The sequence below is a fragment of the Cervus elaphus genome, chromosome 12, assembly GCF_910594005.1.
Source record: "Cervus elaphus chromosome 12, mCerEla1.1, whole genome shotgun sequence".
Taxonomy (NCBI): Eukaryota; Metazoa; Chordata; class Mammalia; order Artiodactyla; family Cervidae; genus Cervus; species Cervus elaphus.
Genome location: NC_057826.1, coordinates 25733981 through 25852571, shown reverse-complemented (window position 1 = coordinate 25852571; position 118591 = coordinate 25733981). Strand labels below are relative to the sequence as shown.

At 40.3% G+C, this 118591-nt stretch overlaps 3 protein-coding genes across 4 annotated transcripts; 2 read left to right on the top strand and 1 right to left on the bottom strand.

The window, feature by feature from the left end:
* Positions 1-648: 648 nt before the first annotated feature.
* LOC122704764 (coiled-coil domain-containing protein 170-like) lies at positions 649-40521 on the bottom strand. The gene is made up of 9 exons (XM_043919736.1): positions 40410-40521; positions 24935-25063; positions 17774-18030; positions 12943-13078; positions 10824-11129; positions 8862-9062; positions 3000-3227; positions 2157-2372; positions 649-840 (listed from the first exon to the last, which is right to left on the bottom strand). Exons 1-9 carry the CDS (start codon positions 40458-40460, stop codon positions 679-681), a joined length of 1686 nt encoding a protein of 561 aa, XP_043775671.1. The 5' UTR covers positions 40461-40521; the 3' UTR covers positions 649-678.
* A 45-nt stretch (positions 40522-40566) lies between these two features.
* On the top strand, positions 40567-100483 carry MTHFD1 (methylenetetrahydrofolate dehydrogenase, cyclohydrolase and formyltetrahydrofolate synthetase 1). 2 transcript variants are annotated; one of them, XM_043919728.1, is made up of 28 exons: positions 40567-40742; positions 55647-55731; positions 63953-64012; positions 64442-64495; positions 65381-65517; positions 65639-65739; positions 67675-67811; positions 68656-68767; positions 73358-73485; positions 73989-74086; positions 74272-74445; positions 75088-75224; positions 77485-77531; positions 78148-78255; positions 78388-78462; positions 81053-81155; positions 83007-83083; positions 83697-83837; positions 85297-85365; positions 85617-85728; positions 85822-85961; positions 88409-88450; positions 91060-91160; positions 92046-92223; positions 94537-94644; positions 95191-95343; positions 98743-98836; positions 100210-100483. In XM_043919728.1, exons 1-27 carry the CDS (start codon positions 40702-40704, stop codon positions 98830-98832), a joined length of 2808 nt encoding a protein of 935 aa, XP_043775663.1. In that variant the 5' UTR covers positions 40567-40701; the 3' UTR covers positions 98833-98836; positions 100210-100483. The 2 variants fall into 2 exon arrangements, with proteins under 2 accessions (XP_043775663.1, XP_043775664.1); XM_043919729.1 differs by lacking the exons at positions 40567-40742; positions 55647-55731; positions 63953-64012; positions 64442-64495; positions 65381-65517 and adding an exon at positions 49267-49270 and having other exon boundaries at positions 65614-65739.
* Positions 100484-105037: 4554 nt separating this feature from the next.
* On the top strand, positions 105038-109467 carry AKAP5 (A-kinase anchoring protein 5). Its single transcript, XM_043919741.1, has 2 exons — positions 105038-105209; positions 107804-109467. The coding sequence occupies exon 2, from the start codon at positions 108067-108069 to the stop codon at positions 109351-109353; it is 1287 nt and encodes a 428-aa protein (XP_043775676.1). The 5' UTR covers positions 105038-105209; positions 107804-108066; the 3' UTR covers positions 109354-109467.
* Positions 109468-118591: the final 9124 nt, after the last annotated feature.

The following is a 118591-nucleotide window of genomic DNA, read 5'->3' as shown; positions in this document are numbered from 1 at the left end:
ACTATAAGGTCCAGTGTAACATCACTTCTTCCACCCTGAAGATCCCTCTAAAACTAAGCCCCACAGGAGATCTTTTCAAATGACAAGAGCAGGCACTGAGTGTCCACAGGCCTGTCCAGATTCTGACCTGTTCTTACAGAGGACATCTTGGATAAATCTAAAACTATCTTGTAAGATGAACAGTTTCCTGTTCTAAGTAAAATTTAGAAATAATATATTTTAAAACATCATTAACTTACAGATCTATCTACAATTAGGAAAACACTGGCAGACAATATTAACTAAGAAAAATAAACTATAGTCTTGCACATTATTAATAATTCTTAATGAGTTTCCTACCTTTCAACATTTCATATCTGATTTTCAAACTCTCAGTTACCCAAATAGATAAAATAGATTCAAAAGCCATTAACGTAGATACGAATATTCCAACTAAGGGCTAGTTCTGCTTAAAATACAGGCAATAAATATAATTAGATACTATACATTATAATAACAATCCAGACTAGACCACAAATAAATGTACAGAACATGATTGCAACAAAGTGAATTGCCAAATATCAAAGGAGAGAACAGATTTACCGGAAAAGTTTCAAATGCATTTTATTCATAATGTAACCATATTCAAGATGCTAGAGGAAATGTCCATATTTGTGAGTTCTTGTTGGCAGAAATTCTTTATTCATTATCCTGTCCAGTCTCACGCTCAGAAGCCATCTTTGATTTGTCAGATGCTTCATATACTTGTATAATAAGCCTTAGGTGATTGATGATTTTCTTGTCTGCTGTTTTCATGTTAAAGCCCAACATCTTCATAATAGTTTCTCGAAAGTCAACAAGCTACAAAGAACCACCCCCCAAAAATCAAGATATGTCATGAGTTGATCACCTTACTATGTACAATGAAATATTAAGAAATTTAGTTTTATTAAACATTTCTTTATGAAGTATAACATATTCTACATTCAGATGTATTTTTAAGCTAAAAAAATCTATTATAAGAAATCTAAACTTACTTTTGTATTTTAAGATTTGTTTTTAGTTTTACAATTTTATAGGATAAACTTAATTTTATTGCTGCTTGTTTTTCATCCATGAGGTAATTATTTTGGGGGATTCTGATTTGCTGTAGGTAATAAGAGTCTCTGAAGTACATCTCTCTCCACCCATTCTCTAAACACTATAGTGATCAACAGGAGTAGATAAAATCATCCATAAATCATGCCTAAAGCACAAGTAGAGACTACCACAGACTTCATTCTGCATATAAGTGGGGAAATAAATATTCTAAACCAGCAAAGGCTAGTTCAGAACCCAAGCTGGAGTATGCAGCTAGATTCCTCCGGTGTCCCAGATTCGGGACAGTTCACAAAGGAGGAAATACTAAGAACAAGTCAGAACTGGTAGATCAGAACACTGGTGTCTGTGGAAGGAAAAGAAAGGTGCATAAAAGTATGTGACAGCAGAAAAGGCAGATCTAGAGGGCAAGGTTTCTGAGGAGGAAGGAAAGGAAGGAAAAGGAAAAAGCAAGCACTGGAAATTAGGGACTTATATAAACAAGAGAGTACTGCAGAAACAGACATCACATAAACCCCACCCCAAAATAAAAGGCTTGACTTCCTAAGTAAACTTTAAGAAGCTGCACTCATCATGTCAACGGAAGAGGGTGGTATTGAGTTAAGAAACCTAGTATGTAAACCCTGCCCTGCCCCCTAGTACTAAAATAGAAATACCTGAAATTGAGAGGGCAAGGCAATTAAAGGGATTTTAAAGTGAATAGTTGGCAAATACGCATTCAAAATTGTGATGAGAAGAAAACAGAAAAGCACAAACATCCGAACTGTTCAGGGCTCATAAGACCCTTTCTTGAGATTCTCTCTCCTGTCACAGAAACTCTAACCCTTTGGCTGTCAGTCAGACAGAAGTTGACTGAGAGATACCAAGAAGAAATGGTGACAAAGGCCTTATATTGAAGATTCCAGGTGCTGACCCATAGCCCAGGTGCATCTCTCTGCCTTCTTGGAGCTCTGGTTGTTTAACTCTGATTCCACAAGGCAATCAATTCTCTTTTGTCTAAGTTAGGGTAGTCTAAATTGAGGTGGGTGTTTATCACTTCAACTTAGAGAATTTTAATATAGTATTAAAAGAAAATAAACCTCTTCTTGTTTTCCCGGTACTTCTTCAAGTGTGCTCTTTGCTGTGCTGAGCTCAGGAGTGGCAGTTTCTAACATTTGATGGACCTTCTTTTTACCCCATCTTGCTTCTTGCTCATCAGAGTCTACTGTAGTGTTCAGGTCTGTTTCCATAGCTGCCTTCCCTTTCATTGCTTCAACTTTTGTTAGAGATTCCCTGAGCTTCTCAATTGTTTTGTCCTGTGAAGGTAGAGGTTGTGGGAAAGGAGAAGACTATGATTAGATTTCTTCTAAGTAACAGACAGGCATGATGCATGATAACTCATGCTTTTATACTTTCTTCCTCTCTCTTTTTCTTTTACGAGCTAGATAATGTAGAAAAAGAAAATCCCACAATTTATGAATTAAGAGGACATTTCTCCACTATGTTCATCAATAACCAATAGTTAATGAGAACTTTTATTAACTAGGCAGTTGGGATTTAAAGAGGTTTAACACATGTTCCATGTTCTCAAGAGTCTTAGTCTGTGGTAATCAAACACAGAAATAGAGAATAACTGGATACAGTAAGATTAAATATTCTTGATAAACTGGCAAAAAAAGTTGATCAATAAGTGTCTTTGGTTTCAGACATAAAATGTACTTTCGAAATACTGCAACTGAAGCTTGATGTAGCGAAGATCCAAAGATACTCTGATTCTTAAGATGAGTGGTGGATTTACAACATCTAACTTTATTATTCTATATGTTTAGCTATATATATTATTTTTATGGGTGTAAAATAATTTTAAACTTCAATAGAAACATATAGCAAAAACAGTAACAGAACAAAAGTGAATTTTTGAAAGTCTCACGTCCTTTACTTACTTTAAGGATATTTACTCTTGTCAGTTGAGTTTTCATATTTTTATTTGACAATTTCAAGTCACTGAGCTGTTTCTGAAGTTTCTGAATTTTCTCCTCTAATCTTTGAGTTGTAACAGTCTGAAAATTCTGCTGAATATTCAGTAATGTTTCTTGCTTGTTGTCTTTCTCTAGCTGCTTGAATGCTTTGCCATGCTTATCCACCTGGGAAATCTTAGATTGAGAGTTTTCCTTTACAGAAATCAACAGTATTGAAATAAAGAAGCTATGCTTTAAGATGGTGTTCCACATTAGCATACCAGATCTACTCTAGACTGATAAATTATAGACTTAATTCTTATATAAATAGGATAGTTTTCACCATAAATACGCATTATAATAATTCAGAAAATAAAATATGACGGTAAAAGTGATGGCTTAATGCTAACAAGGGTACATTTAAGCAGACAATTTATAAACATCACATGATAGCATGTATTAGTTTAACTTTTCTAATAAGGTATGATTAGGAAATAATAAAATATTTAGATAAAGATTCAAGCAGAAAGATATCCTCTACAACATTATTTATAACATGAAGAAATACAAATGTCAAAAAATAATTAAATTACATGTGATTAATAATACATTTCATGTATTAAGAATTAATATATTTCTTTTTGGGGTTTTTTTCCCTTAATATATACATTTTATTGAAATTATAGTTGACTTACAGTATTTCAGGTACACAGTAAGGTGATTCGGTTATACGTATACACATATATTATTTTTCAGATTATTTTCCATTATAGGTTATTATAAGATATTGACTATTGTTTCCTGTGCTATACAGTAAACCTTCATTGCTTGTTACGTATCCTTTTTTTAAAATTATAAATCTAGCATTCCATTCTGATTAATAATTTCTTATAAATCAAGTTTTCGAAAATACTTACTAAGAGAAAATGCTAATGATATAGTTAAATGAAAGAAGCAGGATGAAGAAAAATTATGCTTGTCTCAGTTATGTTAAAATATTCATGCAAAATAGTCATAGTAAAATATACCTATATGTTAACACTGGTTATCTCAAAGTGGTAGAATTACTGGCTATTTTCATTGTATCCTTTCTACTATTTTGTACTTTGTAAAGTTACTACCAGAAAAGAGAGAGAAAGAGAAGAGGTGCAAATTTAATAAAGATACCACATATTTTCATTATACATAAACTAAAAATTAAGTTAAAATTAATAAAATATATTTAAAAGAATCACTAGTTCTTCCAATAAGAAAGCAGATACTCCAGGCGAGACCGGTTGAAGAAGGAAGAGAGGACTGCCCTGGTGGTGCAGTGGTTGAGAATCTGCCTGCCAGTACAGGGTACACAGGTTCGATCCTTGGTCCTGGAATATTTCCACATGCCAGGGAGCAACTAAGCCATGTCCCACAAGTACTAAGCCCACAAGCCGCAACTACTGAGCCAGTGTGCTGAAACTACTGAGCCCACTTGCCACAATTGCTAAAGCCCACTTGCTCTGGAGGCATGATATACAAGAGAAGCCACCTGAACAACAGGCTTGTGCAGCACAACTAGAGAATATCCCCTGCCTGCTGCAACTAGAGAAAGCCTGCACCCAGCAATGAACACCCAGCGCAGCCAAAAATAATAAATAATTAAATACATTTTTTAAATTTTAAAAAAAGGAAGAGAAAATGAAAATACTATTAAGAAAGAGAAACATACAGAACTAATGTACATAAATTAGTTTTATAATGAGAAAAAAGTTACTTAAAATATTATTACAAATGTCTTAATCCATTAAAAAAATAAAACAAGTAACATATTAAGGAATAAGAATGAGAATGGCACCATTTTTCTTAAAAACACACTGGAAATCAGAAGACAATGGAGTAATGCCTTCAAATCTCTGTGTGAAAATAAAGTCTAAACCCAACTATCAACTTATCCTGAAGGTAAACAACAACAAAAAGACCTTGTAAGTTATTCACAGAATTTTTTCCCTCCAAGATACCATTTCTTAGAAATCTATTAGAAGATGTACCCCAACTTCTAAAATAAGAAAGTTAATCAAAAGAAAGGAAGACAAAAGATTCAGGAAACAGTGCAACCTAACCAAGAGACTGGAGAAGAAAAGTCACAGGATTATAGCTGTGCCCAGGCCCACAGAGCAAACAGTCCAGACTGATGCAAGAGAATTAAGGAGTCTGGATGAGAAAGAATGGGAGATTTTTATAGATTATAAGATCATCTGACATAGTACTGGGGAAAAACTAATAAGTGAATGTTGAAAATTATACATATGAAAATACAAGAAAACTATTAACTCTAGGAAAAATAACACACACTACTACAAGAAAGGAAATGTCACAAGAGTATAATACTGGGCATTTTGTAAACATTATTTAGTGTCATAGTGAAGTAAATGCTGATTAGGGGTTTAGCTAAAAATACTGACATAGATATACTGGGACGATAGAAGGTGGAGGGGGAAAGAGATAAGGCTTCATCTATCATATAATAGGAAGTCAACAGATAATGTCTAAAACAAATAACTCAAGACATAGCAATATAAGGGCTTCCCTGGTAACTTAGCTGGTAAGAATCCACCTGCAAGGCAGGAGATCCTGGTTCAATTCCTGGGTTTGGAAGATACCCTGGAGGAGGGCATGACAGCCCACTCCAGTATTCTTGCCTGGAGAATCCTCACGTATTGAGGAACCTGGCAGGCTACAGTCCTTGGAGTTGCAAAGAGTTGGACATGACTGAGCACCGAGTAAGCACAGCACAGCACACAGCAATATAAGCAAATTATTTAAGAAAATGGAGTTTACTACCAGAAAGAATAGCTAAAATGGTTAAAAGTAGTTCCCTCTGGGAAATAGGATAGGTGAAAGTACAGAAATGGGCTGCTGCTTTTCAATAGAAGATATGTGGTATATTTAATTTTTTAAAAATATATGTATGTATAATATATACATATAAGTGTAAAAGATAAAAAAAATTCTCCTAAATAACTGCAGCTCAAAGAAGAAATGAAAATTAATAGAAAAATTATACACATTTATAAAATGCAGTGAAAGAACTTCATATAAAAATATACTGAAAAACTTACAGAGGAATATTTACAGCCTTTGCTGTTTTTATGAATTAAAACAAGGGAAACCTCCCCCCCAAAGAGCATATTCACATAAGGAAAAAGAGAAACAAGGGGTATAGATTTAATAAAGATACCATATATTTTCATTATGTATACATCAAAACTAAACTGGTAAAATGCATGTAAAAAAGAATCATTAGTTCTTTGGAAAGATAAAATAGATGTCCCAGGCAAGTCTGGTTAAGGAGGAAAGAGAGAAAGTGAAAACACACAATATTAGAAAGGAGAAACATACAGAACACACAGATACAGAAAACATGAAAATAATTCTAAACACTACTTTGTAACTCAGTGGCAATAAGTTGAAAACCTAAAAGAAATACATTGTTTCCTATAAAACAATATAATATTCAACTGTATCAAGAAATCCCTAGAACTCTAGTAAATTACTGAACTTAATAAGTAAATTCAGTAAGGTGGTGCATGCATACACGTGCGTGAGCTCAGTTGCACAGTCGTGTCCAACTCTTTGCGACCCATAGACTGTAGCCTGCCAGGCTTCTCAGTCCATGGGATTCTCCAGGCAAGAATACTGGAGTGGGTTGCCATTCCCTTCTCCAGGGGATCTTCCTGACCCAGGGATTGAACCCAGGTCTCCCGCATTGCAGGTGGATTCTTTACATCTGAGTCACCAGGGAAGCCATTAAACTTTTAAATACTGAGGAGACTTCCTGGTGGTCCAGTGGATAGGACTCAGCACTCTCACTGCCAGGGCCCTGGATTTGATTGCTGGTCAGGGAACAAAAATCCTGCAAGCTATGTGGTGCAACCAAAAGAAAAAAAAATACTCATACACTGTATTGAACTCATACACTAACTGAACACATTTAGAACTCAATCTCATAGAGAGAGGGGGCTTCCCAGGTGGCGCTAGCGGTAAAGGATCTGCCTGCCAATGCAGTAGATGCAAAGAGATGACGGTTCAATTCCTGGGTCGAGAAGATCCCCCGGACTAGGAAATGGCAACCCACTCCAGGATTCTTGCTGGAAAACTCCATGGACAGAGGGTCCTGATGGGCTACAGTCCATGGGGTAGCCAAGCAGAACACAACTAAGTGACTGAGCACACACACACACACCCATAGAGGGAGAAAGCACAAGCGTGGAAATACATATGTATGAACATACTTATTTCAGCATTATTTGTAGTGGCATAAAAAGTAGGAGTAAGAGAATGACCATCAATAGTTCTTAATAGGGAACTGGTTAAATAAGTTATATATATAGTATGGAATATTATGCAACTGTAAAGGAATGAGTTAAACCTGTATCTTTGGATCTAAGGAAAGACCATGAAGTACTTACTTATCAAGTAAGATGAGTATTTTGACTAGTACAGTCCCAATTTTGTAAAAATGTCAACATTTACATATATGTATATACTCATATATTTCCATAATCACTGCAATAGTTATAGAAGATACAGATACATTGGTTACTGAGGTGAAATAGGCAGAAAGAGGGTTAGAGAAGATTTTTATTGTTTTCAGCAAATCTTTTAGCATGGTTTCAAGGGTTGTGGAAAGCAGGTGCTGTTTATATATTCTTAAATTTTAACAACATATTTTAAAATTTTTATGTGGAAATGAATCATTGTCAACTACATTTTCAAGAGCAGAGGTAGATGCTGAATTCATCTTTGTGCTCTGGAGTGCATTGCCAATACCACTGTACCAAGCGCTGGAAGTTTTTAAAAACTGAGTGATCAAACTATATGGGGTCAATGAATGAATGAATGAATGGAATGACAAGACTCAGTAGTGAGTGAGTGAGTTTATACTCTGGGGCACAGCAAGTATAGAAATAGTATAGCATGGGTATGGGTATGACAAGCAATTCTGTGAAGAGGTAGTGAAATAGAATCAAAATCTCCTGAAAAACATCCTACCTATTCCCATTCCACTTTTAGGATTGACTTTATAGATGCTGAGTAGCAAAAAATAGAAAAGGAAATGGTCTATAAAGTAATTATTGAGGAATTTCACCAACAGCACCTTCCCAATGCCCACCATATCTGACACGGTAGCTAAAATTCCATCTTTAGAGAGTCATTCCTTTGAATTCATTTCCCTCTAATCTTGTTTTAAAAGTATATTAAGAAGTACATTGTTTATTAATGTATATGGCATCTAGAAAAATAGTACTGATGCACCTATTTACAGAGAAGAAATGGAGAGGCAGATGTGGAGAGTGGACTGGTGGACACAGTGGAGGAAGGAGAGGGTAGGACAAATTGAGAAAGTAGCACTGACATATATACACTACCGTGTGTAAAACAGGTAACTAGCAGGAAGCTGCTGTGTAACACAAGGAGCCCAGCCTGGCGCTCTGTGATGATCTAGAGGGGTGGAATGGGCGGGAGAGAGGCTCAAGAGGAAGGGAATATCTGTATTATTATTACTGATTCGCGCTGATGTATGGCAGAAACCACTACAACATTGTAAAGCAATTATCCTCCAATTTAAAAATACATATATCAACAAATTCCCTTACAATAAACATCAAATGTGTACAGTAGAAAAATGAGAGATATGGAATAAGGAGAGGTTTTTTGATAAAATCAGAAGGTTCAAAATTTGTAGCAAAATTTCCTCCCTTTCCCACTATTAAAAAAGTACAAATAGCATAAATAGCTTTGAACATTAGATGATATAAGATGATCGTTTTCATTGTCAAAAAAATGTCTTATACTTCAGGAAATTCTTACTTTGCTCATGTCCAAATCTAATTTCCCTTGAAAAAGGTCATTAATAGCAATTTTTCCTTCCAGACATTTCAAGGGTCTTTTTTGTCCCATATACTTTTTCTCAGTGTTGGATAGTTCTCTAGCAGTTTCTTCAGAGTGATGAGATTGCTTCTCCAGTCGCTTAGTGAGCATCTGAATTTCCTGCTGGAGGACTTCAGCTCTCTGTAGGGGAAAAAAAAATAGATAAAACATCCCAATGGTCCATGATTTCTATTTTCAAAACTATGTGCAAGTTTTACTTATATCAACATTGTAGTAATGAAATTGAAAGACTCTTACTCCTTGGAAGGAAAGTTATGACCAACCTAGACAGCATATTAAAAAGCAGAGACATTCGTTTGCCAACAAAGGTCCGTCTAGTCAAGGCTATGGTTTTTCCAGTAGTCGTTTATGGATGTTAGAGTTGGACTATAAAGAAAGCTGAGCGCCGAAGAATTGATGCTTTTGAACTGTGGTGTTGGAGAAGACTCTTGAGAGTCCCTTGGACTGCAAGGGGATCCAACCAATCCATCCTAAAGGAAATCAGTCCTGGGTGTTCATTGGAAGGAATGATGTTGAAGCTGAAACTCCAATACTTTGGCCACCTGATGCGAAGAGCTGACTCATTGGAAAAGACCCTAATGCTGGGAAAGATTGAAGGCAGGAGGAGAAAGGGACGACAGAGGATGAGATGGCTGGATGGCATCACCAACTCAATGAACATGAGTTTGAGTAAACTCCAGGAGTTGGTGATGGACAGGGAGGCCTGGCATGCTGCAGTCCATGGTGTCGCAAAGAGTTGGACACGACTGAGTGACTGAACTGAACTGAACACTGTTACTAAATAGATGAATGGGGAAGATGTTTAAGAAGACTCAACATGTATAAGCTGGTTTAAAAAAAAAAGAAACAAAGGTTTGATATACAAAAATAAGACATTTTAGTGAGTACTGAGAAATAAAATAGTATAATGAATTTTTAAAGAGAGAGTGTAAAAAAATTATAACTGTACAATAAGCATACTACCGTGTAGCAGGTTTTACTAACACACTGCTGCTGCTGTTGCTGCTGCTAAGTCGCTTCAGTCGTGTCCGACTCTGTGCGACCCCATAGACGGCAGCCCACCAGGCTCCCCCGTCCCTGGGATTTTCTGGCAAGAACAGTGGAGTGGGTTGCCATTTCCTTCTCCAATGCATGAAAGTGAAGTCACTCAGTCGTGTCTGACTCTTCACGACCCCATGGACCGCAGCCTACCAGGCTCCTCCGTCCATGGGATTTTCCAGGCAAGAGCACTGGAGTAGGGTGCCATTGCCTTCTCCACTAACACACTGAATTTAAGCAATACCTATTTTCATTTGAATGTTAGGATGAACAGTGATGAAATTTTACTACAATAATTTGAACATAACAGGAGATATATCCACTTGAACTTGCTGGATCAATCTTTTGATAGACTTGACCAGTATATTCACACAAATGACTGACTTGATAATTTACTTCACTGCGCTGACTAAACTGACCAGTGTTTGGTCATGACAGAAACATCATCCTCATCACACCACTATTTTTAAACTAACATTCATTGAGCTTACACTGACCTGTACTAAGCATTTATTATGTATTAATCCATTTAATTCTTACAACCATTCTGTGGTACACGAACTATATCCCCCCCAAACCCACTCCCACTCCTGCCAAAATTTACAAAACTAAGGCACAGAGAGCATAAATAACCTGCCCAAGAGCACACATTTGGTAATCACAGAGCTGGAATTCATACCCGGCCTCTCTGCTCTTAAACACACTGTATTACCTCTATTGTGACGGACATCTTCGTCCCTCTTATCACTATAGTAATCAAATCAGAGCCACAGGGTTTACCGAATTAACATCAAAATCCACATCTTAAAACTAATTTGAAAACTCATCTGTTGATACACTTACAGACTTCCAAGATTGCTCATTTGCACCAGTCTCCAGAATGCTCTCTTTCACAGCTTCCTCTATGGCTGGTGTGGGTTCAACACTGTTGCTGGGAAGAGCAGACAGCTGACTGAGGAATTTCTGATAGTTGGATCGCGCTGTTTTAGTTTCCCAGTTGTATGAATGTGTAGGTCTATCTAACTCAGGTATTTGTTTTTCCTTATGGGTCAAATCTTGTTGACACTTATCCCAAATTTTCTGTCCATCTTTTGGTCCTTCAGAGCGAAAAGTGTTGTCTCTCTCAAACAGGATAGCTTCATCCTTATCCTAAATATACGAACACACGTGTTAAACTTCTCATTTGGAATTTAATATCGAGACTATCTATTTCTGTCCTTTTGAAATATAAGTATAGTCAAATACAGAACTTGAGGAGAAAAGGCTCTCTATAGAAACAAAGAGTTACAGAGTTATAAGAGAGAGAAGAACATACTCATAAGAGTAAACTAGAACATCAAGAGGTATTAAAATACCTCTTGGGGGGCATATGGGAAGGGCAAAAAAAGTGATGTTATGGAGAAAGTATTTTGAGAACACAGGAAGTTTAACTTAGAGAAGTGGCTAACCAACTGCTCCAGTTTATGAAGGAACTGTTTACAGAATATTTTGAGGTAATAAATGTAGAAGGAATGATAGAATTTCACAGCTCAGCATTTTGGTTCTCCTAACAAAATAACTGATTCAGGCAAGGATCATCAATGAATGCTAAGACTAAGTGAAAAGTTGGCAGGGAAGTGTATATTTTCATAAAGACTTAACTATGATTATAGAACATCATTTAATAGTAACAGTTTTGATAATGTAAAATCATAAATAAGTCACATTTCTTTCCCCCAACCTTTCCCTTGTAAGCACCCTGCTTTCACTATAAACAGGAAAAAATAAAAGATAATGCAATACTACTCCTTCACCCTACTTCTCCCAGGAAGATTCTGCCTTTATAAATTCTTTTCACCTTCAATTATGAAAACTGAGTAAATAAGTTTACTTTCTGGACTTTTTGTCTTGTGAAACTGGGAGACAGAAGGGGAGCTAGAGTTGTTAAAGTAATGATGGGTTTGTCTCACTAAAAGCCTAGGGGTAAAAAAAGAGGTAGAATAAAAGAGCAGTGGATGAAAAGGTCAGAGCTACACAGACTGGTGTGGGAGAGTTTTTCAGAGATATGACAGAGAAGTGAAAAACATAGAAAGTGTTACTGTGAATTACTTGAAAGAGGTAATTAAAAATTGGAATTACTTTAAACTGAAAGTAGTTGCTGAATTTTTTAAGTGGAACCCCTCATATTAATTGGATCATGATGGACCTTATTTTACATTCAGAATATTATAAACCTGGAGAAGGGCATGGCAACCGACTCCAGTATTCTTGCCTCGAAAATTACACAGACAGAGGAGCCTGGCGGGCTACTGCCCACGGGGTTGCAAAGAGTCAGACATGACTGAAGCAACTAAGCATGCATATAGTAAACAATTAAAGTCTATGATTTCAGAATAAACTTTTACCACTTCCTTGACAGCAATTCATCTCCCATCCTCCTTCAACATTCCTCCATAAAACTTCTATTCATCCTGTGAATTGCTATCTACTAGGGACCAGGCTAACTTCTTCCTTCTAAACCCAACTCATGCATGCATACATCTAGATTTCAGTATCCAGTGTAGATGATCCACCAGTTTAGTTTTGTGACCCTTATTCCTCAGTTTCAATGACTTTCTTCTACACCCCTATTCAATCCTTATACCCAAATCCAAAAACCCAGATTTTGTCAGCAGCAGGAACTACCCCATACCAGAAATTTAAAACTTCAATATTTCACTCTCTAACCACCACCTCCTCCCAGTTCTCTCACAGCTCCATTCTCTCTAACCTCCTCTTTAGTATCACAGAGACCTTCAGATCTGCCTTGCACTTTCTCTCCATACTTCAGAAATGCTTTCAGTTCACCGTGCTGTACGGCTTCCTTATATCCTCCACAAGAAGAGGACCAACAGACCACTCAACATTTGCCAATTATCTCTTGGAATAACATAAAGTAACAAAAATCCTTTTTCTCCAAAAATCAATCAAAATTTGTTCTCACCTTTGTCATGAAACTATCCAAGGAATCTTCTTGTTCTTTCATACTCATATAAGGGGTGAATCTGTTAGCACCTGCTAACTTTTTCTCCAAAAGGTCTGCTTTTTGCTCTGCTCTTTTTCTTTCAATCAGATGTACTCTGTGTAAGATATTGGCAGGTAACAATATCATGAAACTAATTTTTCAAACTTCAAATAATAACAAGAAATATCCCCATGTAAAACAAATTAAATATGTGTATCAAGTAAAAATGTATGCCTTATGAAAAGAGCTGTGCAAGTTCCCAAATTATTTCTAGGAAGAGATGAGAAATGGCAGAGAAATGGAGAGAATGATTCAATGTTAAGTCTGTAGTAGTTCCCCTGGGAGAGGTCAATTTTGAAACCACTCTTTTTCAAGAGGAAATTTGAGTATGAATATGTCTCTGCTACTATGATAATATTGTGATGATCAGGAGGTTCCACATGGGTACAAGTACCATGGGCCTGTATTTGCAAGTTCCACATCCATGGATTCAAGCAGCCATGGATTGAAACTATTCAAAAAATTTTTTTTTCAGAAAGTTCCAAAAAGTGAAACTTAAATTTGTCTTAAACCAGCAACCATTTACATAGGATTAGCTATTACATGTAATCTAGAGCTGATTTAAAGTACACAAGAGATGTGCATAGGTTATATGCAAATACTGTACTATTTTATATAAAGGATTTAGCGTGTGCAGATTTTGGTAGTCTCAGGGGTCCTAGAACCATCCCCTGCAGACACTGAGGCACAAGGGATGAAGGACAACTGTATTCCCATTTTAGTAACACCCTCATGGGCTCTCCAACTGAATCCCTGAATAGAGTTTCAAGAAAGGTGAAGGAATTAGAAATGGTACAATAGAAAACAGCATATGTAAAAATTTGTTTTATTATTAAATACAAACAACTAATTATTTGGTTCTTGTTTTGATTAACAATTGATAGGTTTGATAATATTTTCTACCTTGAAGTTAAATTAAAGTTTCAGTCCACTTTCCATGTTTGTTATATTCTTTTCTATAGAGGATTTCCATCCTACAGAATTAGTGAATATGGGTCAGGTCAAAGAAAATATCTGAATTATCTCAGAGAAAATATAATTCAATAAAATTATATTGGAGACATGTAGGTCACACTCAAAAGGTCATTCCTTGTAATTATAGCCTTAGAATGAGAGTAGACACGGAATGAGATAGAAACAATACTTTAAAAAATACCTCCCAGGAAATTTTGAAACCTGATGAAAAACATCAATTGATAGATTAAGTAAATTCTGCAAATCCAAAGTAGGATAGATACAAAGGCACCACACAAAGACATATCATCATCAAATTTCTACCAATTAAAAGTCAGAGAAAAAGCATATATTACCTTCTAACATATAGCTATAAGACTGAACACTGGCTTTTCAAAGAGAAACTATGTAATTCAGAAGATAACTGAAGAATACTTTAGAGTGCAGAAAGAAAAAATACTGGCAACCTAGAGCTTTATACTCATTAAAAAAAAAAAAAAAAAAAAACCCTTTCAGAAGGAAAAATGGAAAAATTCATCCTTAGAAGAACTGCATTAAATTGCAGAAAAATTACAGGCAATTTTTCAAAATACAGGAAAACCATCCCTGGTGGCTACACAGAACTGTAGAAAGGAATGAAAAGCACCAGGAGTGAGTGTGTGGGTCAATAAAAATTAATACTGAAAATTAATATCTTATGAGATTTATAACATTTGGAAAAGTAAAATGTATCATAACAATAGTACAGGAGCATAAGATGGGTAAAGTAGAGTTACGTTGTTATAAGATTTCTATTTTCAGATAACATAACAGTACTAATCTAGACTTTAATTGTAATCACGAGGTCTAAGGTAAAAAGTTAATGATGATTTAAAAGATATTTAACCTTGCTTACAGTTTCCTTTTGTTGTGCAAAAGCTTTTAAGTTTTATTAGGCCCCATTTGTTTATTTTTGCTTTTATTTCCAATATTCTGGGAGGTGGGTCATAGAGGATCCTGCTGTGATTCATGTCGGAGAGTGTTTTGCCTATGTTCTCCTCTAGGAGTTTTATAGTTTCTGTTCTTACATTTAGATCTTTAATCCATTTTGAGTTTATTTTTGTGTATGGTGTTTGAAAGTGTTCTAGTTTCATTCTTTTACAAGTGGTTGACCAGTTTTCCCAGCACCACTTGTTAAAGAGGTTGTCTTTTTTCCATTGTATATCCTTGCCTCCTTTGTCGAAGATAAGGTGTCCATAGGTTCGTGGATTAATCTCTGGGCTTTCTATTCTGTTCCATTATCTATATTTCTGTCTTTGTGCCAGTACCATACTGTCTTGATGACTGTGGCTTTGTAGTAGAGTCTGAAGTCAGGCAGGTTGATTCCTCCAGTTCCATTCTTCTTTCTCAAGATTACTTTGGCTATTTGAGGTTTTTTGTATTTCCATACAAATTGTGAAATTATTTGTTCTAGTTCTGTGAAAAATACCGTTGGTAGCTTGATAGGGATTGCATTGAATCTATAGATTGCTTTGGGTAGTATAGCCATTTTGACAATATTGATTCTTCAGCAAGGTGAAAAGACAGCCCTCAGATTGGGAGAAAATAATAGCAAATGAAGCAACAGACAAAGGATTAATCTCAAAAATATACAAGCAACTTCTGCAGCTCGATTCCAGAAAAATAAATGACCCAATCAAAAAATGGGCCAAAGAACTAAACAGACATTTCTCCAAAGAAGACATACAGATAGCTAACAAACACATGAAAAGATGCTCAACATCACTCATTATCAGAGAAATGCAAATCAAAACCACAATGAGGCACCATTACAAGCCAGTCAGGATGGCTGCTATCCAAAAGTCTACAAGCAATAAATGCTGGAGAGGGTGTGGAGAAAAGGGAACCCTCTTACACTGTTGGTGGGAATGCAAACTAGTACAGCCACTACGGAGAACAGTGTGGAGATTTCTTAAAAAACTGGAAATAGAACTGCCATATGGCCCAGCAATCCCACTTCTGGGCATACACACTGAGGAAACCAGATCTGAAAGAGACACATGCACCCCAATGTTCATTGCAGCACTGTTTATAATAGCCAGGACATGGAAGCAACCTAGATGCCCATCAGCAGACGAATGGATAAGGAAGCTGTGGTACATATACACCATGGAATATTACTCAGCAATTAAAAAGAATATATTTGAATCAGTTCTAATGAGATGGATGAAACTGGAGCCCATTATACAGAGTGAAGTTAAGCCAGAAAGATAAAGAATATTACAGCATACTAACACATATATATGGAATTTAGAAAGATGGTAATGATAACCCTATATGCAAAACAGAAAAAGAGACACAGATGTACAGAACAGAATTTTGGACTCTGTGGGAGAAGACGAGGGTGGGATGATCTGAGAGAACAGCATTGAAACATGTATATTATTTATAGTGAAACAGATCACCAGCCCAGGTGGGATGCATGAGACAAGTGCTCAGGCCTGGTGCACTGGGAAGACCCAGAGGAATCGGGTGGAGAGGGAGGTGGGAGGGGGGATCGGGATGCAGAATACCTGTAACTCCATGGCTGATTCATGTCAATGTATGACAAAACCCACTATAATATTGTAAAGTAATTAGCCTCCAACTAATAAAAATAAATGGAAAAAAAAAAGAATCCACCTGCCAATTCAGGGGACACAGGTTTGACCTCCGGTCTGAGAAGATTACATTTGCCATGGGGCAGCTAACAATTGAACCCATAAGCCACAACTACTAAAGCCCACACACCTACAACAACAAGAAAAGCCACCACAATGAGAAGCCTACACATCGCAGCTAGAGAGTAGCCTCTTCTCACTGCAACTAGAGTAAGCCTGCACACAGCAATGAAGAACCAGCCAGCCAAAAATAAATGAATAAATAAATTAGTCAAAATGGATCAAAGATAAAATTTTAAGTATTAAAACAGTAACTATTAAAATAAAACATATGTGTAAACCTTTGTGATACTAGATTAGGTTTCTTTGCTATAACACCAAAGACACAAAATGACAAAAGAAAAAAAAGGTAAGCTTCATCAAAAATTTTTAGAAAACAGCCTGGAAGTTGCTCAGTTAAACACAGAGTTACTTTACAACCCAGCAATTCTACTCCTAAGGCATTTAACTAAGAGAAATAAAACTTACAGTCATGTAAGAGTTCACACAACAATGTACATAACAGCTCATTCATAAAGTCCCTTGCAAAGGAAGCAACCCAATGTTCATCAACTGATGAATGGACAAACAAAATGTGGTATAACCTTATAATGGAATATTATTCAGCCATAAAAAAATTAAGTACTGATTCAGGCTAAACATTGATGTATCTTAGAAACACTGTGCTAAATTAAAGAAGTCAGACACAGAGGCCATATATTGTAACATTTCATTCATATGAAATGTCAAGAAAAGGCAAGCCCATAGAGAAAGACAGTAGACTGCTGGTTGTCAGAAACTAGAGAGAGTGGACTGGGGAGTAACTATTAGGAGACATGGTATTTTTAGGGGTTGATGAAAGTGTTCTAGAATTAGAGCGTGGTGATGTTTGTACAACCCTGTGAATATACTAAAAACTACTAAACTGTATGCTGCAAAAGGGTGAATTTTAATGGAATGGAAATTATATCTCAATTAAAAATTTAATTTTGAGTCAGGTATGTTAATTTTGTTAGATTTAAATTCTGTGATCAGTCAGGAGTATGAAGTTCATATAATATTTGTAAGCTTATGAAAAATGAATGACATTTTTGAAAACAAACTAGAAAATTCCCTACCTTAGAAGATTTTCTAGTTCTGTAATTCTTTCAGTTAGATCCCAGTTGCCTCTTTCAAGACTCTGAATACTGGTGTTTTTCAAAGATTTAATTCTGGTTAGAGAAGCAGTAAGTTCCTCTAAGTCCTTGATATCGTCTTTCAGGGACATTATCTGGAATGACTGTTGCACATTATTTTCTTTGTAAGTTTCTAGCTCACTCTTCATCTCTTGCAATGAAGTTTCTTTTATGAAAAGTTTGTTTCGAAGATTTCTTAGCTAATGAGAAAAGACAAGTGTTATTTTAAAGTCATTTATAATTTTGGCTTTAGAAAATCCATGATTTTAAAATCATTATCAGCATTTAAATTATACATTACACAATAAAATGAGGATTTCTGAATCTCCTAACAGTAGATTCCAATATTAAATATGCTTAAAAAATCTTATCAGGGCCTCCCTGGTGGTCCAGTGGTTAAGAATCTGTCTTGCAATGCAGGGGACATGGGTTTGATCCCTGGTCTGAGAAGATCCCCAAAATGCTGTGAGGCAACAAAGCCTGTGAGCCACAACTAGAGAAAGCCTATGTGCAGCAACAAAAGACCCAGTACTGCCAAAAATATATAAATTTTTAAAAAATCATATCAAATTGATACAAAAGATTTGGAATAAGTAATTTTATTCTCATCAGCATTAAACTTATGGCTCCCTAGGGGTAAGGAGGAGAGGGATAAATTGGGAGACTGAATTTTACATATACATACTACTATATATAAAATAGATAATAAGGACCTACTGTATAGCACAGGGACCTCTAATCAATATTCTATAATGACCTATATAGGAAAATAACCTAAAACAGAGTAGATACATATATAACTGATCCACTTTGCTGTACACCTGAAATTAACCCAACATTGTAAATTAACTATAATAAAATTTTTTTCTTTCATCTGTTTAATTTTTTTTTTCATTTATTTTTATTAGTTGGAGGCTAATTACTTTACAATACTGTGGTGCACTGGGAAGACCCAGAGGGATGGGATGGGGAGGGAGGCGGGAGGGGGAATTGGGATGGGGAACACATGTAAATACATGGCTGATTCATGTCAATGTAGGGCAAAAATAATAAAAATTAAAAAAAAAATAGTTTGATACATGTAGTGGAATATTCATGAAAGTCTGAAAAAATTACAGCTTGTATAATGAAAAACTGTGATTGAGAAATATTTTGATTAAAAAGTCATAACTTTATGAACTGCAAAAGAAATCAAAAACACCACTCTTGCATTACAGGCATACCTCAGAGATACTGCAGACCACTGATGCATGAAAATTGTATTAGCAGGCATGAAAACAAATTTAACCTCATTGTACATCTCCATCAGAGCTCTTGGGTGACCAAGAGCAATAATATTTTGAAATGACTTTTTTCTCAACAGTAAAACTCAACAGCAGGTTTAAAATACTCAGTTACCCCATGTTGTAAACAAATGTGCTGTCATCCAGGTTTTGTTATTCAATTTACAGAGCACAAGCAAAGTAGATTTAGAATAATTCTCAAGGGTTCTAAGACTGGGAATGATCATTGGCTTCAAGTGAAAGTCACCAGCTGCATTAGCCTCTAATGAGAGAGTCAGCCTGCCCTTTGAAGCTTTGAAGCCAGGCATCGACTTCTCTCAAACTATGAAAGCCCTAGATGGCGTCTTCTTCCAACAGGAGGCTGTTTTGTCTACATTGAAAATTTGTTGTTTAGTGTGTCCACCTTCATCTTGATCTTAGCCAGATCGTCTGGATCTTATTGCAGCTACTATGTCAGCACTTGCTGCCTCACCTTGTACTTTTATGTAATGGAAAGAGCTTTTTCCTTAAACCTTATAAACCAACCTCTGCTAGCTTTAAACTTTTCTTCTGCAGCTTCCTTACTTCTCTTAGCCTTCCTAGAACTGAAGAGAGTTGGGACCTTGCTCTGGATTAGGCTCTGGCTTAAGGGAATGCTGGGGCTGGTTTGATCTCTCTCCAGATCACAAGGACTTTATCCATATAATCAATAAAGCTGTTTCACTTTCTTATCGTTTGTGTGTTCACCGGAATAGCACTTTTAATTTCTTTCAAGAACTCTTCCTTTGCATTCACAGCTAAGCTGACAGTTTGGGGCAAGAGGCCTAGCTTTCAACCTGTCTCGGGTTTTGACTTGCTTTCCTCACTGAGCTTAATCATTTCCAGCTTTTGATTTAAAGTGAGAGATGTGCAACTCTTCCTACCACTTTAACACTTATATGTCATTGTAAGGTTATAAATTGGCCTAATTTTAAAATTGTTGTATCTCAGGGAATAGGCAGGCTGGAGGAGAGGGAGAGAGAGGGAATGGCAGGTAAATGGAGCAGTCAAAACTCCCAATATTTACCAACTAAGCTCACTATCTTATATGGGTACAGTTCATGGTGCCCCAAAATAATTACAATAGTAACATCAAAAATCACTGATCACAGATCACCACAACAAATATAACAATGAAAAAGTCTGAAATATTGCAAGAGTTATGAATATGTGACACAGAGGCACAGAGTGAGCAGATGCTAGTGGAAAAAGAACGCTGACAGACCTGCTCAATGCAAGGCTGCCACAGACCTTCAATTTATAAAAAACACAGAATTTGTGAGGTGAAATAAAGTGGAACACAATAAAAGAGGTCTGCCTGTTATCATTTATGTTAAAGAATCCAAATTTCTTAATAGCTTGATGCTGGATTTGGACATAATGAAACCTGAAATATATTCAGAACTCAACAAAATTTAGGTACCCCAAACCTCAGATACAGCTTGTTCATAAAAACTGTCAACAAAGGATTTATATAGAATATAAATATATTAGATATTTAGAATAGAATATATTAATATAAAGAACTCTAAATTCTCAGAAAACGATCTGATTAAAAAACTGGGCAAAAGACTTGAACAGAAATTTTACCAGAAAGGATATATGGATGGCAAACAAGCACATAAAAATAGATTTAACATCACCAGTCATTAAGGATATGCAAACTAAAGCCACAGTGGGATAACACTCCCTATGTATTAATATTAAAATATATAAAATACAAAACAGGGACAACACCAGAACCTGGTGAGGATGCAAAGAAACTGGATCACTCATATGTTGCTGGTAGGAAAATAGAACAGTCCAGATACTCTAGAAAATTGTTTGGCAGTTTCTTATAAAACTAAATATGCAAATACCATATGACCCAGCTATTGTATTTTGGAGCACTTATCCCAGAGAAATGAAAAATTATGTTCACACAAAAATCTGTACATGAATGTTCATAGCAACTTTACTTTTGATAGCTAAAAAACTGGAAGTTATCCAGGTATTTGTCAACAAGTGAATGGTTAAACAAACTGTGGCATATACATACCACAATCTCAGCAATAAAAAGGACCAAACTATTGATACAACAGCTTGAATAAATCTCCAGGAAATTATGCCGAGTGAAACAAGCCAATCTAAAAAGGTTGGATATGCGTGATTCTATTTGCAAAACATTTTAAAAAACAGCTTTATTGGGGTATAATTCATAGATTTATCCATCTAAAGCACACAGCTGAATGGTTTTTGGTATATTCATAGAGTTGTGTAGCCATACTGAACTTTTTTTTTTTTTTACTTTTTAAATTGAGATATAACCTACACACTGTAAAATTCACCCTTTATAGTATACCATTCAGTTTTTAGTATATTCACAGTTGTGCAACCATCACTGTGATCTAATTCCAAAACATTTTCATTATCCCTTAAAGAAATCCCATACCCATTAGTAGTTACCTCCAACTCAGCCCCTGGCAACCACTAATCTGTTCTCTGTTTCTATGGATTTGCCTATTCTGGAGATTTTATATAAAGGGAATCACAGAATATGCTGTCTCTTGTGACTGGCTTTTTTTCACTTACCATAGTGTTTTCAAGGTTCATCCATGTAAGCATCAATTAGTACTTCATTCCTTTTCATGGCTAAATAATATTCTACTATGTGGATATACCACATTTTGCACATTTACTCATCAATGGATATTTGTATTATGTCTACTTTTTGGTTTTACAGAAAATGCTATAATGAACATTCATTTACAAGTTTTTATGTGAAAATATTTCTAATTCTCTGTGTTTCTACCTAGGAGTGTGACAGTTGAGTCATATGGTAACTCTATGTTTAGCTTTTTAGCATATAACTTTTTTTTCCCCAGTATATAGTGTTTTTCAAATGACAGCATTTTAGAAATGGTGAAGAGATTAGTGGTTGCCAGGAGTTGGGATGGGAAGGAAGTGGATGTGCATATCAAATGGCAATATGAAGGATCTTTGTGCTGTTAAAACTAATTGTTCAGTATTTTGACTGATTATTTAGAACATAATACACACAAATGAGTACAAGTAAAACTGGGGAAACCTGAATAATACTGGTGGATTGTATTGCATCAATGTCAATATTTAGGCTGTTACATTTACAGTTTTGCAAAATTTGGGAGAAACTGTGCAAAGTTTACAATGAATATCTCTGTATTATTTCTTAAAACTGCAAATGAATCTATAATTATCTCAATAAAAAGTTCAACTAAAATTAACAATAACTGGTTCTCATGATTTTTTTCTTTAGCTGCAAAATTTATGTTGCCTCCATTCACCCCCTCCAGAACTGGTGCATTCACCAGGTTTCTATTATCTGCCTTGTTACTACACTAAGGGAAAAAAAATCTGCAAAAACAGTCATATTGCCCTCATAAACAGAAGTTTCCTTGAAAATCAAATTAAAAATACTGGCAAAACACATTAAATTTATCTTAAATTTAAGACAGTAGGCCTTATTATACATATTGTCAGTAATTTTTTTAAACAAGTTGTTAGCTCGCTTCAATGAGCCTCACGGCTCTTGCGATCTTAGTTCCGAGACCAGGGATCTAACCCAGTCCTCCTGCAGTGGAAGTGCCAAGTCCTAACCACTGGACCACCAGGGAATTCCCTGTTTAACTTTTATGACTACAGCAGCCTTCCTAGCACTATGCAAGAGTTTTAGCTCAATATCATATTGCCTAAATTAGACGATCCAATCACCAACTGAATTCTTTAATATTTATCTCATCTGTATCTGACTTTTCCTAAATATAGTTTTTTGCACCTGTTTCTCCATTATTGGACAGAAACACATGGTAATTATTTTTGTATGTCCCACAAAGAGACAATTATAACAAAAGACTTAAATGTATGCATGAAGAGAAAAATTGTCTCATCAAGACAATTGTGTTACTATAGGATTAAATAATAGGTTTTTGGGAAAGGGAAAGATGACTCAAGCTGAAGGTATTCTATTGTAACTAACAGACTTCTTTAAAATTTGGTTTTTATTTTATTTATTGAAGTTTTGTTTTTTTTTTTTTTTTTCATTTTCTTTTGGCAGCACAGCTTGTAGGATTTTAGTTCCTGACCAGGGACTGAACTCAGACCCTTGGCAGGAGAGTATGGAGTACTAACTACTGGACCACCAGGGAATCGTTTTGTTTTTGTTTTTGTTTTTTTTTAAAAGCTTGGAGTTAAATTGTCACTGATTTTTATTAAATTTAGAAAATAGCACTGTGAGTTGTGAAATACTTTTTCAAGTATATAGCCTCTAAAATCAATTCACAACGAGACCTTGTAGAACCTTTTAGATATCTATTTTGACAAACAAAAAATATGTGTAGGTACCAAATGCTTTGTGTACATGTAAAAAATTGCTTTTAAGAAGTACTTGGAAATTCTATATGAATAGAATTCATTCTATATGAATAGCTTACATATTTTCTTTAAATCTGTTTAAAGGTTTTTTATGAATTAGAGATAGACATAAAACCCTGGACACAGTGACCAAGTGAGGACACAGAAAACAGATGACCATCTACAAGCCCAGGAGAGAGGCCTCAGAAGAAACTAACCATCTCATCATGTAAAAAAAAAAAGTAATTATGTGAGGTGATGGATGTTATTAATCAACCTTATTGTGGTAATCATTTCACAACACATATGTACATCAAATCACCACACTATACATCTTAAATTTACACAATGTTATGTCAGTTATATGGCAATAAAGCTGGGGAACACATTAAAAAGAAGAAGAAACTAGCCCTGTTGACACCTTATATTGGACTTCTCACCTCCAGAATTGTGAAAAAGTAAATTTCGGTTATCTAAGCCAGCCAGTCCATGGCACTTTAGTACAGCAGCCCAAGCAAACCAATATAGAAGCAACAGATAGCTACTTATTCAGAAGGCATTATTCAATGTCCCACAATAAAAGCACTCAGAACATTTTACTTAAAGATAACCATAGAAGCAATACAGACTCGCATCCACATTATGTTACCTTTAACAATGACAATGGCCTTGGGATTCCAATCTTGATTATCAATCTCCTGCAACAAATATTTTAGGGTACTAGAGTTCAGCTAAAAAATTCCTGCAAGTATCCTTTAGTTCATTGCAGGGTATCAAAGGCAAAGTCAGGGCACTTCTTACAAATGTGGTTTCTTTTTCATCTGTTGATACTACTCAGATGTTTCATCAAGTATTTAATAAGATTAGTAGATATTTGCCATTTGGCACTTTACTGAAAGTGAGAACTCATCCTTTCCATCGGAAAAATGCTTAATACATGTAACTATTGTCTTCCCAGGTGGCGCAGTGGTAAAGAATCTGCCTGCCAGTGCAGGAGACATGAGAGACACAGGTTCAATCCCTGGGTTGGGAAGATCCCCTGGAGTAGAAAATGGCACCCCACTCCACTATTCTTGTCTAGAAAATTCCATGGACAGAGAAGCCTAGTGGTCTACAGCCCCTGGGGTCACAAAGAGTCGGACACAAGTGAACATGCACAGGCAGATTATCATTATGTACATTTTGAGAATGGCAGTTCCTATGTCATTCAGTAATCACTCAAAAGCAGCAACATGTACTATCTCCAAAGGGATTTCTCTGGCAAAAGATAGATTTGGATCTACATTAGTGCCCCTCAGTGATAAAAGGGTTCAGTATTGAGGGAAAAAACGCAAAACTGAGTTTAGATAAAACTTGGAGACTTTTATCAGAATGTTTCTCTCCCTACAGAGGATATAATTTCCCGTGGTGTTTTATTTTCAAGTAATCCATATACCTCAGCTAAAAGATTCTTGTTTTTCACCAACAAACCAGCAAGGTCAGGATGGACTGAGTCAGTTGCCCTTTTGGTGCACTTGACTGGGTTCCTGGTGGGAACCACTTCAAGAGGTGGGTTAAGACAAGCCTACAAAAAGAAATTTCAAATTAATTAGCTAAACATGTACCCTATAATAAAAACTGCACTGTTTTAACCCACAAACTCAAATAAGTAACTCTAAAATACAACTTTAAATATTCGTTTTGAAAAAATAAAATAAAATAAAATATTCATTTTGAGGTAGTATCCTAACAAATGAAATAGGTCTCAAAAAGTAGCAAGTAACATGATAACCTAAAAGTCTACTGTACATTTCTCTAAAAATTCTTACCCAGCAATTTATAATACCAGCCATAAGTAAATGCAGCACATCTAATAAATATAATTTCTGAGAGCATAAGAAAGAAAGCACACATAAAATGTCAGAAAATCTTAATTCACACCTAATAAAGCCTTTACAGAAACTTAAACTATTATAAGGTCACTGGCAAAAGATTTACCAGTATTTATTTTATTTTTATTATAAGTAAATTCCTATGCTTATATCTTATACAAACTTATTTTTTAAAAAAATCTGATTTCAGTAAATCAACATCAATTTTGTGTTTCTTTCACACTTTACTGAGAGTAAAACTTAGGGAGATTTATCTGTACTACAATATCTCCTCCTCTTACCAAAAGAGACTATATAATGTTCTAAATTTAATTAGCATAACTGGTTAAGAACAAGGTTTATATTATTCAAATGAAACCAAGAAAAATATATTCATCTAAATCTCTAAAAAGTGTATAAATGTATCACATGGTACTTATTGTATTAAAAAAAATAAAATGCATTTTTCTAAAGTTATCAGCTTTTAAAATTTTATTCTTACCAAGATACTAGGAATGCAGATCTGCAAGAGAATACAAAATGACTATATTTGAATGTTTAAAAAAAATAAAGAGAACTTTTGAAAATATGACTAAGTCACAAGAGACCACAAAGAATTAACATTGGAAAACATTTTGGAAAAACAACTTTTTGAAATAAAAAATATAATAACTTTAATTTGAAACTAAATGAACACATTAAAAAGCAAATTAGACACAGCTGAGGAACAAATGAACTCAAATATGAAGGAAATTTTTGAGCATACAGGAACAAATAAATGGTGAAAGAGAGTTTAAGGCAGAGAGATTAAAATGAAAAGGTCTATCATATGTCTGTTTGGAGGCCAAGAAGGCTATATTCTATAGAATGATGGACGAGACAACATTTGAAGAAATAATGCCTTGATAATTTTACAGAATTGTTGAAAGATACTAATCTAAGTGGTTCAGCAAGTCCCAAGAAAAGTAAATTTAAAAAATTTCTTTACCAACACACTCATAATGAAACTACAGAACATCAAAGAAAGAGATCTAAAAAGCAGATAATAGAAAGGACATAATTACAAAGAAATAGCAATTAGACAGGTGAGCAACTTCTCAATAGTAACAGAAGCTGAGAATCAGCAAAATGACATCTGTAAGGTACTAAGAAAAATATATCATCTTTCACTGAGTGTAAGAGCCACAAATTTTCACATCTCTGCATCTGGGCTGCGTCTTAGAATTGCTGCTAACTCATGTGTGGCTTGGTTAGCCAAAAGCACACTTTCAAATTTCAAAATAGTGGCTAAGACAGGACTACTTGTTCAAATCAAAGATATAAAGTAAGTGCCAACCAGAATTTCTACTTAAATTATGTTCCAAGATTAAGAGTAAAATAAACATATTTTAGACAAACAAAAATTGAATTTACCACCAACAGGCCCTTACTTAAGAGAATTCTAAAGAGAGAAAATGAACTCTCAAAGTCTGAGATACAAGAAAGAAAAATTAATAAAAAATAACAGTAAATATTATGTGAACACAATTACATAAACATTAATTTTAAAATTGTGGCTTATGGAGTTGAAAATAAAGAACAGAACCAGTGCAGGACAAAATAAAAGCATTTGGACTGAGAAGAGAAAAATAGTTTAAAGCATTATAAAATATTCAGATTTCTCAAAAGTAACTGTAAAAATTTCAGTTAACTTTGCTGAGTATATATTTTAAAATAACTAAAATACTATTAAAACAAGTCATACAACATATAACTCCTAAACTTGTAGAAGAAAAAAACAGAACGAGAAAAAAAGAAAGAAATGCAATACAACAAAACAAAAACAATCAGTTTTGGATATGATAGAAGGAGAGAAAAGGAAACAAATATAACGGGACAAATAGATTAAACATACGATAATAGAAACACACCAACATAATCAATAATATCAATAAATGTAAATGGACTAAACTTTCCAGTTAAAAGCAAAGATTAGCTTACTTCTCTTAAAAAAAAAAAAAAGCAAAGATTATCAATGTTACCTGAAAAAGCAAAAACTGAAAACAAACCACATTTCAAGTAAGAGTTTAATGGATAATTTATGGTATATTGGTATACTATATATATATATGGTATACAATAGAGTCATTACTGAATAACTGCACACAGAATGACACAAATCTCATGAAGTGAAAGAAGTAACAGAAAGACAAAAACAGTGTAATTACATTAAACAAACTTTTAAACATAAATTAATATTTATTAGGGATTCTTACATAAGTGCCAGAACTAGGAAGAAAAGCAAGAGAATGATTGATATAAAACTCAAAATACCCACTATTTTTAAGTGTAGGTAGGAATAAAGGGATTCAGTTAGTAAGGGGCAAAGAGGAAGCTTCTAAGGTACTGGAGTGCTTTAAGATATTGGGTGGTGGGTTTATAGATATTTGTTTTATTACCTAACCTGTGCATATACATTTAATAGCTCTTTTCTACATATGACATATTTTTAAAAATTCATTCACAAAACAAAACTACATATTTTTAAAAGATGCATATATATCCAAAGACATACATCAAATATATTAGATGAGACAGAAATGGAGATGGAGAAAAAGTAAAGCGAGAGTAGCCCTGAATAGAAAGATGATATTGCACCACAAACTAAGCATGATTAACTTGACAATGTACCTGAGATATAAAACAAAAGAGCAAACTGATTAAAATGTGCTAAATTCTTATTTAATACATCACAATATCGCTAAGATTTCAAACACCAATAATAAAAAGAAAAAACAGTAACCATTATGTTCAATTAGGCTTTTATTTATAAAAATAAGAAACATTCAACCTGCAATTAATTTTTATAGCCAAGTTCTTTCAAATTCTTTTATTTCATAGTTTAGAAGAAATGAACAAAGAGGCATGCTGTATATGAAGCTGTGTATGAAGCTCACTGAAGCTTGCTTATACAATAAAAAACTAAACTGCATAAAAATTGATATAGTAACATAATTTGTAATGGAATTCTATGCAGGAATTTTCATGTGCAGACTAAATTTATATGAATAAAAAAAACTACTCTCAAAAACATAACCTCTTTTCAGGGCAGGAATAGACACAGACATAGAAAACAGATACATGAACATTGGCAGGGCAGGGATGAATTGAGAGATTGGGATTGACATGTGTGCATAGCCATGTATAAAGTAGATATTAGTGGGAACCTACTGTATAGCAGTGAGCTAAGCTTGGGTGCTCTGTGTGGTGACTTAGATGAATGGGATGGCAGGAGCAGAGGGTACGAGGAAGGTCCAAGAGGGAGTGGATATATGCATACATATAGCTGATTCACTTCACTATACAAAGAAACTAACACAGCATCATAAAGCAGCTATACTCCATTAAAAAAAAAAGTCCATTAAATAAAACAAAAAAAGACCACCAAAAAACAAACAAACAGAAAATACCCACATAAGGCTAAGAGCTGAAGAATTGATGCTTTTGAACTGCGGTGTTGCAGAAGACTCTTGAGAGTCCCTTGGACTGCAAGGAGATCCAACCAGTCAATCCTAAAGGAGATCAGTCCTGGGTGTTCATTGGAAGGACTGATGTAAGCTGAAGCTCCAATACTTCAGTCACCTGATGCAAAGAGCTGACTCACTGGAAAAGACCCTAATGCTGGGAAAGATTGAAGGCAGGAGGACAAAAGGACGACAGACGATGAGATGGTTGGATGGCATCACTGACTCAGTGGACATGAGTTTGAGCAAGCTCTGGGAGATAATGAAGGACAGGGAAGCCTAGCGTGCTACAGTCCATGGGGTTGCAAAGAGTTGGACATGACTGAGCAACTGAACAACAAAAAGACTGAGTGCAAATAGCAAGATAGAAAGTTAGGTTTAGTAGAATATCATTAATGTAATTTTTTAAATGGCCAAAACAATATAAGAAGCGTTCACATATATCTAAACATTTTTCCAGTGGTCATGTATAGATGTGAGAGATGGACTGTGAAGAAAGCTGAGCACCGAAGAATCGATGCTTTTGAGCTGTGGTGTTGGAGAAGACTCTTGAGAGTCCCTTGAACTGCAAGGAGATCCAACCAGTCCATCCTAAAGGAGATCAGTTCTGGGTGTTCACTGGGAGGACTGATGCTGAAACTGAAACTCCAATACTTTGGCCACCTCATGCGAAGAGCTGACTCATTGGAAAAGACCCTGATGCTGGGAGGGATTGGGGGCAGGAGGGGAAGGGGACAACAGAGCATGAGATGGCTGGATGGCATCACCGACTAAATGGACATGAGTTTGGGTAGACTCCAGGAGTTGGTGACTGACAGGGAGGCCTGGCTTGCTGCGATTCATGGCGTCGCAAAAAGTCAGACACGACTGAGTGACTGAATTGAACTGAAACATTAAAAACATGGACACAAAGGCTATATACTTACTTCAGAAATTATCTCTGAAAAGAAAAAAAAAAGGTCCAGGATGGTCCAGCAGTACTTTCACACAGACTTGTAATAGTAGCTACCCTAATGCCCTCATCTCTCACCACCCCAGACCCTGAATCCACTCACTTCCCTTACCAAGATGACTAATGCCAGAGGCCCCAGGACCTGCCCTAGAGCTAAGAGTGGCAAAGATTCTTACTGGCTGATGTCTGATTGTACTGTTAAATTTATTTATATTACCCACCCCAAGAAGGGCTTCCCATGTGGCGCTAGAGTAGAACGCGCTTGCCAATGCACAAGACGTAAGAGATGCAGGTTCGATCCCTGGGTTGGGAAGATCCCTTGGAGAAGGGCATGGCAACCCACTCCAGTATTCTTGCCTGGAGAATCCCATGGACAGAGGAGCCTGGCATGCTACAGTCCATAGGGTGGCAAAGAATTGGACACAACTGAAGTGACTCAGCATGCACGCATGCATGCAACCCAAGACTGGAGAAGAATGAGAGGTTACAAAGTGGTCTTCAATTTTATCAGTGAAGTTTTATTTTCTTAAAAGAACAACTAAAGCAAATTTGGAGGGAAATGTCAAATTTAAGTACGCAATGTAGGTACCTGGTGTATTAGTCTCTATACTTTTCCATAGGGCTTCCCAGGTGGCACTGGTTTCCCACGTAGTTCAGCAGGTAAGGAACCTGCCCGCAATGCGGGAGACCTGGGTTCGATCCCTGGGTTGGGATGATCCCCTGGAGAGGGAAAAGGCTACCCACTCCAGTATTCTGGCCTGGAGAACTCCATGAACTGTATAGTCCCTGGGGTCGCAAACAGTTCGACATTGCTGAGCAACTTTCACTTCACTTCACTCCCAGGTGGCGCTAGTGATAAAGAATCTGTCTCCACCTGTCAATGAAGGAGCTGTAATAGATGGGTTTGATACCTGGGTAGGGAAGAGCCCCTGGAGTAGGAAATGGCATGCTACTCCAGTATCCATGCTGGGAGAATCCCATGGACAGAAGAGCATGGCGGGCTACAGTCCATGGGATCGCAAAGAGTCATACACTACTGAGCAACTAACATACACACAGTCCCAAAGAAAACATACTTTTTTTTTTTAAAACATGCTATTTTTAAACTTGTTACAAACTCAAGCATTTTGTTTTTTATAATTGATTTAAAATAAAGTTCATAGTTCAATGAGGACATGCTAATAAGACAATTTTATTAATATAAACTTCATAATGTACCAATATTTAAATATATATTTTATGGTGTTAAAATTTGTTAAAAATGGTAAAATAAGTTTTTATATTCCTAGAGGGATTTATGAGCATTTATGCACTTGAAAGGAGTTAGAGATTGTAGAACAATGTCCTTCTTCATTGTATCAGTTACTTTTTTCCCCCATCTTCATAGACGTATAGTTGAAAATTAAAACAATGTTTTGATATTTATATACATTGGGAAATAATCTTTACAATCAAGCTAATTAACATATCCATCACCTAATACAGTTATCATTTTTTCTTTTTTTTTGTGATGAGAACATTTAAGATCTAAACTTTTGGCAGTTTCAAGTATACAATTCAGTATTGTTAACTATAGTCACATTGCTGAACATTAGATCTCCAGAACTTATTCATCTTGCATAACTAATGTACCCTTTGACCAACATCTCCTCATTTCCCTCTTCCCACCACCTCAGGAAATCACCATTCCACTCTCTGCTTCTATAAGTTTGTTTTAGATTTTACATATAAGTGAGATCATGTAGTATTAGTCTTTGTTCGGCTTATTTCACTAAGTATAATGTCCTGCAGGTTCATCTATGTTGTTGAAGATGGCAGGATTTCCTTTTTTTTAAAGGCTGAAGAATATTCGTTTTAAAGAATACATATATCACATTTTCTTTATCCATTCATCTGTTGACTTATCTACTTTTAATGTAATACATTTCCTTTCCTAGGGAAGAAACTAGGCTAATTATTCTCATTTAAAGACAATAGCGGATGGAAATAAACCAATCCCCTAAGCCCCCATCCTTACCCCACAGCTCAGACTTCACCTCCTAGGAGTTACAAGCTAAAGAATAGATGGATCTGTCTAATGGTCTTAAAAATATCATCTGACCCAAGAGGGTATTTAATTTCCAGAAACAGTCTCATCAGGGTCCAGCCCTAATAAAACAAGACTGTATATCAAGGGGGTAATATGGGACAACAGAAAGGTAATGAGTCAGACTCCTCAGTTCTGCCCTTAAATCACTGTGGCCTCTTTCCAGTGTTCAGTTTGCTAATCTGCAAAATGATAGGGTTGGATCAAATTAACTCAGAGGCCCTTTATAGTCTATTTTGTATATTGTTTTGGGATTGTGGGTCTTGGTGAAATATCAGAATCACCAAAAAGGCAAAAATAAGGTAAAATTCACTTTGAGGTTCCATTAGATTCAGAAGTTTCACTGCTGCTTGTTCTAGAGTTAAGTCAGGAACTAGAAGTGAGATCTTTGACTCATGTCTTGCATCATGCATTGGAAAGGTGCTCCACAGGCAAGGGGGCAAACAGAACCGAATTTTCCTTTCTGCTAGCTCTTGCTTATGCAAGAGGCTGTTTTACCTCTTCCTCCTGAGGATGGAAAAAATTAAATAAATGCCAGAGTACAACTCACCCCTGAGCTATTTTTCCGAGATGTGTAAGCTGATAAATTTTTTTTTACTTCCAACGGCTTACCCTTGTGGGGCCCTTTGCTTTGGGCAGTAGCCAGCTTCCCTGGATTTGAGTGGCTTAAAAACTGGACAGGGCTTGACATGCTGGAGATAAAAGAAGCATGAACCAGATCTACTAATGGTGAACCAAGGTGCTTCCAAGAAGAGTTTTCATAGAGTGGTCAGGAAAAGATGCTGAGGTCTGGCCAGCGTCCACAACAATGTCTCTGCAAAGGTTCCACGTCAGATCCTTACAGTTTAGCCAGAAAACAGAAGAAGCTGCCCACTGAACCTGTAGCTTGGAGATAAGACATATCTAGTTTCTAACGGCAGTATCAAAACAGTGCTTAAATTATAACTGGTTGAAAATAACCTGCTGATATACACATATGCAGTTATAATATCATATTTAAACACTACTTGAAAATCATATCTTTAGATAACTGACTTGCAAATTTCCTTCATTTTCAATTTCTGAATCTGTAGGAAATATAACTATATCCCTCAAGATTCAGTCAAAAGCTAACATCTAAAATGAGTTAATGTAACATGTGATAGCTCATAGTGCTTTCTCTCCCAGAGGAACATAAAATGTAACCTCACATTATGAATTTTATAAATTCAATTTCCTAAGAACTCAATACTGCCTTAAATCCATTTTCCCTACCCAGTTCAATTCATGTATTATCTTTCTTCTCAATAAGAGAAATAGAAGAAAGACATCTTCCAAATTATTATCCATATATTTTATTAAGCAATAAGATGGAGATTTCTTTTTTAAGATCAGAGAATGAACTCTAGTGGAGGAAATGTAGCATTTAGAAACTGTGCACTGGAAGGGCTGCATGCAAATAGGGTACGAGTTTCCTTTGCTGGTGGTATCGCCCAGAAAATGGAACAGTTCCAGAATGAGAGGAATGTTTATAAGAACAAAAAAAATCAGGAGGGTGTGAGCTGAAGAACATTGAGCTGAAAGTATAAAGCCCTGGTTTTCTTTACTAACCCTGGAAATCTATTTTGAAACTCCTCTATTAATCTATTCTAGATTTATTAATACTGAAGACAATTATTAAAGAACAAATATCTCTAATGAAACTTTAGTCTCTTCCTCATTTTAATTATTTGATACTTAAAATCATTACTATATCAATTCCTTTTCTAAGAACCAAAGAATAGACTTAAAGAACGCCTTCCTCAGTGATCAGTGCAAAGAAACAGAGGCAAACAATAGAACTGGAAAGTCTAGAGATTTCTTCAAGAAAATTAGAGATACCAAGGGAACATTTCATGCAAGATGGGCACAATAAAGGACAGAAATGGTATAGACCTAACAGAAGCAGAAGATATTAAGAAGAGGTGGCAAGAATACACAGAACTATACAAAAAAGACCTTCAAGACCCAGATAATCATGATGGTGTGATCATCAACCTACAGCCAGACATCCTGGCATGTGAAGTCAAGTGGGCCTTAGGAAGCATCACTACGAACAAAGCTAATGGAGGTGATGGAATTCCAGTAGAACTATTTCAAATCCCAAAAGATGATGCTGTGAAAGTGCTGCACTCAACATGCCAGCAAATTTGGAAAACTCAGCAGTGACCACAGAACTGGAAAAAGTCAGTTTTCATTCCAATCCCAAAGAAAGGCAATGCCAAAGGATGCTCAAACGACCACACAATTGCACTCATCTCACATACTAGCAAAGTAATGTTCAAAATTCTCCAAGCCAGGCTTCAACAATATGTGAACCATGAACTTCCAGATGTTCAAAATGGATTTAGAAAAGGCAGAGGAACCAGAGATCAAATTGCCAACATCTGTTGGATCATCAAAAAGCAAGAGAGTTCCAGAAAAACATCTACTTCTGCTTTATTGACTATGTCAAAGCCTTTGACTGTGTGGACCACAACAAACTCTGGAAAATTCTTCTATGGGAATACCAGACCACCTGACCTGCCTTTTGAGAAATCTGTATTCAGGTCAGGAAGCAACAGTTAGAACTGGACATGAAACAACAGACGAGTTCCAAATAGGGAAAGAAGTACATCAAGGCTATATATTGTCATGCTGCTTATTTAACTTATATGCAGAATACATCATGAGAAACGCTGGGCTGGAGGAAGCACAAGCTCGAATCAAGATTGCCGGGAGAAATATCAGTAACCTCAGATATGCAGATTGTTGGGGTCCTTTCATAAACTGGAACCTGGTGGTCCAGAGTCGATGATAAGAAAGTGAAAGAGAAAGAAGCTAATATTTCCTGGGTTATGCAGAGAACCAATAAAGCCCTAGGAGAGGGCTTGTACCCATGGAGGCACAGGGCACCCTCTCGAAGAGGTCTTGAAAGCCCGGGCAGGAGAGTGAGCTCGGCAGGTTTCCATGCTCCAGAGAATTAGCCGGAGGGAGAGAGAGAGAAAGAAAGACATGGGGACCCAAGTCTCTGGTGGAGCAAGGGTGTTTTAATGATCTTTCTGTAAGTATATATAGGCTGTTGTACAAGGAAGTTCTTTCAACAATGATAAAGATAAGAAAGCCAAATGTACAGCAACCGTTATCAAGGGAACAAGGAATTAACATAAGGTCATAAGGTCAGAAAATCCATATTTCAAGAAAGAGGGTCGTGACTAAGCAGTTTTGTCATAAGGAGAATGTTTACTGAAGGAAATCCATGCATGTGTCTCATCCTATGACCTCAGTCCTGGGAGCAGCGTGCCGTTCCACTTGTTCCTGTTACCAGGAACTGATAAGGAACAGAGGATTTATGAGAGACAGAAAACAGCACACAGGAATCCTCTTGTGAAACGTTGTCTGACAGCAGATGACACCACCCTCATGGCAGAAAGTGAAGAAGAACTAAAGAGCCTCTTGATGAAAGTGAAAGAGGAGAGTGAAAAAGTTGGCTTAAAGCTCAACATTCAGAAAACCCAGATCATGGCATCCAGTCACATCATTTCATGGCAAATACCTGGGGAAACAGTGACAGACTTTATTTTTCTGGGCTCCAAAATCATCGCAAACGGTGACTGCAGCCATGAAATTAAAAGATGCTTGCTCCTTGGAAGAAAAATTATGACCAACCTAGACAGCATATTAAAAAGCAGAGACATTACTTTGCCAACAAAGGTCCATCTAGTCAAAGCTATGGTTTTTCCAGCAGTCATGTATGGATGTGAGAGTTGGACTATAAAGAAAGTTGAGCACCAAAGAATTGATGCTTTTGAACTGTGGTGTTGGAGAAGACTCTTGAGAGTCTCTTGGACTGCAAGGAGATCCAACCAGTCCATCCTAAAGGAAATGAGTTCTGAATATTCATTGGAAGGACTGATGTTGAAGCTGAAACTCCAATACTTTGGCCACCTGATGCAAAGAACTGACTCATTGGAAAAGACCCTGATGCTGGGAAAGATTGAAGGCGGGAGGAGAAGGAGACGACAGAGGATGAGATGGCTGGATGGTATCAGTGACTCAATGGACGTGAGTTTGAGTAAACCCTAAGAGTTGTGATGGACAGGGAGGCCTGGCGTGCTGCAGTCCATGGTATTGCAAAGAGTTGGACACAACTGAGCGACTGAACTGAACTGAACTGACTTAAGTTTTGGTGAACTGAAAAGGAAGAATAAACTGCTCCTCAGTCCTGGAACAAGGATCATACTGGAGACAAAGATCTTCTTAAGAATCTATCCTCTGCTTTTATTTTTATTTACCATTTTATGAATTTTATGCTCTATTAAAAACAACTTACGTGTTTCATTTATATTGCTTCTAAGAAACAAGCTACTATGTGAGCCAAAATATATTCCCAGAAGCATGAACTGATCTTATAGTATCTCAAGTACCATCTCCTTCCTTGATTCATGCAAGGTGAGGATAATCTCTCTTCCTAATTCTTAAGAGTATATGATCTATATGTTTCCTTTGATTGTTATCTCATTCAGTATTGTATGAGGTAAAAATCTGATCTCTCCTACTATATTAAAGATACATTAAGAGCAGAATCTATTTCTGGTTTATCTCTATCATTCCATACTAGGCCCCCAAAAATACAGATTGAACAACTAAAGAACCCAACAGGGAAAAAAAAAAAAAACACCACTCTTAAATACAAAGTTAACTCATATAAGTGATGATACTGTTCTTCCAAATTTACCTTACAAAAATATAATAAAAATACAATAGAAGTCTGAAGTGAAAAATAAAATACAGCCATATGACACAATTATTCTATGATTTTAGGTCTGTACATAACTACTGAATTCTTTTACAACATTCATAAGATTTATCAATACTCACATTAGAAAAATACAGTAGGCTATGCTTCATTTAGTGGAAAGTAAAAACCATAAATGTTTACCATATCAGGCACAAGAGAAAATCCCAACTCCAAGTTGAGTTTCCAGAAGAAATCTGAATTGTTCAATATGAGGGGCTGCCCTGCACTATTTGCCAAAAGAATGTTTGTACATCAAAGGAGCTGTTGCTAGGTCAACGCATCACAGAGGTCAAGGGAATAGTAAAGGGACCTCCTAAAGTGATAAAGTAAGGCCTCTGAGTCTTTATTTCCCTTATTAATGAAGTGAAAAACATAAAGTGGCTTCATCAAGCATGAGAGAACTTAACAAACTCTTAGGAAAGTGATTCCACCAAAAGTAAACATTCCAGCAAAGGGGAAATTCATATTTTGGGTCTTTATTTTGTGAAATTCTTGGAATAGGTCAAACACCTATACCTCATCAAGAAAGAAGTACTTTGAAAGGAGGAGAAAAATGATGATTCCATCTACTATGGAACGTAGTAAAAGCAAAATATGATTTGTTTGAAAAACTGGTATTCTAAGAAAGCATATCCCTATTACGTATTCTTGATACTAGAATCACTACAATTATTCTTCAAATGTCATCTAATCTAGTGGTTCTCAGTCCTGTCCACCCATTAAAATCTCAAAGACAACTTCAAAAAATACTGATACTCTGACACTACCCCAAGTTCTGACTTAATTGGTTTACAGTGGGGTCTAAGCATAAATATTTTAAAAAATCTACACAGGTAATCCTAGTGTGAATAAAAATGAGGAGATGGACAGGGAGGCCTGGCGTGCTGCAGTTCACGGGGTTGCAAAGAGTCGGACACGACTGAGCCACTGAACTGAACTGAACTGAGGGCTAAAATAGGTAGTATTAATAAGTATGAGTAATAGTTAATAACTAAACCAGGAAAATTAGAAATATCCTTTTTTTCCTCTAAAACTAGATTTTAAAAATTACATCATGAAGCAGCAGAAACAACCATGAACAAGACAGGAAATTTCTAATAAAGCTGAAATTCTGGTGGAAAAAAAAAAGATAGCAAACAACTAAATAAATAAATGAAATCATTTTAGATAGTGATAAATGCTGTGAATAAAATAGGCTATCGTGATAGTAACAAGTAGCTAAGTGAAGGGTCATTTTTGATAACGTAATCAAAGACAGTCTGCTTTGAATATATTAATATAAATCATATTACACATTTTACTGGATAATCTGCCTTGATGATTTAATAATTTGTGAAAGCTATCTTACACAGCATCTATAGATGTATACCTATTGTTTAACAACTTCATCCATCCTGATGAGATTTGCTTTTTGCTATTGAAATTGATGCTGTGAGGAACACTCTTACACATATATCTTTGTGTATACATGTACTTATTACTCTAGGATAAATTTCTAGAAGTGGACTTACAAGATCAAAGAAAGCAAACATTAAAGTTTTGATAGATATTCTCAAATAACCCTCAGTATTTTGTAAAAATGAAACTTCTGCAGAAAGGACACACATTTTTTCAAGCAACTGCCATTAACAGCATTTGAATAAAAATATTTTATCTTTTTATTCTCTGTGAAATGATCCATTCTCAGTCTTTATCTCATTTGACCAACCTGCAATATATTTGGAAGAATTAGTTACCTCTTTTCCTGTGAAACACTTTCTTGTCTTCTAAGGCTGCATGCTCTCAAAGTTTTTCTCATAACACGCTGGACTCTTTTCAGTATTACTTTCTGGTTTTTCCTCATATCTCCTTGAATTCTAAACACTGAAGTGTCCTAGGTATCAGCCTTCAGTCATCTCTCTACCTACACTCATTCATGTATTGGGCACACTTCCAATTTCATGGATTTAAATATCGCAGATCTCATTTATATAAATATCAGACATTTAAGATGCATCTAAAAACTTATTTTAGCTCAGTAATGGAACTTCACCTTTTCAGTTGCTCAAACCAAATCCTTGCTTTTTTCTCTTATACTCTAACTCCCTCTCTTCATTCAGGTTTCCGCACCTCAGGTTCCCCAGAGGGAATTTCCTCTTAACACATTTCTAAAACAACACTCTCCTGCCTCCCACCACCATTCCCTATCCTCTTAGCTTGCCTATCCGTAAAACATGGTATGTCTCAATACCTAGAATTAGAGTACATATTTCTTTAACTGACCACTGACTCCCAGAATATTAGCTGGGAAGTGGGGATGGAGGGGGGGGATTAATTGGTTCACCGTGGTATCCCTAGCATCTAGAGCAGTGTGTCTTTGTTGTTGACACAGTAGCCACTCAATAATTATTTGCTCAGTGAATGAATTGTACAGGTCACACAGAGATATCATAGTTGAAAACCAGGCTGTTAAAGTGGCAAAGGCAACATATTTTCAACAATCAGGTTTGGTCCCTATTCCAGCAACAGCTATGCAGTTTTGAAAAAGTTATCCTTCAAAGTCTATTCCTCAATCTGCAATTTGGGGTTTATGTCATCTTTCTCAGCAAACCAGACAGTTGCAGTCAATATCTATTTGGCATTATAAACACAAAACTTTCACTACCTGTAATTTACAGGGAACATATTTTTCTCTTAATCTCTTGTTCACATGGAACATAAACGTAACGGTACGCCTTCAGAGGTCCTGACATTTTTTAGGTTATTATATAGTTGGCCCTCTAGTATCTTTGGGTTCCACTTGCTCAGTCAGTCAATCCTGGTCAAAAATTTTAAAAGTTCCATAAAGTTCCCAAAAGCAAAATCTGAATTTGCAGCATACCAGCACCTATTTATATAGCATTTACACGGTATCAGTAATCTACAGATGATGTAATTTGGCCAGGAGTATATGCTTAGGTTGTACATAAATACTACTCTGTTATTTTATAACGGACTTCAGCATTTGCGGACTTTAGTGTGTGGGACAATTCTGGAACCAATCAGAAATTTGCAGGACTCGTCCTTATAAACATCCCAGTTGCCTTCCAAGAGGGAGGAGTGTCCGCCCTTGAGGTCACAAGGCCATCCAGTTTTGCAAGGCCCATGTCCGTTCTCCAACCCCAGATCTGTGGGGGGGCATCTGATAAAACCTAGACTTGCAAAGCTGACCACCCTCCCTGCAATGGCTGTCCTGGGGGGTTACCCGGACCCTGAGGGAGCCAACACGGCGCTCCAGCTACGCGGGTCTGAAACCGTGGGCTAGGCTTCAACCTTGGCCAAGCATCAGATTCGCCTGAGAAGACTTGAAAGGCAGTCAGGAGCGCCACCCAGACACTCCAATTCAGTATCAGGGTAGGGACCGCGACCCCAGTCTGATCACGCCGGGGTGGGGGTGGGGGGGAAATGCCGGGGGGTGCGAGAACGCCGGACGCCGCCCCACACTCCGCAGGTCTACCCGCTGCGAGCCAGACCGGCGCCTCCAAGCTCCCTACGCGGGAACCGGGTCAGAACCCTCCAGCAGAGGTTCCACGCCCTCAGCCGGCGCTTCCCTCCCGCGCCCGCCAAACTGGTCTCCCGCTAGCCAGGGCCTCGACTCCGCCCCCTGCCCCGCCACCTACGGTCTGGATTCTAGGCTGATTCCCAATTCAGCTGGATCCCCGCCCACACGATGGCGCATTCTGGAAAAAAAAAAAACAAACACCTTCCAGCAGCCAATCATGTCCTCCATCCAGTCTACACAGCGTTCCCTCATATTCCCGCGGCACTTCAGACCCGCTACTCCTCAGCTCTAAGCTGCCTAAGGGGCCTCTGTCCGTCTGGACTGCGCACGCGCGTCCTCATCCGTTGGGGGTGGGTGGAGGGGCGCAGGCGCAGTAGAAGGGTCGGCCTGGGCGGTCGCTAAGCACGTGTGTTGGGCTGTCCCGCGCTGCAGTGGAGAGAGTCGAACCTCGATTTTGTTGGTGTCCATTGTGGGCGGCGGACTTTTAAAGGTCATGGCGCCGGCGGAAATCCTGAACGGGAAGGTGGTCTCCGCGTAAGCACCTGTCATTGTTGTTAGGACGTGTTGGGTTGCAGGCGAGGACTGTGAGCGGGGTGTGCAAGTTCATAGGACTTTTTTTTTTTTTGCGGGAGGGAGACTTGTAGCGCAAGAGTCAGGCCAGCGGAGTGGGTAGCGAGGACGTTGTCTTGAACCCCTCAAACCTGAAGACTGGGTCTCTGCAACCAAAAAAAGGCGCCCCGGACATGATCTGCGTTTGTAGATTGGGTACCTGCTGGCCGTGCCTGCTGGCTCCTATGCTTCTGGGACAAGTTCTCTTCCTCAGCCCGGGAATTATTCTCCCAGAAGTGCAGCTGCCAGAGGAGTAGTTTAGGTTGCCTGCAGCATCCCACTCAGAAATCCAGTTACTTCCCTTCCCCGGTAATTTGGAGGGGAGGAGACTGAGATTAATGAGGTAGCAAGACTTTACAAGTTTACCAGGCTGATTAGTGTCAGAGGGTCTCCATCCAGGATCATAGCTTTTTCCTACTACACCAGAGTCATCATTTGCTAAGTAAAATCTAATAAACATTTCTCTTCCCCTCAATTTCATGCTCCTCTAACAGCTATCTCCTGTGTCCTGACCCTAGAGTTACTTTCTGCTTTGGCTCTTGAGTCCTGACGATATTTTACATTCCTTTTGACCTCTGCCATTTCTACTCTGTGGGGAAATCTGGATGCTTAATTAGTGGATATGATTGCCAGCCTTAATTCCCTAGGAGTAACACCTGGCAGCTTTTTGTTTTGAGAGTTGACCTGAGTGGAGTGAGGGGGAGAGATGAAAGTAGAAGAGGGAAGGATACATTTTGTGTGATACACCTGCAGGTTTTTCTTGGGACCTTGAACTTCACCAGTTATTTAGTAACAGCTGCAGCTGGCAGCAATAATTGCCCCATGAAGCCCTAATTTTGTGTGTACAGGTTTTTGAGCAAATTATACAATCACTGATGGTGAAACCCACCTTTGGCCATAATGATTGTTTCCTGGAAGATAGAGCTGAACAAAGAAGGTGAGATGTAATTTAGATGATGGTGAGTCTTTCACAGTGATGAGGAGGAACCCCGAACTTCTGGATTAGATATCACAATACTTAACATTTGAGCTCTTTTCTGCATTGCTTCTAAATTGCATTGCTTGTGCTTGATCTTTTTTGTTTGGTTGCTTATATTCAAACCCACTCCCTTAATCAGAGGCTTTTCTTGATAAAATCTTCATTTTAGAGAGACTGAAGAGAGAATTTAGGCAGGCTACTGAGAATAGGTACTCACTGGATATGTTTTGGTTTGAGTAGAGAGCAAATTAATTATGTTTGTAAGCTCCATAAGGGAAGATATGTGCATCGTCTTATTTCTGTCTATATCCAAAACACCTGGAAACCTTCTTTCACTCCTTACTAGTTTTTTAGCATTAAGCGAATTGACTAACCTCTCTGTGCCAAAACTTTCTCAAATGTAAAATAAAGATAATATCTAGGCTGTTGAATTATTAAGAGAATTGAATGAGTTTCTAACTGAAGAGAATTTAGAACTGTTCCTGGTACAGAGTAAGAGTTCAATACATGTTAGCTGTTAACAATCGGTAATTAGTTAATGTATACAGAAGTGATTGATTCATTATCTTTTTGACAGTGGTAGTTGCCTTGAGACCTATTTCAGTGGTTCTCAACATAAACTGCACAGTAAAATCACTTGGGGAGCTTTTTGTTTTTGTTATTTCTTTTAATTTACATAAGAACATGTACAAAAAAGTGCACCTGTCATAGGTATATAGCTCATTGAGTTTTTCACTGCTAAACTTCAGTAGCACTCAGCGAGAAATAACATTGTTGGCACTCCAGAAACTCCTCTCTCCCTCCCATCTCATCAACACCCTCCAATAAAGGTAATCGCTGTCTGACTTCCAACACTGCAGGTTAGTGTTGCTTGTTTTTGATCTTTATATAAATGACATCATGTAGTATAAAGTCTTCTGGTTTCTTTCAGTCAACCTTGTATTTCTGAAATTATTTCGTTACCTGTAGCTGTAGTTCATTAACTCTCATAGCTGTTTTGTATTCTATGTAAATATGCCACTATTTACTTATTTGCATACATTTTGGTTTCTCGTTTTGGTTGATTATGAATACTGAATATGAGCATTCTTTTACATGTCTTTTGGTGGAACATATATACATTTCTGTTGGTTAGATCCCTAAGAGTAGAATTGCGGAGTAATAGGACACATATATGAACAGTTTTAGTAGAAATTGTCAATCTTTTCCAAGATAGTTTTGTGCACATGCAGGTATGTGAGTGGGTTCAATCCCTGGGTCAGTAAGCTCCCCTGGAGGAGAAAATGGCAACCCACTCCAGTATTTTTGCCTGGGAAGTTCCATGGACAGAGGAGGTGGTGGGCTGCAATCTATGAGGTCACAAGAGTAGGACATGACTGAGCAACTGAGTACGTGCACATATGCATTCCATGCTTGGTACCGACACTAGACTGATTTAATTGTAGTTGCTAGCAATAAACCACTGGACTCAATATTTTAAAAATCTTTTAAAAGCTCATCCTGTGATTCTAATGCATCTTGAAAGTTGAAAACCACTTATCTAAACCCTTAACTCTTAAGTTGAGCTTCCCTGGTGGCTCAGATGGTAAAATCGTCTGCTTGCAATGTAGGAGACCCAGGTTCAATCCCTGGGTCGGGAAGATCTCCTGGAGAAGGAAATGGCAACCCACTCCAGTATTCTTGGCCTGGAGAATCCCATGGATGGAGGAACCTTGTAGGCTACAGTCCCTGGGGTCACAAAGAGTTGGACACGACGGAGTGACTTCGCTTTAACTCTTAAGTCCAAGTTTCATAGTTGAAGAGGAGTATGGCAGTGATCTGGAAATGACTGTTCCAGGTACTGGAAGGATTCCTTTCCCTCATCTGCTCAGAAGTCACATTGCTGACCTTTTACAATGCCCCATGGTTGAGCAATCTGATCGTTCTGACTAATACAATTCATAAACAAGCACTAAGACTAAGGACTCTGCTTACAGAGGATTTTTCTTTAATGCACTCATAAAATGGCTCTTTCAGATGCAGCCATGGCACCTTGACTTTCATGGAGAGCTTGAATCCAGGAGCAGGTAGAGCTCACAGTTCCTCAGAGAGGAGAAGCTGTAGAGGGGGGACAGCCTGCTTGGTTCATGCAGTAGTGCAGTCCCTCAGCTCCACAACCTCCCGCTGAGGTTGTAGCAGGCCTTGGACTCATGGCTATGGCCCAGGGGGGCGTCCTGAACAAGAAGGTGGTGGGTCTTAGAGCTTGAGCTGGTTGGGCTGCAGGGTGTCCCTACCTTTCCTCTTTTCCTGGGCCAGGGCCACTCTTCAGAGGAAAGGTAAGTGCAGCCAGGGTTCCTGGGGTCCAGGAGAAGGGTTCCTCATTCCCCAAATTTGCAGGTCAGATTTCTTGGTTGCCACCAACTGTTGAGTCTCTCTGAGGACAAACTTGCAAAACGTCAAGTTCCCTGGCAGATTCTGCCCTGATGTAGTGTTTGAATTATAACACTTTTCTTTCTTCTTTGAAGGGGGAGGAAGAATGGGGCAGACCAAGAATCCCATGGTGAGACATTCTCTAAAATAGAGTTCACACCCATCCTATCCTGCAGCTGAGGAAATAGTTGAGGCAAGAAAAGTGATGTGGTTTGGCCAAAGGTTGCTCGACTGGTTAATGGCGAGGCTGATTTAGAATCAGGGTCTTCACCCAGTACATGCTGTTTCTCACCGTCAAGTGCTTATTACTTTTCCTAAAAGGAATTTCATAAGCTTTTTTTTATTTCTTTTTTTTTTCTTCCTCTCATTGCCGTGCCTCCCATTCTGCTGAGAAGGCCATCCTAAACTTTTGTCTACTTTTACTTCTCCCTTTCTATCTTTCTGGTAGCCAGGACTGGGCAGAGTTCATCATTCCAGATGTCTTCTCTGCTTGTGGGAAACCTGGATCTGTTGGCGAGTTGTGTCTCTTTGGAAGGAACACTTCCATTTCTTCCTTAGGGGAGTTTCCAAGGTTGTAGCCTGGATTTGAACACTAGGGGAGATCTGAGGGTTAGGGACAAAGGTGTCTTTGGGGATATTTATTCATTCAATAAATATCTGTGTGCCTCCTATCTGCCAGACACTCTTCAAAGCCACAAGAATATAACAGTCATGAAGACAGCCCGCATCCCTATCCCGATAGAATTTGTGTCCTGATGGGGAGATGGAGATGGTAAAAGTCGTTAAAGCAGGGTGTGAGGTAGCAAGAAGTGCCAAAGAGAAAACCGGTGCAGGGAAGGGGATGGAGATTTCTGAGGCGTGGGGGTATGGGATTTGTAATTTTGAACATGAAAGTCTAAGAGGAACCTATGGGCAAAGGTTCGAATGAGGTGGGGCCATGAGCCTGCCAGTGTTACGGAGAAGAGGATTCTTCACCAGAAACACAGCCTGTGCCATGGGCCTTTGACCTCGCCAGTTATTATGAAATGACTGTCCTGGGGTCAGCCGTGATGGCCTCAGAGAAGCTGAAGGTGAGTGGGGAGGCTGAGTGAAAGCGCACTGACCTTGGTGGTGAGAGCGCCCCCTGGCTTTAGGGAGGAGCTCCTAAAGAAATGATACAGAGGGTGGAAAATGGTGTCAGACTACCCTGATAACAGCTGTTAGACCAGAGGTGAACCACCATTCGCTTTTCAAAGGGGGCTGATGGAGTGTTATACAATTTGTTTGACTTTTCCTTCTGCAGTTGAGCCTGTTACTTCCCTGGAAGGATTGATTAAGTCTCTTGATTAAGCCGCCTTTCTAGAAAGGCTGGTTGTGAAGAGACAGATGGTTTGCCGCTGGTCAGGCCATCAAGAGAAGGTGCTCTGAGTTGTGGGTGGAGCCGAGCCTGTTGATGTGTCGGTAACACAGATTCCTGTGGGAGGTATCCACAGAGCTGGTCACGGTGTGCTCCCTCCAGGATCACTGGGTGACTTAGTTTACCTACTGCCTTAGCATCCTCATCTATATGCGTGTGTGCCTAAGTCACTTCAGTTCTGACTCTTTGCGACCCTATGGACTGTAGCCCACCAGGCTCCTCTGTCCACGGGATTCTCCAGGCAAGAATACTGGAGTGGGTTGCCATGCCCTCCTCCAGGGGATCCTCCCAACCCAGGGATTGAACGTGCATCTCATGTCTCCTGCATTGGCAGGTGGGTTCTTTTCAAATGCCACTAATGCCACCTGGGAAGCCCCCTCATCTGTATGTTGGTCACCTAATTCATAGGATTGTTAAATGGGTCATTACTTGTAGAGCATTTAGAGCAGTCCTTGACACATAGTTAAGTTACAATAAATTGGTACTTAGTACATGTTGAATAAACAGATGGTGGTTTGTATTTATCCAAGCTGTATCTGTGGCCACTGCTTTATCATCTTGAGCCTTAAAATTAGAATGTATGCTAATATTCAAAGATAAAATGGAACCTTGATTATATGTTTAGCTACAGGGCTAGAAGAACTATTTTCTGTAAAAAGAGTTCACCACAGTGAAATTGATAAACTTTTCATTTTGTCCTGCAGATAAAGTACCCGTAGGCCTTTTTGTGCTTGAAAAGATTTACCTGTAATGAGTTCCAGAGTGTGGGCCTTTTGGAAGTTCCATGGAACCATGACTATCAACCTTAACCTTGCCTTGAGTCTGAGAGCCTGTGCAGGAGAGCAAGCAGGAGTTCCTGAAAGTGGGACCTTCCACTGGGTCTTCACTAGGCCACCCAGTCAGGCTGTTGGGTGTGTTGTAGGCGGACTGTGGCAGTCTGGACTGGCAGTCATTTATGTGGCCATGGCACCAGCCAAAATCTTGACTAGGGCTTATCATCCAAGAATACATGTCTGTCCTCACCCACCAGGAGGGTGGTGATAAGGCAGATTGGAATTTGGACAAGGGGCTTTGAGTAGAGGTACTAGTCCCTGTTTATATCCCCATTTGCATGAAGAAGCCTCTGGAAGAAGGGCTATCAGGCTGGCCTGGCACAGAGGAGGGTCCCTGGAGTGGAGGGAACAGGCTCCCTTCTCCAGCTGACTCCTGGAGAGGCTGGATAGGGTAAAGGTAACAGCCTTGTGTGGCTTTGGGCAAGTCAGTCAGCCTCACTTTCCACTTCTGCGTAGTGGGGGCGATGATGATGGTGTTTATCTCCTGAGGTTGCCGAGAGGATTAAACGAGTATGTGAGGTTCTCTGAAGAAGTCCTTTGTGCTTCTCTGGTTACAGCTGTACCCTCTGACATCTGATCCGCAGGGCAGAGGCCATCGCATCTCTGCTTTGTGCAGTGCCCTCGATGATTTCCCATAAGGTGGCTCCTGGCACCCTGTAAGCCTTTGACCTTGAGGGAGAGGGCAGCTAACCATGCCACAGTCAGGGTTTCTCCGCCACCCAGGTCACCACTCCCTCCATGTTGCAGTTTATGAAACTCCAGCCAGAAGTGACTTGTTTGACCAAGAGTTCTAAAGCTAGTGGCAGACCCTCATCAGTGTATTTTCCTTCCTCTCCAAGGACTTTTTATTTGCTTGTTAAAAGGAATTGCAATCTTTTACTGGCTAGATTTGGGTCTCCCTTTTAGGAGATGAATGAATCAAACAGTCACCTCAGAGAATCATTTTCAAAGTCACAGTCATTTTTGACAGTTTGAAGACAAGTCAAACCACCGTCCTTTGTTAGCTAAACTTTTTTTTTTCTCCCTTGCTGAAAAGTTCTTGCCTTCAAGCCTGGGCAGGAGAGGTACAACTTTGGGTTGCTGATGCTTGATGTGCCTCAGGAAACAGGGAGTGTTTTTGTTAAAGGTTTTGCCAAAGCCTTTCAAAACCAAAGCAGGGAAGGGGGCAGACTTCTGATTCACAGGGATTATAATTTTGAATATGGAAATTAACCTCAGATTCATTGTAAAAGGGACTTCTAGGCAAAGATTTGAAGGAGGTGGGGCCAGGATCCTGCCGGTGTTATGGAGAGGAGGGTTCACCGCCTTGCATGATTTAAGATAAATGATTTTTCCTTTGGGTGTCGACCCCTGCTTAGTAAGTTAAGAAGCCTTTTGGACCTAAGCCGTTCCTACCTAAGAATGTCCTTTCGTCTCTAAAAGCAGAAAGGCCAGGTCTCTGTGAGCCTTTTCTCAGCTAAGAGCTGTTGGCCTCTCCTCTTCTCCAGGTGGAGACCCCAGTATTTTCTACACTCTTTCCACATTCCCCTCAGATGCTGACCCAGAGGCCTGCTGAATGTCATCTGCTCTGACATTCAGATCTGTGGTTAGATAGTCCTGAAATAGTACTAATTCTGGGTGTTGGGCCCTTGCTTGCAGATCCTGAGACTTGTGGCCACTCCATCACGTCTCATAACTCTTGCTGCCGGCTGAGGATTACAGAATGATACCCTGGAGGCCAAATGTAGTTGTGTTTCGTTGGGCTTACAGATTTATTTTTAAAAATCAGATTACTTCCCAACACATTAGTGTGTAAATACACATAAGAATCTGGACACCTGACATTTTGAAAGGACATGTAAAGTCCAGCATCACCAGTTTGTTGGGTGGGTCTAAGAAGAAGCTGCCCCCACTCCTGTGTGAGGGCAGGGGAAAGGTGGGACTGTGTCTGGTGGTGTGCACCCTCTCTGACAGTGCTTCTCTGTGTGACCTTTCTCTAATGCTAATGTACTTTTAGTCTGCTTCTAAAATTCTGTCTTTTATGAAGCTCAGTTGTGTCCTCCTCTTTGCAACCCCATGGACTGCAGCCTGCCAGGCTCCTCTGTCCATGGAATTCTCCAGGCCAGACTACTGGAGTGGGTTGCCATGCCCTCCTTCAGGGGATCTTCCCAACCCAGGGAATGAACCCAGGTCTCCTGCATTGCAGGTGGATTCTTTACTGACTGAGCCACCAGGGAAGCCCTTTATGAAGCCTTTCTCCACCAATTCAGTCTAGTTTGCAGCTCCATTTGTTTCCTCTAGATCAGTGGTTCTTAAATGGTGGCAGTTTTATCCCTCCTTCCATGGCCACATTTGGACATGTCTGGAGACATTTTTGCTTGTCATATGGAGAGTGGCTGTGTCCTGGTGGCATCTAGAGGGAGAAGCAAGGGATGCTGCTGAGCATCCTGCAATGCATAGGATGTCCCCACAACATAGAATTATCCGGCCTAAATGTCAGTCATGTCACCCTGATCTGGAGACCTCAAAAGCATTTATTTTGTCATTCCGTATATGGATTAATGATGACCTTGATGCTCACTGAGAATTTGGAGGTTTATTAGAACTTTACACCAGTTAGCTGTTTGCATGTCGTAAGTATCAGGCAAGTCACCGTTCCCTTGGGTCTTTGAAAGAGTTTGAGAGAATTGGATGGAAGAATTTTACATCATAAATTTTCATTGGAGCATAAAATAGATTCATATTAAGTTTTCAAATATATGTTTGAGGTACCTGTCAAGTTTAGTAAATATTTGCGTAAAATTATAATCATTGTAAATATTTTGTTCTTAAACATAATAAAAGAGTACTGGTGTTCGTTGATAAAATGTAGTGCTTGATATTATTTATCACTATAAATGATGTATCAACAAGAAGGTAATTTTTTTTACACTTATTTTATTGAAGTATAGTTGATTTACAGTGTTATGTTAGTTTCTGCTGTATAGCAAAGTGATTCAGTTATGTATGTGTATATATATATATATACATACACATACTCATCCTTCTTCATATTCTTTCCCATAATGGTTTATCGCAGGGTACTGATTATAGTTCCCTGTGCTGTACAGTAGGATCTTGTTTATCCATTCTATATATATAATAGTTTGCATCTGCTACTCCCAAACTCCCAGTCCATCCCTGCCCCACCTGCCCTGCCTTGGCACCCACAAGTCTCTTCTCTATGTCTGTGAGTGTGTTTCTGTTTTGTAGATAAGTTCATTTGTATCATGTTTTAGATGCCACATATAAGTGATATCATGACATTTGTCTTTCTCTTTCTGATTTAGTATAATCTCTAGGTCCATCCATGTTGTTGCAAACGGCGTTATTTCATTCTTTTTTACGGCTGGGCAGTATTCCATTGTGTGTATGTATCACATCTTCTTTATCTCTACACTTGCTGATGGGCATTTAGGCTGTTTTCATATCTTGGCTAGTGTGAATAGTGTTGCTATGAACAATGAAAGTGTAGTTGCTCAGTTGTGTCTGACTCTTTGCGACCCCATGGACTGTAGCCCACCAAGCTCCTCTGTCTGTGGGATTCTCCAGGCAAGAACACTGGGTGGGGTGGGGGGGGTGGGGCGGGGTTGCCATTCCCCTCTCCAGGGGATCTTCCTGACCCAGGGATCAAACCTGGGTTTCTCACATTGCAGGCAGATTCTGGGTGCATGTATATCTTTTTAAATTATAGTTTCTTCTGGATATCTTCCTGGAGAAGGAAATGGCAACCCACTCCAGTATTCTTGTCTAGAGAATCCCCAGGGACAGAGGAGCATGGTGGGCTACCATCCATGGGGTCGCAGAGTCGGACACGACTGAGCGACTAACACACACATTGGATATCTACCCAGGAATGGGATTGCTTCATCACATGGCAACTCTATTTTTAGTTTTTAGAGGAACCTCCACCCTGTTTTCCATAGTGGCTGCACCAGTTTATTACATTCCCACCAACAATGGAGGAGGGTTCCCTTTTCTCCACACCCTTTCCAGCATTTATTATACTTTTTGATGATGGCCCTTCTGACTAGCATGATGTGATATCTCAGTGTAGTTTTGATTTTCGTCTCTGTAATTAGCAACGTTGAGCATCTTTTCATGTGCCTATTGATCATCTGTGTGTCTTCTTTACAGAAATGTCTAGGTCTTCTTCCCCTTTTTTAATTGCATTGTTTTTTGTTGTTGTTACTGAGTTGTATGAGTTGTTTGTATATTTTGGAAGTTAGGCCCTTGTCAGTCACATCGTTTGCAAATATGTTCTTTAACAAGGAAAATATTTAATTTAATTCAATTAAACTAACTTGGAATTTGAAGTGTATTCCTTTCTTGGAACACTAGGTGGCCTCAATTGTTTTTACAAGGAACTACATGTTAAGTTTTTCCAAAAAATTTGAAGACTTTTTTTAGCAATATGAGAGCTCCAGAGAAAAATAAAACCACAAATGAACAAAATGAAAATAAAGCAAATAAAATCAGACATTTGTGTTTTAATGCACAAGAGTAATTTACACACAAGAGAATTGTGTGTCCTTGTTTAGAATAGCCCTGCATGTTGATGAATGTTCTTGCTTTTTCTCTGATCAGCTACTGAAGGCCTATTCTATGGACCTTTTAAGGATTACTTGTAGATTCCTCTAAGCCTGTATTACATTTCAGTGTTTGTTCACTAGGCAGCTTTTTTTTCCATCATGTAGATTTCTTAGCCATGTAGCTAAATGGCCTTTTCTGCCTCCTTTTCCTACCTATAGCTTCTGTTGAAATGTCTTTGTTAGGGTTATATTTTGGCAGTACTTTTTTTCCTCAGGCATAAAGTGTCCAAAATTTAAAAATGGGCCCTCCTGTGAGACAGAATGAGTTGGAGTTTGTAATGGATTTTTTCAAGAGTAATTGTACAAGACTTGAGGCAAGAGATCTAGATGACTGTTTAGGGATGTTAGACTCTGCCTAGGACTGTTCAAGGGTAATAGGATTCTGTAGGGATGTACACCTTTGACTTTTATTAACTAGGCTCTTTGACACCTGGATGTGGGAGAAGTCAACTTGGAAAAAAACTGATAAGTCATGCAGATCCATAGAGATTCAAACAGATTTTGACAGGTTGAGCTGTAAATGATTCCATCTTGATTTTTGCAGCTTAGAAAGAAAAGGTAACCCCGAACATTGCATTTTACTGGCCAGCAGCAGAGTTTCTCAGCCGTGGGGGCTGGGTAATTCTTTGCTACGCTCTGTCCTGGGCGTTGTAGGCTATGTAATTGCATCTACCCACTAGATGCCACTAGTAACTTGGTTAAACTGCATCTGTGTCTGTTCGTGTTTAATTGGTTCTGACTCTTGGCTCAGGACTAGATACTGTCCTTCAGGGCCAGAAAGACTTCAATGGTTTACTGCTCCTTTGTCCTGCTAGAGTCAGTGGCACTCCAGTTCTGACTTTTCCTACATCAAGATTGAGATATGTCTTCCCTTAGATTTTAAGGTATGTTGCTGGAAGATGGTGTGACCAGCAAGTGTAGTTCTATTCAGGGATCAGGGATGTTTCTCCATATGCCCACTTTTGCCTCGCTTTGCTCTCAAAATTTTTACCAGGGTGATGTAACTTGCAGGGCCATGGATAGAAATGAGAGGTATCTGCAATCAAGGAAGTTTCTGTTGATGTAGGAAGCTTCAGTGATTCGAATGTTATTCCATTATACATTTAAACTTTCTAAAAATGAGCTATAAAAAGTAAAGGGCTTCCCCCTGTTTAATTCATCACAGCTTTATGACCCTAAAATAAAGGTAGACAAGGGAAGGAGTGTTAATTTTTCTCTCCATCTTTTTCTTTTATAGTCTCAACTTCAGACATACCTGGCACTTGGGTTTGTTTTTCCACTTTTCATTTTAAGGTACTTCAGTTTCTGGCCAAACAAGAAATCCAGGCAGGAAAAAAAATTTTTAAGGGACTTATGGAGACCTAATTACAGCTATCTTAATTTCTCCCCGCTCCTCCCCGCCCCCCACACCCAGGGCAGAAGATTTTCCACCTGATGCTTTAGTGTTCTGTGCTATCTAGTTCTTGCTGACTGTGGTTTATGTACATGTTAGACAGTCTCATTGGTATTCTGGTCATGTCTCATAAAGAGGCCTAAGTGTTAGCTTTTCAACAGAGCTTTGTAGTTGGAAGAATATCCCTGCAAATTTTAAAATGATCCTGCTTCTTAGAAAAAGTTTAAGGGAGGCAGTATAAGTGATCTCAAGCTATAATTTCTTTTTGGGGAAAAAAATTGCACACTTAGACCCATTTAAATTATAGCATAGAAAATAAAGAACATTTTATTCTTTGCTCTTAACTTCCTGGGCTGAAACAACATTTTCCACCTAAACTGCCTTGTAGTACTGGGTTGCTACAGCTTACTACCTGCTGAGTTTAAGTATTATTTTTATTTGTCCCTAGATTCTTTCCTTGGGTTTCAAATGCTTACTTGTTCTAGAATCCTTATAAGATTTGGTAAATAAATTCACTGTATCAGTGTGAAATCTGCCCTGTCCTTAAAATATTTGTAGCCAGTAGTCTTTCCAGCTCCATCTCACAACCGCCGCCCCGCCCCAAACCTCAGAGTCATCTGTATTCCTAGTATTTCCTCTGTGTTTCATGTTTTGTATATCTGGAATATGTACTTCTTGCCAGCTTACCATTGATACCACAATCCAAGCTACCACCACCTCTGGCCTGGATTTTACAGTTGCTGTAACTTCTTGCTGATGTCCTTGATTCTCACCTTTCCCCCTTGGGCGTATTCCCAATTCAGCAGCCAGAATAATCCTTTAAAAATGTAAGGCTGAGGACTTCCCTGGTGGTCTAGATGCTTCAGTTCCAGTGAGAGTGAGGGTTCCATCCCAGGTTGGGGAACTGGGATCCCACATGTTGCAGGGAACAGCCAAAAAGTTTTGTTTTGTTTTTAAAGTGAGTTCCATCACGTCAGCCCCATTGAAAACCCTCGAATGGCTTCCCATCACATTCAGAATAAACAACTGTCTACCTGATTTGATTACTGCTTCCTCTTGGACCTCATTTACCCACTGGGGGCCTTTTGCACCTGTTGTTCTTTCTGTAAATTGGCCCTGGGAAAGGCACCTGTCCTGACTGCTTAGCGCCTGTGTCTGCATCTGTGAGCAGGAATAAGAACACTTTTTCTCCCTTGCCTACTGCAGGGGGTTATTGAGAGTCTCAGATGTGTCTTTTCACTGTTGGTTCACCTTACTGTCTCACATTGTGCTAGGAATTGCTTTTAAAAAAAAAAAATACCTACCCCTCCTAGGACTCCCTTCCCCACTGTGGGTTTTGTTTGGGTGGGGAGGGGTAAGGAGAACCAGTAGAAGCCTCTGCCTGGCACTTGGTGTTAGTTATGACAGTGGTTGGCGGGAAGGAAGGGGAGAGGAGGGAGTGGAGACTTGTTCTCTGCAGCAACCTGGGCAGCACTTCTGATCCTCCTGCAGGAGAAACCACTCTGGCTGGAGCTGCTGGGGGGTTTCAGCAGCAGCCCAGGGAAGATTTGGCTCCTCTAGTGTTTCCTGTTGTTTTGTGTCAGAGCAGAATTGTGCCTCTGTTCATTAAAATCCCAGGAAAAGAAATCCAATAGCCAGTTAATGCTTGTGTCAGAACTGTATGATTTGTGGAATATTGGATTTGAAAAAACAAAGCTACTAGCTACAAGATTTTGCAGTGCTAGTTCTAACTTCTTGTATCGCTAAACATTCTTACCATTTACTAGGCTAACCCAAATAATCTATTCTTTGCTACTCCTGTGCTTTTTTTTCTTAGTTACTTTGTTTTTGGTTCCACTGGGTCTTTGTCACTGCACTCAGGCTTTCTCTAGTTGCAGGGAGTGGGGGCTACTCTTCACTGTGGTGCATGGGCTTCTTGCAGTGGCTTGTCTTGTCATGGTGCAGAGGCCCTAGGGCATGCAAGCTTCAGCAGTTGTAGCACATGGGTTCAGTGGTTGTGGCCTGTGGGCTCTAGAGTGCAGGCTTAGTAGTCATGGCCCACAGGCTTAGTTGCTCTGCAGAATGTGGAATCTTCCCAGACCAGAGATTGAACCTGTGTCCCCTGTGTTGGCAGGTGGATTCATATCCACTCTCCCACCAGAGAAGTCCTCCTGTGCCTTTTTATGCCAGATATGTGTTAAGTGTGGAGAGCTGGGGGAGGGAGTAACCAAATTAGAATGAGGGAAGTGATGCTGTGAATATCAGCATTATTTGTTTGTCAGCTGCGGTTAAGATGAAGACAAATGACAAAACTGGTCCTTCAGGAGAGACAGATCCTGTTCAAGTTAATAACTACATCGTAACTGGACAGTTTGGACTAATTTGAATGTTTACTTATGGATGTAATGGCATTTACTTAATGTCCTATTGTAGAGAAGTTGTGTGTTAGTATATTGATGTATACTTTGTTTCACAAGAGGTTATGCTTTCAACTTAGTAAGGGAAATTCTTTTGTGAACCCGGATATAATTTGTAAATTCATACTGAATTCAGAGTGGGGTTCATTGACTTACCATTCAAGCTTCTGTGGATGCCCTGTGATCATCTTACCAGGTAGGGTAGGTTGAGCAGAAGGTGTGAGCTTGAGTTCTTTCCTGTCAACTTTTTTTCCGATGGCACTCAGAGAGTGGAAATACTGAAAAAGATGAGGATTAGCAGCCTTCCAAAAGTGTTGGTCCAAGTTTCTGTTTGTTCCCTGTATGATTTTGAATGCTGTAAACGTGTATGTTTTTAAAAAATTTTTAATTTTATGCTGGAGTATAGTTGATTTACAATGTTTCAGTTTCAGGTGCACAACAGAGTGATTCAGTTATATATATCTAGTCTTCAGATTCTTTTCCTATTTAGGTTATTACCGAATAATGAAGAGTTCTCTGTGTTATATAGTAGGTCCTTGTTGATGATCTGTTCTATATATTCAACTAGTGTGTTTTAAACTAGTTGTCCCATAACCCATGGCCCAGTTAGTGTCAGTGAGAATTAGAAAAGATCCATGTTGGCTTGAGCCCTGGAAAACTGATGGGTGGTATGGAGTACTTACGACATCAGATAATGTCTGTTTAGTGACAGTGTTTTTTCAGTTTCAAAGAGAAATACGTCTAATAATACATATCGCTTATTTGTGACTTGAAACATTAAGTTTTAACTCCAGTCTTTTCCTTTTTCTCTAGGCAAATAAGGGAGAGACTGAAGAACCAAGTCATTCAGATGAAGGAGGAAGTACCTGGTTTCACTCCAGGCCTGGCAATTTTACAGGTATTATGATAGTGTGTTTCCACTAGTATCTTTCTTCCTTTCTCAGTCTCTCAGGAGCACTTAAGACAACAGGCACACTGAAGCTCTCCCTCTTTTTTGGCTCCTCTGAAACCTCAGACCTTTTCAGTTTCTCTGTGCAGGCAACTCCTCTTCAGCTCAACTTCTGCATGTGGACCAGCCCTGGCTCTCTGCTGTTCTTTGTGGGTACTTTTCCCTAATCCAGCATCTCTGGATCATTGGTCTTAGGACCCCTTTACACTCAAAAATTTAAGACCTTAGGGAACTTTTGTTTGTATGAGTTTATCCATTGATATTTTGCTATATTAGAAATGAAAGCTAAGAAGTTTAAAGATACTTGTATATTTTAAAATACCAATAGTAAGCTCACTATATATTAGCATTAAGTAATATTTTTATGACTTAGTAACTCTTAGAAACAATGGAGTGAGAAGAGGGGCATTGTTTTACATTTTTGCAAAATCCTTTACTGTCTGGCTTAATAGAGAACAGCTGGATTCCTATCTACTTTTCAGTCTCTTGCTGGTTTGATTGAAATATATGAAGAACCTTCACATCTATATGACCTTATACAGACATATGGTTGTAAAAGGCAGCATTCTTTTAATATTCTTCTCAGATAATTGTGGATGTTTTTCTTTAGTACTAGAAGGACTCAGTAAGTAAAGTTTTTAAAAGGTAGTTGCAGTGTGAAATCTGAAACTGTTATCAGTGAACTTTCATATTTTGTTAAGTCAGAATCTTATTTTATGTTACAGTTTGAATGGATATTTACCTGTGTGTCGTTTTGTTATGTTCTTCATTCCTCATCTAAAAAATGGTTCACTGAATTATACAGATCTCCCAAATGTTAATACATTATTATTACGTGATATTTTTTAAAATCGTAATTATTACTATCACCAACAAGCTCATCTGAAAAGCCTGTAAGTGTTGAGAAGTTGTCAAGCTCACAGGAGTACATAAATACCAATTTTTTCTTGAAAGCTCCAATTTTGTCATTAGTTATTTTCCTTGAAGTAGCAGGCTCGCTTTATCCAATTTTGAGAAAATATTTGCCAAATGTTCAAGCCCAAGTATTCATTGTTTGTCAGTTGTTCTTTCGAGTAAATTTGGTGTTTCATTAAAAAACTGGCCAGTTCTGCTTGCATGGCAAGAAAGCACAGTGCTTTTCCTGGTGACAACCACTTCTGTTTATGGCCAAAGAGCTTTATGATTGCTTCCCCATTCTTTATGCAGAATATTTAAAAGACGTGTACTCAAGGATCGAGGTTTAATAAAAACAATTTTTACTGCATCAAGAGCACTTCTAAGTGAAATTGGTATGTGTGTTGTTGTTTTTTTTTTTTCCTTTTTTTTTTACTGAGTGTGTGTGACAGTGAAGGATATCCTTATGACTAGTACAGTTTGGTGCCATTGTCTTGATTCTTACTAAGTCATCAGCAGTCTTACCCACCATAACTTTTGCAGCCTCGATACACGTGTCAATACAGTGAAAATGGCAAATGACATCATAGTATTATGATGACACTAGCAGGTCTTCTAAAAGGGTGTTGGGGTTCCCCACGAGTGTATGATCCACACTTTGGGAACCACTGCCCTGCACAATTTCATCTGACCCCCAGATATCAACTGTAGGTCAGGATCTTGTAAACCTGGATTTCTTCTGAGTTCCAGACCCTTGGCTTCCAGGACATCACTCCCTTCTCTAACCTTTTTCCTTGCTGTTCCTGTTACCTTGACCATTTGAATGCCAACGCTCAGCCCTCAGACCTCTTTTCTACCTTATTCTTTCTGTAAGTGAGCACCCAGGCCCATGGCTACTTGGGAGAATACTTCCTAGCCAGGATTTCTTCCAAGAGCTCCAGGTCATCCAGTAAGAGGTCTTCAGTAAAAGGGCAGAAGGTATTTCATAAATACGTGTCATGTGGACAGAGGTACAAGTGAATGTCTAAAGGGTTTATTGGGACGACAAGAAACTGATAGCTTGCATTTGAAATTCCGTTCAGAAGCACCTGGTCCCTCACATCTCAATTCTCTGTGTGTGTGTGTTTCCATGTATATCCTTTAATTCCTTGCTAAGTTCTGTTCCATGTTCACCAAGAATTTCAGAGTGAATAATATTCCCCCCATTGCTACACGTTATCTGAGAGGCCTTAGTGGAGAAGAGCACAGAAGGCTTGTCGTTCTGCCTGCTGTGTTCTGTGCTTTGGTCGATTTTCCTTTTTTATTTTTACAAATTGCTAAGAATCAAAGGTATATGTTGTGGGTGTACACTTGGTACATTTGTGGGACCAGTTATTTCTTGGCTTATTCTTTTGAATTGTTTGTTGTATGAAGAGTAAATGTTGTAGACAAGAAATCTGTCTCTGTAAAACCCTTTTTGTAGCAATATCGAAGGTTTTTTTTTTTCCTGTTTTTAAAATTGACTTCCAAGCTCCTATTTTAAACTTATTGATTGCAAAGTGTTTTTGTTACATAAATGCTGTTCTGCAACTTGTCTCCGATGTTCTTGCCAATAAAACAGTGGTAGAATATTTTAATCTTGCACTTTAGCACCAGAAGCAATGTCATTCTATGATGCAGTGCTCACAGATTATGTTGTAATCACATCTATGCCGCCTCAGACCTCTTGTTTTTTTTTTTTTCCATCCTGGTGACTGGCACCACCATCTCCCCACATACTCAAACCAGAAACCTGAGCTGTGTCTTGTGCTCTCTGCTCTCCACATCATAAGCTCTTGAGGTCTCTTCCCTCCTTTTGTGTATTTATTTATTTTAAAAATCATTTGGTTTAATTTACTATCATCACCATTATTATTATGGGTTGTGCTGGGTCTCTGTTGTTGTGCCTGGGCTTTCTCTAGTTGTGGTGCACAGGCTTCTCATTGCAGTGACTTCTCTTGTTGCGGATCACAGGCTCTAGGGGACACAGGCTTCAGTGGCTGCAGCACACAGGCTGAATAGTTGTGGCTTTGGTCACTCCACAGCATGTGGAATCTCTCCGGACCGAAGATCGCGCCCATGTCCCCTCTCTCAGCAGGCAGGGTCTTATCCACTGTATCCCCAGGGAAGTCCATTTTCCTTCCTCTTGATTTCTACTGCTTCCACCCCACTGGGTCACTAGTCACATGCTTACAAACTTCTGATCTGGAATGCTTCCAGCCTGTCCTTTTAACTGCAGAGGCCACCCTTGTCAAAATGCAGATCTGATCACGATCAATCCAGCCACACACACTGCCCATTCTTTGCAAAAGGAATGACAGTACTGTTTATGTAGTGTCTCTGCAGTTCAAGTGATCTGTATATATTTCTGGTTGTTCGAATTTTTATCTTACCCCCCTACAGGATGGGAGCTGTCTTCTTATAAACACAGTAATGAAACCAAGCAGGAGCCGGTGGGGTCCCATGTGGTAAATCCTTCCTGTGTCCCCCATTTCTCATTTGTAGGAAATAGGCTTCATTCAGCCTCCCATAGGGCAGATTCAAACAGTTGCTTATCAGGGAAGAGAGGGGATGTAGAAACACAGGAAAGGGACTGTCTGGAAATAATAGTACAGCACAGCCTTGGGGCAGGGTCCTGGTTCCTTCTCAGGGAATATACATAAAAGTATCTTTGAGTTATTCTTCAGAACTAAGGCCCCCCACACAAGTGAAGGATGGTAATTTCAAGCTGAGCACAAGATTCCTAGAGCACTTCCCTGTTTCCTCACCACCAACCAATCTGAAGAAAGTCACACACTGTAGCTCTCAACCCAAGTCCTGCCTATAAAATAAGAAAAACTAATGAATAAACCAGTACCCAGGATACTTTATGTTGTAAAACAGGAATCGGAAGACCATTTTGTTCTTGTTCAGTTGCTCAGTCATGTCTGACTCTTTGTGACCCCATGGACTGCAGCATGCCAGGCTTCCCTGTCCTTAACCATCTCCTGGAGCTTGCTCAAACTCAAGTCCATTGACTCAGTGATGCCATCCAACCATCTCATTCTCTGTCGTCCCCTTCTCTTCCTGCCTTCAATCTTTCCCAGCATCAGGGTCTTTTCCAGTAAGTCAGCTCTTCACATGAGGTAGCCGAAGTATTGGATCTTCAGCTTCAGCATCAGTCCTTCCAGTGAATGTTCAGGGCTGATTTCCTTTAGGACTGACTGGTTTGATCTCCTTGGTGTCCAGGAGACTCTCAAGAGTCTTCTCCAACACCGCAGTTTGAAGGTACCAATTCTCCAGTGCTCAGCTTTTTTACTGTCCGGCTCTCACAGCAGTATATGACCACTGGAAAAACCACAGCTTTGACTGTTTGTCAGCATGTTGGCCTTTGTTGGCAAAGTGATGTCTGCTTTTTAATATGCTGTCTAGTTTTGTCATAGCTTTTCTTCCAAGGAGCAAGGGTCTTTTAATTTCATGGCTGCAGTCACCATCCTCAGTGATTTTGGAGCCCAAGGAAATAAAGTCTGTCACTGTTTCCATTTTTTCCTCATTTATTTGCCATGAAATGATGGAACTGGATGCTGTGATCTTCGTTTTTTGAATGTTGAGTTTTGAGCCAGCTTTTTTCAGTTTCCTCTTTCACCTTCATCAAGAGGCTCTTTAGTTTCTCTTTGCTTTCTGCCATTAGGGTGGTGTCATCTGATATCTAAGATTATTGATATTTCTCCCAGCAATCTTGATCCCAGCTTATGCTTCATCCAGCCTGGCATTTTGTGTGATATACTCTGCATGTAAATTAAATAAGCAGGGTAGCAACATACAGCCTTGATGTATTCCTTTCCCAATTTTGAACCAACCCATTGTTCCATGTCTGGTTCTACTATTGTTTCTTAACCTGCATACAGGTTTCTCAGGAGGCAGGTAGGATGGTCTGGTATTCCCATCTTTTTAAGAATTTGCAACAGTTTGTTGTGATCCACACAATCAAAGGCTTTAGCATAGTCAATGAAGCAGAAGCAGATGTTTTTCTGGAATTCTCTTGCTTTTTCTATGACCCAGCAAATATTGCCAATTTGATCTCTGGTTCCTCTGCCTTTTTTAAATCCACCTTGTACATCTCAGTTCATGTGCTGTTGTAGTTGTTATGATTTGATTTGATTTGTTCAGTCGCTCAGTTGTGTCTGACTCTTTGCAGCCCCATGGACTGCAGCACGCCAGGCTTCCCTGTCCTTCACCATCTCCTGGAGTTTGCTCAAACTCATGTTCATTGAGTCGTTAATGCCATCCATCCATCTCGTCCTCTATCATCCCGTTCTCCTCCTGCTTTCAATCTTTCCCACCACCAGGGTCTTTTCCAGTTAGTCAACCCTTTGCATCAGGTGGCCAAAGTATCAGAGCTTCAACTTCAGCATCAGTCCTTCCAATGAATATTCAAGGTTGATTTCCTTTAGAATTGACTGGTTTGATCTTCTTACTCCAGGGGACTTTCAAGAATCTTCTCCAACACCACAGTTCGAAACATCAATTGTTCAGTACTCAGGGCTGGGTAATTTCCTAGGCTAACAAGTGGGAAAACCATTCCAGTTACTTTGGAGAAGTGGCGGGGATTTCCAGGAATTGGGCCACTGCCCACTCTCTGGGCTTTTATGGTCACCCTAGGAACTGTCCTGGTGCCTGTGAGTGTCATTTAGCTTGCTAATGTATTACAGTGAGCATATAATCAGGCTCTACTGGAAGTAGACGGCTCTACGGCCATCCTGTACCTAATGGATTCTAACCGATGTTTGTGGTATCCTGTTCTTTAACGGTTGTGTCGTTCTTTTAATTGTTGTGCCCTGCCCCCTTCCCTTCTGTCTCAGTTGGACCTTTTTTGGGTGATGTAATTGACCTCCTTCAAAGAAGAAATTGGTATTTCTGATAAAATGCTTAAGTGATTTCTTTTTTTTTTATAAACTATAATGGGATTAAGATTTGTTCTGGGAAGCCAGTCTGCCATCCACCCACTTGACTGTCAGTCAAAAATCTACTGTTCTTCAACTAAACATTCTTTTTGCGTCCAGTATGAGAATGATTGTGTAACCATTTTCCCTATAAGATGCCTATACTGAGTGTTTCAACTGGATCCTAAGAGGTCTTTTCCTTTGCCTTAGGATTACAATCAGACTTTGATGTATGCTCATAACTCTTAAGGTTTTTTTTTTAAAAAAAAAACTGGTGGTCATTTTGGAGTTTTAGAAAAATTCCTTCAGAAACATCCAGACAGAAACGGCAACAACAACAAAAGACTTCAGACTTTTGTAATACTAAATGCCAAAAACAGCAACCTTGAAGGAAAATATCATGACTCCAAACTTGGCCAAATACGTCCTTCGAGTGCAAAGACGGCAGAGAGATATTTTCAGGTATACACAGACTTGGGAGAATTGCCCACACCTTTCCTGGAAAAGTGACTTACAGTTGTATCTCAGCTACATCAGAGATGAAGATAAGGTATAGAACAGTTGTAATTTATTAAAAAAAAAAAACACCAGCAGGGAGTGATAAAAACCATTTAATCTCAGAGTTAAGTCGAAATAACTAATTATAGTTATGAATATGGCCTACTTGAAAAACATACAGCCTAAGAGCTGTGAGTTGTTTATTCAGTGTCTAACTGAGGGCTGTACCCCAGGAGACAGCAGTAGTCTCTCCAGTTGCTCAGAGAAACTGTTCCAAAGAGGTCGGGGGAGGAGCCAGTATATATCTGTGAATGTGGACTGGGGATACAGGCAGTCAGGATCTCAGTGAAAGGTTAACTGCAGGCGCCAGGATCAGATATCTCAATGATTTTAGTGCTTTTCTGTGTGTGAGAAGATGCATGAATCTGGGGTCATGGACGTTCTTCCTAAGATACACATTTGAACTGTCTCAGGGGCCCACATATCCAAAACATGGAATGCTGCAACATGACTTCCTTTCAGGGTGGACTTGCAGGTCAGTGACTGCGGTGGCTAATGACGTGATCCTTACAGAACTGGAATGGCAGGAGACGTTCTTTGTTTACAATATAAGTAAAAACAAAGTACTCTGACCTTTCTTATTTGATCTAAAAATCCTGGAAGGTTTTCAATTTAGTAACCAAATCAATGAAGGTTGGATGATAGGGGCAAAGGTCATACATGTGAAAAGGATAAGAAACATGAGCTGCACTAAAATCCTAGGGAAATCCTCCCAGTAAGCAGCTAATGCATTTAGGTGCAGAAAACCAAGTACCCCTCACTGTCTCTCTTGAAATTCAGGTTAGCACTGGCAAAACTGAGATTTCTCTAGAAGGACACCTGCAGCTAAGAGTGAGGCCATGTTCCGTGAACCTGTGTTCCGTGAACCTAAGGAGAGCCTCCAGGAGCAGCATCAAGTGACTAAGCCTGGAACTGCTCTGTTCCTAGGGCCAGCTGCTTTCTCCAGAGTTGTCCTGGGTAAAGCAGCCACACATCACTTATCTTTGGTGTCAAGGGACCTACAGTTTTCCCTCTGCAGTTTGGGGAGAAACCAAACTTATTATGATAAATCACTCCAAGAGGAGTATTTCATCACTGAAAAGAACAAATGTCAGCACTGAAACGTGGAAAAATAGTTGTAAAGGAAAATTTTTAGATAAATGATTACAGTGAAAACCTATGTATGTCCATGATTAAAGAAGCAGGGAACATGTTGAGACCTAGCATGGTGGGTCAGAGAAGTTGGCCTCTGTGTACTTTTTCCTCTCTGTCTTGAGGGCAGCAGACTGCCCTTTGCCTGGCGTAGGTGAGGGTTCTGTGTGAGCTGGAAATAGTTAGGTTTACCCTCACTGGTTCCTCTTCTCCATGGCTGAGCCTGAGAGCTTTCCCCTGCCCCCAGGGGTGGGGAGAGGGTGCAGATGTCTTCTCAGAGCTATGGTGTTTTCTTTCCTGTTGACAATTCCTCAGCCCCCCTGCCCTGTTATTCTGGTTCATCAGCTTGCTGGCAAGCAGAAATTCCCCATGTTTTAGGCAGGCCATTGCACCCTTGCTTAGTTTCCAAAACAGGTGCTGACGTTTCTTTTCTTTTGGGGATCAGGTGTGCTTTGCTCTGTTTGGCACCGCCTGCTGTGTTCACGTCTCCATGCTGTCCCGACATCCTCCTTATTCTCCTGTAAAAGGTCTCGGTAGCAGGAGTCTCATAATTAAACATTGCTTTTATCCAAACTGAAATTTTAGAAGCTTTGCCATACAGTTTGCCTTTCCCTAATCACCCGATTTGCATGTCTTTATTATTCCAGGTTGGCAACAGAGATGACTCTAATCTTTATATAAACGTGAAGTTGAAAGCTGCTGAGGAGGTAAAGCCAGAAAAACGGTGCCAACGCCCCCAACTCGGCTCCCACCCCTCCCCCTCCCCAGGTCCTATCTGTCACCCCTGAGCTCCTCCCACAAAAACTTTCATCACCCACAGCAGACTTCGGTTTATCTGTTTTGTAAGTTAGAAATGGGTGACAGAGCTTCGGCCTGTAGTTTGCCCTGCGGTGTTTTCTAGTCAGTGATCTGCTTCTGAAGAGCAGGAGTAGAGACCGTAAACGCGCTTCAGTTCGGTGGTGACAGTTAACAAGGGAAGGACGGGTGGGTCAAAGCGAGAGACTCATTCTTCAGGACATGTGAGGGTGAAAAGGTGCCTGCCACGCTTGCTTTGCTTTAGTCACATCTGCAGAGGAAACAGGCCCATGTCTCAAGTCCTTCTGCCATGTACCCGTTTTTAATGCTCATTCTTGCAGATCGGGATCAAAGCCATGCACATTAAGTTACCCCGAACGGCCACGGAATCTGAGGTGAGCAGTTAGGAGTCAGCTATTAAGAGGGCAGCTGACGTGCTTTTCTCCCTGGTTTTAGTTTCGGAGAACTTTAGGGGCTGATACATTCAGCACACGAGAGACCTCCAGATAATTCTTTCTCCACAGACTCAGCCTCCAGAAAATCTTTGAAAATCAGTAAATGGGGCAGCGCCAGCTGCGAATGTTGGGTCCTTGCAGTGTGATTGCCCATATTTTGCTTCCAAATCACGTGCGATGTTCATTAAAAACTGATCGTTGACCTCTCGTGTTGTGTACTTTAAAAATGAAAATGTATCATTTCATTTACATGCTCTTCAAGAATAGGCAGAACAAACCTTGGGTGAGTCAAGTGGCAACTGTGGTTGCCAGTAGGTGGGGGATTGGCTGTGACGTGACAGGAGGGAAAGGGGACTTTCTGAGGTCCTGCATATGTTCTACCTCCACACGGTCCAGCAGCGGAGCCACTAACCCCGTGTGCTCATTTAACTAAAATGAGATAAAATTTGAAATCCCACTCCTCAGTTGAACTAGCCACATTTCAAGTACATCAGGAGCCACTATTGGTAAGGTACAGATTATAGAGCATTTCCGTCATCACAGAAGTCTTGGTTTAGATGATGATAACATGAATTTTACTGTGTAGCAATAGATTATTAAAGTTCTTAGCTCTTTTATTTGATGGAATTCTTACCAGACACCTGAAGATGACATTCTGTGTTAAGGTAGAGTTGCTCTAGAATGCAAGGTGAGAAAACTGCAGTTAACCTCTTCAGTGTGTGGAGTGGGGCGGGGATGAGGTAACCTGGCTTTTGACTTGGGAAGTGTTCCTCTACCCTCCTGATTTCTCCCTGGTATATAAATTGGTATGTGGTGTGATTTTAGGTGTTAAAGTGCATCACATCATTGAACGAAGACCTCACTGTGCATGGGTTCATAGTGCAGCTACCTTTAGATTCTGAGAATCCCATTAACACTGAAACATTGGTCAATGCTATTTCCCCCGAAAAAGATGTGGACGGGTGAGTGTGGCTTGGCTTTCTGCACCACGTTGCTTGATTCTGATTATAATATATTCCTACTTCAGGAACATGTTATTTTGTTTCTAAAGAGTAAAGACACCTGTCACTTCCCTTGTTTTAGATTGAATAGCATCAGTGCTGGAAAACTTGCTAGAGGGGACCTTAATAACTGTTTCATCCCTTGTACACCCAAAGGATGCTTGGAACTCATCAAGGAGACAGGTAAAAACAGAAACGAAGCACCCTTTTGGGGGCCGTGGTCTATACCTTTGGAGGTTTAGGGGAGATACACTGCGGGCCCTAAAGAAGCGAGCTTGACTGGCACAAGGACCTGTCTGCTAGGGGTTCTTGACCTAAATTCTCAATGTTCTCAACAGCCCTATGAAGTAGGTACTCTTACTGTTTAACAGCTGAGAAGACATTCTCAGAGTGATCGAGTCGTTTGTCCAAGAGGCAGCAAGGCCAGGATTTGAACTCAGAGTTATTTGAGTTCAAAGCAGATTATTTTGTGTGGAAAAATAACCGATATGGTAATACAAATTCATATTGTCTGTAGGGTGAAAAGTCCCCACCTCAAAATGGGCCACCAAGCCATTGTATTTCTGGCAAATGGATCCCTTGAATAACCAACCCCTCATTACTTGGTCAACATGTTGATATTTCAATTTCATCATGAATACTTTTTAGCAAAGGTTATTTTTTTTTATAAGGAAGTGTGCCCTTTTTAGAGGAAGTGGGATCAGAAATTTCAAGTGGAAAGTGTTGGCTAACATAAGTGAAAATTTTCTGTGGCTGGCAAGGAAAGGTCAAGGTATAACCCTTGGGACAGCTATTGCTGATCAGTCCTACAACTACATTTATCCTCTATGGCTTGTTTAGCCTACAGTGTATTACAACTTGATGGAAATCAGTCCCTTAGGCTGCAGCAGCTCTAGGGCCTCCACCTCCTCTTGTTGGTTTTAATTAATTAATTAATTTTTATCTATTTAAGCTGCACTGGGTCTTAGTTGCAACATGTAGGATCTTTAGTTTTAGCGTGTAGGATCTAGTTCCCTGACCAAGGGATCGAACCCAGATCCCCATGCATGGGAGTGAGGAGTTTTAGCTGCTGGATCACCAGGGATATTCCCTCTTGTTGATATGGAGGCAACCATTTGCCCTAGTGTAGCTTCAAGTCCTTTGCTGAACCCTCAAAAGTATAGAAAGTTACCTTATAAACACTTCACAATTTGGGGGCTTTACTTCTAGATGTTCATAACGTTAGGAGCAGTTAGGAGCATTTTATAGAAACTTCCCTATTTTGGGGTAGAGTTAATGTTACACAAGAAGCATAATTTGAACACAAACTGCCTTGAGTTGGCTTCAGTAGGACTGGGTGTAGGGACTCAGCAGAGACCTCGTTTCTACTCCCCTTTGCGTGGCAGCTCATTCTCAGCTCTGCTTGGTCTCCCAGAGCAGCTCCAGCCTGTTCCACCCTTGTGCCTAAGAGTGATGGGGCGGATCTTGTTGGCCAGGGGATGAAATAACAGTCATTTGTCCACACTTGGGTCCTCACCCACACCATCTCTACCGAGGAGAATATGTCAGTCCTGAGGGATGTGCCAGAAGAGTGGGTGCTCAGTAAACAAAAAGAAAACCTTATATATTACAGTCAGGTTCCCCTTTATTACTTCCCTGCAAATAACCCTGTGGCTCATGCCCTAAGCCAAAAGAGAAATTTGGATGAGGAACTAAAGAATTACTGATACTAATCTAATTTCCCTCACTTCTCTCCTCCACTCCATTAACATGCACCCTATTTCTTATAACTTTTTCCCAGGTAATGTAATCTGCTCACTGCTTCCATATGACTGTTTAGCTGTATGTCAGGGTTTCTTTCTGCTTTGAGTGTAGGTTTTCTTCCCACTCTGCTATGACTCAGTAAATGGATCTTGGCTTAAGCTCTGCTCAAAAACCCACTTGCAAGAAGGCCACATGGACAAGTCCCAATTTTATAGCTGAAACCCTGAGTTGCCAAAGAAGGGATGGTTTTAGGAAGATTTGCTTTTGACGCTAAGAACCTGTTTTGGTGCACTTGTTCTGAATTTTTCCATTTTGGTGGCTTGCAAAGGAAGGCAGCTTCCCCAGTTCTCTGATGCTCGCTGGCTTTTTTTTCAGGGGTGCAGATTGCCGGAAGGCACGCTGTGGTGGTCGGGCGCAGTAAAATCGTCGGTGCCCCAATGCATGACTTGCTCCTGTGGAACCATGCCACAGTGACCACGTGCCACTCCAAGACTGCCAATCTGAACGAGGAGGTAAGGGGTCCGGAGTGGAGTGGAAGGGGGGTGTGTGTGCACACGCGCTCCCATGTGTGGTGGAGGTTCTTGCATAATGGGAATAGCTAACATTTCAGTGCCAAAAATTGCCGTGTACTTTACCTCATTATCTCATTTAACCCCTCTAACAATTCTATGATTCTTGTCTATTTTACAAGATGAAGAAACAAATTCAAGTTTAAAACGTGCCCAGATTTATACAGATTTTGTTCTGACTATATTTTTGTCCACCCATCCATCCCGCGGTAGATAGGGGTTAGCAGGACAGGAACTGAGACTGACCCCTCGCTGCCAGACCCCAGATACGTGACGGAGGTGGAGGTGTCTAGAGGAGGATGTGGACAGTGGTCTTGTGACCTCAGTCACAGCTTGTTCTTGACACCTGGGCTCAGGAATTCTCATACAGACACATCCTGCTGACAGTGCAGTCTCGTAAACATGCGGGGAGACCAGGAGAGGCCCAGCATCTCTTTAATCCTCCCCAAGCAATGCTCTGTGGAAGGTGGTAGTTCCCACATCACAGGGAAGAGGCATGTAATTCAGGGACGTTGTTTCAGGCCTGTGGCTCCAAGCCTATACTCCTCCCTACCTTGCAAGTTCTCATCAGGTTCCCCATTCAGTAAAATGTCTAGTGAAAGGGGAGTTTTGACATGTGTAGGAATGAGCACAGTATACAAAGAGCTGTCAGAGACTGTGTGCGGCCTGCATAAAATAGCAGATGACGAAGAACGTCGTGTAAAACTTTAGGGGTGTCCTTTCCGCTTCTACATTTTTTTTTATGTGTCACTGTTAAGTTTCTGAAGTCAGAACGATCTTTTCCTAGATAAGTAAAGGTGACATCCTGGTGGTTGCAACTGGTCAACCTGAAATGGTGAAAGGGGAGTGGATCAAACCTGGGGCGATAGTCATCGACTGTGGAATCAATTACGTTACAGGTAAGTGTTGCCGGGAGGAAGGTGGTTTCTGGAAGCAGGCTGGGAAAAGGAAGATGAAGCCTAAGCAAGAACCCCTTGTCCCGTTTTAGGCTTGAAGTGTTAAGGTTCAGAGCGATCAGCCTGCCCTTGGGTGTGTGAAGTTAGTAGATGGCATAGTTGCCCCTTGGCAGGAAGAAGCTGTGATTTTAGCCACTGTGCCATGCAGTCCCAAGATGACTTAGAGATGGGGTGGTGTTTACTCATTAAGTCGTGTCCAACTCTTGCGACCCCATGGACTGTAGCCCACCAGGCTCCTTTGTCCATAGGATTTCCCAGGCAAGAATAGTGGAGTGGTTGCCATTTCTTTCTCCAGGGTATCTTACTGACCCAGGGATCAAACCCAGGTCTTCTGCATTGCAGACGGATTCTGTATAGACTGGAACCACCAGAGAAGCCTCACCTTGAGTGGATTTTAGCAGAGTACAGTTAAAGCATAGTGTGATCTTTATAGACTGCTCTGAGACTCCAGGAGAGGGATCCATTGTGCCAAGAGACCTCCAGTTAGGGCTTCGCAGAGCTGTTTGACCTGTGCCTTTTCTAGACCAAGGATAACACCAACATCATAGTCATGTCTGTAACTGTACTTGAATCCTCATCCCTGAGTTACTCCTCATGGCCCTGTTTTGGTTAGTAATATCATCACCGTTCTTCCTCCCCATGGATCTGAAACCTTTCAGTCTCCCTCCCAATCATTCCACATATGGATCCATTTTTAAATATTATTAAATTTTGGCCCCTTCTATGGGCTCAGTGTCACCACTGAGTGTCCCCCTCTCCACTGGATGCACAGCCATAAATGTCTCCCTGGCTTCCCTACTGCCAGCTGCCTCCCACTCAGGTCCATCTGCATGCTCTTGCCAGGTTTTTGGGGCTTGATGTGGACTTGTGAGCCTCTGTCCCCCATGTCACCTGTCAGACTCCTCAGCCCCATACTAGTTTCGGCCACCTCTGTGGCCTTTTTTCTCACATGCACTCTGTGAATACCTGTCTTCACTATTGTAAAGTGAACCATGTGCCCCCCCCAACCCCCGCACATGCTTGTTTTCCTTTGCAGCTCCTCTGCGTCTTTAGTGGGACAGGCTGTTCTCTCATGAAGTTTTCAAACATAAAAGCTGAAAGGACAGTTCAGTGATACTTGTGTACATACTTTGTGAGTTTAAAAAAGGAACAGTTTTTAATCAAGCGATCATTTCTGTGCATTGGGCTCCACTCCGGACCTTGGACTACACAGTTGAATAAAACTCACCTGTCATCTTCATTTTCAGCAACTTCCTGCCCACCTCTTCTCTGTCTGAAATGTCCGTTCTTCCTTCTAAACCTTGTCTTATTTCCCTTCATCAAAAGAGGATCTCTCCTTTGAAAGTCCTTTTCTCCTGCCTCCCATCCCACAGAACTTGGTGTTTCTCTCATCGTATGTGTCTCTTACTTTTTCTCCACTCGTCTGCCCGTGGGTGCCTCGGGGTGGTGGTCTCTGTGGTGTCATGTCCAGCTTGTGCCTTCTGACAGCAGGCCCTCATCTGTTAGATTGTTGAAGAGGGTTATAGCAAGAATATTCTTTTTTTCTCCCTTCCCAGCTCAAGTTTGAAATATTGACACCAAGCTGCCAGGAACATTAGTCACTGTCAAGCCTTCCGTTTTTAACCTCCCTCCCACTCTCGGTACCATGCTTTTAAGACAGTAGCTCACAATTGATCACTCATTGTCTTGTAGTGTAATTATCTGACGGGTGATAAAGAAATTACTCTCCTATAACTCCTCACTTTCAGTACTTGCAATGTGACATTCAGGCTCATTGTGCTTAAAACCTTGCATTTTCTGTATCATAGATCTGCTGTTGGTTTTTTTCTGTTTTGGACTGAATTTGAGAGATGAAAGAAGAAAAACCCGGGTAGGGTTCTTGAGTCTCACAGTTTGGCATGAAATGTTGACTTACACATGAAGCTTACCTCCTGTGCACATTTATTCCTCACATAGAAGGTGAAATATGAATAGTCAAAGCAGTACCTTTCCTCCTGGTCAGCTGTACTTTTTCTGGTCCTGGGCACTTAGGTGAATAAACATCAACAAGCCTGGATGTTACTGTTCCCCAAGGAGGGCAGGATCGCTGTTACCGATCCATGGATGAGCAGGGGGACCTAAAGACTGCTCTTTGCAAATGTTCATTCTTTTTTTTTTTTCTTTTTTTGCAAATGTTCATTCTTAAAGCACCATGTTCCACAGCTAGGCCACTTTGTAGCTCATATTTTGATTATCTAAATCATTTGCATGGTCCATTCAGGGATAATGTCTTAAGTCATTTTCCAAATTCAGGATGAATTAAGGTATGTGGTTTTTTGTTGTTGTTGTTATTGTTTTAAGGAATATTTTAAGATTCAAGTGCAGAGCAGAGAGTGTTGGCCAGAGAAACATGTGAAAGTGTTCTTTCTGCTTGGCTTACTAAAGATCGTTTGAGAAGGGCTGGATTAATAGTGCTTTATTTGGCAGGGTTATAAAAGTGGGAACAGATTCCTCACTGTCCCCACCCCATCCAATCTCAATCTATTTGGTGTAGTGGCTTCTATGCTGAACCCTGTTACTAGGATCCCCAGATTACACATGAAGAACTTAAGGTTCAGCTGGATCTTTATTTTTTTTCCATCCTGTCAGGCTTGTGGGATCTTAGTTCCCCAACCAGGGACTGAACCTGTGCCCCTACAGTGGAAGCACAAGAGTCCTAATCACCGGGCCTCCAGGGAATTCCCTCAGCTGATCTTAAGTAGTTTTGTGTTAGTAGTTCCTGATGAAACAGAAATTCAGGGGCTGGGATAAGTAACCAAAATGTGTGTTGGTTACTGAAGCCGTACGCTTAGATTGAGACGTGGCCACTTTTCCACTGACCACATTACGCCTTCCATGAAACCCTGTCCATCTTCCCGACCCAGGGGTAGAACCCTGGTGTCCTGCATTGCAGGCAGATTCTTTACCATCTGAGCCACTAGGGAAGCCCATACATACATCAGAGGGGCACTCAAGCCCGCCCTGATAGTGAAGAAGGAGCAGAGCTGAGCTCACTGAGTTCAGCATTAAGTTGTGTACTCATTGATACATCTCCTCTGTGTGTGGAGAAACCCAGGGAGAAAGTGACTAACATTCATAGATAGAAGGAGGTGCAGGGTATTTTTAGCTGACTTTGGTGTTAGAAAGTTGAAACCTATACAAAAGGCAGCACTGAATTGTATTTCCTTGGCATCTTGAAACGACCTTTGTGGTTATGGTAGGAAATGTTCTCCTGTTGCCATAACTTGTTGCCTTATAATCTCGAAACCTGAAACCATCACAAGGATTTCTGTCCCCTGCCTCCTTAGAGTATGTGTAGAAAATATGTATCTAGAATGGGTGGGGAAGGAAATGGCAACCCACTCCAGTATTCTTGCCTGGAGAATCCCATGGGCAGAGGAACCTGGTGGGCTACAGACCATGGGGTCACAAGAGTCGTACACAACTTAGCGACTAAACCAACCACCACATCTAGAATGGGAAGAGAAACCCTTATGTTTGGAGGATTTTTTTTTTTTTTTCAGTTTCAAGAAACACAATTTCTCTCTTGAGTCTTCACAAGCCTCTGAAATAGGTAGTGTTCATCCTCCTTTGCCCCTTTGGACTTTTCATGAGTAAGGAGCCTATAGGGGCTGAGGACTCGAAGTTAGTAGAAGAGCTGATCCTAGAGCCGAAGTCACTTAATTCTGGGTTTTTGGCTAAACCTAAGGCTTTCTTTCTTATTTCTGGTGATCTGCTCAAAAAGATGAAATGGCTAAGATCCTACCAGGTCCTGCCTGGAAGCCTTAGAGCCTCAAGGTCTAGCCCTGTCCCCAGCCCCTCCCAGAAGTGCTCTGAAGCCAAGTGTAGGATGTGCTTCGTGTGTGAGCAGTGATGCATCGTGGGATTTTTGTTCTCTTGAATAGCTATTCTTTGCTGCTGAGATTCGTAGTTGTTCTTGTATCCTTTTAAGGGGAGTGTAATTATATTCTTTGCCTTCTGCATACATTTAAGTAGCTGCTCGTCTTTGGAATTGGATGTTGAATTGTTCCTCCAGCTCATGCCTGGAGCTTACCAAATGCTGACAGTTGCTGTAGAAACCGTATCTAGCAGCTGTGATATAGTTGGAGCTTTGTGCACCCAAAAAATTCCTTTGAAGGCCTTGGCAAATTAACATTTTAAAAGGTGCTCATTATATACTGGTGGTTGGCTGAAAGAATACAAAACAGTTGGTATTTTATTTGCCACCTGACAGATGACAAAAGGATTCTCCTGGTTCTGAAAAACCACTTAAGCATCTTGGGGAATTTTGCAGGTAGAGTAAGTCTCTCCCTAGGAAATAGCAAACACCTGTCACCCCACAGCTTTTTAAAAGTAAAGTAGGCACTTGAACCAGATGGGACAGCACCCCCTAAACTTGACTAAGCTTTTGGAACAAGCTATTGTAATAATTGCTCACATAACTTGGAAATAAACACCAAGATTGCGATTCTGAGGCTGGGCTTTGATTTTTTTTTTTTTAACCTCCTTGACCAGATGATACAAAACCAAATGGGAAGAAAATTGTGGGTGATGTAGAATACAGGGAGGCCAAGGAGAGGGCAAGCTTCATCACCCCCGTTCCTGGTGGCGTCGGACCCATGACAGTGGCGATGCTGATGCAGGTGCGTGTGGGTGCAAGTTTCTCTAATAGTTTTACAAAAGTGATAGAATTCGAGGTAGTGCATTTCTCTTCAAGTAGAAATGTCATAGAACCTACTCAAAATCTGAATGAGGATGTGACTATTTTGAAGAAAAAAAGGAAATGAAAGACCAGAGAACTAGAATCAGGCATATTAAACAAGGGAATCAGGGGTAGCACGATTCTAATTTCTTCCGGAATGTGATAACTTCAGGGGGAAAAAAACCTGTATAAACACCCTGGCTTTGCTCGGTCTGTTTTGGCTTGTTGCCCTTCGTAACACACACCAGCTGATGGGGGCAAGGCACACAGCCCAGGGCATCCTGGCTGCTCGTAGACTCTTGGCCTACAATTGAAGCGTGTTAATAATCGGATCGTGAAACTGTTCACTTTGTAATTGAACTTGAGTGACCAGGATTAAGAATGGAGGTGGAGGTTAAAAAACCATCACGTCTTCTCAAGTTCCATTTGTGTCATTTTGTTTAGAGCACAGTAGAGAGTGCAAAGCGTTTCTTGGAGAAATTTAAGCCAGGAAAGTGGATCATTCAGTATAACAAACTTAACCTGAAGACACCCGTGCCAAGGTAAAATATTTTACTGTTTAAAAAAAAAGAAAAAAAAAAAAAGAAATTACTGTTTTAAAACTACGTGGATTGTAGGTTTTTAACTGATGGTTAATGTGTATGCCCCTTCTGAAGGGGGTTGGAGTGAGTCGTTACTACGATGGGATTAATAAAGGTTAATTCGTATTTTCTGTATTTCTTCTAAGTGACATTGATATATCACGGTCTTACAAGCCAAAGCCCATTGGTAACCTGGCTCGAGAAATTGGTCTGCGCGCTGAAGAGGTAGAATTGTATGGTGAAACCAAGGCTAAAGTTCTGCTGTCAGCGCTGGAACGGCTGAAGCACCAGCCTGACGGGAAATACGTGGTGGTAACTGGGTATGACTTTTGTCCATTTGCCAATCGAATCTTAATACTGATTATTATTACCAGAGGTTGCATTTGCACTTAGCATGTATTTATGGAGGTTCTTTTAATTTGGTTTTGGCATTTTCATATGTCTTTACTGATTTGATCCTTATAGCAACCTTGTGAGGTAAGAGTAGATTATAACCCTGCAGAGATGAGAAAATTTGTCAAAGTCATTCATCTAGTAGGTGGAAGAGTTTGAGTCTTAAAACCTGATCTTCAGATGAAAGTGCCTTTCTTTTTAACCCTAAATCATTAATTCCGTAGATCTGTTGAGCATTGATCTATATTTTTGTTTACTGAGTTAAAAGCTAGTTTTTGAGACTAAAATTGAGAAATTATGTAAGATTATAGCAGTGTCTCTTACAAGGTAAAGTATATTTGCCCCTCACAGTCGAGCTAAAATGCAGGAGTTTTTTGGTTTTTTTTTTTCTTTATTGAAACGAGGGAAGTTACAACTAAGATTCTTGGAACAGATCCCTTTCATGTCTTTCATCTTTCTGATTATTCAAACTAAGAGTCATTCTCTAGGATCTGTTAGATCTGACTTACTGATACACATGAATTTAATTTCTATAAACTTAATTTTCCTTTTCTGCTTTCATCTTGAAGAATAACTCCAACACCCCTGGGGGAGGGGAAGAGCACAACCACGATTGGGCTGGTGCAGGCCCTCGGCGCCCATCTCCATCAGAATGTCTTTGCGTGTGTGCGACAGCCTTCTCAGGGGCCCACCTTTGGAATTAAAGGTATTTTTTAAAAATTATTTATTTTCAATTGGAGGAGGAGTAAAATGTATAAGTGGGACCAGACTTGGGTGGCCAGAGGACACCTGCCGCTCCTTTAGTCCTCTGGCTCACTTGGCCCATGAACATCCTGGGGGGGTGGTGGTCTTCAACTCATTGAGACACTAGATGGGGCTTCATAACTCCTTCATCATGGTACTTCTGCTGAAAGCTTTCATCACTTCACCCCAATTCCTACTGTCACTGTCTGACACTGCACAGGGATTCCTGGATTGGGTGATACATAGCCAGGAGTGCTTTTATATGACTGATAGTCGATTGTCATAGTAACAAGTAAAGATAATCACAACTGCTTCCCAGGAGCTTCCCAGGTGTCACTAATGGTAAAGAATCCACCTGCCAATTTAGGAGACGCAGGAGATGCAGGTTCAATCTCTGGATCAGCAAGATCTCCTGGAGGAGGAAGTGACAACCCACTCCAGTATTCTTGCCTGGAAAATTCCATGGGCAGAGAAGTCTGGCTGGCTAACGTCCATGGGGCCACAAAGAGTCAGACACAACTGAGCCACTGAGCACACAGTCACAACTGCTGATCACCATGCTGCCTTTTCTAGAGACAAAGACAAACCCTACTGGTATTTCACGCTGAGGGAATAAGAAAAGCCTACACTTATTGAGTATTAGGCTTCATGCCAAGTTTTTTGCTAAGCAGTTTATGCCTATTATCTTCTAAGATAGTTTTATCACCACTAAAACAGTAACAGCTGGAATTCAGAGGAGCTTGGTCAAGGCACTATCATCAAGTACCAGGGAGAGTCCCCACATCTGTCTCAAGCTCTAAGATAATACCATCAACGCAGTGTTTCTTCTGATGAGATGAAAACACAACATCAGTAACTGTATTTCACTTTCAGTTTTTGATAGCAGCAATACTCCAAACATGTTCTTTTAATTAAAATTATATTTTTATTAGTTATAATGGGTTCTCAGAGTTAGCTTCATCATTTGCTTGGTGATAGGGTATCATATCAGAGAAGGCAATGGCACCCCACTCCAGTACTCTTGCCTGGAAAATCCCATGGATGGAGGAGCCTGGTAGGCTGCAGTCCATGGGGTCGCTAAGAGTCGGACACGGCTGAGCGACTTCACTTTCACTTTTCACTTTCATGCATTGGAGAAGGAAATGGCAACCCACTCCAGTGTTCTTGCCTGGAGAATCCCAGGGACAGGGGAGCCTGGTGGGCTGCCGTCTATGGGGTCGCACAGAGTCGGACACGACTGAAGCGACTTAGCAGTAGCAGCAGCAGCAGGGTATCATATATTCTCCTTACTTAAATGTTGAGATGGGTACACCTTTGCCCTTCTTCAGCCTGTTGTTTAGCTATAAGTCCGCTGACTTAGTTCTGCTTTTGAGTTTAACAACTCCCTTTTAGCTCAGAATGAGCCTTTTCCTGTTTATTGAACCCAGTATGCTCCCTTTACTCTCATCACAAATGGCCCAATTTTTATTGCATGATCTTACCTTACAAAAAACAAAAACAAAAAACCCACACACACAGAACCTTTTATCTCAAATTGACACTTATCTCACAGATAACCTGGACTTGTTTGACTAGCTTTTGGTTAGTAATCCAAATGGGCCAGCAAAAATCTAGCACTTAAGCTGTTTTCCACCATATGTGTCCTATTTAGGAAGAATTGCAGCCTCTGTGTTTATGTTGGTGTGTGTATTTTAAATATTCCTTTTTTTAAAATGCCAGAATAGCAGTTATGAGGGTAGGGAATTGAACAGGTTTGTCTTTATGTAACCGTCAGCTGGGGTTTTTTTTAACAAACGTTAGGAATCACGGGGAACCTGTTTTTAAAGATAATGAGTAGGTATGTATGTGTTCATGGTTTTGTCAGTTAGAGTCACATTTCAGTTGAGAGACTATTCAGCATGAACAAGAGCGAGTGGTTCAGTTTGGTAAAGAAAATTGAGAAGCACTTGATCAAATCTGTCCAAATGTTTGTAAAAAGTAAATAGATAATACGGTAAAGAAAATTAAGAAGCACTTGTTCAGATCTGTCCAAATGTTTGTAAAAAGTAAATAATACTTGGTAAAGAAAATTAAGAAGCACTTGTTAAAATCTGTCCAAATGTTTGTAAAAAGTAAATAAATAATACGCGAGGCAGTTACAAAAACCGATTTGCTTTCATTTGATTTCCAAGTTGTGAAGAAGTGTGCTTAACATGAGTCCTCACCCTTGACCTGTCCTCTAGGTGGCGCTGCAGGTGGTGGCTACTCTCAGGTCATTCCTATGGAAGAGGTAATGCAGTCCAGGATTTGGCTGAATCAGATCTTGTATTATAGTTCTTCCTTCCTGGAATTAAAGTCTCTCGCAGAGATCTTAGTAGACAAATGACTCGTTTGCTCAGCAGAAGCAATACTTAGAAGAAAAACATCTTAATTTGTAAACTTCTAAACAGCTTACTTTTTTGATATGACAAGGACTTCAAAGCCTGGCTTTCAGTGGAAGTAACGTTAAGCAAGTGATCAGATGTGGCACGAGAGAGGGGAAAGCCAACATGCAGTGAATAAAGTAATAACCACAGAAGTGGGCGCAGCATACAGGAATGGGGCTCCAGTGTGCTCCTTGCTCACTGTTGAAAGAACACGAGTGTGTCCTTTCTAATCCGGTGTCGCTATTGATCCCAGTGGTGTGGCTTTTGTGGTTATTGGCCAGGTCTCTTGGGGAACGTCACAGTTCCTTCTGAGGACAGACAGTCATTTGTTCTCAGGGGCTATTGGGTGTCTGTCCACTAGCTGTGCTGCCATCAGTTTTCCATTGGCTTTCCCATAGAGACAGGTTTGGTCATGATAGATTGACTGGTGGAAAGGTACAAAGAAGTTTTAAGACTGATGTGGCTTCCACCCTATTGCAGTTTAATCTCCACCTCACTGGTGACATCCATGCCATCACTGCAGCTAATAACCTTGTGGCCGCAGCCATTGATGCCCGTATGTTCCATGAAGAGACCCAGACAGACAAGGTAGGCTGCTCAGACCCCACAGACACTTTCAGAAGGTTTGACTTAATATTGGGCCGGTGGGTGCTGATAATGCAGGTAGCAAGGCAGTGGGGTTCTTTTCACTTAAAAACTCTTGTGCTCCTTTTCTTTAAGGCTCTTTTTAATCGTTTGGTGCCATCAGTAAATGGAGTGAGAAAGTTCTCTGATATCCAAGTCCGAAGGTTGCGGGTAAGCCTTTTCATTGTTCTTTTTTGTTATTATGTGAAATTAGGTGATTGATAAGGAGATTATAATCTCCTTAGAGTAGCCTATTTGGACAGGTTCACTTATAGTAATCATAAGGTCATGATATACACAGTGGAGATTGGTGGCAGAGGTTGTTTCTCGTCTGTGAGTTTTTAGTGAAAAAAGCAGAGATCTGACAGCCTGCCCTCAGCTGAGAAAAAGAACGACACTTCCTTTATGGCATGGGTTGTAGGAGTCAGGAAGCCAGCATGGCAGCTTCTGGAGTTTCAATACCTGCTCATCCCAGCATTGGGAGCTTAGCAAGATTGTTACTTCTGTATTTTACTTGACTCTCTAATGCAAATATATAGTTATTAAACATACACTATACTGTATGACCCAGAAATTCTCCTTCTAGGTATTTACCCAAGAGAAATGCAAACTTTTATGTGTATTCATATAAAAACATGGATTTTTTTTTAGCAACTCTATTAATAATCTGCAAAATCTAGAAACGACCCAGATGGCCTTCAGTGAATGAATGGATAAACAAACTGGTACATTCGTACCATGAATGAATGAATGAATGAATGAATGAATGTATCAACAGCAACTTGAATGGATCTCAAGGGCATTATGTTTTGTGAAAGAAGGCTGTCTCAAATGGTTGCATACTATATGCTTGCATTTCTTTATATGACATTCTCAAAAGACAAAGCTATAGTGATGGAGAATAGGTCAGTGGGTGCCAGCAGTTATGGGTCAGGGAACAGTGTGACTATAAACGGGTAGCACAAGGGAATTTTAAAGATAAAATTTGAAAGTATATTCCTGTGTTACTTTCACATATGAAAGAAATATTGTACCTATATAAATATCAGACTGCCTGGCACATGTAAGCATTCAGTAAATGGTATGTGCTTCCTTGTTATCAATAGTAGTTATACTCACCTCATTTTTAATTTTTTGCAACTTATATTTTGATGATGTAAGAATAGTACACAAGCTCCCCTGTACCCAGATGCAGTAATTGTTTACATTTTGCCCTACTTGCTTCACAATGCTGTCCCATTTATACATACGCATTTTTCTCTAGACAGGAGAAAAAGTGACTTTTACACAGTTTGATATTGCTTAGCTTCTCTTGTTTTCACACCTCCCAAAAAATACTGTGCAGAAAGTAAGTCAGCTACTACCTTGTTTTGTCAAAGAATTGTGTTCTACAAGTATGGTGGAAAAAGCAGGCAACTGATCTTAACCTTTGGTCGGTGGAACTTTCTGTCAATGTGTGGGGATGGGCTGGACTCAGTGTTTAAATGATCCTTTAAAAAGCTCTGGGGTTTGAAAACGAGGAATTTGTCCATGGCCACAGAACCCCTCGACAGGTTAGAACTAGAACGTTGGTCCTCTGTTTCCTGGCTCCCAAACTTTCTCTCTTGCACTTTGTTACCTCAGTCTAACCCCCTAGCTTAGTCAAGAGTGGGTTGTCAGGACTTCCCTGTTTGTCCAGTGGCTAAGACTCCATACTTCCAATGCAGGGGGCCTGGATTCATTCCCTGGTCAGGGAACTAGATCCCACATGCTGCAACCAAGAGTTTGCATACTGCGACTAAAGATGCTGCAATGAAGATCAAAGATCCCGCATGCTACAGCTAAGACCCAGTGCAACCAAATAAATAAATAAGAGTGGATTATCAATAGCAGATTCTCAACTTAGTGACTTAAGGTTTTGCTGACCTCTGCAAACAATGTCATGTTCCAGGCTTGTGGGGCTGTTTGATAAGCCAGTGAGCACCAACTCTGAAAACACACCTGAAGTTTGAAAACAAAGTCCTGTTCGCATAGGAAGGAAACTATGGGAAGAGTAGGGCTTGCTGGGCCACTCAGCTCGACCAAGAGTTATGAGAAAAGGAGAGTATGTTTTAAAGGAATTTTCCATTTCAGGATGTGACCACGGTACACATTGTAAATAAACACATTTCCAAGTTCCATGAGGAGGAAGAGACAAAGCTTTCTTGTGCTTTTTGAAACAGTAGAAGGCAGTTAACAATAGGGCTACTTCAAAAGCATGTACTGTGCTAGAGCGATGTCTTTTCTTTTCCTCTGCGTTGAAAAGACTATTTATCCCTTTATATATTTCAAAAGATTAGCACATTATTTTTTTTAAAAAACATTAAAAGTGATTTCCATTGATTTTTATTGATTGTTACTTGTTTTGGCCATTTCTGATTTTGCATTTGACTTGGGCTTCTCAGTTTGATTGAAAAAGCTTTGCACTTCTTTTCCTTTGAATATGTTTGCATATGGTGAATTAGTATGACATGTTTTGGTCACTGTGCTTACATAAGGCTTTGGTTTAGGGAAATGCCTCTGGTGTTCAGTAATAGGGACAAATGTGTTACTAATGCCTTGGTACATGTGTGATGGTATTAATAAAGATTTAGCTAAAGGCATCATAATTTGCCCTTCTGAATTTAACATGGTTTATATTTCTTAGAGGGGACCCTATCTGGAGATAGGGATAAAAATTTTTTTTTAAATTTTATTTGCTTTGTTTTGTCTTATTTTTGTTTTAATTTTTTTATCTCTTCAGAGACTAGGCATTGAAAAGACTGACCCTGCCACACTGACAGATGAAGAGATAAACAGATTTGCAAGACTGGACATTGATCCAGAAACTATAACTTGGCAAAGAGGTACCAGAGCAGGGCGTATGCCCCATTGGTTCAGCTATGCTGCACACCCCATGCCCTCCCTAAAAGGTGGTAAAATGGGAGGTCCAGAGCTTGGGTGTTCTTGTGTTCATGGTTAAGGGCTAACCAAGATGGCAACTTAGTCCTTTTCCTGGCCACCTCTACCAGTCTCTGTCCTTATTAGCTGTAATCAAACCTCCTTTTGTTTGGTCAGTTGGACATTTTGCTGGCTTTTCAGTGTTCATTGGTGTGAGGATGGTTTTAAGGAAGTTCATGCATAAACCAGAAGTAACATTTTGCAAGTTTCATTTTATGCAGCAAGTTTTGGTGTCATGAAGTAGAGAAGTAATGTTTAATCACTTCTTGAATCATGTTGCCCTTTATTCTTAGAATTCTTGTCTGGCATAAGTGACGTGATTTTTCTTGTAGCTCTGGAGCTTGCCTACTGATTTTTACCTCATTTTGTTAAACTGTCTTTTAACAAAGTAAGTAGCCTTGAAGGTCTAAACATTTAGCAAGTTGGTGAGTGAGATGCCTGGTTTCCCTGCCGTGTGTTGCCTTTCTTTATGTCAGCCAGCATGGCTTAGTTTTTTATTTTGTACCAGCAGTGCCTCCATCCAAACTCTGTCACTGCTGAGAAGGGATTTTTATCCAGGTGCACAGAATGCAGCTAACAAGTAATTTATTGACTGTTCTTGTGATTGTCATTGGCTCAATAACTGTGCTAGCTAATGGCATTTTTAAGGTAACTCTTTTAACATCTAAAACTACACTGGTATTTATCTTCCTTTGTTTCAGTAACTTTAACCCTATGGTATGGTACTTTGTGAGGAATAAAGATTCAGTTTGAAAATTTGGTATCTCCTCCACTTTTCCTTTGCTTTATATGTAATTTCATGCTTTCTGAGAAGGTAGAAGCAGACAAGGGAAAAAGTAGATCATACCTGTTGGCTGTTTTATACACAGAAATAAGATACAAGGAACTTGACACTATTAAAAACAAAAAGGAACTCATTACATCCTTCACTGTCAAAATGGGGTTGTGTGTGTATCTCCAAGTGCTGTACATGACACTGCTTTTAGTATTTAAATATGGTATTATGGGGAAAAATTTAGCATGTTATCAAGTACCTTAAAAATGCCTCTCCTCTTTGGCCCACCCTAAAAGTATGAACTGGTTTGCCACTGTTGTTCAATTTGTATTTTGTTGCTGTTTTTGGGATGTCGTACAAAAAACAAAATTGGGAATACATTAAAATGTTCACCATAGTTAGACCTAGGAGGTGGGATTAAGAGCAGGTAGGTGGTTGATCTAAGCCATGTTTTCCAAGGGTATGCAGTTGGATCAATGTGTCATCAGAATGGAAACTATTTCATCTACACACTAAGGAAAGAGCAGGTCTATCACCCAGCCTGCTTCAAAAGGCCTTGCCCGTGCCCTGTGTTTTTGGCCCTTGTGGTTCTCAGGGTTGTGTAAAATCAGTGAGTCATCCCATGGAACAGCACAAACCTTGGCCTTTTGAAACAGTGACCTGCTCTGATTTCTGTGGAATTCGGAATATGCTTTGAAACAAATTTCAGATTTCTAGTTATTAATAATTGTTTGTATTCTCTAAAAAGCATAAACAAAGCCACTCTACAATCCTGTCTTTGACTCCTGCACATTAACCGTATGTGACCATCATTTCTAAACTTGAACCCATATTCTAGCTTTACCATAAGATTTGAAACCAGATAGTCATTAAATTAGATTTGTTGCTTTAAAATTCTGCAAGTTCCTTTAACTCTATGGTCCTTTTTCCTTTCTGCTGTGTCTACTGTATCTTTCTTCTGCATCTTCCCTTTCTCCTGTAGTGCTGGATACCAATGATAGATTCCTGAGGAAGATCACAATCGGACAGTCTCCAACGGAGAAGGGGCACTCACGGACGGTAACTGTTCCTTTCTAAGTAGATTAGTTCATGGGGACCGGATCCTTGCTGCTTTTCTCCTCCTCCGTCCTTTCCCGATCGATTGATTCTGCCGGGTGTTGTTCCGCCTTCTTCCTTTTAAAGTGGGAGCGAGTAGGTGTGTGGCATTGAGCGCTCTTGACAGCTTTTGCAGTAAATCCTGTGTGTCACCTGTGTATTTTCCCCCAGCATTTTCTCCTAGAGGTGCAGAGCCCCTAGTGAATATCCTTGCACACAAATTGATTAAAGTTGCTTCTTTTTTGTGGCCATCTTGCAGTACGTCTCTTTGGTGTGAGAGCTTCCATGTCTCTTCTGTATATTAGGGAAACCATAATCACATAAGCACAAGCTGCCTCCAGAGGGATTGTTGGTCCTTCTAGGACTTTTATTTCTAAAAACTGCCTATTCAAAGTCTTGGAATATTTAATTACAAACTTTTTTGCTCTTAGGGGATTATTTATTTTCATTAAGTTCTTCGTGTGCTGTTCTTTTATTCTGTCCTTTTAAGTTATTTGTTTAAGCCTAGGATGTAAAGAGAATCCACGCTTCTGGGTTTAACACAGTTTTCCCTATTGTGTCTTTTCCCTGCCAACAGGCCCAGTTTGATATCTCCGTGGCCAGTGAAATCATGGCTGTCCTGGCTCTTACCAGTTCTCTAGAAGACATGAGAGACAGACTGGGCAAAATGGTGGTGGCGTCCAGCAAGAAAGGGGAACCCATCAGTACTGAGGATCTGGTGGGTCCCAGGGTGATTCCTCTGTGTCTGTATTCCCAGCCTCTCTCAGCAGCTACCAATAACACAAACTATGGTATAGTTAAGATACTGCAAATAACTAATGAAGTTATATGGTCTTTTTACTTAGTAAATAAATATGAAATTTATAAAAAAAAAAAACACTTCCACAGAGAGTGACAGGCAGTATGCTCCAGACCACAGTTTTCAGGTGGTTTGAGCATTTATATTCAACCTGTGACTATTTGCAAGAGAGGATGTCTGACTTCAGTTTCAGAGAGCATCGAGTCCCAAGTCTAAGTCCCTTAGAGATAAGCTTAGAGTCCCACCCCGGCCCCTCCCCACAACAGGCCTCCTTGCACAGAGACCTCTCATCATGAGGCTCATTGGCCCCATAGCCACACTGATGACCATATTGGAAAGAGCTCAACCTGGACTTCTGATGATCCTACTTGGCTAGCTGTCCACGTCAGGATTATTTCTGAACTGTCTACATGGTAAAACGAAGTTTGAAATGAGATAATCTGTAGATTAATTTTTAAAAAGCCTATTTGTGTTGACACACACCAAAATGGTTGGCCTACAATTAGTGGTATGTCAGATGAATTCAAAAAGGGGGGAAATACTAATTTTTTGTTTTCACAGTTTCTGTTTGTAAGAACAAAAATTGCTTTATATTTTTACTCCAAACCAGAAACCTAGAAACTCATGGAAATTGAAATCTATAGCTTTATCTTACATTGATACCAGTTTGTCCATCCATGGTTGGATGGCTTAAAAGAGGGTCCTGATATATGAGAATTGATGTTGAACTCCTGGGTAAATTTTCAGTTTAAGGTACAGGACACACATGCATGCTAAGTCACTTTAGTCCAACTCTTTGCAGCCCTATGGCCTATAGCCCATCAGACTCCTCTGTCCGTGGGATTCTTCAGGCAAGAATACTGGAGTAGCTTACCATACCCTTCTCCAGGGTACCTTCCCAACCCAGGGATCAAACCCATGTCTCCTGCAGCTCCAGCATTGCAGGTAGATTTTTTTTTTTTACTGCTGAGCCACAGAAGAAGCCGCATGGTACAAGACACACATGTTAAATTTGGTTTACAGCCATTTCGGTCCAGACACCAGAGTTGCCTATACTTCAGTATTCTAGGAACTAGCGTTTTCATGCTGTCTAAAATGGATTCCCCACATGGATCAGTAACCAGAGCTTCACTGAGATGCTTGTTTCCAGGATTACATATTTTTCCAGAATTTACATATGAATGTCATTTTCATTCTCTATTCTCCTTTTAAGGTAATTGGTAGCTTATAAGTACATGAATGGCTGGTCTAGTTTAGGTAAAAATAATCATTAGTCCAAGATGGCCAAAAATGGAAGACCTAAGAATGTTGAATTTTGGCTTCAAAAGGTAGGTTTTTTTGCTGGTGGGAATCAACCGTTCATGCCTTTGTTTTGTAGGGAGTGAGTGGAGCATTGACAGTTCTTATGAAGGACGCCATCAAGCCCAATCTCATGCAGACATTAGAGGTGAGCAGAGTGACTCCTGCCGTCCTGGAACTGGTTGGAAAGCACAGTGTCCCTAGGAGACACTTCTCTCCCTGATCATCTCTTTATTCCCATTCTTCTCATAGGACTGGGACTTCACTGAAATATAAAAGAGGGGGCTTCATACTTGCCCTTTTTCTTTTGGATGCCAACTAATTTTGGTTCCCCTTGACCGAATGGTCCCTTCTGAAGCAGGGTTGGCAGCGTCGCTCACGATGTCTTGATTTCCACAGGGCACTCCAGTATTTGTTCACGCTGGGCCGTTTGCCAACATTGCACACGGGAATTCCTCCATCATCGCAGACAGGATTGCACTCAAGCTTGTTGGTCCCGAAGGATTTGTAGGCAAGTACTTTTGCAAAAGCAGTGATAGACCATTTTTCTTTCAGCATCAAGGGAGTTGGGGTAGCATTTTTACAGTTGCTTTTGTCCTTACAGTGACTGAAGCAGGATTCGGAGCAGACATTGGAATGGAGAAGTTCTTTAACATCAAATGCCGGTATTCTGGTCTCCGCCCACATGTGGTGGCACTTGTCGCCACTGTCAGGGCTCTGAAAATGCACGGAGGTGGCCCCACGGTGAGAATCGGGGATCAGAAGGGCCTGATGCTCAGACATGTTCTGACGGCTAAAGGGAAGCTGATGACTCCTGCCTGTTTCTTCATTAAGCTGCTCTTACCGCTATGATTATTAGGGTACCAAGAGCAGGGCACGTCCAGATGGCTCTTGTGCTGGCCATCTCATCACTCAGAGGTAGTCCCAGCTCTTGGGGAGGGCCGAGGTTGGCCTCATGGTCTGCCTTTCTGAGGAAAACACTTGATAACATCCCAACCCCTCCAAGGACATGTGCTTGGCTGTAATTACCGAAAAACTCCTGTATGTTCAGACTGTTCTTTTTACATCTGAGTCCCATTCCCACTAATGGTGCCGCTGGCAGCCAGCCAACCAAACTATTTAGCTGAGATAGAGGTCAGTGAGCCAGGCAGGACTGATAACAGCCTGGGCTGGGGAGAGGAGGAGGAGAAGGGCAGGTATGCTGGGACTGCCTCCGGTGATGGGGAAAATAGGCGAGCATGGTTTTCCTTCAGCTCTATCCTGAAACTGTGTTTTCCTCTATTCACACTGCTTAGAAATTGTACTTTTTGCTCTTTTATCGGGCTTCCCAGTTGGCTCAGACGGTAAAGAATCCACCTGCAATACAGGAGACCCAGTTTGATCCCTGGATCAGGAAGAACCCCTGGAGAAGGGAACGGCAGTCCACTCCAGTATTCTTGCTTGGAGAATCCCATGGACAGAGGAGCCTGGTGGGCTCCAGTCTGTGGGGTCGCAGAGTCAGACATGACTGAATGACTAACACTTTCACTATTATAACCTTTTCTTCAGCGCATACATGTGAAGATATGGTTCTCTTTTTCAGGAATTAGTTGATGAAATATTAAATTCCTATCCTCTGGGAGCTGGTCTTGTAGCTTGAGCAGTAAGACCTCCCTCATCTGCGGAAGAAAATCACTGTTTCTTAGTATAGTGATCAGGGCTTTTCCTGATAGACCAGTTCTCAAGAATGTTGGCCTCAGATCTTCCTGACACAAAGTTATTAAAGGCCTAAAAGAGCTTTTGTTTAGGTGAGTTGTGTCTATTGACATTTACCACATTAGGAATGAAATTTTAGCATAAATATTAACATAATTAAATGCTAACATAAATACCTTTTTTTTTTTAAGTGAAAAGTGACTATATTTTCCAAAACATTTGGACATTGTACTTTTTTTAAATCTCTTCAGTATCCGGTTTAATCAAAGACTGCTGGATTCTCATCTTCAGCATTTGATCTGTTGTGATGTCACATAATCTATGGGCAAATCCATTGTAGACTTCCTGAGGGAATGAGAGTGAAAAGAGCCATAATATCTTAGGGTTATGGAAGTAGTCCTGACCTCTTGGACCCCAGGAAAGGTTTAGGTCCCCATTAGGGGGAGAACTACCGCCGTCACAGCCCAGCACACCTCTCTGGTCCCCCTCGTCCTGTGGCCCTCCTAACCCAGGATACCCCTCTCTGCTGGGCTGCAGGACGGACTCCCTTTCTCTTCCTCATCACAACCAGCGTTCGTCCTCTTCCATCCCCTCGCTCATCCTCACGCCATTGCGCCTCTTTTCCTCCTGACCTCATGATCTGAGGAATCATGTGGGCGTGTCACCAGGTAGCCCTGAGAGAAGAGCTTTGCCCACAGCTCCTGTACCTCCTGGAGCCGTGTGAGGCCCGGAGCGTGGGCTCAGGTTTCGGTTTCCTGCCCCGCCTCTCTGAGGCCCCTTTTAGAGCTGGAGTGCACCATGGTGTCTGAGGAAAGGCAGCAGAACACTGGAACAGGTTTCTTAGTCCATTGCCCAGTGGGGTCCCTGGAATCAGCGCCTTCACCCTCACGCACTTCCCTGTGAATACAGTGGGTCCCACCAGGTACCTCTGTAACCACAGAGGAAGAAAATCCTTGGGTGTTGTTTCCCTCTTGTTTGTGCTGCTCACACGCCCCAGTTCAGCTCCCACGCACCCAGTTCAGCTCCACAAGGTGTGGGCTGGCTTGGTGGACCAGCTGATGAATACATTGCCGGGCGCGTCTCAGACTCCACAGCGGACGTCTCAGGGTGGCTCTTGCAGGGCTGACAGCTGCCTTTTTCTCTATACTCAGCTCTATTTCCACCCCCGCTGCTGTGTGCTTCACTCACAGGGGAACACATCGCTTCCCCCGCCCGCCTTCATAGATTCGTCCCTTCTCCTCTCTCTAATTCAGTTCACGAGGGTCTCCGACCCTGATCAAAGCAGTGACTTTTGTTCTGTGCCATAGTTTTGGTCATTTGCTCTAAATCCTTAAGGCAGGAAATAGCTTTCTACTGCTGTATGTCCTCCACCCCACCCCCCAGCCCCCTGCCCCAAGGATGCAGCTTCTGGCTTTGAACAGATGGCAGAGCACCGTTAGAAGCTAAAATCTTACTGTAAGTAAAAATGCCTCTGACTTTGCTTCTTTATCTTCCAGGTTACTGCTGGACTTCCGCTTCCCAAGGCCTACATAGAGGAGGTAACTTCAGTCACTTCTCATTGCTTGCCCTAGGATGCACCACATTCTGAATCAGCATTTCTCAGCCTGGCATTTCTGGAAATGAATGGGCTGTCATATGACCCCGGGCTGTTCCTGGGAGCAAGGGGCCCATAGTGTGCTGAACAACTGTACTAAATGAAACAGGGAAGAAATGCCTCATAAAACAGTTGCCCACATAGGATATCAGTAAAACCACTCTCCTAGACCAGTGGTTGATTCTCAACCAGAAGCATTTCCCCCCATCCTAGGATATTTGGGAATGTCTGGAGACATTTATTTTTGATTGTTACAACTGGAGGTGGGGAGCGCTACTGGCATTCAGAGCATAGAGGCCTGGGATGCTGCTAAAGAGGGATGCTATGATTGGTAGGATACCCCTCACTACAAAGAAGTAAGAAACCATGCACTAATCTCATGGAGGTTTCCTTGTCTTCCCTGCATTGGCCACTTGATTCACAAATACCATTCAAATCAGAGTCAAGTAGAGAGATTTTCTGAAATGCTTTTTTCTCTGCAGATTTAAATTCATAGTCAAGGGCCAAGATAGGGTCAGCACCCTGGTTATTTTTCTAGGCAAGGTTTTCATAAACTGATATGGTTTATAGCAGTAAGCAGGAGCTCACAGAATTATGAGCGTAAAGCTTCTCATGTTCCTATCATTTACCATCAAGAAGCATCTCTGGCGCCAGTTTGGGGTGGTCTTGAGAGAGATGAGGGCACCATATGAGATGGTAAGGTCAGCGGCTATCACCGTTGATTCAAGTTCTCTGCCTTTTTTGGAGGCTTTTAAATTTTCAGGCAGTACAGGGTCACTTTTCAGCCCCCAAATGAAGTAATTCAAAAGCAGCTAGCAAAGCATTGCTGGTGCCTTCAGCCTGCCTGTCTTCTGAGTTATGATTTGCCTTTTATGGTCATTTGTGTGATTCACGCGTGGGAGGGGAATTCACAGTTCTGGCCCTCCTGCCACCCCGCAGCCTTTCCTGTGTCTAATTAGAGTGACTGCCCCTCACTGGCCCAGCTGGTGTCTTCATTTAAGAAATTTGCCTTATTTAAAACTGTTTTCAATCAGTCTTACATATTAATTGGTTTTCATGTGACTAGAGGTAAGGAATTAGCTATGCTTTTTAGAATGTCAACTAAATTTTAATCTCAGTTTTCAATGATTAAAGGGAAAAAAAAACATAAATCATGTTTATAATGATCTCAGTTGTTTTGTGCTTGTATCTTACCTTTCTCTCATGGTTTTATGGAGTCCATAAACCAAGCACTACTACTGCTGGGCTTTACCCATGATCTTGGGTACATATTTGTATATGAGACCATGATACTTTCATTGTTAAAATACTTAAATGTATTTTAAGCTTATATAATAATATACATTTTGTAAAAAAAATTAAAATTAAGATTATAATATATACGATATGAGTCCCCAGTCTAGTGTATATCTCTCAACATTTAAAATTTCATGCATATGCACATGTATTTTTGTATTTATCCAAAAATAGCATTAATTAAGCTCCTCATAGTTTCACAGTTTTAGTACATCTTTGAGAGGTTCTGTGCTAATACAGATTATCTCACTTTTCATGACATGTGCATGATACATATTTATTGAGTGTGCATATCCTAATTCACTGATTCAGTCCCCTGTTGGAGGAGGTTTGTGTTGTTTGCAGTCTTCTCATGCTGTAAGCAGTGCTCCAGGAAGCATATTTTAAAATGTTTCCTTAATTACTTTTCTCTTAATTTCATAGTATTTGGTTCTTAAAGATTATATTTATCTTATTTCTGATACAAGGTTTATTATGGTTGAGTTCATTTAAACCTTTTGAAGCCTTACTGATGACTCCACATTTTCTGACAAATGCCATACACAGGGCTTCCCTGGTGGCTCAGACGGTAAAGAATCTGCCTGCATACATTGTTGTGAAGTAATTAGCCTCCAACTAATAAAAATAATTGAAAAAAAAAAAAAAAAGAATCTGCCTGCAGTATGGGAGACCCAGGTTCGACCCCTGGGTTGGGAAGATCCCCTGGAGGAGAAAATGGCAACCCACTCCAGTATTCTTGCCTAAGAAATTCCTTGGACAGAGGACCCTGGGGGGCTGTAGTCCATGGGGTCGCAAGAGGCCGGACACAACTGAGTGACTGACACTGACTTTTTTGTGCACTGTGTGCTAGGCCCTGTCTTCTGATGGCAGGTCTGTGCCACCCTGAACAGTCAGTCTGCACCACTGTGCCACAGAAGTACATACAATCTATTATAAAACGGGTTGTAAATATAGTTTATTTAAGGGCGTCTGAGTCCCTTCAAACAGCAAATAAGCTCTTAAGATATGGCGTGGTGAGGCAGATGCACAGGCAGATCTCAGCTTCCAGGGCAGCCAGGCCATGAGCACAGCTCGCTGCAGGGTCGCAGGTCACTCGGCACGGCCCGGGGAACGCATCACCGCCCCTGCACGATGTCGGCTCGTCCTGACGGCAAGTGGCTGCTGGCTCAAGGAGACAGTTTCTCTTTTAAGAAGAACCTGCAGCTGTTTTAAGTTCTGCTCTCTAAGCTTCCAGACCTTCCTCTGTTGCTTCTGCAGGACCTGGAGCTGGTTGAAAAAGGCTTCAGTAACTTGAAGAAACAAATTGAAAATGCCAGGATGTTTGGCGTTCCAGTGGTAGTGGCCGTGAACGCCTTCAAGTAAGTATGGGGTGTAAGAGTTGAGGCAGGATTTGACAGAAAACAACAAAATTCTGCAAAGCAATTATCCTTCAATTAAAAAATAAAAAAAAAAAGAAGGAGACTGTGGCAAATGGCCAGCAGACATCTCCTGGAGCGGATATGCAGCCCAGCTCTTAGCTGTGTTCTTTTCTTCAGCTGCTGTCAGTTATCAAGCGTTTGCTTTGGGAGCCGTTGGCGAGCGCCTGCCATGTGACGGGAGCTGCGTATGTCACAGGGGACTTGTCACCCTCCCCGCTGAGGGTGTGGAGTCAGATTTGGCTCCTGTGGGTGCCCATCCTCACCAGGTGAAGTGGGTAACACACAGGCCAGAACTTAAATGTTCTTTCCAGTCTCTAAAGGCCTTTTGTGCTAAGATAAGGTCATAGGCCTACAGTTCCATTATTTCTCCAGGTCTGGTGGGATAGTGTCTTGACAGTGTGTTAAGCATAGTGACCTGGAAATGTTCCTGTAAGAGAACTTGCATGGGTTGTTTAGTTATTCTGATGCTGGTTTTGACCTTGTTCTGATGGTCTAGCCACAGCAAAATAGGAAACAAAAATTTTGAGAGGCTGGTGTTAATTGATTCCTTATGACGTGCCTGGAATGTTCTAAGTACTGCCATCTAAGCCTCTTATGATGTCCCAGTGAAATGCAGTGGTTATGCCCATTCTACCCACATGGACACCAAGACATTGCAAGTCATCCAGCTGGTAAATCGTGGCATCAGGGTTCGAACTCAAGCAGTGTTACTGTTAGTGTCCATTTATCAGTGGGTAATGCACATGGATTATTATGGCAAAAACACGACAAATTCTGTCCTCTCCCCCATCCTCAGTGCTTTAACATGAAGTTCTGCCTTTACAGGACAGATACGGAGGCTGAGCTGGACCTCGTCAGCCGCCTTGCCAAAGAACATGGCGCTTTTGACGCCGTGAAGTGCACTCACTGGGCAGAAGGGGGCAAGGGTGCCCTGGCGCTGGCTGAGGCTGTCCAGAGGGCAGCTGCGGCCCCCAGCAGCTTCCAGCTCCTCTACGACCTCAAGGTGGGTTAACTGCTGTATGCAAAAAAAAGAAAACCAAAAAAGCGCAACGAGGTTTCTGTTTAGAGCCCATGTTTAGCAGCTTCAACCTGTGGGTTTGAGTCTCATGGAGGTGAGTTACACGACCACAGCCTGGACTGCCAACTCCAGACAGCTTTCTTAACAACGTACATTGCTGCTTTCTGACCGAGGAGGGCATCCAGACAAGAACACCCCAGGAGGTTGGCTCACGTCCTAACTTTTGAAAAGGCTCACAGTACAGCCCCTTTTTTGGCAGGAGAAAGGCTTACCTGGAGAACCACAGCCTTTAAACCAGGGCACCAGCCATGTTACTGCAAACTGGCACTGGGCTACGTCAAGCTCAGAAGTGTCGTCTGACTGCTTCCCAGCATCGGGGAAAGCAGTGTGGTTCTGCACACACTTCCTGGTACGGGGCTGCCTCGGGTTCAGAGAAGCACTCAGGCACGAAACCAGAGCTCCCTGGCAGGCTTCCGCGTCCTTTCTGTCACTGAGTAAATTATGATACGTCTGGCGTAGGCAGAAGCACTGCTTATTCTGGGGTACAATAAAGTTAGTTCACAAAATGGTTGTTCTTATTATAGGGTTGTACTTTGCTGTCAGTTCTCTGTCCGTTTACATCAGAAGGTGATTAGACATTAAGCAGTCTGCCCACAGCAACAACTGCCAACTTCGTTAGGAACATGGCATGGACGTTGCAGCCAGTTCTGCTTGTGTTATCTAGGCCGCTTTTTGGCCTGGTTTTTAGAAGATAATGATAGACTTTCAAAAATAGCCATAAAAAAGTAGAAGGAAGCAAGCCCTATTACTCATGAATTTTAACAGTCTCTTGTTTTCTTTGCCCCTCGAAGATCTAATCTGCTTATATCTTAATTACAGTTAATTAACATTCTATTGACATGGACATTTTCCTGTTGAGCTTTAGTTTTATAGACTGGTTTGAAAACCTGCTCAACCAACCGTCTTCTGGGGAAATGCCATAAACAGAAATTTGCACACAAATACAGAGCATTTATAGATACCCTCTCTAAGCCCGCATCCACAGTGCCTGAGTGAGGAACCCCCCCAGTCCTTGGAGATGAGAAGGAGGCCTGGAAGAAGTGGGATAATGAGGACTTCATAACCTGTTTCTACTTGGAACTCTTATCTGACAGACGGGAAGCTGTCGCATTTTGTCTTATTCAGCTTCTGTTGGTCTTAAATCACTCCTCAACGAAAGTACTTTTGCATCAGAAGTTCTGAATGTGCCTTGGCATTTATAGAGCTCCAGTTATAAGACGCATATGAAAGTAATCTCTATTGGATCTTTGTAAAGCTGCAATTGAATAGCTTCACTTTATTCATGTCCATTATGCAAAGCCCCCTCGTAAATGATCACAGATTTAGTTCAAAAGGAAATACTTGTTTTTGTAGGTAATTATTCTTTTCAGAAAGCAAAACTTGCCCAATGTTAGCCTTAGTTGCTAGGGGGCATGGAGTCACATACTGCCTCATTTAAGTGATTTGCTTACCCAGGTTACCTGTGAGAGTAGCTGTCTTTCCCATTTCGTTTGGGCAGTTTCTCCTTGTGCTGTTTGCTCTTGAATTTTAGTGCTTTGAGCTGGGCTGCAAAAATATTTCAGAGGCCAGACACCACTTCTGAAGGTTTTGCCCTGGAGGAAGCAGCCCTGGGCTTCCTTGTTAGACCTGGAGGTCACTGGTTGGACTGCTGGCCTCTGTCCGCTGCACAAGGGCCATGAAAAACAGATCCTTTCCCACCATCCTTGTTGTATGTTGATCATATAAGTCATTAGATTGTTGTTTAAATATGTGGATGATTTTGTTTTTATAACTATTTCCAAAGTAATAGCAGTTGACAGTCATTTGTATTAAAGGTAGCATCTGTACATACTGGGGGTTCTGTGAATGAGTATTGGTTGTCTTACTTCATAAACAGTATCCCAAGTCTGCTTTGATGGGAGACTGATCGTCGGTATTAGAGCATTATTTTTATTTATGAAGAAATAGTTACTCTTGAGTAGTCAGCAGTATTGTTTACGATGTGCCTAGTAAAATCTTACACATGCACACACAAACATACAGTAACTTGACACCTGTAGGACATTTTCTGCTTATAAAATCTGGGACCTTATAGTAAAAAAATGTTTCTAATCCAATAAACCTCAAACTATCTGCCCATCCTTGTATATGTATAAACACCTGTGGCCATTTTGGGGACTCTGACCTGGAATACCACTGTAAGTAAAGGTTCACGTCCTCACGGGTGTCTAGTCATGGTCTCCCCTCTCTCTCTGTTAGCTCCCAGTTGAGGACAAAATCAGGATTATTGCGCAGAAGATATATGGAGCTGACGACATTGAATTGCTCCCCGAAGCCCAGCACAAAGCGGAAGTCTACACCAAGCAGGTAGGTGTGTGGTTGGCGTGTTCTTTCAGCTCTTTACACACCAAGTCTCGGAGGCAGAATGCCCGCGTTCTCCCAGCCCTGCCAAGGCACTGCTGTCCTCCTCTGGGTGGCAGCTGTCTCCCCTCTTAAATACTGAGCATGGATTAGGTGGTCCAGTCCCAAGTTCTTTATCTTCCCAGAGGTGGTATGTGAGTGTGGAAAAATCATGAGGAAATATGAAATGTCTTACTAAAGCACTGAGAGCTTGCCTTGAGTCGTTATCTTCACATCTGCTCCAGACTATCATTTTAATCAGTTATATAAATGAAAGTGAAATATTCACTTGTGGGAAATAGTTGTGAGGGCTCCACTCCTTCACCCAACAAGGACTTTTTTTTTTTTTTTTTTTAATTTTATAATGACTAAGCTGGAGGAGAGCGGTGATGTAGACATGGACATAAAGGGAGTTGGGTGTTTCAAGTAAATTGCAGAAGCACAGTGCCCAGATGTTCTTCGTTGCATTGCCAGCCTTTCACTTCTCCCACTTCTGTTCCCGTCTTTCCCCAGGGCTTTGGGAATCTGCCCATCTGCATGGCCAAGACACACTTGTCCTTGTCTCACAACCCGGAGCTAAAAGGCGTGCCCACTGGCTTCATCCTGCCCATTCGCGACATCCGCGCCAGCGTCGGGGCCGGCTTTCTGTACCCTCTGGTGGGAACGGTGAGTGAGTGCTGCAAGCAGAGAGGACCATTTGTTCATCAGTGCTTCTTGAATCGATTACTGCAAACATTACACAAATGCCTAATTAGCAGAGTTCATTGCTAAGGAGAAAGCTGGAGTCGGACCCATTACGATAAATTGTCTTGCTGTGGACCATCTTGGTCTCAGTTCAAGGATGATGCCATGACTGCTTGTACTGAATAATAATTGTTTCCCAGTGGCAGTGTGACCTTGTCTGAATCCCGCATGGGCCTAATTCATAGGCTGTGTACAGTACTGTTGTACGTAATCACGGCTGACTTTTATTGGGCACCTTTTACAGACTTAGTCCTGCCAATAGCCTATTTGAGGCTCTGCACTTCCTGGGTTTTATCAACAGGCCTGGAGCTTATGCCTGAAATTCAGAGAATTAACCATGCTTGAGTAAACAATTTGCCCCTTAAAGTGTAAATGACGCCTGTAGATAAGAAAGATAAGCTGGTTTATTTATGCTTTTTTTTTCTTTTTCTAATTAATTTATTTTTTTATTGAAGGATAATTGCTTTACAGAATTTCTGTTTTCTGTCAAACCTCAGCATGAATCAGCCATAGGTATACATATATCCCCTCCCTTTTGAACCTCCCTCTCATCTCCTGCCCCATCCCACCCCTCTTGGTTGTTACAGAGCCCCTGTTTGAATTTTCTGAGCCACACAGCAAATTCCCATTGGCTATCTATTTTACATATGGTAATGTGAGTTTCCATGTTACTCTTTCCTCACATCTCACCCTCTCCTCCCCTCTCCCCACGTCCGTAAGTCTGTTCTCTATGTCTGTTTCTCCATTGCTGCCCTGTAAATAAATTCTTTGGTACCATTTTTCTAGATTCCATACATGTGTGTTAGAATACGGTATTTATCTTTCTCTTTCTGACTGACTTCACTCTGTATAATGGGTTCTAGGTTCATCCACCTCATTAGAACTGATTCAAATGCATTCCTTTTTATGGCTGATTATTTACGCTTTGAGATGAATTAATTTTCAAATCCTTCCTTGTCTTACAGGTTTCATACATGTTTTAGGAGGAAAATTGCTAATTGGGAAGTAGAGGAAAGCTTACGGGCATGATTTGGACTGACTCAGTTAGTTTGGACTCTGTCCCAGAGTCTGCATTGATCATTGCCCAGGTTTCCCCCACAGATCTGCCCAGTAGCCTATTTGGTTGGCCAGAACATTCATTCGAGATGTACAGAAAAACCCAAATGAACTTTCTGGCCAACCAGTTTATCTGCAGCTTTTTCTTATCTGCAATAACAGGATTGAAATAGTGAACTAAGTTGGTACACAAGTAAAAGAAATCAATACATCTCCTTTCAGAGCTTCTTTCAGTTTAGTAAGAAAGCGGTAGGAGGCAATATTACAGTCGGAAGTACAGAATGTTAAAGCCAAATCCACTTTCAGCTGTGCTGGTTTTGGCCTCAGGAAAGTTCAGGTGTCTCAGTGATAAAGAATCTGCCTGCCAAGCAGGAGACACTGGCTGGATCACTGGATTGGGAAGATCCCCTGGAGGAGGAAATGGCAGCCCACTCCAATATTCTTGCCTGGGAAATTCCATGGGCAAAGGAGCCTGTGAGGCCACAGTCCATGGGGTCACAAAGAGTCGGACACGACTGAGCGACTGAACAACAACAAGAGGTGTGAGCCCTGCTCCTTGCAGCGCTCTGGGGCTCATCCTGTCACAGTGGTGGCCAGACGGGCCTGCAGGCCAGTGTCCCTCAGCCCCTCCAGAGGCAGGAGGCCCCACTGGTGACAGCGTTCATCAGTGCTCAGGGTTTGTTGAAATCCCCTTTTAGTAAGGACTCTAAACCATTTATCCAGCACCTTGGATATTGTAGAACGCACGTTGATTCTGGAGACATTGTCAGCAGCTGGCAGCTGAAGAAGCAGAACAGTATTGTCACTTTTGATGTGTGCGTGCAGAGGGGTGGCTGCAGAGACAAAAGCAAAACTGAAAGTGTCAGGCCTGCTGTTCGGAGAGAAACACAGCCTGCCCAGCTCCAAGGCAGTCTCATCTAGAACAAACTCACATTAGAAGCCCACTTGGACCAACGCATTTCCACACAATCTAGATGGCTTAATGATTGCTGTTCTTCCTGTTTTCTAATTGCTGTTGGGGCCTGAATGAGGCTCAGAGGATTTGAGCAGTTTATGTACTAATTCACAGGGTGGTGGCTTCTTTTTGGAGGTTTTTTTTTTTTTTTATCTAAGTTCCTATATGTATATATATAATCTTATTTTAAAATGTTTTCTGATTATCAATATGACCAAGTGTCCAAGGGGAAAAAAGTCCTACTTGGAAAAGAATAAAAGTACTGAAAGTCCTGATAATTACTATTTGGGGGAACATCTTCAGAATTTTTTGCCAATTTGCACATGCATGTGTCTACATCAGTGGGCATTTGTCCTTCAGCTTTATAATGTCATCTTCAGGCTCCCTTTTTCTTCCTCGTCCCCACACTCAGCAATTGCTTCTCTTACAAAATTTGAGACTAAAGACCAACATGAGCTCCATATAGTGTGTTCACAGGAGTGTTGACTGACACTCAGATGTCAGAATCAGGTTTTCTAAAGTATATGTATTTTGTGTTATGGAAGGTGACTCATCCTTTTCTATGACACTTTTATAGTAAAGTTGTAGAAGTTTCATTTAGTCTCACCTCCTGTCTGGATCTGACTTGAAACTTGTATGTATGTATTCTTTATAAAGGATGTTGTTACAGGTTAAAATATACTGAGTTTTCACTGACAAGACTTTACAAATTTATAGCTAAGTAGGTATTTGTCAAAGCCAACTCTTTAGAAGAAACAAGTATAAATAAAATCCATAAGCATTGCAAGTTCAGTTTTAGAAAGCCAGATTGGACCAGTAGTAACAGTGATTGTAAAACCATCTAGATTGTGTCCAGCAACATCTGGGCCCAAGTTAAAGGATACTGATTGCTAATCTTTTGTTACTGAAGCAAAAATAATACGAGTATCATCTCAAGACTCATTAAAGCAAAATTAGATAGCAGACAAGCCCTGCACCTCCTTTTGGTCTTTCAGTGTGAGAATCAAGGGGATGCATAACTGGCTTAGCCTGCCAGCACCTGCCACTGTGGGACGAAGGTGCAAACACCCCCTCAGCCTCCTGTTGCAGCTGTCTATGTGGGAGCCCAGAGGGAAGACTGGTGATTGGTTTGCTGGAGGACTTGAGGGTTTTCTCTTGAGATCATAACTTGGTTTTTAATTTGTAACATGAAGAGTGCCACTTTATGGACAACTGTAAAATAATATTGTGTCTTGGGCTTTCTAACTGAAAGGAACATGAAGGAAAAGACCTGGCTTAGTTTGTTTTTAATGCTATTTCACATCTCCTAGATGAGCACCATGCCTGGACTCCCTACCCGGCCCTGTTTCTATGATATTGATTTGGACCCTGAAACTGAGCAGGTGAATGGGCTGTTCTAAACAGGTAAGTCATTACCGGCAGAAGTTTTCCTTTTTCCTTATGAGGCATATTTATGAATTATCGGATTCCATCTAAAGCTATGAAAACGCAGATTTCATCATTTAAGATTCCTTTCCAGACATCAGTGAGAGGAGAGGCGGTAGTAGTGAGCATTGGCAGTACCCAGTAAGTGAAATATTTATACTTCCATACATTTTTGGAAGAAGAGCAGGGTTCATCACAAATTGGCAGCATCAAGGGGAGAGGCACCATCTGATGAATCGTGGAGGGACTCTGGTGAAGGTTAGACCTCTGTGGAGCCCCAGGACACTCTGGGCTTGGAGCTGATGGCACATAGGAGGTTAGGAGCAGCTGAAGGTCTGTATACTCTGAATGGATGGCAGGCAGGAGTGAGTAAATGCCCTAGAAAGTAGATGAGAGAAGGAAGCAGGAGCAGTCCTTGGGGTCTTAAGTGAAGGGCCCCTGAGTACTCCTCACAATGAGTGAGCCACCCCTGGACATACCAGGTGAAATCTTAAAAACATTAAAGATGAAAATCCTAAAAACCCTTCTCCAGAGAAGAAAAAATGGCTGGCCTGTGAAAGAACTGAGAATTAGACTGAACCCCTGTCTTCCCAGTAGTAAGAGGCTTTTAGACAGTGGAGGAAAGCCCTCTACACTCACAGGGAAAGATGACTTTCCACCTGTATTTACACTCCACCAAAACTGTCCAGATGTTTTCAGACACGTACAGGTCTGCTGCTCCACGTCTCTTCCCCAGAAGGGATTTAGCAGTTTACTCCAGCAAAATGAGGATCAAACCAGGGAAAATGAAGACATGCTTTCCAGAAGATCAAATCTTAATCTGGACTGTAATGGAGTCCTGAGGACTGCAAGTGACCCAGAGTTACAAGTCCCACATGGAATAGAAGGGAGGAAAGACCGGAGAGTGCTAAGACAAGGGTGTCAAAGGGTAATTATGCAAAAGAAAGGCTCTCACGTTGTCTAAGAAAGTCAGGGTCCAGGTGGAAGCCAACCGTGGCTGTCACCTAGGCAGCCGTACGGATGGCTGTCACAGAAGCACGTCTGCTTGCACAGCAGAGACACCTGTCCTTGGTGCTGGGGAAGCACTGTTCTTCAGGAGCATATGTGACCTTGGAAATGTCATCATGGCACGTGCTTGGTCTGGACTCACACATCCTCGGTATTCGCACAGCCATGGTGTAAATCCTGTGCGTTGTTTTCAAGTCTGTGGACAGAAGTGTTGATGGTGAGGAAGGAGGTAAACGTTCACAACCTCAGCAGCGGTAGAAGGTGATGGTGTGGTGTGGGCAGGAAGAGGAGATATTTCAGTGCTTAGAGAAAACTCTGTGTTTCTTGTCTCTCTGTCTTTCTAGATTGTCCATCTTCAAGAAGCTGTTTTGAAAGTTTGGCCGGTGTTTATTCAGGCCTCCTGTCAGGAAATGTGGGGAAATCAAGAGAAGTCAGTCCCTGCCCCAAAGGTCTTCTGAAATGAGTAGTGGGAGTTTCCCCAGAAGCCTTTCTTCAGTCTTAATTCGCATCATTGTGTATAAATTAACCTGAATCAAAAAAAAAAAATTAACCTGAGTCATGTACACGTCTAATTACTTTACTGAAATCCATAGAATAAAAGTAAATAATTTTTCAGTCTCTGCGTTCAAATATAAATTGTAGCATTAACAGTCTGTGTTGCCTTAGCTCTGCTTTCCCGTGTGATCTGGGAGACCTCTGCCACAACAGAAGCAGCAAGTCCTAATGTGTACTTTATGATATGTTGTGTTTCAAGGGGGAATGATGAGTGTGTGCTTGTGTGTTTCTGGGAGGACATGTAAAAAGGAGACCTCCTTAGAGGGCTGAGGGAGAAATGGAATTTGGAGAACATGCCTTTTTGTCATGTACATATATATATATAGTTTTAATGCAGTAGTAAGTCAGTCTAGTTTTTTGGGAGCTACTTTTTTTTTTCTTTGCCACACTGCATGCATGTGAAACTTCCCCAATCAGGCATTGAACCCATGCCCTCTGCTTTGGAAGCTTGGAGTCCTAACCATTGGACCACCAGGGAAGCCCAAAATACTGCTTTTTTTTTTTTTTTTTTTTACTCTGAGAAAATATCGCTTATATAGGTTTTTATCCTGAACTTCCTTAGAATTCCCATTGCTGTCACAGCTTCAGCACCATTCCTTTTTTTTTTTTTTTTTTTTAATATTTTATTTATTTATTTGGCTGTGCCAGGTCTTAGTTGCAGCATGTGGGATCTAGTTCCCCTACCAGGGATCAAACCTGGGCCCCCGGCATTGGGAGCTGAGAGTCTTAGCCACTGGACCACCAGGGAAGTCCCCAGCACCATTCATTTTTAAAAGTCCTCAGGAAGGATGGTTACACAGTATTAAGCGAAGGACGGCTCTTTTGGCTCTGTTGGCTCAGCGAATGATTATTTAGCTTCTACCCTGTGCCTGAGCTCTCTAGCCCTCCCTACAGGATGTTTTCTTCCCCTCAAATGTTTTCCCTTATCTTTTTGTTTATCATCCATCTCTGTTCTTCCTCTGCATTTTTCCTTCCCTTTCCCCCTTCTCTTCCTGCATTGGGCCCTTCCAGAAGATGTCACATCCACACGGGTGCCAGTGCTGCAGTTAGCATTGCAGAGCAGCGTTTTTTCCTGGTGTCCTTGGTTTTACTATTTTTAATCCCCTAAGTTCATATCAGTGTTGTAATACTGTCAGTTTCACAGTCGAAAGAAATGACAACAGTGGGCATATGGCAGAGGGGGTCAAAGCACAGAGCCCCAGCTCCATCATGCTTTGTACGCTTCCTGGCACATCGTACACACTCAGTGATGTTGTCAGTTCCTGTTCGGAAGCATCACTGGGGCCATCTGCACAGAGTTCACTATTTCCAGTGTTTGTTGTTGTTTTTTTTAATGTCCTATAAAACCTCACCTGGAAGGGGACCTGCTGGGAATTCAGTTTGTAAACAGGAGAGTAAAGCAGTGTATTGTTAGTCTAGGTAACCTGAAGACCATCTTAAAAAATTAAGGCTTTCTTATATCATCAAAAGCCATGTGGGTTTTGTTTGTCGTATATATGTTTTGGCTGTGCTACACAGCTTGTGGGATCTTAGTTCCCAGACCAGGGATCAAACTCGTGCCCCCTGCAGTGGAAGCCACAGAGTCCTAACCACTGGACCTCCAGGGAAGTCCCAGCTATGTGGGCTTAATCTTTAATATTTCTAGAAATACTGAACACAACTGGTGGGAAGACAAAGATTATAAACAAAGCCCTAATACATAAATGGGCTTCTCTGGTGGCTCAGCTGGTAAAGAATCCTCCTGCAATGTGGGAGAACTGGGTTCTATCCCTGGGTTGGGAAGATCCCCTGGAGAAGGGAATGGTTACCCACCCCAGTATTCTGGCCTGGAGAATTCCACTGACTGTATAGTCCATGGGGTCACAAAGAGTCGGACACACATGACTGAGCGACTCACTTTCAATACAATAAATAAATAGTTTTTACCTGGTATTCCAAGCTCAAGAGCTTGGAATAAAGAACAAAAGATAAAGAACAATACTGCCAAGCATTAGTGGCTTTGGAGTAGTGTGTGTGGCCAGAGAAGGACTAGTGTCTTTCCTTTGGGCCTAGGCATCCTTCAAGATCAACGGCCTCCCTGTTCCTGCTCTGACCCTGAGTGGTTAATGGCTTCCCTCCCTATATTCGTAATGTTAAACTGATAAACAGACTGCATCTCCTCAGATCTGCACCTCAGAGGCTTGCTGTGCAATGAAGATGTATATATGCTCTCAATTCAAGGAAGAAAATGTTTATGTGCTGTCAAGTAAAGCAGATTGCAGCAGAATTAGTGTCAAGTTTACGTTGGCTGGGGCAACCCTGGTGGTGCCCGGAAACAGATCAAATCAGCAGAGAGCTGGAGCCACGTTCATTTAATGGTGTACCAGGGAAGGGAAGTGGAGGGCTTATTCCCAGGAGGTCTCATAACATGTAAGAATTATTAGCAAGGAATTAAAAACCATTTTTGGTAACTGCAGACCCAGGCTGTGGGTGGATAGGGACTAGAATGGGAGAAATGGTATCATCTGTAGAGATCAGATAAATAAGCGATTTTATTGGCACACTGTATCTGGTGATATTAACAAGATAAGCTGTAGGTAGGGTAATTTCTCATCAGATTGAAGATAAATTTAGAGCCTGTTTCTCATTATATAATAAAAAGCTACTAATGGAATAGCAGACAATGATATGGGTAATAGCTTACTAACTGTCACTTAAATGAGTTCAAGGATGACAGATTTCTTTCATGTATGAGGTACTGGATATATTTCTTTGAAACTCTGATTTAAGCATTGGGTTCTAGTTACATCCTAAAGAAAAACCACACTACAGTATTTTATTTATGATTCTATACTATGTGTGTCTTGGAGGTTGGAGATGAGTTATATGTAATATACCTTAAAGAAATCTGCCCTCCAAATACAAAATCAACTCACCTCTTACCCCAAACCACCTTTCAGTAGTCTTTTTTTTTTTTTTAAAGAAAAGCAGATGGAATGAGATCTATGTCATTAAGATGGCCTTTATTGTGTTTATCTGTTGCTTCTTCCATTTCCAATTACTTCCTAATAAGACAGCTATTCTACCCTGTCTTCATCTAGATAATCTCATTTTTGCTTGAAATTGCTGCAAACTCCCAGATCTGCTAGATTTGAGAAAATTTGTATCTCAATAATAGCATCTCAGCTGGTTATGAATGGCATGGATTTCTTTTGATTTGTTTAAAGTTTAAAACTAACAGCAGGGTCAGTAACCCATCTGAGACATCTTCACAAAGATTTGCTGAATAAACAAAGATAAATTGAATTCTTAATTATAAATACTATAAACTGGATGCTTATGGATTTTCCTGTTTTACAGCTTTTGTCTAAGATCTTGACAGATTAGATTCAGCTTTACTTTTGTGTGCTAATAGTTCTTTGCTTAATAAGTCTTAGATAAAGCTATAGAATCTTAACAAAGGTAAAATATATTCCTGGAAAAACATCCCCAAATGGGTAACTGAGGTTTACCTGTAAAGTATCATGATCCTATAAAAGAAAAGAGATAAGTACAACTACTTTTCAGAAGTTCTTCCCTCCATCTTAATAAGTTCATCTGGGTGGTGTGCATGGGAGGGGCCAGAGGAGGAGAGAGGAGCCGAGCATCCTGGAGGACCTCACCTCTGGAGCTCCCAGGAGTGCCCTTGTAGGTCATGTTAAACTCAAAGCAAGTCACTCACTGCAACACCTTTCATGTGTTAATGTATTGCACACAATGGATTACATGGACAAATAAATGCTTATGGTGCCTTTCACTAAAGCTTAAGAATCTGTAAATACTCAAAATGTGTGAAAATACACGATAGCTAAGCTGAATCTACCCTCCAGTCAGGCAGAATAGATAATGCCAGTACCCTTGCTCTGATCAGGACTGGAGTTGTGAGGAAGAGGAACACGTCTCCAGTTCTCCACCAGCACCCCCACCCCGACCCCTCAACTTAACTGAGAGGGACGAGGTTAAGCAGGCACCTAGGAACATCCTGAAGGGGAAACATGGGTAACTAGTAAGCCGCTTAATCTTGGAAGTCTATACAAGGTATAAAGGATGGGTTGGAGCTGGGTTCCTGTGTTCTGAACTCGATTGCATCATTTCTACCCGTCTTCTAGACACTTAGGGAGAGAAGAGCCTACTCTGTCTTGGGGTTCTGAAACCCTTTGGCTGTGAACCTTGATATATACAAAACTTTCCCAGGAGTGGGTTTCGGTGTAATGAGGTCCCCCCCCCCTTTCTCTCTCAATTCATATAATGTCCTTTTCTCTCCAAACAAGGCTCACTGCAAAGTTCTGAATCCTACTTTTAAAATATGCTGAATGCTATGACTTAAATATTCAGTGGGGGGATTTATAATGGGATGCCTGTCATTTAAAATTGGATTTAACTACTCTGCGCCTGAGAAAAAAATAGAGGAGGTTTTCGACCCCGGTCCCTTCCCCATCTGCCGGCTCGCTCTCGTTGGCTCCCGATGAGGTCGCACGGCGGGGACTGCCGCCAGGCTGGAAGCGCGACGGTCGGCGTCTCGGCGGCCGGGCGAACTGCTAGATGGAGAGACCTCTGGATCTCCACCCCCACCGCCCATCGCCCCCAGCCCGGCCCCGCCCCGCGCCCGCCCCCTCCGCGCGCATTGGTGCCGCCGCCTGTCGGTCCCCGCGCTCTGGGGAGGGGGCGCCGCGGGGCTGCGGTCCCTCTGCAGAGGGCTGCTCGCTGCCGGTGCGACCGTGGCTTCCCGAGTGCCCCGGCGTCCGGCCCTGCGTCGGTCAGGGACCCGGTGGTAAGTGAGGAGGGCGAGGAGGTTGCGGGGGAGAGGGTGCGGGCAGGTGTCCGGTCCGCTGATCGCCTGTGCGGCAGAGTAGGCGGGAGGTGCCCGCTGGACCACCCAAGGTGGCCGGGGTGAGAATCAGGAAGGTCGTTTGTCCGCAGGCATCTCCAGCCAGAGCGACCCTCATCGGCTCTGTCCACCCACCTCATCGTGTTACATCTCCTCCTAGGAGCAGGTGTTGCTGATAGCTTTTTTTCATTCCTTGCCCATTTGGGGGGAAATATGGTGTGGGGTTCCTGGCCATTATCTTTGTGCAGAGAACTTGAAGCTGGGTTACCTGTTCCACGCCCCAGCATTTTCCTTTTTGAGTACTTTCTCCTGCGCTCTGGCTCCTGCCAAACGCGCATCAAGCCGGAGAGAAGCCTTCCTCCTGGAGGAAGCTTCGCGGTCCGCCCCGGGAGATGGGAGAGATTCACTACTTTCCCCAGAGAGCGACTGCTCTTTGCCTCCGTGCTTCTCTGCTCACGGGAATATGGAGAGGGGTATTTTCTGTGGCAGTAAACTTGCGGTTCTATCAGGAAATTAGAACAGGGACTTTAAGATTGCCGAGGCGATAAAAACTCTCTGCGCAGGTTAAGGACGAATCATTTGCAGGTTAGTGTTATGCGAAGTTTTAGTGTCGCTGCCCTGCACCTTCCCCATTTCGGTTAGGTTTTATTTGGATATTTGTTGTATTTCTTCATCTGATATACATTCAAGTGCGCTTCTCAAGCAGTTGTCTTTGGGCAATCTAGGATAATTTCAAATGATACGTTTCTAAACATGGTCTAATTTCAATATTTCTATTGGCTCTACATCCTCTGGTTAATAAAAACTCCCAGGCGCTGAGAACTCACAAGAAGGGAGGAGACTTAAAGAGCTATAATCAGCTGTGGTGCTTGTGTAATGGAAGCATATGAGGAGGGACATTGTAAAAATGTTCATATTTTAGTTTCATCATTGTTCTAGGATGACTTTGTCTTTCTGTCAGAGGAATGGAGTATGTAAGACTCAACCTAAGGGGATATTTACTTAGATGATGAACTGATTTTCAGAGTTCCAGTTCCTTCTGTGGTTCATGGAATCAGGGGCTACCCAAATAAACCTTCAACAGTGAAGGATTTACATTAAAAAACAAAAAACAGTACAAAGAAAGAGTCCCTATGTTTATTTAAGGACATCCATCTAAAATTCATAGGATTTTTGTTAGGTGACCACCTCTCATCTCTTCATTGGTACCCTCATACCACTTTGTGGATTGATTTTAAAATATACTTTATATTTATGGCACTAATTAGTTTGCCAATTGCATATCTTATCAACTTATGTTTGGCTTTCAAATTAGTTCCAGAGCCAAGATAATAAAATACAAAGAATTTCAAAAGCTTGATTTTAAAATAGCAAGAACTCATCCTGAGTCTTGGTTCAGTTATGAGTTGATGGGTTACATTATGGTTACATGACCATTAAGCAGTTATGAAATTTTTTGACGAGTGAGTCTAGTGCAGATTAGTATCTCCAAACAATTCATTTTTCTGATGAAACTCTTACAGCCCAGTTTCAGAGGACAAGCTTTGGAAATAGGCAATCTTGGGTTGAACCTGAGCTCTGTTATCAACTAGCTATATAATCTAGAGCAAGTTACTTAACCTATCTAGGCCTCAATTTCTTCATCTGCAGATGGTGATAGCACCACCTCCTCTGTAATGTTGTGGGAGGATTAGAGATGTATATAAAAGTGCTTAGCACTTCCTAATACATAGGAGCTGCTCAATAAATGTCAACTATCATTATCATTCACTCTGACCTTCCACTATGTGCTCATTATAGAAAATGTTTGAACAGCAGATACTTAGAAAAAAATGTTAAAATTATACAAACAAATTTACAAGTAGAGAATGACAGTAATGTTAAATTTCCCACGAGCCTGTATGAAAAGTAGCACCTCCTTCATGGAACATACATTTTTAGAACAGAAACCTTATGGTCTACTGGAAAGAACATTAGAGAGTCAAAGTCTTCAGTTCTAACTCTGGCTCTGACTTCATCTAACTGTGAGACCTTCAGCAGGCCAGCTACCCACGCTGGAGTTCAGTTTTTTCACCTGGCTCGACTTGAATAAATCTCAAATAATCTCTAAGATCTTTGCAACTTCAGAGCTCTTTATTGCATGGAATAAAAAATTACATTAACTTGCATATCACTCTGCTCTTCATTGTTTTTTGTTGTTTTTGGTGGTGGTGGTGATTTTTGTTTGTTAATTTGCAATTCGGAGAATTACATAAACAATTCATAGAAACAGCACAACTCCAGAATTGATAAAATAATAACAGATCTGCAGAGTAATCCAAAATGAAGTTTTAACAAAGAAAAGGGAGTAAAATAAATTCACACTGAAGTCTTATGGATAGGGCAAAAATAAACCCCAATTTTTATTCTCCAGTCATTTCAGTAAATTAGTATATGGGAAATATGCCAGGTAGAATCATATGCATTCAACTGAAATAGTCTCTATAGAAAACAATAGACTGATGGTGAAATAAAATATCCCTCTTTTCTCTTATCAGGTTTCTCCTTAAATAAAACAAAAATCTACCCAGTAAAAGGGCTGTCATGAAGAAATTAGCGAAATTACAAGTAATAGAGAATGTAGGCATTTGTATAACTGGAGAAACCACCTAAAATGACTGTATGGAGTAAGACGAAAGGAATGATTACATCTGGAAGAAATTTTACTCAGTGTGATATTTTTGCCCACTTTTTTGTCACAATAGACTGCTAAGGAAGAGACGATACAGTTTTCTAGAGGAAGAAAGAGTGTAATGTGAAAATGGAGATCACAGTTTCTGAAATACAAGTAGAAAGTAAGGAAGAGACGAGATCAGCAGAAGTTAGACCTCAGGATGAGAGGCAGGAGGAAAAAGCATCGATGCTCTGCTTCAAGAGAAGAAAAAAAGCAGCCAAAGCAGTGAAGGCTGAAGCCAGCTCTAAAGCTGCTGATGCAGCAAGGAAGTGTCCCCCAGAAGCAGGAGCTTCTGATCAGCCACAGCACCCCGGGGGGGCCTGGGCCTCAATCAAACGCCTTGTAACACGCAGGAAAAGGTCAGAGTCTTCAAAGCAGCAAAAGCCCTTTGAGGCTAAACTGCAATCTGAAATCAATGCTGAGGATGCTAATCCTTCTAAGAAAAAGGCAAAATCCAGATTCAAGATTCCCTGCATAAAATTCTCAAAAGGAGAGAAAAGAAGTAATCACTCCAAAATCATAGAAGACTCAGACCGCAGTGTCAAAGTCCAAGAGGCTGAAAATCTGGTTACAAAAACTCTGACCCAATCAGATGACCAGGCAACAGAGAGCAAGTCGCCCCAGGATGTAAGGGAAGATGTCTCACAGAAAGGGGATGATGAGGTCTGTGAATCAAATGTGAATGACAGCATAACTTCTCCTGGAGAGAAAGTGATTTCAGTAGAACTTGAGTTAGATATGGGTCATTCTGCTATTCAAACAGGAACGCTAATCCTTGAAAAAGATACTGAAATGCTTGAAGAAAAACAAAGCATTCAACCTCAGCAAGTGAGCCCATTGGAAGCTTCAGATACAGAACAGGAGCTCCCAGTGGGTTCTGAGGTTCCTTCCTCGCCTGCAGTTCCAGATCGACAAATTCTGGAAGAAGCCAGACATGGTGTCCTAGAAAGTGGACCAGATTGGAAGGAGCATGAAAGTAGAGAGATTGTTGTTGAGGAGAGTAAGCCAAAAGATACTGAATTGAGCCAGGAATCAGATTTTCAAGAAAATGAGATCACTGCAGAAAAACCCAAACCAGAAGAAAGCAAAAGAATGGAGCCAATTGCTATTATTATCACAGACACTGAAATCAGTGAATTTGATGTTAAGAAATCTAAAAATGTCCCTAAGCCATTCTTAATTTCAATTGAAAATGAGCAAGTAGGGGTTTTTGCTAATGACAGTGGTTTTGAGGGTAGAACTTCAGAACAATATGAAACACTCTTAATAGAAACAGCTTCTTCTCTTGTCAAGAATGCTATCCAGTTGTCTATAGAACAGCTTGTTAATGAAATGGCCTCTGATGATAATACAATAAACAATCGTCTACAGTGACAATTTCTAGATCATGGGAGGGAAAAACAAAAGCTTAATGGTTAATTATTTTACATAATTGTGGCATTTCTTTTTTCAGCAACAAATGAGAGATTTAGCATCTGTGGAATTTAACCCAACACAATTGCAACCCAGAAGTGCTAAAGAATTAATCAAGTTATAAAACCCTCCCTACCACTGAAATGCAGCCACTTCTGGATTGGAGGAAGTCAGTACAAATTGCAATGAAAAGTGACATCAGGGGAGTTGCTAAAATGGTTTCTGAAGATTAGATTGCTTGGGAGAAGATACATTTAATGAGTACTTGCAGTATGCCATAAGCTCTTTCATGTCCTCTGATGTCACAAAGCCTGGTTTCCTTTTGATAGTTCAACACTGTGTATAGGTTAACATCGCATTCTGTTTTCAACAACTTTTTTTTTTACAGTGCACTTTTATGTTATTTGAAATGATGAATATGGTGAACTGTTTTTGTGAATGTGTGATTTATAGTAGTAAGACTACTGCACACTCCTAGACAGTAGCCTTACCTGAAAATAATACTGCAAACCAAAATATATATATATATATAGTTTGCTTAAACATGAGTGGTTTCCTAGTCTTGCTCAAGTTCCTTACAAAAGCCATTCACAATTACTTCAAACAGGCAAATAATTACCAAGTGCAAAGGTGTGGAAACAGGGAGTGCATTTTCCCTCTTCATCTTTCTTCTACCCCAGATAGACCTGTGTAAATCCACTTGTGCAACATCACCTACTGAAAACCTAAAAAAAAAAAAAAAAGGCAACAACAAAAACAAAAAGTGGAATATTATTTTCCATCCAGAAAGATGGAAAGACAAACTTCCAAGTAACAAGTGATCACAGGTAACACAGGATTCATCTTGCAAGATTAAATCTCTGGAGACTGTATTCATCAATCTCTCCTCAAAGAGGGGAGAGTGGATTCAAAGCCAACCTGGCAGTAAAAGTCCTAGAAAACCACAATCAGTTCAGTTCAGTCGCTCATTCGTGTCCGACTCTTTGCAACCCCATGGACTGCAGCACTCCAGGCCTCCCTGTCCATCACCAACTCCTAGAGCTTACTCAAACTCTTGTCCATTGAGTCGGTGATGTCATCCAACCACCTCATCCTCTGTCATCCCCTTCTCCTCCCGCCCTCAATCTTTCCCAGCATCAGGGTCTTTTCAAATGAGTCAGCTCTTCGCATCAGGTGGCCAAAGTATTGGAGTTTCAGCTTCAACATCAGTCCTTCCAATGAATATTCAGGACTGATTTCCTCTAGGGTGGACTGGTTGGATTGTGATTTATTAGGAAATCACAATAATTTAATGAAAATATTATTCATTCTTGCTCAAGAATAAGCCAAATACATAGCTGAATAGAAAGTGAAAAGTTACTATTAAAGTACATTATATTTTAAATGCTAGTATTCTTTCATTGTGCCTATGTGTTAAGAGACAGCAGTAAACATTTTACATGGATATTGAAAATTTACTTTTTCATCAGTACTTCTAGTCCAGCTAATCCCTTACACAAAAAAAATGAACTTAATATAACAAGAAGGGCTAGTGTTTTATTTAGTTATTTAAATCACCGATCTCAGTGATTGCCATATTTTTTGAAAAACTAATTGTTTCAACCTTTCCTTGTGTGAAATGGCCATAAGACTGCAATACACTTCCCTACCTCACAGGTCAGGGTTCACATTGTATAGTCCCCTATTGAGGGACAGTGTCACTCTGAAAGTAGATGAAATAGCAAAGAACTTTCGCTTGAGTTGTAAGGTACTTGTTAAAGGTATTCATATGTTCTTAAAGAAAAGAATGTATGTTAGATGATTTCAAACGATCTGGTGACTTCCTGCATTATTTATGGATTGCATACAGAAAGTATGTGCTAATTTGTCCCTTAGAATCTTGTTTCTTCCTCTAAGTGTATATTGAGACCTCTGGCAGAAGAACGTGACTTTGGAACTGAACCAGATAATGGATATTATTAGTAAGATTCTTTGTTGAAGTGTAAAAGTATTTCCCCAGATTTTCCTCCCTTCATGCTTATAACCTTGCGGGGAGGGGAGCGCAAGGAAGGAAACTACCAATCCTTCAATTTAGCAAGATGAAAAGTGGATCTTTCAAAACATGACCCAAGAAATCAATTTCTTTTAATTATATAATTCTTAAACAAAAGACTGCTAAGTCATCCTCCCTAAAAATACTTTTTAATTCACTATATGTGGTGCTAACGGACTTGGATAGCTACCAGCAACTACATATTTAAAAGTGAGCAATTTTTTAAAAAACTGACTAAAGTTGGTGCATTTTACAGAGTTTTGAAGAATCCTGCCTTCATTTATTGAAAGGATGGCTCAAGCCAATATACTTGATTGTAAGTTTTTAGTAATTTCTCATGAATGAGCAAAAAGTATAGCGCTTACCAGTATTGAAAATATTTTCAAATGTTTAGATATATTTATTTGGGAGTTTTAAAAACATGTGAGATAAATATGTGTAATGAATATTTTTTAAGACTAAGTAGTCCTAGCTTTCTACTGTTTTTTTTTCCCTTTGTGGTGTGGTACATATTTGGTTAGAATGTATTATAATTGAGTGTTTTTGTGATGAAATGTGTACTCTATTTGCATTCATTCTTAAATGGTTTCTCCTCAGTCTTTTCTATTGAGAATATCTGGTGAATTAAGTAAGTAGGATTGCAGTTTGAAAAAGAAATCCAGAAATGCACTGGTCTCAATCTGATTATTTCTGCTACATGGCCAAATTCTACTACTGTGAATTCTAAGATGATCTAAATTGTTTTGCTCTTATAGAAATAATCAAGAATCAGATGACTTAGGAGTCTGTCATAAAACATTTTTTATTTTAAGCAATTTGACCTTATATGTAAGACATCAAGTGAATGTAAATAAGTTCTTATCAATTCACATCCACTTGACAATATTAAAATATCACTTAAAAGGCAATTTAATAACATCACATTAGTTTTCCTTTAAATTTGCTGTGGTATGAATGCTGCTTTTAATGAACATTCATCAAGTAGCTAGGATTCAGTTCCTCTTGAACTCAGAATTTTACAAGGCTAGCTGGTTTATCAGATGATTTTTCAGCACATTATATTCCCCCTTTTGAGAGTCGTGTTATTCAGTTTGCTTTACAACAAGAATAAGAAAATCCTCCTCTATTTTGTGTAGCACTAGTCACTTAACATTTTCTCAAAGTACTTTATAGGGTATAAAAATAGTCCCTGGTAACATTTAAGTAAATGGCAGCAGGAAACAAAAGAACATTCAACTAGAAATTAGGTTCCCTGCCACCTCCTCCACCTCAAAGAACAATAAGCATGTGGCACAGATGGAGTTCTTCAGAAAAACTCTGCATAATTTTCTTTGAAGATAATCTATTTGACAGCATGAAGTTTGTGATCTTAATTGGTCTACTATTTAGTGAAGTCTTAGACACTCGATTGATGTATTTCTGAGAGAATACGTTATTTCACCAGTATGTGTGACTCACCTTCCTGCTAAAGGCTTTTAGAAATACAGATTGTGAGGGTACCAGTCCAATCTGGCTTCTGCAAAAAATCCAGAGTTAACTTCATCCATAAGTTTCTAACTTCAAGTTGCCTTATTTTTTTATAGTTAAAAATTAATTTGGGTGGGGGGACAGTTTACAGCAGAATTTTTAACATAATTGTTAGGTTTTAGAATCCCATTGTTTGAAGAGATCCTTTTAATGTCAACTTTATTCAGATGCGTGAAGTCTGCTTTTTAATTTCACCTGATACTCAATACTTTAGGGGTGGACTTCTCTGCCTGCCCTTTCTGCAATTTTAAAGATCTTTATTTAAGGTTTAGAGTTCTTTAGGTTCAAATTCCTGTGATGTTTTATTGTGTAACTTACAGTTTCTTATTATACAGAATTCAAATTTTCAGTATATAGTACATTTTATGGTACATTTTTGAAAAGATTTTTTTGAAAAGATCCTTAGTTACAAAAAATTTAATAGAAAGCAACTACTTAAATTTAGGTTGAATTCAATTTATTCAATGTTTTGGGTATGACACATCCCAAACACTGATAAAGGGGACAGGCTCTCTCTGCCTTGAAAAGCCCAGCCTGGGAAACAGCAGCAACTGAAACTGGGACGGGGGTTAAGAAAGAGCCACAGGGACGCAGCGCTGCGATGCACTGCGGGGGAGATGAGAGAGGGAGGAATTCATTTTGTCAGGTGTGGGGAGATGGTCATATAAACACAGGGGCAGCTGGTCAGATAAATGCAGGGGCAGCTTGATAGCATTTGGTTTCTAAGTAGTTTCAAAGTATATTCCTTCTGATTTGTGAACAGGTGCAGAAAAAAAGCCTGCATAATGTTACATATTTATAGTAGTTCTTTGTAAAAATGTTAATTGGATGAGCTATTATGAAAGCAAAAGTTCTAATTTGTATTTCTCATTAAAATTAGTACTATATTACTGTGGATCAGATGCAAATATTAAAGAAATAATACTCTGTAAAAAAAGTTTTAATCTGAATTAATATATGTACTGAATATTAATATAAAATAAATGTTATATTGGTTCATGTTTATTTACCCAGCTCTTTTAAGAGAAGCATGGTATAATATGTGAATTTCCTAAAACCATAAAGATCACAGATAGAAACTGAGTTAGCACCACCAAAAGTTTTGCTCTGCTGAGTGTTGGCCAGATTTTATGATGACATGCCTAAAAGAGCCCACCTCCAGGAAAGAGAAAGAAAACACCTTGAACTTGAATTCAATTTCACTGAAATAATTCCACCTAAAGGGCAATTCTGATTTTGATGCCATCTATGAACCTGACAGAAGTGTTTTCATCATCTCTTGCTGTTCTCAAGTTGTTTTCTCTGCTTAACTGACACATTGTTAATAATCTATATGGTTACCAAATAACTAAGCAACCTTAATGCAAAAAATGCTTTTTCAGATGGTGCCTGCTAAAGCTGGATGTTTCAAAACTTCTGTGTTTACTAAGACACCAGTTTTCTTCCCTAAGCATTGACAACCCTGTTTTTCTGAAGCACAGACCAATGACAATGATTAGGCTCTAGAAAAGAATGTGCTTTCCAAACCTTGGGATCAATTTAAAGTTGATAACATCTTAAAAGTCCTAAAACTAAACTTTGTTCTGAAGTAAAATGTCTTGTTAATGTACACTGTACATAGGGTATTTAATATTTCACACTTTGTGGAATTAAATTTTTTTATTAAGTCACATCTTTCTAATTTAAGAGAAAAGTACATAACCTTTTCCAACACTTCTCCTCACAGGCGATTCTGCCCTTTATGCTAAGTCTAGAGCCCCCAATCACTTTGTGAGGTACATACCTTTCTTTATTTGCCTGAAGCTTGAGATCATTGGAGGCTAAGTTTCTGAACTTAGGAAAAAGAGTGAGTAAATATGTATCTGTACATGAGCACACTATACATTCACAGAAAATCCTCAGCAAAGCTGGGCACAGATACCACAAACAGTTAAGAAAAACGTAGGTGAGGGGAGGATGCCTCCTAGGGTGGAAAACTCCTAAACTTAAAACTGTCTCTAACTTACTGTAATTGCAATGGTAGCAGTGTCTAGCAGTTTCTGCATTTTACAAGACCAGATGCACTTTCTTCACAATTTGTTTCATGGCTAGACTCAAATAGGATTTTTGGCCTTATCTTGATCTTCGCATGCATGCTAAGTCACTTCAGTTGTGTCCAACTCTTTGCAACCCTATGGACTGTAGCCTGCCAGGCTCCTCTGTCCATGGGGATTCTCTAGGCAAGAATACTGGAGTGGGTTGCTGAGTCCTCCTCCAGGGGATCTTCCCAACCCAAGGATCGAACCCACGTCTCTTACGTCTCCTGCATTGGTAGGAGGGTTCTTTACCACTAGCATCACCTGGGAAACTCTATCTTGATCTTTATGACAGTGCAAGGGGCAGGGATTAAACCTTTCCTATATTTTTCTCAGCTATAACTGTGGCCAAAAAAATAGGTCTTCCAATTTTGTACTCCCAGGAGATGTTTGTGCATGCTCAGTCATGTCCCATTCTTGGCAACTCCACGGACTATAGCCCACCAGGTTCTTCTATCCATAGCATTTTCCTGGCAAGAATACTGGAGTGGATAGCCATTTCTTCCTCCTAGGAGTGACAAAAGCAGGTGCAGCCATTGTATACTTGTACTCAAACCTTTGAATCCCAAATCCATACTGTATCTGTAGGTCACAGGAAGGTCTGGTCAGTACAGTGACAAGTGGGCCTCTGGACCACATCTGTGATCAGTCACAGTCATGATTAATGCAGCTACCAGCGTGTATGCTCAAGTCAATCAGCTATCTTCATATATAAATTACAATGCAGAGGTTCCACGTGGAAAAACCATTTGTAGTATAAAAACATAGAGTGTCACCTCTCCTTTATTTTTTGTCACCTCTCCTTTAAACAGGTCAACTGAAAGCTTCTATCTCCCTGATCAGAATGACTAGTTGGAATTGTCCTTGTCCTCTGTGTAAAGCTGAGATGTACCAAATGCCAAAATAACTGGTCACTCATAATTCAATTCAGGTGAAAAACTCAACGTGAGTTTTTAATCTTTTATCCAGATGTGCCAGAGCCTCATCAGTAATTTGTCTGATTTCAGAGTGAATTTCAGAATTACCTTTTTAGTTTCATGAGTTTTTCTCTGTACTCTTTTTTTTCCTCTTTTTTTCTCTGTACTCTTAATGTCTAGACGGTGGTGGTGTTTTTTTGTTTTTGTTTTTTCTGACCCATGGGAGGATTAATAGTGAATGATAATCATTATGGCTCATTAAACTTTAAGACTTTTCTATATTTATCTGGGTGGTCTTAATCTTTTCTTCATTACGGTGTAATTTACATACAGTAAAATCCACCCTGTTTAGTGCATAGTTCTACAAATTTTAACAAACACACATGGTTGAGTCACCTAGGGAGTATTCATTTTTTCTTCATTGTTCTTTATACCACCTGTGTATTTTAGTTTAATATAATTTCTTGGATACACAAGTGAAAACTGCCACTTGCTGCAGAAATTCAAAATAAGGGCTTCTTAAATTCAACATTTAAACCAGGATAAGGAGAGGTGGCTCAGAGGTTAAAGCATCTGCCCACAACGCAGGAGACCTGGGTTTTGATCCCTGGGTCGGGAAGATCCCCTGGAGAAGGAACTGGCAACCCACTCCAGTATTCTTGCCTGGAGAATCCCATGGACGGAGGAGCCTGGTGGGCTATAGTCCACGCGGTCGCAGAGAGTCGGAAAAGACGAGTGACTTCACTTTCACTTTCAAGGAAAGAAAGGGTTGCCCTGCACAGCCGGGCAAACTGCAAGCCTAAAGCCAGAAGCATGCATTTGGTGAGTGGTGCCCCCTGGTGTTATTGTGCATAATTTGCATGGCTCTACATGGTGGGTCTGAAGCTCACCACCAACTGGAGAAATGTGAAAAACTGTGGTTATGTTAACAGTGAAACAGGAGACGTTCAACATTTTAAAAAGTTCTCCATTTATATGCCTTTCCTCCCAAATTTTAAAATGCTGTGATAGAGGACAGGTACCACTGAGCTCACAGCATGGGCTGTGCACATATGTAGAAGAAGGGCAATGTGGGAAATGAGAACTGGTCCAGTAAAAAAATCTTTTTGAGATGCACTCCACTGGAATCTTTTCTCTTCTCTCTGAAAATGTTGCATCCGTTTCCTAAAGAACCACACCATAGGTTCTTTAGATTTTCCTCCCTACAAGGCACTTGGTACAAATGCCAGTTATCAAAAAAAACTATTTTTTTAAAATTAGATACTTACCTACATATGGTTTGGACTAAGTACCATATGGCTTCCCTTACAGAAAAATGTGGCAGAGCTAAATGCATAAGATCTCATTCTTCAAGGGCCTGTTTGGTCCACAAGAATCTAACATTAACCTTTTCGAAACTGAGTAATAACATGGATCATACAACAGGTGACTTCGATGATGAAGGCCTCTCTTGCACACTCCTCTCCTCTTCTCCACTTCCCGAGAGAGCAAGGACCAGCTGTGCAGAGCAGCCCTCCTACAGCACTGCTATTCCTTCAGATTTCTGACATGAAAGGACACCAAGGATTTCTAGCAGCTTAAAGGAAGATCTTTTATTTCCATTATTTTGATACAGTATCACCAAGTTGTTTCAACAGAAAAGTTTCAACATTATATAAACACCGGAAGAGAATTTATCTGGGAGAAAGCAGGTTTATTGTCCAAGCTGGTTAATCAGTTGTAAAATAAATTTAAGAGAAGTATTTAGTGATGAGGCACAAAGCCCGAGGATAATCTTCATAGTACTACTGCAAGCAGAAACGGTGGAGAGGAAAGGGTAGCCTGCATTCACTCAGCATTGGAAGGCACAAGAACTCTAAGAAAGAACGTCTCAGCCTACTCAGAGAATGAAACTGGCTGTAACAAAGTGAAGGAAGATGGAAAAAGAACACCAACTTAAAAAGTCAGTTGTTAAATCACAGTTGAAAGAAAAAGTTCCAGAAAATAATATACAGGCTAACCTCACTGGCTATGCATATGAAGGAAAGAAACAAAAGTTAAGAAACTAGGGAGTATTTACTCATATGTCCCTGGATTTATCTACTAACCCGGCAGAACACTAAAAACTGAGTTTGATGCCTGATTAGAGGAACAAATGTGATTGAGACTAAAATGCCTAAGCCTTAATGGTAAAGAATCTGCTTGCTATGCAGGAGACCCGGGTTCGATCCCTGGGTTGGGAAGATCCCCTGGAGAAGGAAATGGCAACCCACTCCTGTCTTCTTGCCTAGAGGATTCTATGGAGAGGAGCCTGGTAGGCTACAGTCCATGGGATCGCAAACAGGCATACATGACTGAGTGACTAAAACTTTCACTTAATGTTAAAGACTTACAAGAATCCTCAGAAGTTCTTGATAAAAGCAGCATACTAAATGATATTTTTCAAGTTATCTGCTGCTATACAAGTAAATTGGGAGCATCTTGATCAAAGCGGGATGTGAATATATTTCAGTACCTAATGTATTATGGAATGCTAGGAAGCTTCTCATTAATCATAACTCTATAAAGTGAGACAAAATCCCAAAGAAGCTAAGTACTAAATAAATGTGAATTAAACAAACAGTGATGCCAAATTTGAGCATAAAGTTCAGTTCAGTGGCTCAGTCATG

Coding starts and splice junctions, on each gene's coding strand:
- LOC122704764 (XM_043919736.1), bottom strand. CDS start 40,460: ATGAGGGAACGCTGTGTAGACTGGATGGAGGACATGATTGGCTGCTGG. Junction 13,079..17,773: donor GAACTAGAAAATCTTCTAAG/GTAGGGAATTTT, acceptor TATCTTACACAG/AGTACATCTGATTGAAAGAA. Junction 3,228..8,861: donor TAGATTTGGACATGAGCAAA/GTAAGAATTTCC, acceptor ATTTCTGTAAAG/GAAAACTCTCAATCTAAGAT.
- MTHFD1 (XM_043919728.1), top strand. CDS start 40,702: ATGGCGCCGGCGGAAATCCTGAACGGGAAGGTGGTCTCCGC. Junction 64,496..65,380: donor GAACGGCCACGGAATCTGAG/GTGAGCAGTTAG, acceptor GTGTGATTTTAG/GTGTTAAAGTGCATCACATC. Junction 73,486..73,988: donor CAGTGGCGATGCTGATGCAG/GTGCGTGTGGGT, acceptor CATTTTGTTTAG/AGCACAGTAGAGAGTGCAAA.
- AKAP5 (XM_043919741.1), top strand. CDS start 108,067: ATGGAGATCACAGTTTCTGAAATACAAGTAGAAAGTAAGGAAGAGACG.